The sequence below is a fragment of the Lissotriton vulgaris genome, chromosome 9 (assembly GCF_964263255.1).
Source record: "Lissotriton vulgaris chromosome 9, aLisVul1.2, whole genome shotgun sequence".
NCBI classification, from domain to species: Eukaryota; Metazoa; Chordata; class Amphibia; order Caudata; family Salamandridae; genus Lissotriton; species Lissotriton vulgaris.
In genome coordinates this window covers 756,510,407-756,654,585 of record NC_141697.1, presented here as the reverse complement: position 1 = coordinate 756,654,585, position 144,179 = coordinate 756,510,407, and positions in this window count along the sequence as shown.

Below are 144,179 nucleotides of genomic sequence, written 5' to 3'. Positions count from 1 at the left end.
TTGGGACCCCTTTAAAGCTGCCGCTAGAGGTTGTCTTATCAATTTTGTTTCCCGTAAGAAGAAAAAAGCTATTTCTCATTCCTTTCAAATTCTTAAGCAAATTAAAGATCTTGAACACCGTTATTTTACTACTAATTCCCATGACACCTTGTCCTCTCTTATTAAAGCCAAGATGCAATACAACAAACACTCTTGGGACTCAGCCTCCAATAACCTTCTTAAATGTAATGCTAAAATGTATGGTGGACGTAATAAGGCAGGCAAATCATTAGCGAATTATCTTAAAATGAAAAAGCAAAAATCTAAAATTGTATCCATTCTTGACTCTCAAGGTATTTTGCAGTCTACCGATGCCAAAATCCTTGAATGTTTTGTGCAATACTACTCTTCTCTTTATGCCCCAGAATCCAATCACTCTTCTGCACAAATTGATTCTTTCTTTCAGTCCATGCCCAAGTCCCTTGACAAACCTGTGGATCTTTCCTCTCTAGATATTCCTATTAAGGAGAAGGAAATACTTAATGCCATCACTCTTCTGCCCAAAGATAAAACACCTGGTCCACATGGCTTTACGGTGCGTTTTTATCTGCATTTTAAAAATGTTTCAATACCACACGTACTTTCCTTGATCAACTTTTTTCTTGCCAAGGGTGAATCTAAGGGATCCTTTACACAAGCCATGCTTTGTCTTATTCCTAAAAAAGATAAAAATCCCTCCCTTTGTAAAAATTACCGGCCCATTTCCCTTATTAATACTGATTGTAAAATATATGCAAAAATTTTAGCCATACGGATCAATAAAGTTATCCCTGATCTTATAAATATTTATCAGTCTGGTTTCGTTAAAGGTAGATCTATTAGTGATAACTCAAGGACTCTTCTCAATATTCTACACCTTGCTTCTAAGATAGACTCGCCAATTGCAGCTTTTACATTGGATGCTGAAAAGGCTTTTGATCGAGTAAATTGGGATTTTATGTTTGGTGCATTGAGATGGCATGGTTTCAGTCTACCTCTCATTCATTATATTTAATTACTTTATTCTGCTCCCGCTACTTCTATTTGGGTTAATGGCTCAAAATCTAATTACTTCTCCCTTCGTAGAGGTACTAGGCAAGGTTGTCCCCTCTCTCCCCTTCTTTTCGTCCTTGCTTTAGAACCTTTTCTGGAAAAAATACAGCGTTTTTCATCTTATACTGGTTTCATTTATAAAAATATTGAGATTAAATATACTGCTGATGCAGACGACATTTTACTCTACATCTCTAACCCACTCACTTCTTTGCCTATTCTTTTTTCTTTATTACAGGATTACTCCATAGTCTCGGGATATAAATTGAATATAGATAAATCCGAAGTTTTGCCTCTTAATAAATGTTGTTTCTCCCATCCGTTTCAGGGATCTGGTTTTGAATGGAATCCCAACAATATTAAATGTCTTGGTATTCTACATGCTAATACCATTAGGGAAACTATTAAAATTAATCATAAAGACGTACTTAAAAAAGTCTCTTCACTCATAGATGGTTGTTCCCCTCTTTTTTCTATCCTGGTGGGGAGGCTTGCTACTATTAAAATGATGTTACCTCCTATTGTTAATTTCTATCTTTCCATGTTTACCATTTCTCTCCCGCATTACTTTTTTAATTCCATCAATCGCCTATTAACTAAATTCCTATGGAATATTCGTAACGCTAGGTTGTCTCTCTCTCGCCTTCAACAACCCAAAGACTTAGGCGGGGTTAATTTTCCTAATATCTCTCGCTTTCATTCAGCCTTTACTCTTAAACAAATATGGTCCTTTTTGGCTGACACTCATTCTCCCCCCCTAACTGCCTGGAGTTTTTTGGAACATGAGCAAATTGCTCCTTTTTCTTTTTTTACTGCTACTCGTTTATCTCACCCTCCGAAGCGATTTTTTGCCCCCACTTTTAAACATTCTAAAGCCCTTGCTTCTTCCTTGTTTCGCTCTTTTTTCTCAACAGCTGATCTTCACTCTCTTACTCCTATCTGGTATAATAAATCCCTAAAGATTAATAACAGGGCACTTTTCTGGAAAGAATGGATTGATAAAGGTATTATTAGTTATAATCAGTTAATTATTGATAACTCCCTCACAACTTTTTCTAACATTTGTGACACCTTTCACCTCTCTAATACACACTCCTCTCATTACCCTCAGCTCAAACACATCCTCACTGATTTTATCTCTCAAAATAATTTGTTACCTACCTCTCCCCCAATTTTCTCACCTCCACCAGATTTTTCTATCCCTCTTAGAGCTGCAGCGATTTATAAAATACTTTCTCAGCCCAACACTGTCAGGATTAAATCTAAACTTGAATTATTATGGAAACAAGATCTAGCTCAAACATTTTCCTTACAGATGTGGGTCAATATTTGGTCCAAAATACACAGTCTTACGATCTGCCAGTACCACACAGACTTTTTATTTCTTTTACAACAGGCTTTTTTTTACTCCTTCTGATTTACATAAATTTAAGTTGCTTGCTTTTAAAAAATGTTGGTCCTGCTCTCATGATAATAGTGATTTTTTATATATGTTCTTTCATTGTCCATTAGTTAAGTCCCTTTGGTCTCGCATTTCGTTACAATTAAATACTATCTTAGCCACTGATTTCCCTTTCGAGATTGTACACCTTTTCCTGGGTGGCTCTTCCCTGATTTAGAATGTACATAGTAATGTTCGTAAGTTTATAGATCTTTTTGTAGCAATTTCTCTTCAGATCATCACTACCAACTGGAAGGATACATCCAAGTTATCGTATAATGCTTGGTGGAACTTGTTATGTCACCATCATAGGCTTGATCGTGCCTTTGCCACCATTGTTCCCTCTTTAATCAAGAGAGACCTATTGTGGTTGCCGTTAACTGAATTTCTTTCCAGAGTTGTCACCTGATTGTTTTCTTTTAATCCTTTATTTCAATATAGTTTCCTGCTGTTCTAGAATTTATAGTATTGTTCCGCACCTAAAGACTTGTTTTGTATTTTTAGAACTGCTTTGCATGTACACTATTGTTAAGTATTGAGTTTATTTCATAGGTTGTCCCTCTCTCTCTCTTCTTTTCTCTTCCTTTCTCTCCCCCTCCTCTCTTCTTTTTTCCCCTTAAAAATTCCCCTTAAAAAAACAGCTAATTTCCTTAGTATAGCTTATTTACCCCATTTGGGGTTGTTGTTTGAATAATTACATTTTATCAGCTCCAGATTCTCTTTGCTGTCATTCTTTTATGTACTGATGTTTTACTTTGTATTTTTTTATTCAATAAAGCATTGTCAAATTAAAAAAAAAATACATTTGCCTTGGATATCAGATCAATACTTTGTTTCTGGATGTTAAAAGTGGAATTAGTGCACTTTCAGGGTTTTCTTTGTGTACTTTTAACCACAAAGAAAAGTCTGATGAAATATTGTTAGGCAAACGGGCACAGAAAGGGGCAAGTGCAAGCCTAAAGAAATCAGTGCACCGCAAACTTCAGAAATTCCTCATAATTAAGTATACAACTCGGAATGCTGTGGTAATTTCACACCTGGTACTGTACCCCATATTACTGGGAGTTCAATTTACAGAATTCCCAGCGCAGAGTCCTAGTAAATTGTGTAAAAGTACATTGTCAACACATGCGCCAAGTCCGACGTTGTCGTGGTTCTGATGATGCTCAGCTTGTAACCCTGTATCCTAGCTCTGAGTTATGAGCATTTTATTTGGGTCGCCTCAGTGCACTGAAGCATACACCTGCTGAGCAGTGTACAACACCGCAAATTGATAAATAGGCATGCGGATAAATAAATGTGACGCTCTTTCTTGCCCTGCAGTAGGCACCGACATTAAACACTTTACGGATGATGCGGTGGCGTGTGAAACTGGCTGTAACTTATTTCTACCGGTAATGTGAATTATGTGAATGGCATGGTATTACCGAATATAAATGACGTGGCACTGCATTACTGCACAGGAAACCTATACAAAAGGACTACCAGCAATATACATGGTGGTAACGTCAGCACAATAAATGCAAGTAGTTTTTTTTCACAAGTTTGCACTCCACTAATGGGCAGCAAACTCGAAATTCATGGGCACAATATTGAAGCTACATCATTTCTGCTTCAGAGCTTTAGTTGCTCCTGGGTTTACCCCAATAAATGAAGAGAAAATATTCTTTGGCGAATTAGATTGGTCACACCCACAGAGTTGGAACTGAATTGGTATTTTATCAATCTCATTTGTGCCTCTTGCCTTCAGGGTCACGCAACTTGTATCGATGTGTTGGACAAATTTATTTATTGCAGACAGTGTTTATTAGTGAAAGGGAAGTAATTATGGTGTGTTAGATGTAATAAGTCTGGCATTAATCTCTGTCCTGACAGCACCGGTGGATGTAATTGAGTTCTAGGCCATGGAAAATGAGAACAGGACAAGTTAAATGACTTATTTTAACAATTTTGATTTCTAAGCGGTAGGAGAGAGACATATCTAAATATAAATTAGTTATTTCAATTTAAATGAAAACGTCTAGTTCCATAAAGTCGTAAGTGTTGCCTGATTGGAAAAATCATTAGAGATGCACACCTGATACGATTAAATATTTAATATTAAAATACTTCATCCGTGGTTAGTAAAAACAAGTTTATTTTAAGGTTGTGTTATGCAAAAAGATTTCGAAGTTGAACAGTGGAATTCGCACAGCACTATCGCATTTGATTTTCGTTAAAAACATGACATTTCAAGGTATGCACAGGACACGCTATAAAAACTCTAGGCTGGTAATCACTTGTACACAAAAACGATTTCAGGTAACAAACTCTGCTATCCACTGTCCTTGAAAGTTACCTCACAATACTCATTGGATTTTGTACTTTAGATTCGTTTTAAACGCCATTCTGCAATCAAATGAGGGCCAATAGTTGCATAACGAGCTGTGCAAACCTGCTGCAGAGGTGGAAGCCCAACAACCAAGGAAACTCTGGTGCCCACCAAGTCTGAGGCTGGAAGGGCCTCTCTCGCGTCGTCAGCCTTTTCAGCCAAAACGTGTGCAGTACTCTCTAATGGTGACTCTGCAAGTCGTGCCCCTCTGCCAACCTGCTTTTATGGCTCATCCCGTGAGGCATCCACAGATTGTAGATTCGGTAACGAAGAGTCTGGAGGCAACAGCACAGCCGTGATGGAGAATATGTTATCCATAGATGTATTCATGCCTCTATGTCGTGTGTACCTATGGGGCCACTTGATCTGACACAGTGAACAGGGTAGTGGGATCAGGAAGGGCCTTTTGACTTCGAGAATAACTTTTTCGTCACCATTGTGTCTGTGGGTTTTCGTATGACACCTAACTAATTTTGCAATACTGGGATCTTTGACCCGGACTATCGCCAGTCAGAGACCTTCCATTCTGTTGCTTGTGAACCCCCCAAACGCTCTATCTAACTGGGGTTGTGGTTGTATGCTCTGCACCTTATAATTAAGAGCTACGCAAACAAATGATGGAGGGAATGCTGAATAAATCATACATTCACCCCAAGTCAAGAGATCTGGCTTAAATCCATTGTTCTTTTACACACCATGCCACCCCAGTTTAGACCCCGCCATATGCAAATCGGTCTTGACCCTGTGCCTCATGGGAACATTCCAGACCGAACTGCCAAGCCAGGTCCTCCCTGGACTGGAATCAAGCATCTGGGACCGGTTTCTGGGTATTACCCTTCATCAGCCAGGCTAGCTTGAATCCAGTGGCACAGTGAGCAAGGGACCCAAGACTGGGCATACCCATCCCACCTAGGGAGAAAAGTGCTATGCAAACAAATGATGGATGGAATGCATGCTGAATAAATCATACTTATAATTAAGGGTCTGTAATACAGAGGTGAAATGGATTAGACTGCCTGCCTAGTCAGTTACTGGCATGGGTATAAGAGATTGCAAAGTATGATAATTTAGCATCCTTCACGAACGACCATGCAAACTTTCCAAAGTTAGCATAGCAACTATAGAAAGATAGATTTCCTAAACTGTGTGAGGTAGTGACTGCAGTCTTGTGAGTTGTTTGGTCCTCTTCATAGAACGAAGCTGTGGTGTGAAAAACGCAAACACAAGGAGTTGATGGATGGAGTGTTAAACCTTTTCCGACACTTATCCCAGTCACAGATCTGGGTTGAATCCATCAACATTCTTTAGCTCATTTCACCACCCAGTCCAGACCTGGGACTGGTTTTGGGGCAGCACCCCTCATCAGCCTGGCTAGCTTGAATCCAGTGGCAAAGTGAGCAAAGGACCCACGTCTGGGCAAACCCTGCCTATTTAGGGAGAACAAAGCAACCACAAGGAGATGATGGCAGGAGTGCTGCAACCTTTCAGACACTCACCTCCAGTCACAGATCTGGGTTGAATCCATCATTATTCTTTATCTCACTTCGCCACGCCAGTTCAGACCCAGCTATGTGCAATTCAGTCTTGACCCTGTGTCTCATGAGAACAGTCCAGCCAGAAATGCCAAGCAAGGTTTTCCCTGGACCAGAAACAAGCATCCTGGGACCAGCTTTGGGGTGACACCCCAATCAGACAGTTCAGCTTGAATCCAGTGGCAAAGTGAGCAAGGGACCCATGTCTGGGCATAACCTGCCAACTTAGGGTGAACAAGGCAAACACAAGGAGATGATGGATGGAGTGCTGACCTGCTTGGCAAGAGGTCGCTCCCCTCCTCGCTCCTAACAGAGTGCTGACTCAGAAGCGCCTCTCAACCACCCTGCGGTATCGTAGCGCCTCCAGCTGACTCCTCAGCGCGTCCTCTCCCGCAATAATTCCGCTGCCTGCACTGTTCGATCTGTAATATTTGTAGCGCTATTTGTGCATTGTCCCTGTATGCATCTCTGTGCTGCGCTCTTATAACACGCATTGTAGTAGCGCTTTGAAGCAATAGTGCTCCATTTGGACTGTGTTTGCACCCAGGCTCGCCGAGTTTCACTTTCCCCTTTAGCATCCATTTTGTGCCTTGTTGTGACTCCCAGGACGTAGCTCCACCCCGCGCCCGCCTCCCAGCTGACCCTGCCTCCCACAGACTGTGATAGCCGTAACCCACCTTCCCCTCGCCGTGACTCTCCTGACCTGCTTGGCAAGAGGTCGCTCCCCTCCTCGCTCCACGCTCCTAACAGAGTGCTGACTCAGAAGCGCCTCTCAACCACCCTGCGGTATCGTAGCACCTCCAGCTGACTCCTCAGCGCGTCCTCTCCCGCAATAATTCCGCTGCCTGCACTGTTCGATCTGTAATATTTGTAGCGCTATTTGTGCATTGTCCCTGTATGCATCTCTGTGCTGCGCTCTAAGAACACGCATTGTAGTAGCGCTTTGAAGCAATAGTGCTCTATTTGGACTGTGTTTGCACCCAGGCTCGGTGAGTTTCACTTTCCCCTTTAGCATCCATTTTGTGCCTTGTTGTGACTCCCAGGACGTAGCTCCGCCCCGCGCCCGCCTCCCAGCTGACCCTGCCTTGCCCCTCCCCTTACACCTTTTATGTCCAATGACACATCGTGCAGCGTTCACGCGCAGCGATCGCGCCTCATTCGTGCCGAAGGTGTGCCAAAGGTAAGCCCGTCTACGCCCGTCGGCGCATGGACCGCGCCCAGCGCCAGACCCCCTAGCCCCCGTACCTCCTGCCCCTCCCGCATCACTTACGATGCCACCACCCTCCTAGCCCTTAACCCCGGCCGTTCCCCCATCTGCGTCCAAGCCGCTCCCGGACACACCCATGGACCCTTCTCTTGCAACTCCTGCAAGTTCGACGGCACCAAGAACAACTCCTCATCTACGAACACACAACAGATATCCGACCCCAACCACCTACAATGCATCCTGCTCAACACCCGCTCGGTCCACAGGCACGCCATTGACCTCTGGAATCTACTAGACACCATCTCTCCGGACGTCGCCTTCCTAACAGAAACATGGATGAACGCCTCTTCTGCCCCAGACATCACCATTGCCATCCCGGAAGGCTACAAGATCATCCGTAAGGACAGCACCGGCCACACTGGAAGAGGCATCGCTATCGTCCATAAGAAATCCATCCGCATCTCAACCAGCTCAGACGTCTATCTCGCCAACTCTGAACACCTTCACTTCCAGATCCACATCGACCCCAAGACCACACTCAGAGGCACCCTCCTTTACAGGCCACCAGGACCTCGCACACAATTTAGTGAAGACATCACAGACTTCATCACCCCACACGCGCTCCCCTCCGAAGAGTACATCCTTTTGGGAGACCTCAACTTTCACCTTGAAAAGAACAACGACCGCAACACCACCACCCTTTTGGACAACCTCGCCAACCTCGGACTTAAACAACTGGTCACTACCCCCACCCACATCGCAGGTCACACACTCGACCCTATCCTCACCTCCAGCAAACATGTCTCCTTCAGCCACACCACAGCTCTCCTTTGGACTGACCACAGCTGCGTTCACTTTACCTACAACAAGCCCACTTCCAACAACCACCCCCAACCCACTCTGCAAAGAAACTGGAACAAAATCACCATCGACCAGATCTCCTCATCGCTTCTTCAAAACCCCCCCGCCCACTCCTCAAACCCAGACCAAGCAGCCACCAACCTCACCCAATGGTTATCCAACAGCGCCGACATCCTAGCACCTCTGAAAAAACGTCAAATCAAACTAGGCAGCAAGAAGGCCTCCTGGTTCAACGATGATCTTAAAAAATCCAAGAAACTTTGTCGCTCCCTCGAGAAGGCCTGGAAAAAAGACCCAACCACCAGCACCAAGAGCGCCTTCAAAAACGCCACCCGCATACACCACCAACTGATCCGGAAAGCCAAAAAAGCCGCTTTCAAGGACCGACTAGATAACAACGCCCACAACAGCAAGGAATTATTCAACATCGTCAAAGAATTTACCAACCCCTCGGCTAACTCCATTGACATCACCCCCTCTCAAGCCCTCTGCGACTCCCTAGCCTCATTCTTCCACAACAAAATTGCAGACATCCACAACAGCTTCGACATCCGACCCAAAGACCAACCCACCCAACGCCCTGCAGAACCCCCACCCCCCCTGAACATCCTCAATGATTGGAAGCCAATCTCCACTGAGGACACCATCCGTCTGATGAACTCCATCCTCTCAGGATCCCCCACAGACCCATGCCCTCACCACATCTTTAACAAAGCAGACTCCATCATAGCACCGCACCTCCGAGACGTCATCAACTGCTCCCTCAACTCCGCAACCTTCCCGGAAAGCTGGAAACATGCCGAACTCAGCGCCCTCCTGAAAAAACCCACAGCTGACCCCACCGAACTCAAAAACTACCGCCCTATCTCACTCCTTCCTTTCCCGGCCAAAGTCATCGAGAAAGCGATCAACAACCAACTCGCCGCCTTCCTCGAAACCAACAAATCCCTCCACTCCTCACAATCCGGCTTCCGAGCCAAGCACAGCACCGAAACCGCCCTCATCGCAGCAACAGACGACATTCGAACTCTAATGGACAATGGAGACACTGTCGCCCTCATCCTCCTTGACCTCTCCGCTGCCTTCGACACGGTCTGCCACACCACTCTTTTACAACGCCTCAAAAACGTCGGAATCCAAGGAAAAGCACTGGAATGGATCACCTCATTCCTCACCGGAAGAACACAGAGAGTCTGCCTTCCACCATTCAAGTCAGAGGCCACTGAAGTCATCTGCGGCGTCCCACAAGGATCTTCACTCAGCCCCACCCTCTTCAACGTATACATGAGCCCCCTCGCGGTAATCGCACGCCAACACAACCTCAACACCATCTCCTACGCCGACGACACTCAACTGTTCCTATCACTCACCAGAGACCCTAACACTGCCAAAACCAACTTGCATGAAGGAATGAAAGAAGTAGCAGAATGGATGAAGCACAGCCGTCTGAAACTGAACTCAGACAAAACAGAAGTCCTCATCCTAGGCACCTCCCCCTCCGCCTGGGATGACTCTTGGTGGCCAGAGGCCCTTGGAAAAGCACCCATCCCGACGGACCACGCACGGAACCTGGGCGTCATCCTGGATTCCTCTCTCTCAATGAACAGACAAGTCAGCGCCATTTCTTCATCTTGCTTCAACATTCTTCGCATGCTCAAAAAAACATTTCGCTGGATCCCCACCGAAACTAGAAAAACAGTCACCCACGCTCTGGTCACGAGCCGACTGGACTACGGAAACACCCTCTACGCCGGTACCACCGCAAAACTACAGAAAAAACTCCAACGCATCCAGAACGCTTCAGCCAGGCTCATATTAGACATCCCGCTTAAAGAACACACATATCTGATCACCTGAAAAACCTCCACTGGCTCCCCGTCAATAAGAGGATTACTTTCCGGCTCCTTACCCACGCTCACAAAGCACTCTACGAAATCGGACCTGAATGCCTCAACACACGACTGTCCTTCTACTCCCCCCCCCGCCAGCTACGATCCTCCAACCAAGCCCTTGCCACTGTACCTCGCATCAACAAAACCACTATGGGAGGTAGATCCTTCTCCTACCTGGCAGCTAAAACCTGGAACTCACTTCCCACTCACCTTCGCCTTACTCAGAACCACCTAGCATTCAGAAAGCAACTTAAAACGTGGTTATTTGACAAGTAATTCCCCTTCCATCCTCAAGCGCCTTGAGACCCTCTGGGTATGTAGCGCGCTATATAAATTTATTGACTTGACTTGACTTGACTTTTCAAAAAGTCACCTCCAGTTACAGTTCTTGGTTGAATCCATCATTGTTCTTTAGCTCACTTCGTCACCCCAGTTCAGACCCAGCTATATGCAAATCAGTCTTGACCCTGTGCCTCATGGGAACAGTTCAGCTCGAACTGCCAATCCAGGTACTTAAATTTCCATCTTAATGCCTACCTGAAGGACCATCAATTACTTGATGGCTCACAATATGGGTTTAGAAGCCACCATAGTAAGGAAACAGCATTGAGTACTGTCTTTAACAACATCCGTATTCATTTGGATGCTGGGCACACCACCCTGCTTGCTGAGGCTGGGTGAACGCCTCAGGTAGATAGGGATCGGGGGATTGGCCTTGGGGCTTTTTGCCTCCTTCCTCATTGACCGGGCTCAGACAGTTAAATTTGGCCAATTTTAGTCAGCTGCTAAATCACTGTCGTGTGGTGGTCCCTCAGGGCTCTTCCTTGAGCCCGACACTGTTTAATATCTATGTTACCCCTCCGACCAAGGTTGTGAGATCTATTGGGTTAGAGGTGTTGTCCTATGCGGACTACACCCAAATAATAGTTTCCATCTCTCACAGTATCATGAATTCTGCACTTAATTTCAGGAATTGTATGCAGGCAGTCTCCTCGTGGATGGTGGAAAATTTTATGGAATTGAATGGGGGGAAGACTGAGGTCCTGCTTTTTGACAGTAATCTTGAGATCTGGTCTAGTGATTGGTGGCTGGAAACGCTTGGCATCTGTCCTTGCCTGGCATCCCATGGGAAAAACCTAGGGGTCATAGTGGACAACTCACTCTCCCTTAGCCTGTAGGTTAATAGGACGGTGTCAACATGCTTCGGATTATCAGGATCCTTAGAAAAAGCTCCCAGTTCCTCTCCTACGAAGCCCGCAAGCAGGCTGTTATTGCCTTGGTAACGTCCAGACTGGACTATTGTAATGCCCTTTATCTGGGCATTAATAAAGGCCTCGTGCGATGTCTGGAGCTGGTACAGAATGATGTGGCCAGGCTGGTGATGAACTTACTGAAATATCACTCAGTCACAGCCTCCATTAGGACGCTGCACTGGCTCCTTGTAGACCGAAGGATCCTTTTCAAATCACTGTGCCTGACTCATGATGCCTATTAAGGCTCTGGCCCCGATGGGATCAATGCAATTTTCCATCAATATGCTCCCACCAGACAACTACGGTCCTCAGATAAAAATTTGCTAACAGTACCCAGATTTAAAAGGACAAAATGGGGAGGCAGAGCCTTCTCCGCTGTTGGTGCGAAGCTGTGGAATTCCTTCCCGGAGGAGCTCTCTAGACAGGAGTCTCATTCTCTTTTCTGCAAAGCCTTAAAGACCTGGCTTTTCTTACAGATCTCAGTATGAACATTCCTCTTTCTGTCTGCATGTTATTAGTGCCACATAGCGCCTTGATGCCCTTGGGCTAAGACCGCATTTTATAAATTTATACTCACTCGTTCACTCACTCAGGTCTTCCCTGGACCGCAAACAAGTATCTTGGGACTGGTTTTGGGATAACACCCTCATCAGTCAGGCTAGCTTGAATCCAGTGGCAAAGTGAGCAAGGGGCCAACCCATGGGCATACCCTGCTAACTTAGGGCGAACGAGGCAAAAACAAGAAGGGGATGGATGGAGTGCTGAAACTTTTCAGACACTCAACCCCAATCACAGATTTGGGTTGAATTCATCATCGTTCTTTAGATCACTTTTCCACCCCAGTTCAGACCCAGCTATATGCAAATCAGTTCATGACCCTGTGCCTCACGGGAACAGTCCAGTCCGAACTGCCAAGCCAGGTCTTCCCTGGACCACAAACATGCATCCTGGGACCAATTTCGGGATAACACCAATCATTAGCCAGGCTAGCTTGAATCCAGTGGCAAAGAGAGGAAGGGACCCACGTCTGGGCATACCTGTCCCACTTAGGTGACAAATGCAAAAACAACAATTAAGGGACAGAATGCAGAACAATGTAATGCATTCACCCCAGTACAGAGATCTGGGCCTAACTCCATTGTTTTTTTGCTTCCCATGCAATTCCAGTTTGAACCCAGCCATATGCAAATCTTCTGATGAATGCTGCTCCATCCACGCTGCCAACTTACATGAGGTTTACTATGCTCTCTGAGCTGAATTTTAAACCTTTAAAGTTAATGGACATTATCAAAGTGCCAAAAATAGCCCTGTTTTGATGTAGAACCTTTGGCACAGGAACTACCTAAAAACAATAGATTTTCCCATATGAAGGAATGCTTATGGCAGGACTCTGATGCGCTAGTCTGACAAAGGTTCTGACCATACAAAAGAGGATGATTAAGAGGTGGATCACCACCTCCATTATTACAAAACAGATGTGAGCTACTTACAGGACTTTATAAATGCAAGTCATCTGAATAAATCTCTATAGGGGATATTGCTTACACCCATCAACCTCCTATAGAAAAATTATTTGGAAAGCAGTAAAAGTGCTGAAATATATCTTGCCCAAGACTGTGGCCAAATCTGACACTGATTGAAATCTAGCAACATTCCTCTGCAGTCTGATTCTCTGCCACATTTTGATGAGATTCTATTGGCTACCCAGAAAACAACTTCTCTGGTCCAGCTGTATAATCAAACACTATGCCACTCAGGCTTACATCTTGCAATTCGAAATTCCTACTGGCCCATTCCTCTACAGAGATCCAAGTCGTCAAAGCAACCTATTATAATTTGACACAAACATTTTTCTTACAACCTTTTGACACTAAAATGTTAAGAAACTGGACTTCTTAATACGAAAAGTGTTTGCTTCTGTCAGCCTAGCCCTTTTCACTGCGAATACCACATGCCTTCTATGCTAGTATGTCCATGCCATGTTACGACTGGCATAACGGATCATCATCGGTTTTCCTGACCACATCAAAAAGTCTTTCATTCTATGGACAGTATGACTTGATCAATGGGTACAGGTAGTGTACTGAGTCACCATGCTTGGATGTGATCCACTGGCTTCTAAGAAGATGCTTGGCCTCCTGCATGTGCCAACCATTTGATGGTGAACATCTGTTCAGAGAGAAGGTTGACTCCTTCCTGAAGCACTTCAAAAGAAGCAGAGCCATAGTATGGAAAATTAGCTTTCTGAGGGGAAACCATTCCACCAGCAGTATGTAAAGGTCCAAGCCTATTCCAATGCACAACAGCCCCAGAATCTCCAACCTTCACAGATGTAACAAATGCCTCAAGATCCATACCTCTCTCTTTATGCCATAGGCGGACCAAGGGGCATCTATCTTGAACAGCAGCTCCAGTGAATGGCACTTCATGCTGGATCTAGGACCTCAAAAACTATTTGAATCCCCCCTCTATGTGACATTATCTGGTGGGAGGAGAGTCTCGTGGTATTTTAAGTAGTAACAAAATTCACTTGATCATATGCCTGCATTTTCCTCTCTGATTATGCAACTGTAGAATGTAATGAGGTCATATGGAAGGGTAGGGTTTGGATTGGGAAGAGGTGAAGCTGGAGTCAGTTGGACCGGTTGAATGGGATCCCCTTTCTTTATAATAAATCAATCTATAATTTATTCGCTGACTGTCAGTCTTTCATGATACCAGCTTCTACACTGGTGATGGGGATGGGATACAGGAGACCCTAACATTGTGTTTCTACTTTAAGTTCTAAGAACAACATTTTATTAAAAGAAGTTCAGATAAGGTAAGCATAACATATACAGGTATAGAGAAGAGAGAAAAGGAAGAGAAAAAGAAAAGAGAGAAGGAAAGAAAAAGAATAATGCAATATGCTATAAGCACGACTAATAACTATAACAAAATACACTGAGAAGGTATATACTATACATAGCAGTCACAATGAAAACAAATGTAATTCAGAAATGCAAATACAAAGTAACAACATGTAATCTAATAATGCTAATGCATAATAATAGTGTAATGCTAATCTGCAGTGATAGAGACACTGTCCATACATGTGGTGAACTTCAACTACTGTTTTATGTTACTTGACTTTATTACAATGCAGCCCTCTGGCCAGTTTTGTGCGGCATGTTTATTTTGTGGCAGTTTCAACTATTGGCGATTCTTTATTAAGTTAATTGCAGCAGTATAGGCTGCAAGAACGGTCTGAGCGTCTGATGGCGAGCATGTCCTGATCTCAAGAGGAGTCCACATCAGACGCAGCACAAACATTGCACCAGGGCACTTTGCTGAGGAGGCCGAATCAGTCACTGCACAAGTTTTGCACCAGGGCTGCGGCAGGTGGATTATGCCGAGCCCATGGTGCTGATTGTGTTGCAAGGGCAATGATAAGCAAAACATTCGAGGGCTGTGACAAGGCTCAGCAACATCAGCATCCTGGAGTTGGCCATTAACTCTTTGGCTAGTGATCTGATATGCGGTGCATTCAGCAGCAACTCCCTGTCTCATATCGATTCTCCTGGGTAAGTGGACATGCCTGTTCTCGCCGCCTCCAGTAGACAAATGGACCTTGTTTATTTTTCGCCTATTTGTTGGAAACATGTTAATGCCCTTCAACACTGAAACTGTTTCATTGTTTTCTCTGTTCTAGATGTTCACTGTTATTTTTCAGCTTAAATAGCTCTACATTGTTATATATGATGGAGTAATCTCTTAACTTTCTTGCTTTACAGGAAACGATTTCAGGCACAATAATGTATATCGGTGTAAAGTGTTTTGAATAGGTTAAGATCTTTACAGGATTTAGATGTATTGTTCTGGTGGTTTTTGCTTACTGTGAAGCGGAATATTACAGCGCCCCCTTCTTCTTAATGAATCCTGCGTTGCCATGTATAAAGTGGCAAAAAGGTGTTTGAGAGATATGCCGGGCTGTGCAGCACATCTATTAGTGTAGAAAGGAAAACAGCTCTTCTATTAATGTGTCTGGGTTCAGAAGGGCAGGTTTTTGACAATCTCCTGGAAATTTCTGATGCTGATTCCTTGGTGTAGAATTTGTCTTGTTATCATGAGTCTCAACTACGCTGTTCGCGTGATCTTCGTGCAGCCTCAGCGACGCTGTGCGCGTGATCTTCATGCAGACTGAGACTTGTGTGTGGAGTGCCCAGTGATCATGCATCCGAAGCTTAAGGAAGATTCAGCGACGCAGTGTGCATGTGCTTTGTGCAGCCTGAACCCTTTGTGAGGATTGTCCAGTGATCACATGCACCAAAATCCAAGTGAGTCTCATCGACTCTGTGTGCGTGTGCACCGTGCACAATAAGACCTTTGTGAGGATTTGCCTTGGTATTGTGTGCACCTGAATCCAAGTGAGTCTCATCGACACTGTGTGCGGGTGTGTAGGACATCGTGAGATCGCGAGGATTGTCTTCTTATTGTGTGCATGTGTGTTAAAGTGAGTCTCAGCGATGCTGTGCGGGTAATCTTCGTGCAGCCTGAGACCTGTGTGTGTAGTGCCCAATGATCGTGCACCCGAAGCTTAAGGAAGATTCAGCGACGCTTTGTTTGTGTGCTTTGTGGCAGCCTGAGATCTTCGTAACTGAAGCGGGCCGGACCGGCAGCCCCGGAGGAGCTCAGTTGGTGGCCCAAACCGCCGTTGCCGATTCACAATGCTGCATTGAAGGCCCAGCTGCTGGACGTGGAGAGGAGAGTGGGTTCGCGTCCCCCAGATAACCTGTGTCAACTCCTGGGGAGGGGCGGGGCATGGGCACAGAGGGAAATGCTCTTTGCCTCTCTTTCTTGTTGTCAGCGTGAGCCTCCGCTTCGGCTCGTATCGCGGCCTGTATTGCCAAGGGAGTTGCAGTACAGGGGCCGGAGTGTGGAGCCACACTTTTGATTACATCATACCTGTGTTGGGGGCAACTGTTGAGAGGCTGACTGCAAGTCAGAAGGAGAGATGGAGAGACTGCCTAAGGCCAGGTGATTTGTGGTGTAATCATTGGTTTATTGTGAGCGTGGTTACAAATACTGTACACATTTGCCTTGAAGATAAGCCTAGCTGCTTGTGTCAAGCTACCGAGGGGGTGAGCGGGAGTGTCTAAGAAGGTGACCTTCCTTTCCCTGACATTGGAACACGGTTCCCTACTTGGCCTAAGGTACCTGCCTCAACCAGCGAGGGATCCCGGGTATAACATTTGGTGGTCAGCGGTGCGGGATTTTAATGAGTATTAACAAATTCCCTCACAGTGATTGGTGTACATCATAGATAGCACAGACCACGATGCAAACACATATTGTGTTCTTAATTTGCTGGTTCTAGTTGGTTTTGTTTTTGAGCAACCTTTAAGCCACACATCATGTCTCAGAGGAGTCAAGGAGCCAGTGAGGCTGCAGAATTACAGTTCAACATTGAGGCATTGCTTACCTACAAAGTTGATCAGTTGAGGCAATTCTGCAGAGCTTTGGGATGTCCCATGAAAAGTAGCACAAAGAAGGAGGAGCTGGAGGTGGCCTTGAGGGCCTGGTGGGAAGCCAAAGGGACTCGGGAGGCGGTGATGTTGAGGTGGAAGAGGATGACCCAGGAAATGGATTTGGTCCACAGGATTTGCCAGTGGAGGGACCAGCTTCAGGGGATGGTAGTTGCCATTCAGGGAGGACTTTTTCACCAGAGGAGTTGGAGGAAATCCAAAGGGTCAGAGAGAATGAGTTGGAGGTTTTAAAACTTAAAACTCAGGCAGAGGAGAAAAATCTGCTCTTTGAAAGTGAAAAGAGAGCAGAGGAGAGCAGGAAATCTCTTGCCTGGGAAGAGAAAAAGATTCTCTTAGCTCATGAGTTAAGCATGAGGGCACTGGACATTAAGGTTAAAAAGGCAAAGTCCAGTTTGAATGGTGGCAGTATACAGCCAGTGCCAAGTGTGGATGAGTACAAGCATGCACTGGGAGACTGGGTGTTGGTGAGCATGACAAATGATTTGAAGGGGGTGCTTAACTTTACCCCTCAGGAGCCTAGGCTCAGTAATTTTTGTCCAGGATTGTGCCAACTGGTGTTAGGGTGTGAGCTCTTTGATTACTGGGAGCTGACACAAGAGCCGTACTCCTGGTCATGGGTCCAAGGGACTGAAAAGGCCCTAGAGAGGGAAGAGATGTTAAGTGGAACCATTAGGTCCCAGAGTAATGGGGGCAGCATGCGGGCTGGTGCCCTGTCTCAAAAGAGAGGGAGGGAGAGTGAGTTGCATCCCCAAGGGGTTACCACTCCACCCCAGAGACTGGAGGGTTGCTTAGAGGAGCACCAAGTGGAAGGCCTAGCACCTATTTTCCAGCTGTGCGAGGAAGAACACCTAGAGTCAAGAGGGCGTAGGGAGTCTGTCACCAGAGCTCCCCCTTCCTGAAGTTTGTGGGTGCCTTTCCTAAATGGCAGGCACAGAAATCTAAATGGATACATATATAGAGATTTACTGTAACTATGTTAATTTTCAAATAAAAGCTTTTACACTTAGAAATCCAAATGGAAGGTAAAGGGAGGGAGGTGTCCCTCAGTGGGAAAACCCATTTGACTGTGTACAGCCAGTAGGGCTGGGTCCCTAGGAGTGACCAGGGTACACCCACACCTAACCTGGAGGACAGGATAACTAGGAGCTGTGTCCTGACTGATGGGTCTTCCAGGGATACCACTCTAGGTGGAGTTTGGCAAGGGGCCAGCACCCTTAGAGAGGCCCCAACTGTCTGAAAGTACCCATGGAGCGGCATAGTTGGCCTAGGGAGTGGTGACCAAAAGAATCCCCTAGGGTCAGAAAGGCATAGAACCGTAGGTTGTCCCTGTGGTAGCGGGCCTGTGTCCGTGTTCTATTGCCCCAAGCTTGGAAGTCCATCAAGGTTGTTGATTGGTCTACCCTGGCTTTTGGCTGGGAGGGGGTTGTGTAGGACTTGGCTGAAGTCCCTAAACTTTTTGCTTTTCTACTAGACCTTTTTTCTGACATGGTGTTGCCAACTTAGATGCTTTGGACACTTTGCCACTGCTAAACAGTGTCAAAGTGCAAGTGCTCCCTGTATAAAGTGTAATGGTAAATGGTTGTCTATGATTGGTATGTTTGCCTTACTAACTAAACTCCGTAGTAAAGTCCACTATGTGTGCCAGGGCTGGCAATGCAACTGTTACTAGTGGACCTGCAGCACTATGTGTGCCACCCACAAAAGTAGCCTTAAAAAGGGAACTCAGGCCTGCCGTGCCTGTGCGCAGTTTTTTTAAACTGCCACGTAGTTCTGTCAAGTGCACGTGCTTGCCAGGCCTAACCCTTCCCTTTCTATGCACATCAGACACCCCTATGGTATGTCTAGGGTACCCCCTGGACAGGGTGTAGTACATGTGAAAGGTAGGATATGTACTATGGTGTGTGTCTTCTCCTGACAGCGAAATAATCTCCATTACGTTTTTCACTGTTGAAAGGCCATCTTGCCCATAGGACAGAATGGGGAGGCTGTGTAATATGTTTTTGTGCCTATCTTTCCAAATGCTTAAGATGGAAAGGTGAAGTTCAGTATGCCTGAACTAACAATGTAATAACATATCTTTTTATGGAGGTGGTTTTTGCATTGTGTGTTCAGAAGCCACTCTTTAAGAAGTGACTGAGTTTTTGTGCTCCAACATTTTTGTGTGTCTCTGCTTGGCTGTGGATTGGCTGTCTGAATTTAAAAGCAATAGGATCTGGGAAATGTCTTGACTGAGAGGAGGAGGTGAGACAGCAACAGGCTGGCCTGCATCTGGAGTGTAGGGGGAGTAGAAGCCCCTAGAGGCGAAGAGGCCTGGGTTGCTGCTATAAAACAATTGGCTCATCTCCTGCTGAGTGATTGAGAATCCAGACCCCCACTAATCAAAGGAAGAAAGTTGCCACTGGCAAGGAGGCACGCAGAACTGGCTTGAACTGGGATTAGTGCCGCCTAAAACACAAAGACTTCAAAGCCATTGAAGGGTATACCTATGAGAGCTGAAGCCCCTGAACTTTGAAGAAGGGCTTGATCAAGTCTGGAGCTACTTTGTGGTCAAGAAGACCTTTGCAAAGGAAGAAACAACTGAAGAGACTGAACAATAGGACTGACCCTTGCTGTGTGTTCTGGGGCTGGCCTGCAGTTTGCTGTTTTAACCAAGCGATGGCTAAAGGGACTTTGCTGTGTGCTGTGTCTTGAAGTAACTTATCCCCAAGGACCCGAGGTGAGCTGGCTCCCTTTTCGGAAACACAGGAACATAAAAGTTTGGATGAGTTTCTCAGTGATGCTGTGAGTGCGAGCCTGTTGCAGCTGAGACCCTCGCAAGGCATGCCCTGTGATCGTGGTCACCAAGCAAGGTTCAGCAAGTTGGTGTGCAGCGTGAACCCCTTTGCGAGCATTTTCCAGTTATCGTGTGCACCAGAATCCAAGTGAGTCTCATCGACGCGGTGTGCTTGTGCGTTGTGCACAGTGAGACCTTCATGAGGATTTGCCTTGTTATAGTGTGCACCTGAATCCAAGTGAGTCTCATTGACGCTGTGTGCTGGTGCGTTGAGCACTGTGAGACCTTTGTGAGGATTTGTCTTAGAGTTAAAGTGAGTCTCAGCGATGCTGTGCGCGTGATCTTCGTGCAGCCTGAGACCTGTGTGTGGAGTGTCCAGTGATCGTGCACCCGAAACTTAAGGAAGATTCAGCAACGTTGTGTGTGTGTGCTTTATGGCAGCCCGAGATCTTCGTAACTGAGGCCGCCCGGACCGGCAGTACTGGAGGAACTCAGTTGCTGGCCCGAGCCACCGTTGCCAATTCACAAAGCTGCATCGGAGGCCCAGCCGCTGGACGATGAGAGGAGAGTGGGTTTGTGCCCCCAGGTAATGTGTGTCGACTCCTTGGGTGGGGCGCGGGCTCAGAGGTAGACGCTCTCAGCCTCTCTCTCGTGTTGGCAGTGCGAGCCTCTGCTTCGGCTCGTATCGTGACCCGTGTTGCCAAAGGAGTGGCAGCACAGGGGCCGGAGTGCAGAGCTGTACTTTTGATTACATCGTACCCTTGTTGGGGGCAACTGTTGAGAGGCTGACTGCAAGTCAGAAAGAGAGGCAGAGAGACTGCCTAAGGCCAGGTGATTGGGGCATGAGTGTACTATGCATTATTCCATCACTGCAGAACGGAGTACCTGACTGTCGTATTACACATTGCATAAGTTCTGCATAAAAGAGTACCTGATTAGAGTATTACGCAATTCATTATTCCTGCATAACGAACTAACTGATTAGTGTATGACACATGGCATTTTATTTGCATAACAAACTATCTGCTTGTCGTATGACGCATTGCATTGTTTCTGCATAGCGAATTACCTTATTAGTGTATTACGCATTGCCTTATTTTTGCATAACGACATACCTGGTGGTTGTATTACGCATTGCATTATTTGACCTTGCAAAGTACCTGATTGTTGCGTTACACATTGGATTCTTTCATTGCAGAGTGTCTGATTGCTGCGTTACGTCTTACAGTATTTTTACATCATAAAAGTGCCTGATTCTAGATTTACTAACTGTATGACATGATATCAGGAGTACAGGAGAATGTTTAGAAGTGCCCAGTAATCCTGCTAGAACTTAAAAGGGATGGCTGGCCTAACAACTGGCCAGGAGAGATAATACACAACCTCATATGTTGGAATTATATTGTGTGGTCTTATCGTATGTCTTTTTATATAAAGTTTATACTCGTTTTTATAAACCTCATGTGGAGTCTATTTGTGGAGTCATCGTTGGGTTATTGTGAGCATGGTTGCAAATACTTTACACATTTGCCTTGAAGATAAGCCTGGCTGCTCGTGCCAAGCTACCGAGGGGGTGAGCGGAGTTATCTAAGAAGGTGACCTTCCTTTTCCTGACGATGGAACGCGGGTCCCTACTTGGCCAAAGGTACCTACCTCAGCCAACCAGGGATCCCCTGTCTGTGTGCCGCCAACCAGGGATCCTGGCGAAGACGAAGATGGCCGACTGGTGAGGAGCTCCGGCTGGGAGCTCCTGACCAGGCATCGTCTTTCTGGTGATTTCCCCCCAGTCTCGACCATCCCCCTGAAACCCTCCTTCTCACCTGGGCTCCAGAAGTCCAGCGGTCCTCATTGCGCTAATTCCCCGTTGGTGAACTCGGGATTCGTGGAGGAAGACAGTCACATGACTTTCCCCCTTTGAGACCGAGCAGGCGTGGCCGATGCAATTATCTCCGGGGCCTTCGTTCCCCTGCGGATCCCCTGTGTTCCTGCATCAGAATCGATTTAAATAATTTGTAAAGTTCTACGCTAGCTTTTAAAAGTGAACTGCAGATTGCTTGCATTTCTATTTCGCATATATGCGCTGTGTTTTAACATCCTTTATTTCTGGGACACAATCTATGTGCTTGTGGGAAACGTACTCACCCAGGAAGCCTGTGCTCGACGTTCCATCCTGCCTGCCCTGGTCCGACTCGGTAGTTAGTACCGTTGAGCGGAAGGCGGGGCAGGGAGAGCCAGGTGCTTCCGGCCACAGGAGCGGTTAGCGTTCTAGCTGACACACGGACGGGCTATTTAGCCTTCTCGTCGCCAGGAGCGCGCAGCGCTTGCGCGCGGGGCGCGCCTGATACAGCGCCTGAGACAAGCCAGAGAGAAGCACGTCTGCGCCCGTCCGCGACTGGACGAGGCTAGAGGCTATGGCTCTTACACCTGCCCTCTCTGTTGACCACGCTAAATCACGGGTAAGATACTCATCCCTAGATCTATTAAGTTTATGGACGCCACCCCACCTGGGCTGTTCAGGAGGAGGGGAGTACCTCCAGAGGGACCTTTCTCCTGTCAAACATGTCGATTTCAAGCCCAACATGATAAATCACCACTCAATCTGTCTGAAGCCCCCGTTCTAAAGGTACTTCGACAGGGTCCTTTGAAAAGTAGAAACCTTTTGTGTAATATTAGGTCCTTATCTAAGCATTATAGCGAAGTATGGGACCTAATTTCGTCTGTGCAACCTGAACTCTGCTATCTAACTGAAACAAAGCTAAAACCCCATTTGGTCCCGGCCATTACCTTAGGGATCCCTGAGGGTTACAGAATAGCCAGGTTAGATTGTCCAAATAAGATTGGGGGAGGTATAGCAATTGTATATAAACACAACTTTTCGATCACTATTTTAGAAGAAAATAGCACTCCTTATTTAGAAATTTTGGTTTTTAAAGTCTGCATCTCAAATAAAATCAGTTACAAAGGGGCATTAGTTTATCGCCCCCCAGGACCCTACGCCAGTTTTAATATCTCATTGTTGGAGATACTAGCCAGACACATTGATATTGAGAGTGAATTTATACTCTTAGGAGATTTCAATGTACACAGCGATTTGAAGGAATGTGGAGATGCACAGTCCTTATTGACTGATCTTTCCATGTTTGGACTAACTCAAATGAATTCAGGTCCCACACACTAGGCAGGACATACTTTGGACCTTATTTTTACAAATAAATCTAACACTATGACATGTGTCCTCCAATACAAGTAAGTTGGACAGACCACTTTGTTATGGAATTCCACATTTCTCATTTTGGCAAAGTTCCCGCTCAGGCGCAAGTCCTGCCTACTAGACGCAGGCAATGGCATAAGGTCCCCCCTGAAGCTTTTCAGGAACAGTTTGTTGAGCCCTCCATCAGCTCTTCAGAGGATGTGGATACGGTTTTAGCCAAATTTAACCAAGCAGTTCTTAAAGCGGTCGACTGCATTGCCCCCATGAAAACGTTTAAACCATGCTTAGCTCATAAACAGGAAGTATGGTTTTCGGAGCATTTAAGAACACTTAAACAATCGGCTAGAAAGCTGGAAAAGTTGTGGAGAACGACCCACTGTGAAACAGACAGGAATCATTATTGGGCGGCTCTCACTATTTATCACAAAGAAATCCGATGCGCCCGAAAAACGCATATTGAGTCTTTACTTTCAGCCGCAGGTAATGCCCACAGGATTTTATATCAAATCCTCCAATCATTTGTGAAACCTGCTGCTTGCGAAACCCCTGAATTACTGTCACAACAATTGTGCAACGAAGTTGCTCAGTTTTTCACCAACAGTCACATCAAAAAAACAGTTGGGAAGTGCTTTGGTGTGATGAAGACGCTTAGCCGCACCTTGGATCTACTTCCATCGAGCTCCAGGCGTACCATGACGCAGGCTCTCATCACTTCCCGAATTGACTATGGGAATGTGCTACTGCTGGGCACTTCAGAAAAAAACATTCGAAAATTGTAAGTCCTGCAAAACTCAGCGGCACGCCTCGTACTAAGACTCCTGCGCAGAGCTCCATCTAAACCCTCCCTGGACACTCTGCATTGGCTACCCATAAGAAAGAGGATAGTTTTCAAGGCACTTCTCTGGTGCCATAGGATCATCCATCATAGAGCCCCCTCCTATTTGTCTGACTTAGCCTCACTCTACGAACCCATCAGATCCCTACGTTCTAAGGGAACTGGTCTGCTTAAAACAACGTGCCCAAAAAAAGCCAGACTTGGAGGCAGGTCCTTTCGCACCCTCGCAGCCAAGGAGTGGAACATCCTCCCTATGAACATCAGACAGGAAAAAAGTGAAACATCCTTCAGGAAGCATCTAAAAACACACCTCTTCACTATCTAATTACTGTCTGATGCCACTCCACCGAAGCAACACTCTCTCCTTAGCGCGGGGACACGCCGGGAGGCGTCACCAGGCGCTTTATAAACTCCTATAATAATAATAATAATAATAACAAGATAAATAGGATACATGATGACATTACCAGAGTAAATTTATCCTCCACAGGAGTAACTGTCTCACTCCTGGATGAAGGAAAAGAACCAGGACCAATGACCCTGGATACTTTCCCCCCCATCTCTCTGGTAGAGGTAGAATGCTATCTAGGCCAGATTAAGAGCGGTAGTCCTTTGGATATCATCGCTGCCAGGATTGTGCCAATAGTAGGGAACACTCTGAGCCCACAGATTCAATGCCTGATGAATCTCTCATTGATGGAAGGTCAGGTTCCTGGGGAATGGAAGAAAACACTGGTGAGGCCCATCAGGAAAAACTCTTCTACTCCCTGGACTGATATGTCTAACCTTAGGCCTATATCCCTACTTCCTTTCATGGGGAAACTTATAGAGAAACATGTTAATAAACATGTATCCAACTATATTGAACAGACTGGTAGGCTAGATTGTTCTCAATTTGGCTTTAAACCAAAACATAGCACCGAGTCTGCCCTATTATCGGTGACTGATGATCTTCATATGTACCAGGATAAAGGATATTCCGTTATCCTGGTACTATTAGACCTGTCGGCAGCGTTCGACACGATATCTCATAAAATCTTAATCGAACGCCTGACTATGATCGGCATTGAGAGCACAGCTTTAGCCTGGTTAAAAAGTTTTATATCTAACCGTTCCCAAGCTGTTAGCATGGGCTCATTTCGGTCGGTTGAGACTAAGATCACAAAGGGGGTGCCACAGGGCTCTTGCTTGAGCCCTACTCTTTTTAACATCTATGTGGCACCCCTGGACAGAATTCTGAGAGAGTTTGGGTTCATCCCAGTCTCCTACGCGGATGATACCCAGCTCTTGTTTTCTTTTAAGAATCTCACCGACGAAGTGAGGACAGCTTTTTCCGAAGGCATGAAAGACGTGGCAAAGTGGATGGCATTGAACTATCTCCAATGCAATGTAAACAAGACCGAAATCATGCTTTTTGGGGAGGCTAGAACCCTGTGGACACCGGACTGGTGGCCATGTGAGCTTGGCCTAGTGCCTGAGCCTAAACAGGTTGTAAAAAACCTAGGGGTACGCCTCGATCCAGAGCTCTCTTTTAAACAGCATGGAAACTGGGTGGTTGGCCAATGTTTCTATGTTATCGGACTCCTGCGGGAAGTTTTTCCAATACTACCGGACTCTACCAGGAAAACTTTGGTGCAGGCATTGGTATTGAGCCGCCTGGATTACTGCAATGGACTCCTGTTGTCAGCCAATGAAGGCGTACTTGCAAAACTCCAGGTGGTACAAAATACTGCAGCAAGGCTAGTATTGAATGCCCCACCAAGAACGCCATCAAAACCCCTTCTGAATAAATTACATTGGCTTTCAGTCCGTAAGAGGATCAATTTTAAGACATGTTGCCTGATCCATAAGAGCCTACATGAATGTGGGCCTTCCTATTGGAAGGACAAATTCATTCCATATAATCCTACCTGGTCTCTGAGGTCAAGCAGCCAACTTCTATTGAGAGTGCCAACTGCAAAGAAGGTCAGACAAGGTGGCAATGCTCTGTCGGTTGTCGGACCCACTTGGTGAAATAAACTCCCTCTCGATCTCAGGCAATGTCCAGAACATTTAAAGTTTAGAAAAAAACTTAAAACATTCTCATTGCAGATTTAGTCTGTGCGCCCTCTGATGACCAATGAACTATATGCCAACTTGTTGCTACTGGCTCCTTTTTCTTTTCTCTCTTTTTTATTTCTGTGCGCAGAGATACTCTGTATAGAGTTGATTCTAGCGCGTTATAAATCTATAAATAAATACATCTGTTGTTGTTTTTTGGGCTTCCCGGGCCGCCCAAGGTCCAGTGTCGGAGCTGGGGACCTGTTGCTAGCCGTGGCTGCAGCTGCCTGAGCGGGCTCAGACCCCGAGTTGCGGAGGCGACGAGAGGCAGACAACCCTTTTGCCCAGGGGAGTCCCCCGAGCCCACGGGGTACACAGCGTCGTGAGGACCCCTGCCGCGACCTGCCGCACCTTCGCTTTGAGAGAGTGGAGGGCTGATGCTACTCAGCAGATTTGCATGGCGCTGACCATGAGATTAGGTTGTTTTTTATGCATAGTTTCTTCAGTAGTAAAAAGAAAAAGAAGCGAAAGAGCACACAGCAAACGGAAGTTATGGTTAAAAGTAAATTGTATTTGAATCAATCACAAAGAATAAATCATGGGGACAAATAATAGAACAAAACTAAAATAAAAGTTATGAAAGGCAGTGTTTCAAGGATTCACTTAACAATTCATAACCGTTCATCAGCTACAACAACAATTTTAAACAAAGAAAACCAAACACAACATATGTATAAAGGTGTTCTTCAGTGTATAAAAAACTGGGGAGTTGATGACTCAGGTCGACGTTTCGGTCTTGTCTTGTTAATTATGTAAGACCATCTTCAGGACTTAATATTTCATCAAAGAAAACCCCTGCCAAGGTTCATTAGACAGAAATAGATGTCTTAATCCTGGTCTTTGTATTTCAGGTAAACAATTTGTAAATATTTTGTTTTGAAAAAAGCAGGTCTCGATTCAATCGTCACACACTTCCTCGTATTCTCCAAATGAGAAGGCAACTCAGATGGTCTTACATAATTAACAAGACAAGACCGAAACGTAAGTGAATCCTTGAAACACTGCCTTTCATAACTTTTATTTTAGTTTTGTTCTAATATTTGTCCCCATGATTTATTCTTTGTGATTGATTCAAATACAATTTACTTTTAACCAAAACTTCCGTTTGCTGTGTGCTCTTTCGCTTCTTTTTCTTTTTACTACTGAAGAAACTATGCATAAAAAACAATACAATTAATCTTCAAGTAATCCTGTGGATACTCTTGGCTCAATTGTCTAAGGAGCCTCTGATTTAAGTATCTTTGAATTCATCCAAACTAGTTGCGAAATAAAATCTCTTGTAGTCACCCGCTACTTAAACCAACCATTCCCCAAGCCTACAAGGGTCTATTGGGTTCCCCACGTCCTAAACGCTGACCATGAGAGGCAGGAGGATTGAGATGCGGGTGATTTCAGCTACCTGACTCCGAAATGGCGGCTCTCTGGGATGGAGACTCGGTCTCACCCTGATGAAAAAGACGGCAGGTCCTGCACCTCACGGCATGGGGATTGGTGCCCTAGTGGACTGCTGCTGCAAGCGCTGGTATCCCACTGTGTGCCTGCAGTGCTTGATAGCAAAATCACCAATTGAGGTGAGCTGGCATGAGCTGTGGACTCCGGACCGGCGAGAGCAGATGAGCTTCCTGCGAGGTGAGACTCCGGCACCCGGTGAGTTTGTGAGCCATGGGGTTTGAGAGCCGGTGCTGGTGGGGATGCCGGACGCAGCTGCGGAGACTTTCGGGCCCCTCAGGTCCAATGTGGGTGAGGCTCCCCCTTGTGAATCGTCAGGGGTCCCGATGAAGCATCTAGGTGAGAGAGGGAGGGAGGCCTGGCCCCTGCCGGTGAAGGTGTGCAGCAGACTTTGTTCCATACGGAGTACAAAGTTGGGCCCCTCCCCCTTGGCCCCACAGTGCTGGATGCCCGGGTATATCTGAGGCTTCCTTCTAGTCCCTGGGGCCACTATTTACTCTAAGCTGAGGCTGATGGGTGCCTGATCTTTACATGGCCGCAAATGTCGACTTTCCTTCCCCGTGCTGAACCTTTCCTTACATAACCCTCCCAGGACTGTGCCTGACCTCAAGATGGCATCTGGATAATATGACAATCTATGAATACACCTGATCTCTATCCTGACAGCGGAGTCCGAGCATTATGTACGACGCCTGGTGGAGCTGCTCTGTTCAACTATTGACGAGATCCGCCTTCGTTCATCCCCTTGACCGTCACCTACCCAGCTGGACTTTAGGGCACAGTTTCTCCCCATCTCCCTGTCTCACCCATTCCCCCCCAGCGTTTTTCTGTAACTCTGCTTTTTCCTTATCTCCTATCTATCTTTCTAACAATCTATCTGACCGATGCCTAGCCTGACAGCGGAGTCTGAGCATTATGTCCGACGCCCTGTGGAGCTGCTCTGTTCAGCTATTGAGGAGATCGGCCTTGGTTCATCCCTCGACCATCACCTGCCCAGCCGGACTTTGTGCACAGTTTTCTCACTGTCTCTCTGTCTCGCCCATTCGCCCTCATCGTTTTCTGTAACTTTGCTTTTTCCTTGTCTCCTATCTATCTATCTATCTATCTATCTATCTATCTATCTATCTATCTATCTATCTATCTATCTATCTATCTATCTATCTATCTATCTATCTATCTATCTATCTATCTGTCTATCTGACCGATGCCCGATGAAGCTACCTTGAGAGCTATAAGGATTATTGGCTGTTGATTCCCTCCTCGGCCGTCACCTACCTAGTCGGTCATTGGGCAGACTTTCCCTTCGTCTCTCATACCTCTACCCCCTCTTCCTCTCCCTTCTCACTCCCCCTTTCCGCCCTATTTTGACTCTCCCTCTCGCTCTTTAAGGTGTCGCATATATTTGATGTAACATGTAATTGCTATCATTGTTATAACATTGTTGATCCTTATGTAAAGCGCTCTGATACCTACGGGTCTAGCCAGCGCTATATAAAACTCTTAAAATAAAAAATAAATAAATAACACTTGGACCTAAATAAATATGAGACTTTTATTAAAAAAAACTTGATAACCATTACTAATCAATGGTGAGCACAATCCTAGGAAGGCATCATTTCGAGAGAAGGGCTCAGAATGAAGGGGAGTCTGTTGACAATTACATAACCGATCTCAATTAGCTTCCTCTTGTAAGTTTGAAGCTTTGCTGGAGGAGAGAATTTGCGACCAGTGTACGTTGTGATGCAGCATTGAAAAGGTACCGGAAGAGGTATGGCAGACAGGCAATCCCACCTTGGAGGAAATATTATTAGTGGCAAAAAAAGATAGAGCATTAACTTAAATGTGTGGAAGTGATGAAAATGGATGCTGCCAAGGAGTGCAGTGAACATACTGTTAAAGATGGGCTTAAAGATACAACAATGGAGGAATAACTATAAGAATGGCAAGAAAAATTATCGGATCAAAAAGTGTTACAGGTGTGACAGGACTGCTAATTTTGCCAATGATAAGGCATGTCCTGCACTTAAGGCCACATGTATATCTTGCAAAAAGAAGGGCAATTTTGCAATTGTGTGCAAGATGAGGAAACCCATACAGAGAGTCCGAAAGGTGGATGTTAGCGATGGTGATGGGAATGACAATGTTGATTTTGAATGTGAGCAAACTGTGTTACAGGTTGGGGGCATAAAGTGAGGTCAAACCTCATTGACATGATATTAGTGGGAGGAGAAAAAAGCAAATTCACATTTCTTTTTGGGGGAACAGTCACAATCATCGTCAATATATTTTTTTTTAAAAAACCTAAGGGAAAAATGCAGTTATGTAAACCTGGCATCAAGCTGTGTGCATACAGTGGTGAACCAATTAAACTGAGTGGATATTTCCTTAGTTTAATTGAGGCTAAACAATATTTTGTGTCGATGAAGATATATATTCAAGAAGGGTGACATCATATTTAGCTCGTTTCACCAGAGGGATTTTGAAGTAATGTTGGACCCAAAAAGCAATCTGCCAATTTGCTGAAGAAAAATCATGTAGTGGATGAAGAAGGAATCCCACCACAATCGGATTTCACTTTCTTAAAGGAAATGATAAAAGAATGTCCCCAACTTTTCAAGAATCGTCTAGGGTGTATGACAAACAATAGTCACAGGATATGGTTGGTTCCAGGAACAAAGCACATCTGTGCTAAGGTGAGGAGTGGTCCCATAGTCTTTAAAGAACAGGTGTGTACTGAGGTGGAGAAGTTGAAAGCTGATAGTATTATTGTGGAGATTGGAGGAACTGAGTGGCTGGCACCAGTTGTTGCAGCAAGAATGTCAAATGGATGTCCAAGGTTATGTGTGGACTTTATGCATCTTAATAGGAATGTAATTGTTGACAGATATCCACTTCCCAACATCTCTGAGTTGCTGATCTTACTTGGTAGGGCAAAGGTATTTACCACTTTACATCTCACTTCTGTCTGCCATCAGATTGAGCTGGAGGAGACATCTAAAGATGTAATCACATTCATACGCCTTTTGGAGCATATAGATATGTCAGACTGACATTCGGTATAATATCTGATGCATCAATTTTCAGGGGCTATGGAAAAGGAATTAGAAGTTGCAGAAGGGGTATGCATCTATTAAGATGGCAGTCTTGTATTTGGCAAGAATATCAAATAACACAATGTTCGAGTTAGGTGTGTGTTAAAAAAACAGTGCAATTTCATCCTCAAACTCAAACTTGAGAAATGTAAATTTATGACAACTGCCACTGACTATTTGGGACATACCGTCACTGGTGAGGGTGTTTTTCCCAAAGTGGGATTGGTTAGTACAGTTCAGTGTATGCTTTTGCCTGCCTAAAAGGAGGAATTAATGTGATTTTTAGGCATGGCTGAATATTATAAGTTAATCCAGAATTTTGCTGAATTGAGTGTAAATATGAGGAAAATACTAAAAATAAGGAGATTAATTTTGTGTGGGATTCCGCATATGAAAGAGAAGTCTGGATTTCAAATACAGGCTGAGTCAAGCACCTAAATAAAGAATTTTGATCCCAATAAGAAATCTATCATAACAATGGATTCCAGCATGAAGGGATTGAGATTGTTATTCTGCAGAGTGGGCATAGTTCAGAGAACGCTATCATGTTTATTTTGCGTGGCTTAAACGGAGGTGAAACAGATAGTCAGTCATAGAGAGAGAGGCACTTTCCTTGTACTGGGCAGTGAGAAAGCTAAAACAATTCTTGTGGGATGGAGTTTTTGAAGTGAGAACTGATCACAAACCCCTTTGTAAGATGTTCAAAAAGAAAGGTGTTGTAGTGTTGTCAGACAGAATTATCATATGGGTGGTGGCCTTACAAGAATATCATTTTGAAATAAAATACATTCCAGGTGTCGAAAACGAAGTGGCTGATGCCCTATCGCGATTGCTACATATAGAAGCGAATGATCAATGTGAAAATACAGAATTTGATGATGAAATTAAGTTTGTTTGTGAGGAGGAGAATGACATCATCTCAGAGGAAACATGGTGTGAAGGATTGAAGTCAGATGACATTCTAAGTAAAGTAATGGGCTTGGTCTGTGCTGGTTGGGGGTAAAAAAAAAACAAGGCAGTAATGGGTGTAAGAAGTTTGGGTACTTGAGAGTTGAGTTATTATCTAGTAATGGTCTTATGTTCAGAGATTTATTCCACTAAGTAGACTCATGGAGCAGTTGGTAAATCTGGTCCATATTTGTCATCAGGGTGTATCCAAGATAAAGGTTGCACTCCTCGCATTGGTGGACAGGTGTGAATCTGCAAATCAAGAGAGTGGTGAGAGATTGCATGGAATGTGCATAGAGTGAGAAAGTGATGAAGCCCACCGTACAACCCATGTGATCAGAAATCGTCCAACAGATCCATGGTAAGAGATTGCTCTGGACATTTTGGGACCAATTCTAGGTGATGGCCAAGAAACACATGTTATAGTGGTGATTGACATGTATTCAAGATGGCCAGATACATGCTTCATGAGAGGCATAAGAATAAGCATGTGACAAAATATTTGAAGGAACTCATGGAGTGGGAAGTTTTTCTGGAAACCTTACTCAAAGATATTGGTGCACAGTCCAAAACAGCAAGTGTCCTCATATTCTGTCCTTGTCACAGGAAATGTGCAGAAGGATAGAGCTTGGGTGATCTTGATAACACTGGATTGATCAGGTGGAATTATGTTTCTCTTCCTTTTCTACAATGCATGGGCCTGTTCTCACAGAAGTGTAGCCAGTTTTTACATTCAAGTCCTCAAATTTGAGGAGGTAAATATGAAGATCGAGTGCACTCAACTAGATTGACTTCTACTTGCCATCTCAAGTTGTGGAGGTCATATTGGATGGTATGATATTTGTCATAAGATATGCTATTTTACCCCCGAGCCTGTAATTGGGGTATACTGGGTTCCTCTCTAAGCAGCTGCACTACTGCACAGTTGATAGCTCTGCTTCTACTTTGGGATCTTCAAAGAATATCTAATTCTCCTTCTTTCAGAGTCTCCTCCGCATTCCCTTCACTGCCTGTCTTCAACACCTTTTCAGTTCTTTCTCAACCTTTGTATCTAGGCGAGGGTACCAGACACAATCTCTTAATGTTCTTTTGGTGACTACATAGCCACAATCTCCTTTATGAGCTAGTTTAAGGACATGCTGTCTCAGGCTGTGGGGTATGGCAATTCTCAAGCTTCCCAATATGATACCTCTTCGGGTGACAGGCAGTTCATCCCTGCACATTCTTGAATTTCTAATAGTCAACCTCATTGAAAAAAGGTTGAATACATGTCTTCCACAAGTGAGTTGAAATGATGTCTTTGCATGTCTTTGTATTGGTGGCAGCAATAATGTGTTCAATGGATAGAGTTGAAAGCATGTTAGATCTCATAGTGAAGTTGACATACTCCTTAGTGACTTTGGACTTTCAATTGTGGTGACTCAGCAGCACTCGTGAAAAGTAATCAGCAGGGGTTCATTCTTTCTCTGGCTTGTGCACAATTTCATAGTCATACTCTTTCTGTCACAACCCACACCTCTCAACAAAAGGGGGCATCTTAGCCTTTGGATTTCCAAAGATAGTGAACAATGCCTGATGGTCCGTTATAATGTTGAAATGTTTTCCGCATTGAAACACTTGAAAATGTTTGCAGGCCCACACCACAGCCAGAATCTCCTTTTCCGGCTGAGAATAGGTGCGTTCAGTGTCAGACAAGCTGCGACTGGTATAGGCACAACGTGTCTCTGAGCATTTGGATTACCATTGTGCTGAGCAAGGATTGGTCCCAGCCCCATCAACCTCGCATTTACTGTGATCTCAGTATGCAGTTTGGGGTCAAAATGGGCCATTTTAGTTGCATTCTCAATTGCATGCTTTATTCCTTTGAAACCTTGGTCACACTCAGGAAAGCACAGGAACAGGACACTTTTCTTCATCATCTCTCTCAATGGAGCACTCACTGTGACAAAGTCACCAATGTATCTTGAGTAATAACTGGCTATGCCTCGGAAAGATAGCATCAGAGTTACATCTTGTGAGGGGCAGGTGGATGACAATGTTTTGACTTTGTCAGGGTCAGGAGTCATTCCCCAATTAAAGAATATGTGCCCAAAGAATTTAAGTTTGGACTTATGAAACTCACACTTTGCTGCACTCAGACAGAGACCTGCATCAGCAAGGAGTCACCACACTCCTACTTGGGCATATCGTTCATTAGTCAACATAATTTACGCACATCCAACATCTTCGTCAGTGCTTGTTTATGATGTTGAAGAGTCTTTACATGCTGAATTTGAGGATGATCGTCTTTGTTTAGTTTCTATTTGTCGTAACTGATTTTGCCTTTTGGTTTTGTGGGTGGGGCGCGAATGTTTCTATTATTTTCTGGCATCCATTTTCTCTTCTTGCTGTGATGCATTTGATTTTTCTTTTGCTTTGCAGACCATTATGAAATGTTTTTTCTTTCCCATAGCCTTTACATATCTGTCTGATGGAAGAATGTTTCCCTTCATGGGGAAAAAGAAAAACACAATTTATTTTTAATTTACTTCAGTGAGACATCGACTTGTGTGCATCTACTTTGTGCTTGTCTGCTTTTCATGATCAATGCTGATTCACATTGCGCTGTTCCAGCTTCCAAATCAGCGGCCTGTCGACCTGCACATTCTTTTACCATCACGGCCATTAATACATTTTCTCAACTAAGTCTCTCTCTCTCAACATATGTCTTCTGAACTAGTCTGAAAGATATGCATCAATGATTCTAATGCGCATGCCTTCTTTATCATTGAATTCACTGAACTTGCCGTGTTTGATAAGCACATCAAGCCGCCTCTCAACAAACTCATCCATCGCTTAACCAGCTTGTTGTCATGCTTGAATGAAAATGCACCTTTACAGTCCACATTTGCCATTGGATTAAACTTGGCTTCTTACGCTTCCTTGATTTGATGGTATGATCCTACATCACTTTGTGATGTTTTCTTTACCACTACTTTCACTCAATCACCATCAAGATTCTGATTCTACCTAATGATTTTCTTATTGACGGCTTCTTCCTGTATGTCTATGAAATCATTGAACGTGTCCGTCCATGCAGTCCTCCAATGTTCTGCTTCTTCGCCGTGTTCAATGATGGTGGTTTCCGGAACGCAGTTGCTGTATATTTTGCACTACCCTCTGCCAACATTGTCTCGGGATGTGGCATCAGGGTGACAAAGACGGATGTCAATACCTAGCACCTGCAACTTCTGCAAGCATAACCCATTTGTTTGTGCTTGGGACTCCACATCCGATCAAAGGTGGTAAAGCGTTTCACTCACTTATGTCAGTAAGTACAATTCTGATTTTGTATATGGTTGTCACTGCCTTTAACATTTGCTTTGTATTGATGATGCGTTTGTGTTATGATGTTGTGCAGTATCTCTTCTTTCATCCTTATCAGTGAGTTTCTGGTGGGCTTTTCGAGTATGCTCCTCATAAGGCCTTCAACTTCTTCAACAGCCATGTCAGGGCTGGAACGGGGCTTTGACTCCACATCCGACGACTTCATACTGCTTAGCATTAATTAGAGGCGCATGTGGTATGCACTTGCAGTTTGCTGTACTATTGCAAATTCTCAGGGAAAGCAGTCTAGTTCCTTCGGCTCACGTTTCCCCTACTCCTTGTCAAACGTACTGTCCTCCCTAGCTTTGAATCATGCAAATGAACACACGCCACATGGAGCTCCATAACAGATGTCTTTATTCTTTGATGTAGGATCACACACTGTACATATTAAATCATGATTTTAATAGCCACACCTTAACACATGCAACAGATCAGGTCACTTCTTTTCACAATGTGCCCAGAACACATGAGTCCTAGTGCTCCTAACATCAAAGAATCTGTAATGTACAAAATAAAAACTGTGTAGTACTGGACACATGTCTGAATCCATAGGTTAAATGATAAATGGTGTACACTTAAGCTACAAGAGGAGTTTTAAGTGCAAGAATTACTTTATTTAAACAAGGTGGATACTGAGAGAAACTAGTCCATTTCAGACCTACCTTTCAAGTGGGTTGTGGGATCTTTTAAAGGACTATTGCCAAAACATGTGTGAAAATCAAAAAATTCCCAGTTGAATAGATTATTCACCTATGGACTTCTGTGCACACATGCTCAATAGAGTTCTCATGTAACGCTATCAAGAATTTCTGTATAAACTGCATGTTAGAAATTAGTTTTCTGTAGAGCGAGGTATGCTACCTGTCCAAGCAGGATTCCCACTCCTAGTTAGGGTAAGTCACAAACACACCCTAAATTAGCCTGTACTCACCCCCTGGTAGATTGGCCCAGTCAGGCTTAACGTAAGCACAAATGTGTAAAGTATTTGAGCAATACTTCAAACAGTAAAACAGTTAAAACATAACACAAACAGATACAGTTAGAAACATAGAGCTTATTGTAATCAACAAAACAAGACCAAAACAACAAATATCCAATAAGTAGAACCTGGGTTTTGAATTTGTAAAGAATATCTCGAAATATAATGCTTAAAAGTATAAAGAGCCAACCAGGGCTATCTGATTGCGCTAGCCCGGATCAAAACCAAAAGTTTAGGTCGACCGCAATGGAGTGTGGGTTCAATACGGGGACCAACCATGTCCTGCTGCAAAGTATCTTTGAAGCAGCGCTGATGAAGATCCGATGCATGGAGAAGAGGAGGCAATGCATTGCTGCCAATCCTCAGGATGTAGGCGATGCATTGGTACCAATCTGCGCCAAGTCTGAGATGCATCACAAAAACAGGTGACGTGTTGCATTGTAGGTGATGCATCAACCAATCAGGGGGTTTAAAGCATGTTACTCACCCATGAGGGTCTCAAGGCGCTGGGGAGGGTGGTGTGGCTCTGGTTCAGCCGAGGAGTCAGGTCTTGAGGCTCTTCCTGAATGTGTGCAGAGTAGAGGAGCGTCTGATGTTGACTGGGAGCTCGTTCCAGGCTTTGGTCATGATGTAGAAGAAGGCTCTTCCACTCGCTCTGGTTCTGCGGATGCACAGGGTTTCTGCGAGGGCAAGGTCGGCGGAGCGTAGGCTCCTTTTGGGTACATGGAAGGAGACTCTTTCATTGAGTTATTTGGGTCTGATGTTGTGGAGGGATCTGTAGGTATGAGTGAGTAGTTTGAAGGTTACTGTCTTCTTGACAGGGAGCCAATGGAGGTCTTGCAGGTGTTGGGTGATGTGCTCATGTCGTGGGATGCCGAGGACGAGTCTGGCCACAATGTTTCTGGATGGTCTGGAGATTGTGTAGCAGGGATTTGTTGATTCCATGTAGAGGACGTTTCTGTAGTCCAGTCTGCTTGTGATGAGTGCGTGGGTCTTTCTGGCTTCGGGAGGGATTCACTTGAAGGTCTTGCAGAGGATGCGGAGAGTGTTGAAGCAGGTGGAGGCGATGGTGTTGATCTGTCGGGTCATGAGAGGGAGGAGTCCATTATTATGCCGAGGTTCTGGGCATGGTCCGCGGGGGCGGGGGGTGTGCTGAGGGTGGAGGGCCACCAGGAGCTATCCCACGCAGAGGGGGGGGGGGTCCGAGGACTAGCAATTCTGTCTCCTCCGAGTTTAGTTTCAGACAGCTGCTACTCACCCAAGCTGCAACGTCTTTCATTCCTTCTTGGAAATGGAGTCTGCTGGTTTCAGGGTCCTTCGTGAGGGAGAGGATGAGCCGGGTGTCATCGGCATAGGATACATTGCCGAGTCCATGCTATTTGACGATGGCGGCGAGTGGGGCCATGTAGATGTTGAAAAGCTTGGGACTGAGCGATGATCCTTGTGGTACTCCGCAGTTGATCTTCGTGGGTTCAGAGAGGCAAGGTGGGAGTCTGATCCTTTGGGTTCTGGTGGTGAGGACGGAGTGGAACCATTCGAGGGTGTGGTGGGAGACGGTGTCGAAGGCTGCGGATAGGTCGAGTAGGATAAGGGCTGTGGTGTGGCCTTGGTCGAGGAGAGTGTGGATTTCATCTGTGGTGTGAGGAGGGCGGTCTCGGTGCTGTGGATGCTATGGATTCCAGATTGGGAGGGGTCAAGGATTGAGTTCTCTTTGATGAAGTTTGTCAGCTGGGCATTGATGATCTTCTCAGTGACTATGGCTGCGAATGGAGGGAGAGAGATGGGTCGGTAGTTCTTCAGGTCCGTCGGGTCTGCTGAGGGTTTCTTGAAAAGGAGCTTGACTTCTGCGTGTTTCCAGGCGTTGGGTAAAGAGTCGGTTTAGAAGGTGACATTGATGGTGTACTGTAACTGGGGCAGTATGGTGGCAGCGGGTCTGTGGAAGATGTGCAGAGGTCAGGGGTCTTCTGAGTGAGTGCTCATCATGATCGTGGTGGTATCTTCAGTGGTGGACAGGGTCCCATCATTGATGGTGGCCCGGCTGTCATCCCTGGAGGGAAGGGTGGTTTCTGGAGTGTGCTCACTGAATGTGTCATAGAGGGCCTAGATTTTCAGGTCGAAGTAGGAGCCAAGCTTGTTGCAGAAGTCTTGTGAGGGAGAGATGTCTGTGGCTTCGCTAGGGGGTTTGGTGAATTTCTGAATGATGCTGAAGAGTTCCTTTAAGTTGCTGGAGTTGGTGAGGATTTTGTCCTAGATGAAGGTCTTCTTTGTGGATCTTATGTGTTGGTGGTATTCTGCATTGCGTTCTTGTAGGTGGCCAGGTCTTCCCTGGTTTTGCTGTTTCTCCATCATTTTTCAAGATGTCTACAGGACCGTCTGGCTACTTGGAGGTCGGTGGTGAACCGGGTGGCTTTCTAGGGGCTTTATCCGTCAGTGGTGCGGAGGGGTGCGAGCTTGTCTGCACAGGCAGTGAACCAGTGGTGTAGTTCCTTGGCTGCAGAGTTGGGATTGGTCGAGGCGGGGTTGAGGTGATCCTCTGTGACCTTGCTCCAGTTCCTTCACAGAGAGAGAGGGGTGGCTTTGAGAGTGGTGCAGGTGTTGAAAGGGAAGTGCTCACAGTAGTGGTCCATCCAGAGGGTCTGCGTGGTGTGGCTGAAGCTGATGTTGTTCCCACCTGCGAAGATGGGGTTGAGTGTGTGTCCTGCCTTGTGGGCAGGGGTGGTGACCTGCTGTTTCAGTGCGATGTTGGTGAGGTTGTCCAGGAGGGCGGTGAAGTTGGGGTCGCTGAGGTTGTTGAGGTGGAAGTTCAGGTCTCCGATGAGTATGTAGTCCATGGAGGCGATCGCTTGGGGTGCGATGAGGTCAGCAACGGAAGTGTTATACAAAGCGAGAGGTCCAGGGGTTCTGTAGGTGAGGGTGCCGCAAAGATTGGTTCTATGCCTGGTCTGGATCTGGAAGTGAAGGTGTTCAGTGGTGGTGGAGGAGTCGCTTGTGGTGGAGGTGAAGAGTCGGAGTGAGCTCTTGTGTGCAATGGTGAGTCCTCCTCCTGGATGCAATGTACTTGATTCTCGCAGTTGTTGCAATGTGTCATTGTCAAGGGAAATGCAGCAGTTCTGAGCTGCACAATGACAGTGATGCGTGGATCTTCACTAAAGCAGCACTTTATACCGACTTCCAAGGGATCAGGACTGGATTAGCATCACTTTGCAGGGCAAGACTCTCTGATGGCATACTCCAGGTGCTGTGGGTGGATGGTTGGAATTATTTGAGTTCCTTGAGACTTTAAACAGGAGGCAAGCAGACAAGCTTTTTAATTCACTTTCGCTCCAGGTTAGAGAGATGCAGGTCCAGTTCTTCTCACTCCCAGGCAAAAGCGCAGCAGGCAGCTGGTCAGCACAGCAAAACTGAAGTCCAGCAGAGTGGCAGTCCTTCTTCGTGGCAGAGTATCCACAGGCCCAGAAGTGGACTGAGTTGGTGGTGACAGAGATCCAGTACTTATACCCAGTTGTGCCTTTGAAGTGGCAGAGACTTCAAAGAAAGGCCTTTGAAGTGTACAGAGTCTCTGCCCTTCCTGCCCCGGCCCCAAGTTCACTACAGAAGGTCCTGCCCTTTCTGCCCTGGCTCCAAACTCACTACAGGGGATTATGCACTCCTTTGTGTGGGGACAGGACACAGCCTTTTCAGGTGTGTCAGCTCTTCCCTTCCATCTTGCCCAGCATGGCCCATAAGGATTTGGATGGCCCATCTGTCACACCTAAGCTTTTGTTTTCTTTCTCGTTTTTTTTTAAGGTTTTATATAGCGCCGGCTAGACCCGGAGGTATCAGAGCGCTTTACACGGGTATCAGACAATACTTTGCAGGTTACAGCTTTACAAAGGTTACACAGTTATTAGAGCATGGCAATTTTAGTTACAAGTATGGTTGAGACAAACAAAAAGGAACATATAGGTAGGGGAAAACGCTGGCAAGGGCGGATATTCCGGGAAGTGGGGGGGTAAGAGCAGGGAAAGTAGACAGAGAGTGGAGGAGGGAAAGAGAAGGGGAGGGTTAGAGACACGCATGGCAAGAGGAGGGGGAAGGTGACTGGGAAACAAACCGGTAGGTGAGTCAAAGCTGCGCCCAAAGTCCAGTAAGCTGTGAACCCAGGGGGAGTGGTATCATTTCCCCAACTCAGTTGCGAGAGGCTCCCTAAGAGCAGTGGACTCTCTCAGAGGGGTCTCTGAAACTTCAAGGCCTACTTTACTGGATCCTTCCCCAAAAAGGGGAGAGGGAGTGCTTTGGTAAGGGGTGCCATACAATACCTCAATTGTGAGTGGCTCCCTTGGTGCTGTGGATTCTCTCAGCGGGTATGCTGAGACTCCAGTGTATATATCTTGGATCTTTCCCCAAAAAGGGGAGAAGGAGTGCTTAGTCAAAGGGCACAAAAGGACAGGGGGCTAGGTGGTGAAGCGGGCAAGGGGAAAGATTGAGGTGAGAGGGGATAGGAGCAAGGAAGTAGACAAAGAACGAAAGAATGCTGAATAGGAACAGATAGATAGGAGACAAGGAAAAAGCAGAGTCACAGAAATACAATGGGGGGGCAAGACAGGGAGATGGGGAGAAAAAACTGTGCCCAAACTCCGGCTGGGTAGGTGACGGTCAGGGATGAACCAAGGCTGATCTCCTCAATAGCTGAACAGAGCAGCTCCACTGGGCGTCAGACATAGTGTTCGGACTCCGTTGGTCACTGTCAGGATCAACACTTAGCAGAACTTGGTACAAGTAAAAATAGATCATAAACCTACAACCAGTAGCCACTGGTAATCACTGTACTTCACCTCAACCTGTAACATAAACTACACTATGCACAGTCACATCAGGCGCAAATTATATCCAGCGCCAACTTCACCAGCATAAACACATTATGCAATCTCTCACTAGTCTAAGCACATTAGACCCTACCTCCTAAGTATAACTCACATTAGGGGTGTAAATCACAGTGAAGTACAATCTCACTAACAAAAACCTAAATAGGTAAAACAACCTCATAAGCCTAAACCATATCTAGAGATATCAAAACAGGGTGCGTAAAACATACTAAATGCATTACATTTCCTAGCACCACAATCACTTCAGCACATAAATCACATCAGGGCCTTGCGCCCTAGCCATATACCAGCCCCACTGGCCAACTAGCCATTCAAGAAGGGGCTCAAATGCCCTGTGTCCAGAATGTCAGAGCGCGCTGCCAATGCAGCGCCAGTCAGGGGGTGCGCCATTTGCGCAAACCTAAACTTTGCAGCTGCCCACTACTTGCTGGGTAGCTGGGAACAATAACAGGGCCTAAACGCTGAAGCTGGCACTAAGTGCTGCGCAGCTGTGGAAGGCCTGGCACCTCTGTGCCACTTCTGTCCCTCCCAGGGACTCTCACCAGAGTGCTGCCTAAATGGTGCAGCTGCCCACTACTTGCTGGGCATCTGTGAAAATAAGAAACTGTGGCATGGGTTCTTGCTGGCCCTTAGAACAACACTGCACAACAGGTTGGAGACACACGGAGCTCAGTAACTCAATAAGGTACCCCTGGGAGTCACCTGGCTCCGAAAAACAACTGGGGCTTCGTTCGTAGGGATAATGAGACAAAAAGTGTGGGCACGAACATGAGCCCCTCTGGAACCCTTTAAGAAATAAATGCCCCCCTGGAGCACACGGGCTGCTAGAACACTCTGCACCCAAAATAGAAGAACTTGCCCTCTCGTTGGAGCCACGAATTGGCTCAGAACCAGTAGACACACCCCCATAGCGTGGGAGCGGCTCGCTGTTATCTGGAGACGCTCTGGCAAAGGGGCACTGCTGTTGTGCCTACATAGGTAGGGTTGCGTGGGCCCCTCAGGGCCCTCTAAAGAAATCTTGCCAAGTTGGAGCGGTCCACTGCACACGCGGGCTGTTCTGACTCTGTGCTCTCCTGGGCACTGCAATGCCCAAGAGCCGTCGCCCCACCGAGCCCTACTCACCGGCTCTGGTCGGGGAAGGCTCCTTCTTTTTCCAGTCTCTTCTCTGGTGGCAGCGTGAGATTCTGCCTCTGGGGGTCCTCACCTGTCACCCACCCGAGACGTGTATTCAGAGACAGACAGAAGGCAACAAATGGTTAAAGTAAAAAAATGCCAACTAAAAGTGGCATTTTCACAATTACAATTTCAAAACTAACTTCACAATAAAATGGGATTTTAATTGTGATTCTAGAGTCACCAGACTTGGGGTTCCCATCTCTCCCCAATTGGAAATAACACTTATAAGATAAGTAGAGGTCTCTGAGAAAAGCACGGCTGAGTAACTTCAGTATCTATTGTGTAAAATTAGTGCCTTACCAAACCGTTGGGCGCCATGTAGTGTAGTTCCTATTTCCCTAATAGGCTCTGGGCATTGGAATAATATACACTACAGTTTTGGCATAGGACTGAGGTCAGTATGTCCCTGTCGAGTACATTAAAATTAATTTCTTTGTGGGCCAGCTAACTCAGAGGCCACTAGAAACTCCTTGTAAAACATGAAGGGACTAGTTTCTGGCAACCGCATAAACATGACAACTTTGTTTCCCTTTGGAATCGGAACATGTCTCAGAATCGTGGAAACAATAGATAACAGTTTCACTCAGTCAATCATGCATGCTTAGTTTCTTCAGAGTTACACAGAAAGAGATAGACGGGTGTTTAAATAAAAGCATTTATTGAACGGTCTTGTTTCTCATGTAAGAGATATGAGCTGTTACAATCGTAAGACAGTATGTGAGATATATTACGTACAGCGTAAGCTGTAGAAAGAAATAATACTGCAATAGCATTGTCTTTTAGATATGACACATATTCATATACATAAATAACACAGGCTAAAATGTGGATACTCGTCTGATGCTTCTAACTAGTTCTACCACAGTGTACCTAACCTAAGAGTAGTACAACGTAAGAAGTAGGTGCGGTATTCTATAGTATGGTAAGCTATAGTTTGGTATACCATAGTTTGATATTCTATAGTTTGGTATGCCAAGAGACCCTCTAGGTTCTAGTCTGCTCCATACCTTAAGAATGGGAGAGGTGGGAATCTCTTTCCGAGTCTCGAACTCTAACACCCCACGAAGGGAGTCAGACATTGGAAGTTGGATTCTATGTGAGCAGGGATGATAGCGTCTTGTCAGTGCGTCAGGCCGGGACACGGGCTCCTCTAAGTCGAGGTCTCCTCCTTGCTTGCCACCACCATTTTTGCCACAGAAAGGGAAGGTATATTTATACCTGGTAGGTGGCTAGGAATGTTAGCATTGACATAAAGTCGGGCAGAGGGAGACGTCATGCATGAAACCTTACGGTATAGTGGTTCATGCATAATAAATGAGTTCTTAGAGGAATCAATAATCCTGGGCTAGGGAAACTCCCAACAGCTTAAGGGTCTGTAAGTAAGTAAGTAAGTAAGTAAATTTGTTGATTAATTAAAATCATTACAAAAAAGTACATAGCTGAAACAAAATCTGATTGAGCATATACAGATACAATTCATTTTTATGACCAAAATACGGTCCACAGCCTTACCCTAACATAAGTTGATCAACAATAATTTAACAAATAGCCGGAATCCATTAGCAACAAAAGATAAGGGGCCAGATGTAGGTGGCCCAATACCGGTCGGTAATGGCCGAAATTACCGAATTTCGGCCGTTACCGACCAGTATTGGGCATTTGGGATGTAGGGGACCCAAAAACATCCGAATTAGTAAATTTACCGAATTGGTAAAGTTACCGAATCGGAAACTTTACTGAATCGGTAACTTTACCGAATCGGTAATTTTTCCGATTCGGTAAAGTTTCCGAATCGGTAACTTTACCGATTCAGTAAATTTACCGAATCAGAAATTAAGAAATGGAAAAACTGAATTTCGAGATGTAGGTTCCCTTTGAAATACCGAATTTGGATGAAATTCGGTATTTAAGAGTCGGTATTTACCATGGATTGAAATCAGGTGGTAACCAGGTGCAGGCTATAAAAAAGGCCCCAAAATGCACCAGTTCCACCAGAATGGCGGCATTCTATGTCATTGCGAGGCAGCTACAGGCAGAAGGAGAGAGGGTCTGGAGGAGGGAGGAGCAGGTGTACAGGCAGAGGATCACTCTATTCCAGCTATCTGAGCCTGAGATCCTACAAAGGTACAGGCTGGCCCCCCAAACTACCCTGGACCTTAACAGGGACCTCCACCCACTGTTGGACCATCCAACCCCAAGGGCGCACGCCATCCCACCCCATGTGCAGGTGCTGTGCAGCCTACACCTGCTTGCATATGGGAGTTACCAGAAAAAGGTTGCTGCGGTAGGTGGGGTGTCCCAGAGCTGTCTGTCCCGTTTCTACAAAAAATTCCTTGACACCATGTTGCAGAGAATGCATCACTACGTCAGCTTCCCTGCAACTCATGCAGAACTGCTCAGGACAAAGACAGACTCTTATCAGATGGCGCATTTCGCAAAATCATTGGCTGTATTGATGGTACCCACATACCAATATGCCAACCTGCTGCCACAGAGTACATTTATCGGAACAGGAAGTCCTCCCACACCATAAATGTACAGGTGATCTGTGATTCCAAGTACATGATCACTGACATAGTAGCCAATTTTACGGGGAGTACCCACGACTCTTACATCTTCCAAAACAGTGGGATCTACGCACGCCTGACAGCAGGGGAATTTGGCGACGGATACGTGCTAGGTAACACACTGTGTGAAACTCCCGTGATACGTATAGCAGATGTATGTGTGTGTGCATGTGAGTAATGTTTTTTCTTCTTGCAATTAGGGGACAGTGCATATGCCCTCCGGTCCTTCATCCTCACACACTACCTCAACCCTACAACACCAAGCCAGAGGAGATACAACAGAGCATACAAAACATCCCGAAACATTGTGGAGCGCACCTTTGGTATGTGGAAGAGCAGGTTTCGCTGCCTCCATAAGAGTAGAGGCGCCCGCCAGTACACACCGATCACCTGCTGCAAGATGATTGCAGCCTGTGCAATGCTGCACAACCTTGCGGTTAAGAAGGCACCAAAGTGGATATCTCTGATTATGAGGACCATGATGATGAGCAAGCACTGCCTGAACCACACACATCTGGAGTTGCAACACCAACTGATGGCAGACACAGACGGGAAGAGATCACACGCAACTTCTTTTAAGTAAGTAAAGAGACACAGACAGGTGGAGTATGCACCCAATGTAGTTTGATTGTGTCATGACTTAGGTTTCTAAAGCACAAATGTGCAACAAACTTTTTTTTAACTGAAATGATGTCATTTCTGGTTCACTTCACCATGAACTGTCATAGTCATTTTCGTCTTCGCTTCCCAGGGCCACTTGTATGGTGCTCACTGTGCTCACTTTCTTGCTGGCCTGTGGCCTCAGCGTGGGGCCTGCTGCTCCTCCTTGTCTCTGGGACAAGGGAGCTTGCCATGCTGCTCCTGCTTGTACTCTCCTCACTCACAGGCACTCCAGAGCAAGCTGTTTGTGCAGTTTGGGCATTTAACAGCGCCTCAAGAGCACTGGTCATCCTGCCCATGCCCCTAGTGACCTCATTGCTGTTTTGGGTCATTGCCTCCTGCATGTTACTGCTTCTCCTGCATCCTGATTCTCACCATGGACCCATCCAGGCCACGGAACACACTTTGACCCTCCACAGTTGCATCTGCACGCCTTTTTAGGACTTTGCGGCGGCTTCCACCAGTATGGCTCACCTGTGCACTGGAGTGCAGTGTGCCAGGACTATCATCCACAGGCAAGTTGTGCGTTTCTTCCCCCGCCATGTCAGCTGCTGCTGACTCCATTTCTAGAAGTGGGGCCACAACATGCCTCCTGCTTGGCTGTGATGCAGGTGTTGTGTCATGCTGTGATGCTGGCATTTCTGGGGATGACAGCAACAGAGGGGATTGAGATCTTAGAGGGGACGCCTGCAACTCTGGAGCCATTTCTGAGTCTTGTGCAGGAAGATGGCTAGTTGGTGCACCTGTGTCCTGTGGTACGTTCTGGGTAGTCGGGCCTGGCTCTTGACTCTCCTCCCTCTCTGGTGGTGTGCCTTCAGTCTCCTGCGAACGCCTGCGAGACGTTTCACCTGTAGACATATGAGCATACATTAGCTAAGCGCTACTGTCTCACAGTCACTACAATTAAATATTTCACACTTTAGCTTTATTCTCTGTGCAATAATTTCCCTAACTTGGTGGTTGCTGTGCTGTATGACATGTACTTACATTTCCTGACTACATGTACCATGATGCATTTCTCCTGTATAGTGCTAGCAGTACTGGACTGGGGTTCACTTGGCCACAAAGGGTAAAGGTAAGGATGATGGTAGGCGGGGGGGGATGCTGTGCATGTGTCTTACCTTTTCTGCTTGCAGATCTGGCAGAGCTGTCTACTTCTCCCAGTCCGCAGACGCTGTCTGGTTCAATGGTTGAGGCCACCATCTCCTCCAGGTCAGTAAGGGGGGGTGCTGGGTTCTTCTCTCCATCAGTTTTTGTTGCCTGCTTGTGGTGTTCAGCCAATTTTTTCTTAGTTTGGCTCCTGAGGTTGTAGAATCGCTTTTTAAGGTCCTCTGCGTCTCTGGTAGTCACCCCAACTGCATTAACTTTGTCCAGTATGTCCAGCCAGAGTTTCCTTTTGGCAGAGTCTGCCACAGTGAGGCACTGCCTGCCAAACAGTTTTTGGTGCACATTCACCACCTCCTCAACAAGGACCTGCAGGTCCATGCTGCTGGATTTGAGTTTCCTTCTCCTCTCTGTCTGCTCTTTTTCTTTGCTGCTTGCCATTTTGCAGTTTTAAAAGTGCTCAAAACTTTTTCTGCTGCTCGGGGACTCAGCTCAGCTCCAACTGCCTTTCCAGAAGCTTCTAATTAGTTGCAGCTGCCTGTGTAGCCACTTCCTGGTAGGGAGGGGGAGGGTGGTAGCACCTGATTGGCTGCCTACTTATGTTTCACTTTTGTTTGCTTTCCGATTCAGAAATTACCGAATCAGTATTTACTGAATCCGTATTTACCGATTCGGTATTTCCCATTCATTCCTATGGGCCGAAAGGCCCATAGGAATGAATGGGGAATACTGATTCGGTAAATACCGATTCGTTAAATACAGATTCAGTCATTTCCGAATGTCCATTTCCGAATTTTACCGATTTGGTATTTTTTACCGATTTTTTTTTTCTGCATACCGATTCTAAAATACCGAATCGCAAAAATGTGGTATTTTAGAATTGGTAAAATCGGATTACCTACATCTGGCCCAAGGTGCATTGTACATACAGCACCAAAACTAAAGTGTATTATGCTAGCAGCGAATGTTAACCTTTTTTTGTCTTCAATGATTAGCAGCAACAAGATCAAATGCATTGTGCTTATGGCACCATAACTAAAGTGCCTTATGCTAGCAGCAACTATTAACAATTTTTCAATAACAATTAGCAGCAGAAGAAAAGTGCAAATAATAAAAAAATTACGATTTGTCAATAACAGTTAGCAACAGAAGAAAAAGTGCATTAAACTTTCAGCATCAAAACTAAAATACCATATGCTAGCAGCAGAACGTTACAACTGACTGTATTAATTTATAATGCTGCATAATATACAATGCACCAGCAGGAAATAAAGTGCATTGTGCTAACCACTATGATCATAGAATTTGATTACACCTAAAGTGCCATCCACAATTATAATATTACCATTAAAATACCACATTGCAAGGGGTAAACTACAACATAAGGTAAAATAACTTGTACAAGCAGCAAGGAATACACAGATTCAAAATAGATTAAAAACTCAGTAAAATAGCCCACATACTCCTTAAGAACATTTAAAAATTATTATATCATTACCATAACAGATATATCATTTGTTTGAGATGTCTACTCCAGGTAATTTCTTTTCAGATAAAAAAATAAACTTGACAGATTAATGTATAATGCGAATATTTACACCTCTTAGACATAATATAGTAGCGGTCCTACAAGTTCTAACTCCCAATTCCTTGAAAATAGGCTTCAAAACAATCTTCCGCTCCTGCAACATTTTTGGGCATAAAGTTACAATGTGTTGTAAGGTTTCATCACACAGCCCACAAAGCCTGCAAGTATTCGACAACCATTTAATATCCCATTTTGGGATTCCGTCTTTAGTTGGATATATCCCGAACCTCAATAGCACAAATGTATTTTTAATCAGAGGTTTTAAATGAAATATCAAATAAGGTTGGGGTAACAATTTATCAAAAGTGTTAGCTATAGACCAGAAGTGATTTTCTTTCCTCAGATCATCCTTATCCGTTATAGTAGACAGCAAAGCAGCCGTTTGGTCGATTGATTTTTTATAAACCATTTTACTCCTCACTTCATCAGTTAAATTTAGGCATTCAAAATTGTATAAACACTCAGATAGATAATCCTGCCAACTACTCGAATATTCACCTTTTGAAATCTCAAGCCAGCACACATTTGCTAACGTTCCCTCTTCAGCTCGAGATAGTGTCAATAGAGATATTAGATATGTGGATTGTCGGGCCAATAACTGTTTCTTTTGACCAAATTCCAATCTTAAATTGGCACGAGTAATATATCTAGGGATCCTAAAAACTGATTTGTACGTCCTTACTTCTATGTCATCAAGCAGTTTCACATCTTGCCTCGAAAAATAGTAGAACCGTAGTCCAAAGAGGGAATTAACTTTGCTTTCATGACCTTCAGCATGTGATCGTAATCAGGGCTTAATAACTTATCCCTCAGTTTTCTAAAGGCAAAAGTGAGCAAAGTACCTTTGGCTTCGAGGTTATTAAAATGTTGCCTAAATGACAAACCATCGTCAAATGTGATTCTCAAATATTTGTACGTTTTTACACATTCGATAGCCAAACCATTATTATTCCATTCCTTTACTCCCCGTTTACCTTTTCCAACTGTCATTATTTTAGTTTTTTGTGTGTTTATTGTTAAACCATTTTGTGTAACATATATGTTAAAGGAATCTATTAATCTTCTTAACCCTATAACAGTTTGGCTTAATAAAATGGTGTCATCTGCGTATTATGAATATTCGATCTCTTTACCCAAAACCGAAGGGGAGTGAGACTTAACTTCATTAAAATGGGCTGGGAGATCAGACATAAAAAGATTAAAAATGCAAGGAGCCAAAACACATCCTTGTTTCAAGCCGACATTAGTTTCAAGGCGATGTGTCGTATGTCTACCGTCGCCTATTTTGATCTGTATCCAAGTGTCGGAGTATAAAAGTTTAATCATTTTTAAAAGTGTTTCAGATATACCCCAGTTAATTAACTTCAACCAAAGAATATTTCGGGGGACAGAATCCAAGGCTGCTTTCAAATCTATGAAACAGATGTACAATTTTTGTTTCCTACGTTTGGCTCTTTCGCCTAATAAAGTAAATAAAATCAGATAAGTGAGAATTGATTCTCCCTTTCTAAAACCAATTTGTAGATTTGGAATGAGGCCCTCTCGTATTGCCACGATTCCAGTTTGTCTAACAAACAACTTGCAAATATTTTCGCACCTACATCTGTAAGTGTTATTAAACTATAGTTTGCAGGATTGTCCTGGTGGCCACTTTTGTAAATTGGCTGAATAATACTTCCCTGCCATGATTCCGGAATGCGGCCGGATTTAAGCACATCATTAAACAGGAGCGTTAATAGCTCTTGCCAGTTCTTTATCTTGACTTTAAAAATTGTTTGGGATTCCATTTGGGCTAGGCGCACTGTTAGATCTAATCTTGATTAATACTTTTTTTACTTTATCAACCGACCATGGCACAAAGTCAAAGGAACTTAGTGAATCACAAATACTCGAGTGTGGTCCCCCATCTACTGACTCAGGTTGGCAATGATGTCGATAACATTTACCATCATCGCACTGTGGGCATTGAGGAACAATTTTCAAATTATTAAAAAAGTTTACCCAACCTAATTCATCAACATTGGCACTGTTACTTCTAAAATTACCGTTTTCAAGGTTATTAATGATACACCAGATTAGCCGCGAGTCTTTAGACTTGCATGCATGATGTAATTTAGACCAGGTATCTTCATAGTATGCTTGTTTGGCCTTCCAAATTTCGTTCTTATAGTTCTTTTTCAAATCTCTAATTTGAAGGGACAATGAAACATATGATGTCCCTTTTGCTTTCCTATAGAATAATCCTATTGTTTTATTAAGACTTCTTTTAAGGTATAGTAAGCAATGAGAAAACCACCCTGGGTTCTTAGAGTTTAAGGCAGAGGTCTTCAATCTGTGGGGCGCGACCCCCAAGGGGGTCGTGGAGTCCTGGGAAGGGGGTCGCAGATTCTGCCAGAGTGCAGTTCCTGGCGTCGGGCTGATCGAGGGTGCTCATGGCGGAGGCCGCCTAATTCACACCGAGGTGTGAAAAACACCAAAGTCTCGTTAACAAGTAAAGGTCTTTTAAAGACCTGTGATAGTACTCTGGTGTGCCTTTGTGTGTGTCCAAGCTGTTTCAGCCAGGCTGACATACAGGAGCTGGGAGGGGGCTGGGGGAGGAGGCTGTAGCCCTTTGAGTTCAATGGACTTAGCTGTGGGTTTATTTTTACTTTTAACGTTTTATATAGCGCTAGTTTAACCCGTAGGTATCAGAGCGCTTTACAAATACACAGTAGACAGCAGAAGGACATTACAATCATATCATTGGTTCAAGTCCCACGAGCCCTCATACCTGGCGCCTGTGCAGGAGAAATGTGGCTGAGAGTCTGCTCTTCATGGTGAGATGTTTTCACAGCCGGCTGCCATACCTCCCCCCCCCCCCCCCACAAGCAGGGAGGCACAGAGATGCCCTCCCATGAGAGAGGAAGACGAAGCAGAGAGATACTGACCCCCCATGAGAGAGGCACAGACAAGGTGGGTGAATGAATGATGGGTGGATGGATGGATGAAAGGGTGGACAGATGAAGGATGGATGGATGGATGAAAGGGTGGATGGCTGTATGGATGGACGGATGGAAGGATGAAAGGGTGGACGGATGTGTGAAAAGGTGGGTGGATGAATGATGAGTGGATGGATGTAAAGATGAAAGGGTGGATGGATGAAGGATGGATGGATGTGTGAAAAGGTGGGTGGATGGAGGATGGATGGATGAAAGGGTGGATGGAAGGATGAAAGGGTAGACGGATGAGGGATGGATGTATGGATGGATAAAAGGTTGCATGGATGAATGATGGATGGATTTGTGAAAAGGTGGGTGGATGAGTGATGGGTGAATGGATGGATGTAAGGGTGGATGGATGAAGGATGGATGGAAGTATGGAAGGATGAAAGTGTGGATGGATGGATGAAGGATGGATGGATGGATGGATAAAAGGTTGCATGGATGAATGAATGATGCATGGATGAATGTGTGAAAAGGTGGGGGATGAATGATGGATGGGTGGGTGGATGGATGAATGAAAGGGTGGGTGGATGAAGGATGGATGTATAGATGAAAGGGTGGATGGATATATGGATGGAATAATGAAAGGGTGGATGGATTAATGAAAGGTTGGATGGATGAAGGATGGATGTATGGATGGAAGGATGAAAGGGTGGATGGATGAAGGATGGATGTATGGATGGATGGATGGATAAAAGGTTGCATGGATGAATGATGGATGGATGTGTGAAAAGGTGGGTGGAAGAATGATGGGTGGATGGATGGACGGGTGGATAGGTAAAGGATGGATGTATGGATGGAAGGATGAAAAGGTGGATGGATGAAGGATGTATGAATGGATAAAAGGTTGCATGGATGAATGATGGATGGATGGATGTGTGAAAAGGTGGGGGATGAATGATGGATGGGTGGATGGATTTATGAAAGGGTGGGTGGATGAAGGATGGATGTATGGATGAAAGGGTGGATGGATATATGGATTAAATAATGAAAGGGTGGATGGATGAAGGATGGATGTATAGATGAAAGGGTGGATGGATGAAGGATGGATGTATGGATGGATGGATGGATGGATAAAAGGTTGCATGGATGAATGATGGATGGATGTGTGAAAAGGTGGGTGGAAGAATGATGGGTGGATGGATGGACGGGTGGATAGGTAAAGGATGGATGTATGGATGGAAGGATGAAAGGGTGGATGGATGATGGATGTATGGATGGATAAAAGGTTGCATGGATGAATGATGGATGGATGGATGTGTGAAAAGGTGGGGGATGAATGATGGATGGGTGGGTGGATGGATGGATGAAAGGGTGGGTGGATGAAGGATGGATGTATGGATGAAAGGGTGGATGGATATATGGATGGAATAATGAAAGGGAGGATGGATGAAGGATGGATGTATGGATGGAAGGATGAAAGGGTGGATGGATGAAGGATGGATGTATGGGTGGATGGATAAAAGGTTGCATGGATGAATGATGGATGGATGTGTGAAAAGGTGGGTGGAAGAATGATGGATGGATGGACAGGTGGATAGGTAAAGGATGGATGTATGGATGGAAGGATGAAAGGGTGGATGGATGATGGATGTATGGATGGATAAAAGGTTGCATGGATAATTGATGGATGGATGGATGTGTGAAAAGGTGGGTGTGTGGATGGACGGGTGGATAGGTAAAGGATGGATGTATGGATGGAAGGATGAAAGGGTGGATGGATGAAGGATGGATGGATGTGTGGAAGTGTGGGTGGATGAATGATGGATGGATGGATGTGATGAGGTCTAACAGGCGCATTTATGGTTGTTGATAGTTGTTTATGATGAGGAGTACCAGTTTCTAGAATCTTTTGTCGGAAGGGGGTCCTTACGCCTAAAAAGGTTTTACAAGGGGGTCTCGGAATCAAAAAGTTTGAAGACCTCTGGTTTAAGGTAATACCCCCGAGGGTTTCTCGTTAGAAAATGTATCCAAAAGAGCATCACATAGGCTAGGCCAGAAAGCAACCATCGAATTCCCTTCGCTATTAGCCACTTGAGCATCCACAATTAAACGATAGAGGAATTCCAAGATATCTTTCTCTGTTTTATCGTTCCACATCAACCTTTTAAGGTAAAAGGGGTAGAAGCAGTTTTAAATATTCTGGATTCAGGCAAATAATCGAAAGGGACATTAAAAGAGATAACTTGGGGATTGTGATCACTCTCAATCCTTGGGACTACCTCATTACTTTGGACTAAATCAAAAAGTTTCTCTGAGAGTATTGTATAATCAATTATAGAGGTGTTACCAGTTTTATTAACTGTCGGTATATGATCTCCATCATGCATAATCTTTAGATTATATTTTATAAACTCATGATTTGTCCATTGGGATAGGAGTTCTGAATGTATTTTCCGCTTTTTATATGAAACAAGATGCATATTAAAATCCCCGGAAATGATAATCATTGAATTGATATGATCAAAATATAGCACTTTTCACCATTTCCCATAAATGAATAAGTTGCGTAGATCTGACTATTTTATTTTGAACTTAAATAAACATTTAACAAAATAAGTGATTGTCTAGCAATTAATTTAACGCACTGTATCCATTTGACCTGAAGGTCAATCTCAAAATGTTCAAAATCCAGACTCAAAGAAACATATATAGAGAGACCACCGCTTGGCCGGGCCAAAGACGGCCTCACGAGATGCCACATTCAAATATTCAAAGTAGCCAATCAGCGGTTCGCTACAATATTCCAAGTTTCTTGCAAAATTAGCATATCAAAAGTTTTTTAATAGCCTACAACATTCACATCCTCAATGAGTGATTTAAAACCATTCGTATTCCAGGAACAAAGTTTAAAAGAGTTTAGTGCTTTATCTAGAGAATGCCGGCATCAATCTATCGTAACTGAATTTACATTTGTCAATATTGACGGGAGCCAGCTCAAATCCTCCACAGGATCGGAGACTTTCTTTAACTCCTCACTTATTCATGAACCTGGCTGACAGCTCCTGATTTTAATGCCACAAGACACATTTAGCTCTATTGATGTGTAGTGGTGTGGCTCACTGGTTAGAGGCGGCAGACCTGTAAGCAGAGAACGGCCCGGGACCAGGGTTCAATTCCCGAATCGGCAGGGTCTTGGACCAGGGTCAACCGACTCGATAATTCTCACCTCAGTGCCTACTCTAACCAGGGAACACACTCGGCAACTCTGGGCATTAAGCTTACCTCATCTCCACAACGGCCCCCCACAGATGCTGGTGATGCCTGGTTTAACCCTGGAGATACCCAGTAAGGGACCATCTCACAGGGAAAACCAGGATGGGTTCCCCAGCAGTTTAGAGCGCCAGGTCACTCGAGTAGAGTAACAGTGCGCTTTACAAGTATCCCACATTTACATTTAAATTTGATGGGCCAGAAGCACCTTTCAACACTCTGACATGAGCTGCCTTCATTATTTTTAAGATCGTCCTTCTTTAAAATTGGGTTGCACGATGGCTTGATTGGGATTAACGGAGTTGGATATTGCGAGCCTTGAAATCTCCATACTTTAATACCCCATTTTTCAAATTTGTTAGAATTAGCAATTATTTTACTAACAATATCATTACTTAGCCAAGTTGTAATCATTATCTCCCTGTAGATGTTATCACTATCTTTCTTAAACTCTACAAATTCCAGATCTTCCGAGACTACATCCTTAAGATCTGAAATTGCATTTAACAATTTCAAGATATTTCCACAATTCAAAATGTCGTGAGTGCCTCTCGTAGAATTACTACTTTTCTCTTTTCAGACAACAAATCTGGGGCTTCTATTTCATCTTTATCTCCTGAGTCAACTGATACCATCTTCTCAGTACTAGGAGCCAAAACTGAAACCGTCAACTGATTTAATTCAGTAGTCTCGAGCGTATTTTGGTCCTGAATGCAGGGTCGATGAGTCTGGTCGATCCCATTATATTGAAGGTGAATGGGATTTACACTTTTCTGGTTAAAGATATTTGGATTTCCAAGTTGAGCTATCGATTCATCTCTAGACTGAGCTGGCCCTGCAGCCCCTATGTTTCTTTGAGGCTGAATATTAAGCCCTACATTTAATTTAGGCTCTTCCTTCATTGAGCTGTTAACATTTTGACTAATTTGTTTATCCTTTGAGTCAGCTACAGAAACTTTCATTGATCTAAAAATATGAAAGAGGGCCTTTGTTTCGAGTTCAGTAGATGTTTTAAGATTATTACTTACTGTCTCACTAAGGATTTTTTTTCCTGTGATATTTTAATATGGGTTTTCCTTAACCTTTTTCTTGCCAGTTTGGACAAAATCTGAGGATTTGTAATACCACCTATTACCTGGCTTACATTAGGGCAGATCTTTTTCTTCTCTGAATTTTCATAACGGTTGGAGTTTGAATAGGCTCAGAATAAGCACTAATATTTTCATCAACTACCAAATGGTCCTTGTTTTTTACACTTTTAGCACTAACCAGGGAAACCTTCGGTAAGTGCAAGTTATTAGCTTCCTTTACAGGTTGGTCATTCCTATCCAAAACTATTCTGTTTCTACTAATCACTTCATTTTCACAGACAGTAGGACTATCTTCATTCACCGACCCAAATATAGCAGGTCTGTCTGAATCATTTTTTTTACTTGGATCTTCGCTGCCTTGAACTTTTCTGCCTGACAGTAGATTGCTTGGTTCTTCACAGCCTTGAATTTTTCTGCCTGACAACAGTTTTACTTCGTGAACCATAGAGATGATAATTGAAGGTAAATCAGAACTGTTATCTATCAATTGAGCACAAGTACAGGTTATTAGCTGACTCTCTTTGTCTGCTTGTACCTTAGTAATCAATTTGGGTAATTGCAGAAGCTTTGCATCAATTCATACTACATGTGATGCCAGTGTGTTTAAGATGTCTACCTGAATATCTAACTTATCCGAATGGAAGTTAAGGGCATTAGTAATTGAGTCCATAGTACTTATTAGGCAGTCCCATATACCACGCTTAGGATTGGAAACATTGTTTTCCAGATTACCAAGTCAGACCTAAAAGTTCCCATCAAATTTAGTTAATAAAGATAAATCAACTATGTTAGTGGATTTGCATTGCTCATATACATTTGCATTAAGGACATTGTCCCTGATAGCCACACCTGGAACCAATAATGATTTATTAATAGTGAAACTATTCTCCAGAATTATACTCGACTGGTCCAAATTAGAAGGTCGTACTTTCTCCATTTTGTCGAATTGATCATTTGGGCTTGATACTAATTCATCCAAAACCGGTTTTGTTCTATAGGGACCCCTCTTAAAATTTAACTCGTCAACTATGGCATCTGAAACAATAGCCTCATCACTCACATTTTGGATCAAACAGGACGAGATATTAATTCCCGATCTGGAAGCGTTTATGCTCTCAACAGATCTTTTACTAAGCTCCTCCTGTTTGGTAATCTGTGAATCATCAACCAAAATTAACTCTGTCGGATGTACCACAGCGTCAAGTGAATACATTTGTACTTGTGTCTGCAACTGACCAGAAGATGCTAATAGGCATTTAGACGGAAGTAACACTACATCATTTACAACCTTTTCAGCCTTTATACTTTTCTCTCGAAAACCAGCAACTTCGTACAAATTTACTATTTCTGAAGAAAGGTTAGACTCTATTATTACACAGGGGTGAACACTTTTTACACAAAGTGGTGATGATAAAAATGGAGATGTCCCACAGTCACTGACAGGCTCAGTGTTTTTATTTGTATTTGTATTTTGTTTTTGAGTTTGATTTTGATGATACTTGAAAAAGAAACTCTTAATAAATGGCTGAGTATCAAGCGTTGAATTCTTTCTGGCCAGGCCGGGGGATATGGATTTTATGGAGGGAGCATCCACTTCGGTTGACTCATTCAGATGCTCCTTTAGCGCAACACCAATTCTACTAGCTCCACTGGTCCCGTCTTTTTTTTTGACAATGCTTAGATTGGGACCCCACATTCATAGTCTCTTCGGTCTTCTGACGTTGTTTTAATTTTGGCTGAGCCCCACATTGGCGGCCCGATCTCATTGTCTACCGTCACCCGACTGGAGGTACCAAAAAATAATTATTAACTCCTTGAATGCTCATGACGAGCTGAGCTCGTCATGAGCCACGGCGCTCCGGTGCTCATGACGAGCTCAGCCTGTCGTGGCCCATGGAACGCTCAGGTGCGGGGAGAATTCCCCCGCTGTGCTGAGCATTCCACGGGAGGCAATACACCTGTGACGATCTGAGCTCGTCATGAGCACAGGAGCGCCGTAGCTCATGACGAGCTCGGCTCGTCATGAGCATGGGGGCGCTGTGCGCGCCCCCCTCGCCCCCAGCACAGCCAGGGATTAACCCTCGCAGTGAAGGGGTTAACATTTTCAAAAAAGAGACAAAGCAGTCAGAGTAAGGCTGTCCTCCAATATTAATGATTCAGAAAAGGGGGTGGTGATGGACAGAGTATCTGAATTAAGCAGAACACTCCTACCCAGTCCAAAGATCAGGGCTTGATCCATCACCGTTTTTTAGCTCACTGCACCACCCCAGCTCAGAACCTGGCTACATGCAAATTAGTCTGTCCCTGGCCCAGTGCATCATGGGAACAGGGCAGACCAAACTACCAAGCCAATTCTTATACTGGGAAGGAAACAAGCTTCCGGGGACCGGTTTCTGGCATTTCAGGCGTCTTCGGCCCGGCTTGATTGAATCCTGATGGTGCAGTGAGCAAGGGACTCACATCTGAGTATACCCTTCCACGCTTATGGTGGACAAAACGATTCAGAAAAGGGGGTGGTGATGGACAGAGTATCTGAATTAAGCAGAACACTCCTACCCAGTCCAAAGATCAGGGCTTGATCCATCACCGTTTTTTAGCTCACTGCACCATCCCAGCTCAGAACCTGGCTACATGCAAACTAGTCTGTCCCTGGCCCAGTGCTTTATGGGAACAGGGCAGACCAAACTACCAAGCCAATTTTTTTCCTGGGAAGGAAACAAGCTTCCGGGGACCGGTTTCTGGCATTTCAGTTTGGTCTGCCCTGTTCCCATGAGGCACGGGGTCAGGCTAATTTGCATATAGCCAGGTTCTGAACTGGGGTGATGCAGTGAGCTAAAAAACGGTGATGGATTAAGCCCTGATCTCTTGACTGGGTAAGAGTGGTCTGCTTAATTCAGACACTCTGTTCATCACCACCCCCCTTTCTGTATCGTTTTTGGCCACTACAGGTGTGGCAGGGTATACTCAGACATGAGTCCCTTGCTCACTGCACCACCAGGATTCAAGCAAGCCGGGCCGACGACGGCTGAAATGCCAGAAACCGGTCCCCGGAAGCTTGTCTCCTTACCAGTGAAGAATTGGCTTGGTAGTTTGGTCTGCCCTGTTCCCATGAGGCACGGGATCAGGCTAATTTGCATATAGCCAGTTTCTGAACTGGGGTGATGCAGGGAGCTAAAAAACGGTGATGGATTAAGCCCTGATCTCTTGACTGGGTAAGAGTGGTCTGCTTAATTCAGAAACTCTGTTCATCACCACCCCCTTTTCTGTATCGTTTTTGGCCACTACAGGTGTGGCAGGGTATACTCAGACATGAGTCCCTTGCTCACTGCACCACCAGGATTCAAGCAAGCCGGGCCGACGACGGCTGAAATGCCAGAAACCGGTCCTCGGAAGCTTGTCTCCTTACCAGTAAAGAATTGGCTTGGTAGTTTGGTCTGCCCTGTTCCCATGAGGCACGGGGTCAGGCTAATTTGCATATAGCCAGGTTCTGAACTGGGGTGATGGAGTGAGCTAAAAAACTGTGATGGATTAAGCCCTGATCTCTTGACTGGGTAAGAGTGGTCTGCTTAATTCAGACACTCTGTTCATCACCACCCCCTTTTCTGTATCGTTTTTGGCCACTACAGGTGTGGCAGGGTATACTCAGACATGAGTCCCTTGCTCACTGCACCACCAGGATTCAAGCAAGCCGGGCCGACGACGGCTGAAATGCCAGAAACCGGTCCCCGGAAGCTTGTCTCCTTACCAGTGAAGAATTGGCTTGGTATTTTGGTCTGCCCTGTTCCCATGAGGCACGGGGTCAGGCTAATTTGCATTTAGCCAGGTTCTGAACTGGGGTGATGCAGTGAGCTAAAAAACGGTGATGGATTAAGCCCTGATCTCTTGACTGGGTAAGAGTGGTCTGCTTATTTCTGACACTCTGTTCATCATCACCCCCTTTTCTGTATCGTTTTTGGCCACTACAGGTGTGGCAGGGTACACTCAGACATGAGTCCCTTGCTCACTGCACCACCAGGATTCAAGCAAGTCGGGCCGACGACGGCTGAAATGCCAGAAACCGGTCCCCGGAAGCTTGTCTCCTTACCAGTGAAGAATTGGCTTGGTAGTTTGGTCTGCCCTGTTCCCATGAGGCACGGGGTCAGGCTAATTTGCATATAGCCAGGTTCTGAACTGGGGTGATGCAGTGAGCTAAAAAACGGTGATGGTTTAAGCCCTGATCTCTTGACTGGGTAAGAGTGGTCTGCTTAATTCAGACACTCTGTTCATCACCACCCCATTTTCTGTATCGTCCAATTATAATGACCGCTCCACACTCCTTCAACCAAGCTCAAAGTTATTCAACTTACGCTGCCCAAACTTCATGCTAATCGGACAGGCTCCAGGGCACCACACAATATATATAAACTCTACTGTTGAGGGGCCAAATAGGACCAGTGGTAATTTGCGTGAACGGTGCAGTTAATCCGAGAAGTCTTTCAAATAAAAGTAATATTCTTTACTGGCAATCACTTTCCCTACTGTTGGGCAGCTGCAGCCTGCAGAACTACTCACTCACAGTGCCCCCCCGCTATTTGTTGTCTTCTCAGCAGCTTATAGCTCTAACGCTCTATCACCTCTGGTGCCCCATGCGGCTCGCTGCTTACTCATCAGGGTATGAAATCGCCCTCTGGATTAAGGCAGATCAAATCTGATCGCCCAATACCTACTGTGGCTACTGCGGCTTATGACATCCACGTCTCGCAATTTTCTTGACCTTACAGCTCACCGCTCCTCAGCGGCTCCTCGGGTCAACGGCTCCAGATAGGTCGAGTCTAATCCATCAGGCAAATCAGATCAACTCAGTTTTTATGCCACATTTACTGCGTTTACCGCGCCCTTCCGCGGCTCTCCTTGGCTCCTTTCCTTGGCTTCATCGACTTAACCTACCCGCGCTTCTCGCTTCTCCAACTCACACTGCTTGGGCGGTAAAATCAGGTCGCTACACTGCCTTTACCGCGACCTTACCGCGGCTTTCCTTGGGTTTCCGTGGCTCGGCTCGGCTCGACCTGGGTCAGCCCTCTGCAGGCAGACTCCCCACCAAGGACATGGGCATGGGAAAAGAGCTTGCAGCCATGTTTAGAGCAACCTTGCAGCTCCTGCCGCGCCTGCTGCATCTGAAAAAAGTTTGTGGCTCTGCCGCGCTGCCAAGGCTCCCCGCAGCTCCCGCGATGAAACCGATGAAGATAAGAGGATCGTGGCTCCCGTGATTGCCACGTTGCCGAGCACGCCTCGCCGTGTTTGAAAATGTGCGCGGTTTCCTCGGGCGGGCAAAGCAATCAGCGCTGTGTGGACGGTGTGCAAATGGTGGGCAGCGGTACTCCTGATCTCCGCTGGACGTGGTCGCCCCCACCTCACTGCCACGCTGTTCTCTGCTCTCCTGCTTCTCGTGCCCAGTCTCCTGCAACAACCGGACTGGTTTATGGGTCTGGTTTCTAAGAACTCGTTGTGACATTGCGGTGGACGGATGTATGTGACCATGCCATATTTGGAGAGCGTGGTTAATGCCTAAATAGGGGCTGGGATCATGTGCCTATATAAGGACAATGTGAATTGTGCCTATATACGGACATGTATCGGGAAAACCTATATACGGACATCTAAACCGAAACACAACAGCAGCCTGCTGTCATCGAGCCATCCTTTGGATCCAGCTTGCAGCTTGTCCTGCTGATAACCGATCAACAACCGTTTGTTCTCCATAAAAAGTTTCTAAATCATAAGATAACTTGTTGAACGGGACAAATCTGGTCCTCATAGCTGACCCACACTCCATTGTCGTCAGTCTCAAACCTTACCCTTGTCCCGGTCTTGGCTGACCAGTTGCTAAAGTTGCTGTTGTGCGCATTTTGGTGCCATTTTTATGTAAAACTTTAACAAATCCTTGCTCTCATTCCCCTTAATAAAGTTTTGTCATTTTGGTGTCATTTTGTTCATTAAAATATTCTCTTTTATATGAATTTGAGTGGAATTTTTATTGTGCTATGTTTTGAATTTTTAACATTTTCTTAAGTTAAACCTGTCTGCTATGTGCCATAGCTACCACGGGTTGAGCTCAGAATTAAATTACTGAAAACTATACTGAACCTAACCACAATAATGACATTATTACCTGTGTTGCGCTACAGTCCAACTAATAAATCACATTCTCGAAATTAGGATTTTAATCTGCACTTTGTTTTCTACATAGGACTGTTGGGCCTCTCACAGTGAAAATAGTTTTGGGAGCTAGTCACTTTAACATTAAACATTATCATTACATTTTTTATTATCTAACTTTTTAAGACCCATACATTCTGCCTTGCGGGCTTCAAGGCCTACATCTGGGTGGCCAATTAATATTTCAAAAGGAAGGTTTTGACCTGTGAGAGGTAAAGGACACAGAGCTCTAAAACCATAAATAATATAGGGTTGACCAAAAGTTGAAAAATCCAGGGTGACCATTCAGAAAGGGTGGAATTCCTATGGTAAATAAAAAGAAGAAAACAAAAACACTGGTAAAGGGCACAGAAGCAAAACTGGGACACTGATGGTGCAACAAAACCAGGAACACGGGTGAAATGGCAAACAAAATGAAAGATGTGGGGTTCGCTACACACATGGCGACCAAAGCCTGCTAGGGGCAGAGAAGAGCACAGCAAGGAAAAGCTGTTTGTGGAGCACAGAAGCACATGGCGAGAAAGAGAAAAACATAGATGGGGGAAACAACATGACATTGTGCGCAGAAAATCCTCAGAGAAGATACACTTGCAACAAAAATTCCAGCGTTACATTTCTGGCATGGTTGGTTACAATCTGAGAGAAGATGATCCCCCAATATTTGGAGAAAAAATAATCTTCGCACGCTTGAAAGAGAAGTTAAACGAGGAACGTTCGCATATGTTGTGGTGCACCCAAATCCAGAACTAAACAAATCTTTACCAGTGAACATTGAAGTGCTGCCTTATTGATACTACTTTCCGGTGAAGTGATTTTCTTTCACAGTCTCTGTTCACAGGCTTTGACCACCAGTGAGCAGTGTTGGATGGAATTGGAAACAAAGCAGCAACTCGCTAACTTGTTTACAGACTACAGCTCCCAGAGTGCATTTGTTTCTAAAGTAAAAGCACAGGAATCGCTTTGTTAAACTGAGAGAGACTCGCCTACCCTGCTGGCTGCTCGTGCTATGCTATGCAGCATCTTCACTCAAAGTGCTGTTTGCATTAGGTGTCCTACGTGAACACATTCTTTTATTTTAAAGTGCTGCTGCCACCGGTCTCTGTTTTTGCTCGGAACTCTGCGGGATGCACGCCGCTCAGTCATCCGCTCTCCCTTAAAATCCGTTTCCTATACGTTGCACTAACAGTGACAAACTATGTGCCCACTGCCCACGTATTGGACTTGTGGCAGAAGTAATTAAAAATCACTCCATTGTGACTGACTTTTAAGCTTTGTAAAAAGACCATTGGGACGTTCATTTCCTAATAAGAGAGGAGATAAACGAGTTCCTCTTCGACGAGTAATACTTAAATACTGACATAATTTTATCGGAAATTGAGATGGCCTTGATATATTGCTAAAACAAATGAGTACCGTGTTTGCCACAGGCAAGGCTAGTGCTGGGTTTGATCCAATGGCGAGAAGGCAAAACAAAAACAAGCTACAGAAGGACATGTATGTCATAACTAACTAAGAAGCCCTCCAACCTGAAAATCGGCAGCCATATTGTAGAGAATTGCTCCACTGCTAAAAGGCGAGTTCATGTGCAGCTGTTCAGCTGCATTTTTTATAAAAAAAATGCAGCGAATAGTATGCAGGAGGAGAACAATGACACGAGCTGTTTCCACACTTTTACAGACGCTGCAAGTAACAGTTGTGGGGCGGAATGACCAGGCGAGGGGGGATTTCGAGAGACGACCGCAAGGCAAAAATAAATAAATAATGAATTTTCCTTCCTGGTCGTCTCTCGAAATCCCCCTCACCTGGCCCCACCGCTCTTACCTGCAGCGGCCGCGGATGCACATTTGTTGTGCTTACCAAATAAGAGGAGATAACATAGAGGTTAGGGGTGGTGTAGTTAAGGAGTGGCGAGTGATCTTAAAGGGGTCAGCAATTTAAAAAACCCCAAAGTAATTTTTTGACAGTGTTAAATATATACCTCCGAAGCAGTGTCTCTCGAAGTCAAGCACTGAAATAAATACCTCAAACGTTTCTTAAATGAAGACATTCAACTTTTGAATTTACACCTTAAATAATAAGCGTGCAAAAGCAAATTTTGAAAAAGACTTTCTATGAATTTTATTTCTTTGAAATGATAAATGCTATTCTTCCTGCAAATTTCCATTAAACGTTTTAGGTGAAATGATTTCTCAGTCATGGTACTCCATGAAAGCCTGTCTCTATGCAATCGGTGAAACCCTTCCTAGGACTGCATTGTCATTCTTGTCAAATGCCACCTTAGACTAAAGGAATGTTAGGAGAAAGACACTATTGACATATTCTGCCAAACAGGGTGGGGCTGGAACACTTTTCAGGGTGAGGGCATGCCATCAATGTTGCATCTCTGTAGTCATAGCAATTGTGAAACATTGAATTGTCACATAAAGAAAAGGTTTAGCAAATGAGTCACACAAATTAAGGAGGAGAGTGGTAAGGGTGTATAATATTTAGCTTGTGGTGTATTTTGGAACAGTGTTGCAAACACATTACTAAAGCATGATGTGGTAAAACACTGTCATTTACAGACGAAACATTTTCTGTTAACATTGCCACTAAATTTGCACAAGCATACATTTTTTACTGATAACACTATTTAGCACACAAATGATAAAGTGTAGAAAACAATTTTCAGAAAATATTTGACATTTTTGCATCGCCAAGTATCTTGGTTCATTTTGATACTGTTAAAATCTTTGTTTCCATCACGCTTCAAATATATGTGCTAGATTTTAAATTTCTCTAAATATTTGTACAGTTCAATGAAATGTTGTTGTTTGAAAAATATTACATCCAACAGCATTTCCTTTCGCGTTCCCTGTACCCTGGCAAGATTGTCATATTCTTCACTTTACAAAAATCTCACTTTGCAGTCAGAGAAATAAAGTAAACACCAATCTACATGATAAAAGAAAAGGCAGTAGTTTGACATAGTCAGATATTTGACCTCTTTCTTTGAAGACACAGTAAATGTGACATGATAAAAAGATATAAAAAAAAGGCATCTTTCTTGCTGATTCACCTTTTAAACTCCAGCATGATTATTTTAGGTATGCTGTTGCAATCCTCGCTCCTCACCTTCCATTTCCTATGCCTATTAGCTGTCCTCTTTATTTCAAGCTATGAGGATAAATTCATTTACCAAGATAACCCCTTTGGACCTTCAATCAGTCATTGGAGTCGTTTTATTGACGACGTTTTCTTTGTGTGGTCTGGCTCTGAAGAAGAACTGAAGCTTTTCAACCATTGGCTCAACAATAGAACACAAGAAATTAAATTCAGTCTGATGTACTCAAAAAATAAAATCCCATTTCTTGATGTAGAGATATACCCTTCAGATGAAGGAGGTCTGATGACAACTCTAAATAAAATGTAAACCGACCGGAATAGATCGTTACACTTTATTAGTAACCATCTTCGAAGCCTAAAGGAGAACTTGCCATATGGGCAATACCTAAGGATCCGGAGAAATTGCCAAGATAAGCAAGAATATGAAAAACATGCGGAAAAATTAACTAGCAATCTTATTGACCGCGGGTACCCCAAAAAACTTCTACGCCGTTCTAAAAAACGAGCATGGTGGACTCCACAAGAGCATTTGCTGGAGAAAAAAGTGAAAAAGAAATTGGACCGAATAGTATTGGTCACCACATATTGCCTTAATTCAAACATGTTAAAAAAAGTGGTGAATAACAACTGGCACTTAGTGAAAAATTTGAGCGAAGAATTGAATAAACTCCCACTTTTCGCATTCAGAAAAGAATCAAGTTTGGCCAATAAACTGGTGAGAGCTGCACTACCAACGAAACCACAAACTAATTTGAGAAGCATGATTGGATTACCCCCAGTTGTGGGGCACCATAGATGTGGAGGGTGTAACTGTTGTGACTCTACTGAAGAGGGATCAATGTTCAAACACAATGAAATAACATGGAGACATGACATGTTCACAAATTGTAAAACACGATATGTGATCTATGGAATTAGGTGCCCATGCAACCTTCTATACATTGGCAAAACTAACCAAGAGATCCGTTTAAGAATCCAGCAACACAAATCAAGGATAAAACGAAAGGTACCAAATGCCCCATTGGTCAACCATTGGCAAATGAAAAATGCACGGAGATAATGAACTGCGATGGACTGTAATCACAAAAGTTGAACAAGATCCAAGAGGAGGGGATCTGGATGCAAAACTTTCAAAAAAAGAAGCAATGATGATCGTAAGATTCAATACAGCCACAAACGGATTAAATTAACTTTCCGAGATGTTCAAATTATAAACATGAGTTTATATGTGTACCGGTATGGCCCAGCATCAGACAAAAATAATAAAAGATTAGAATCCAGCATACGATCCATCGGAGAGGTTCCCTATCTAAGATGGCCCCCGCAGAAGGAATCCATACGAGAAGTCCTCACAATGTAAAACAATTTGTTCAAAAGCCCACAGTTGGATGTGTAACCATTCTCCAACCAAGAACATTGCATTCAAAGGACTCATATGATTATACCATCACGCTAATTCAATACATGCTCACAGAAAATAGAGCGACATTGAATATAGAAAGATGGTGCCCGTAATTCACCATCAAGTCATGTGACACCAGAACCGGGAAATAATAGAGTCACAGAGCTGCACGTCTCAGATCGTGAGACGGGACCCGGCCAGAACACGCCACAAATGAAAGGTACGATCTATTAGATAGTTGAAAGGAACTGCAACCTATCTTTATGCTTCCATAATATCGAAACGGACAAGGAGACGTTTACCCTCCTCCGATTTTTTTCAGGCGCTCTGTGAACCCTGAATAGTACTCAGCAGATTCCTTCATGTTCAGCGTCTGAGAACCAGTTACAACATTCTGGTAAGATTTATAACTTCTTGCACTTGGACTGCGTGGCTAGTCATACAACAGAAATCAGCTCCCTTATACATTTTCGTCATTGTCTTTCACAGAATGAAAAGAAAAGGCAACACCTTTAAGTAAGTATGCCTCAGAGCGTGCCTGGCATTGAACGCCTGTAACTTGACAATTTAAATAGCGTGTGCATTTGTCATATAGGTGGTCCCGCTTCGCGGACGTTGGTGAATTTAGGAAGCACATCCCAACTGACATTTAGAGAGGTAAGAAGCAGAGAATCGGGTGTAGTGTCCAAATCAGCTTATGTGACTTTAATACCGCATTCTAACAGAGGTTCCCCTGTTTTCCTTTCACAGTCTATGGTCCTGACGAGAACTCTATACTTAGAGAGTTCGAAACGCGTAGACCTTCCTATGTAACGTCGTCACATTGAAACCATAAGAAAACTGAACAACATTTTGACAACAGTGATTTATACCTTCAAATGAGATTCTATGGTTTCTTGTTCAAAAATTGTATATAAATTGTATAAAAATAGTTGCTTGTTGTTTTAGATTGCTAGTTGAATTAATGTTTTGAGTGTGTATGGATAAGTCCGCCAGTATTTATTTGTTTTGGTACTCTACTGAGGACCACAAATTTTATACGGTAAAATTCAGTTACATATACTTTTAGAATTTCATATTAATACAAAGCTAAAAAAGATTTTAAATTTTTTTTAAAGTTATAACAAACTAATTCATTAGGAGGAAATTTGCATATTGTGATCAAGTCCTTTACGGTGGTGATACGGCAGTTAATGTATATAGGATACAGATATTTTGTCCTAGCTGCCACTACTTTTGGGTTAGGGCATACAAATAAAAGATGTTCTACATCCTGCTCCCCTCCGTGGCAGAGGTTACATAATGAAGATCCATTTGGGTGCCATCTTGATGTTGTGGTTAGCACTGGTAAAATGCCGAGCCGTAACAGGATGATAGTTCTCCTAGCTCCGTGCGAGAGATTAAAGTATATGTATTGTTGCACTTGCTTAGGTGTGATTGTTTCCTTGAAACTTTTATACAGAGGCAATTTGGCACAGTGTGAAAAATCAAGCTCATAACTGAGTCTGGGGGTGAAACATTTTAAAAAGAGTTTCTGTTGTGACGGAGTCCACGTGAGCAACAGGTTGACATTGATCTCAGCTAGTTTAAATGCAGTGTTGCTGAAGAAAACTTGTTTCGAAGCATCACAGTCAAAGGTCTTGGTTTAAAGTAGTGAACGGAGAATTCCAGCCTTTGCGTGCAGCAGGTTATATGCCCACCTGATGACGTTTGAGATAGCTCTTGAGTAGGAGCTCGTGATAGAGAATTCGAGGCGAAGAGCTTGCACCGGGGTGGAGTGTGATACCTTCAGCATTTTCCTCAGTATCTTCCCTTCTTTTTGGTCCAGGAATGACCACTGTTTTATTGGAATATATTCCAAAGCAAATGATAAAACTGGAGGTATCTTTGTACTATATACTTTGAGAAGGGATGAAAAATGTCTGTAGCCTGAAGCCGCGTATAGTCTTTGAAGGGCTCCGGCATGCACCTCAGATTTCCTAGTCAGGTTATTAACCTGTAAATTGTTTTTTAATGTCTTAGTGAAAATCCTGCCCAGGTATGTGTATTCCTCTGTCTCTTCGATTGTTTCAGCGCCGAGTCTCCAACAGAATTTGGTGCTTCTTTTTCTTCCTGAGAGGGAGACAATTTTTGTCTTGGTGAGATTCGGGATTAAGAAGTTTTCCTGACTGTATTGGTTCAGAGTGTCTAGAAGTCTTTGCAGGCTAAAGGGCGTAAGATCTAACATTACGATATCGTCAGCATATAAGAGGGCATGAACGTTATGGGCTGCGATCTTTGGAGGCAGACTTGGCGCTTGTTGCAAGTGCTGAGGCAAATCACTAAGATATAGTGAGAATAACAGAGGGGCTAGGAGACACCCCTGCTTGAGACCATTTGTTGTTGGAATTTTGTTGGACAGGCCCTTTTCACTCCCCATTTGCACTTGACACCACGTGTGCGAATGCAGTGTAATTATAATTTGTAATAATTGTTCAGGGATTCTTAGCTTCCTCAGTTTTTTCCAGAGTGATGGTCTGTCTACTCGATCAAATGCGGTAGAAAAATCGATGAATGCTGCGTATACCGGTTGGGATTTTCCTACAACGTATTTGTCGAGGATTGTTTGTAATATCGCAATATTATCGATAACCGAATGGTTAGGCCTGAAGCCGATATATTATTATCATGTTTGTTTTTGTGATGTGCTTCAAAATATCTTGTTGAAATATGGAAATGTTTAAATAAAATGCAAAATTGAAAAGATTGATCCTATGATTAGAATTCCTCTTACATAGTGTTTTATTCGTATGTAAAGAATGAAATAATATTCTAGAACTCAAATTAGCAGTATTGGCATTTGTTTTGTGATACAATTTAAGGCAGGGTTTGGCCTTACTGCTTGGGAGCCCATACCCAGTGGTGATCAGTATTAACGATTTAGGCAATTGTATTGCTTCACAAACTTTCAGAGCTCTGAAAGAACAACTTTCTCTAAGTCTGTAAGTCTAGGGGGCATATTTACGAAACAATGAAGCAAGCGGCACTGCAAGCAATTTAGTAGTGGTGTGCTGCGTCATTTCAAAATTGCAGGTATACACCATATTCACAAGAGGCACCCCTATGTTTTCCTTGCTCAGGTACTAAAAAAGCTGCCTAGTGCCAACAAAGACAAAACAGCAAGGAGAAATAAAAGTATTTCTGGATTGTTGCACCATTCTAATGCCTGCTTTTCAATGCTGTTATTTTTTAGTGCTTCCTCAGATTTACAGATCCTTGTAAATCTGGGGCAGCGTCACAATGCAATGGTTGGAAGGCCCTCCCCGTGAGGCCATGCCATGCTCGTTCGCACACACGCACGCTGAGAGAGCCGTGGAAGCAGAGTGGAACAGAGATGGGGCACTGTTTCTTTTCCCGGTGTTTGGGACCATCCTGCACAATTTGCCTGCTGCCTGCTGCCTGCTGCCTGCTGTGCTCTGCTGTGCTCATTCACTCGCCACTGTGCCCGTTCCACTAATGGAGGTGGGTGGATTCGGGTGTGTGGCAGGACAAAGCATTCAGGCTTAGCTGTAGGCTCAGCTGTACAGGGTGCCGGTGCAGGGTGTTGGTGTTGTTTTTGGTCTTGGCAGAATTGGCTGACCTGAGGAAGCCTTTAAGGAGCCTGTTGCGGAGGGGGGGACATGTGCCCTTAGGGGAAACTTAGGCCTGGCTTGGGCCAAGGGCACCAGATGTCTAGATGTTTGGGTCCTGAGAAATATATACACTGGAACCCTTGCCCAGACTAGCACATAGCACCAATCCCTCCTGTTTGCTTGCTCTTTCTGTCTCATTCTACATTCTCAATCCATTTGTCAATCCACCTGATGCTATAACTATTATAACCTACACCTACAACTACAACCTACAAGGGAAGGCAGGAAGACAAGGGGGAGGAAGATGAAGAAGAAGGTTATTGAGACAAGCCCACTCTCACCTGGGCCTAGTCTTGGTCTTGGTCCCGATCCTGGCACCGGTACTCATACTGGCACCACTGTGGATGCTTTCCTGTCCCGGGCAGTTAGCATAGTCTCAAAGGAGATAGAGCTGGCCGATATGCGATTGTCCTTGGCAATGAGGGAATGTCAGATTTTTATTACTGACTCTATCAATTCTAGACACCAAGACACTACACAGGCGGCGTTAGCTCATTTACCTGATCCTGTAGTCTTGTGCTCAATTCTGCAGGAGACTAACCCCCCATGGTCAGGAGTTGGGTGTGGTCCGGACCCTTCTCCTGAGGCAGCGCCTGAGGATATGTACGATCTCACCACTAGTATACCCTGAGTGAGACCCTGGCTAGGAGGAAAAGGAACTGTGCTCTGCCCGAGCTAGCCAAAACAAGCAGGGTCATAAATCTAACAGGAATTTATCTAATTCCAGCATCCAGATACCAACACCCCCTCATGACCATGCTGGCTTGACTCTTAAAGACTTTAACCGCATACCGGGGAGTGGGGGGTAATAGACCAAGTTAAAGATGCTGTTGCTACTGTGTCTATTTTGGCTAGATTAGTGGCTCTTGAGGAATTGGTAAGGGATGCCGTCCCTGTCTCAAAACCTTCCGCCTTACCATTGCTATCTGCTTTTCCTCCCTCTCTTCCTTTTTCCTCTCTCTTTCCAGCAGCAGACTATAATGGTGAGGGCACCCATAACCCTTACCCAGTTAGAAAACAAACCGAAGTCCAAATTTAATCCACTAGCTCTATATTGTCCAATGGAACACCTTCTGAAAAACCATGTGGTAAACTAGGTGACATGGGGGGCAAGGGCATCATTTCACCAATACCCCAGAAACTGGATACCGGTAGTGACAAAAACCAGCCGATCAATCAGGGTACTGCTAGCTCGCCAACCCCCCCTTCCTGGCCCATTCATTTGCAGGAGACTCTATCTCTCTGGCTGGCTTGTTGTCCTTATGTCGCAATGCTGGGTGGGGTGTCCCAAGCTAGAGATAATAGAGAGAATTGTTGGGTCCTGAAAAAAAAAAGTGTACAACTGGCTCACTAGAAACACTGATTTTTTTCATTGATTAATATGAAGAAAATCTCATGGTGAGGAGAGTTGGGTGGGTAGGACAATCTCGTAAACTTATTGGAGGGAATTGTATAGTAGTAAACTGTCGGAACCCTGAGCTAGCTAATCGTCTGCTTATCTTGGGCGGCAGTGCTAGCCTTAAGAGCTACCCTGCTCCTTTATCAATTGTCCCACCTGGTCATTTTAACTACACCAGAATTCTGGGAAGATCTGACTAGGGCATGTCCCCCCTTACAACCACGATTCTTAGCAAGGGGTCAACTTCAACTTTGTATACTCCCCACCCTTCGAGTAATAAGCCCATGAGCTATCCTGGGGGACTCATTGCTAATTCTACCCAAGGCAATAGTACTATCCCAGCACATAATTTCTTCAAGCCTTTATCAATCCTAGACATGCAAGACTAACGGTGGCACCAGCCGCTACCCATGGGTGCAAGATCAAGCTTACTAACGAGCACTAAAAAAACTCCATTACTTCTGCCCGCTACAGTAGCCTCCACCTGTAACACCTCACAGAGGGTCGTAACCCCTTCATGGCACCACCTCTCCAGACACCCCAGTGTGGAGCAGATCTGGCTAATCTTTGTGACCAGGTTCCCTGGATCTTTCCAAAACACCTCCTTGCCCCCCAATCACATTGCAGGTGGATTTGCTTGTTCTGGCCCTTCGATTATGTCTGCTGGCCCATTGAGTGTCATCTCTTGGACTATTGCAGGCATCAAGTCTAAGCTGATAGACCCAGACTGGATGGAATACCTAAAAGACTTGATATCTGCATGGTCCAAGAATCTTGGGCCACAGAGTCTTACCAAAAATAAGGTTATACCATCTACCATGCTAATGCCCTACCCTCTACCCATGGAAGGAGGTCTGGGGGCTATTGATTTGGATAAAAATCCACCAAAACCTCTGTATTTCGGACTTGGACATAGTCTCCCAATAAGTTCAAGGTTTAAAAATTAGACTTCCCAAGGGGAGTTGAACATACTTATACAACAAGTATTGCAGGACTGGAAGTAGGATCATGGAATCCCCACCTCAACCATCTTGCAACAGTCTGTTCGCTCAATAGTTCCTAGCATACAGATAGTGATAGGAGGTAACCTCAATATAAACTTCGAGCCCATATATGGCTATGATAAGATTTTAGAAGTGGATGATGAGATTTGGAGCATTCCTTCCCTTAATACAAGCAGCTAGTTCCCAGTGCAGTTGCAGCATTGCAGATTGTAGGCGCTACTCTGGCAAACGGGTTGAGAGCCTGCAATGGCAGGTCTACATCTCATAAACAGGGAGCTCCCTCTTATAGGAAGGGTCATTATCATTCAAAAATAGATTATATCATAATCAGGGCTTCTATGTGGGACATGCTGGATGATTTCCACATAGACTCCAGGGAGGAAAGTGATCTTTACCCCTTATGTCTTAAACTATGGTGCCATGGCCCTAAATCCCTACCTATACTTTCGCCTCTAGCTGTAGCCCCTACATTGCTGAATAACTGCAGGTCCGTTAAATGGCATGCTGTACTAAATAACCAAAGGAACCTTCACAGAAATATATAAAGCCTTTGTAGAGACTCCACTCAAGCTTCTCATTGGGCTCCCACTAGAGAGGCACATACTAAACCGGCACTAGCCTTGAAATCATTCCTGACCAGGCCACCTCTAAAGAAAATAACACTAAAGACCAACAAAGTCGAAAGTAATCTATGGTGTACAAAAAAGTGCTGTGATGCCAAAAAGGCTGTAACTGATGCTCTAAAAAATAATCATTTGCAAGAGGTGCATGCTATAAGATGCCTTCATAAGAAGACAATTAGGGAAACCCAGTCAGCCTGGGATGAAGCATGCTGGGGGGACCTAGTGATGGCTGCCAAAATAGGGGATAAATCCTTCTTCTCAAAAAATATCGCCAAAGGGAGTAGGACTGCAACCCCAGAGTTAGACTGCCATCTGAACACAGTTGCCTGGGTGGATCACTTCTCCCATTTATATGAGCAGCCCCTGATGGACACCCAGGCACAACCCATACATTTTTATTAAATCACATTAGTCCAGATCCATATTTTACGCCTGATGAGACTAGGCTAGACATTCTCTAAATTGGGCAAGGTCCCATGTCCAGATAAAATCCCTGGAGATTTGTTTCATCACAACTTGGCAGTCTGGGTTCCCTATGTCAATTGGTTGACTGCTGATGTAGCAGCAGGAGCCCCTATCCCTTGGAAAGAGTCAAAAGTCATACCCATCTTTAAAAGGGGGGAACGGGGAAACCCGGCAAACTACTGACCAATTAGCCTACTGAACGCCCTGCAGATATTCTATGCTCGACAATTGGTAAGTAAACTCAACGATTGAATTGAGGAACTAGAGATTGTGTCCCCATACCAAGCAGGGTTTAGACCAAAAGCTATTACTATCGTCCAAGTCCTAAGGCTGCTGATCATCCTCTGGAAAGATACAAGACTAAAACTAAAAGAGGGACACATATATACTGCATTTGTTGACCTCAGAGCAGCCTTCGATCTGGTTCCCAGAGGGCTGCCCTGGGCATCTTTAAAGCTTCTAGGGGTTCCGGATGCCCTCCTTACACAGATAATCAGACTCCAACAGAGCAACTATGCCCAAGTCCATTGGGGAACTGAAGGGCAATTAGCTGACAGAATTCAGATTGCCTGGGGAGTAAGGCAAGGATGCGTCCTGGCGCTACCCTTTATTCCACATATATTAACAACCTAGTGGAAGTCCTCTCCCTAGGGAATATAGATGCTAACTGGGCAGAGCTAGGGGGGCCGGCACGCCTATTCACCAATGACACCCTTTTAATCTCCCAGACCCCAATTAGCCTCCAGCAGCTCTTGACTAATTTTAACACTTTTTATCTAGCTAAGGGCCTCAAGATCAACATCTCGAAAACCAAATTTACGACTGTTAGACCACACAAAATATTTAAGCAAGCTATCTCTCTGGCAAATGAAAACCTAGGATGAGTATCTAGATTTGAGTACCTGGGCATAATGCTCAAGAGTAAATTGTCATGGTCTGCACACATAGAGAAAAGAAGGGTTGTGACTCGACACCCAACCTTAGCAATATATAGGAGGTTCCAGGGAACAACATAGAGAGGCCTACTCCCGGCTCTTAAACTCTACAAACTAAAGGCCCAATCAGCCACATTGTACGGGGCAGAACTCTGGGGATATACTAATGTAGATGCTCTCACCATAAGAGAAAACAAGTTTGTCTGCTCACTACTCCCTTTCCCATCGAGCACTCGCTTAATACTGATTCTATGATGCCAACATAAAAAGAGTGGGAGAAGTATCTAGACTAAGGCCCCTTTTGAATTGGGTTGAAGCTCTGGAGCATGGAAGAGTTGAGGCCATACCAGATGGTGTCAAGAAATTGTTAGTCCTCAACAAAGCGCTATATTTTCCCTGGTTTAAACATGTCCACTAATGGTTTTACAAATTGGGCCCAGGATCCTTTTGGTCAGATCCTGCCTCGTTAGAGGCTTCTTCTAAGCTGCTGCTAAACAAAATGCTACTGGGAGCACATATACTCTAGTCCTTCTCACAGTTCCTCACTTGGTAGGCTGACAGATCAATTTTTGTCTATCAAGGACCGCCCATTTTATGAAAACGTTCTTGACCTCCCAATCCAGCAACTAGCAAAAGCCTTATATCTAAAATTTTGCTATGATACACTGGAGCTGGGGTCATGTACTACCCAATGAAATTCTGACAGGAGCACTGTTCACTCATCTGTATGCACTATGTACTCATTAAGTGCAAATGAATCCATACATGATCTATTATTCTTCTACCCAGCTTACACAAAGCCTAGAGGGAAATGGATATGCCCTCTCTGTTTGTACTATGTCTTTCAGTGATACCCGGAGGCAATGACAATCTTGAAGGGCAGCACAACTATTTACATTGTCTTTGCTCTGAGAACATGTTTTTTATGGGAATATTAAAAAGGAATGGTAAAGGTCTTAAACTCTAGCTCAGGTAGACTCTGTTTTTTAGGTGGGGTTACTGGACTTGCTCCACTTTCTATTTCTTTTTAAAGAGAGCCATCTTGTGATGTTATTGTTTTTAAAGAGAGTTCTGCTGTGTTAGGTCTTAAAGTGATCACAATTAGTCTTGATAATTTTCTAAAATTACATTTAAATTATTGTTTTATTGTGTGTAAGTTTTATGGAATTAATTTTATGAAATAAACTTTTCTTCCGCAGTATGGTGTTGCAGTGGAATGCCCACAGCAACACCCATTGCACGCCCCTTTCATGCAAAGTGATGCATGAAAAGGGGCCGTATTTACAAGCCATGAAAAGCCACTCAGGGTGGCTTTGCTTAGCCTTGTAAATATGGCCCAGCACACAGCGCCATCAGAGAGTCAAACAACATGACGCTTCGGCGATGTTAGGGCCTTGTAAATATGCCCCTAAATATCTAATTTTTACTCATACTGTCTTTTCTAATATTATATTTTTAACAATGTTTGATTCAGAAGAACACAGTATGCTTGTAAACTATAATTGTGTGATTAGGAATTTCCAGGCAGTAAATTCAGATGAAGAAATTATATCCCAGGTATTTCAAACTCTTGCACAACCCCAAAAATTCTCTTGGCTGAGTTTGAATCCTATTTACATGTCAATGATAACCAGACAAAAGTTCTTGCAGCTGTAATTATATGATCTTTTTAACCCAAGAATGAGCTCAGTTGGACTTCAGCATTCTGGACTGCCTGCAGCTGGCTGAGCACTGCCCAGGTATGCCAGTGGAAAAGCCATTATAATAATCTAGCTTCTTGTGAAAATACCTGCCTCTAAGCATTTATTGTGAGAAAATAGCAGAGGCAAGGTAGCTCCGGGCTACTTGGTGGTACCAGTTTTCCCTTACACCATTTAAGTCCAGGAATACGTAATGGGGCTGCGGCTAGCTAGTACTTAATTACAAAGTTAGATGTCTTCCGCAGTGGGTTTGGAACTGCTGGTTCCAATGGATTATAAACTATTCTAGCCTGTCATTAAAGCTATACTACCTGAAGAAATTGTGGACAATGAGTCATTGTCTTTAGTGCTGTGTGATGTGGTTTGGCTTTGGAAACAAAGGGCCTGATTACATGTTTGGCGGTCCAACCAGCCGACCGCCGTGGTGGGGGTTCCAAGAAGACCACTTGGGTCTCCTACTTTCCGTATTATGATGAATGGAGGTTGAGCGGTAGACTGTCACAACAGAGTGTTCTTCACCAGCGATGCGGCGGACTGAAATGCTGGATAATACTTTGCCGACGCAGACACCGTAGTGCTCTCCCGCCCGCCCAATTACAGAAATATTGCAGTTCTGGTGGTCCCCTTGTGGTGGTGCTCCAATTGCGGGATGCAGTTGCAGTTTGCACGCAGCAAAGCAGCAGAACAATGGCAATTGGATAGACACAAATACAACACACCTGGTGTTCCTTGGCTAATTGGAGACACCTGCATTGCCACTAGAAATTACAACCGACTCCAAACCATGATTTATTGCCACTCCACAGCATCAAAGCAGTCTGGATGGTAAATTGGGGACAGAGAGAAGACAGGGTATTTCTACCCCTCACTGGTCACACTCCTCATGCTTTTCTTGCGCCATAATTTTTTCTGCCTCTGGGTGTCTTTTCATTTTGTAGTGTTAGTCTCTTTGCCATTTCATTATGTCACCTTAAACAAATCCTACATTTTCGGAGCAAGAGTTGTCAGTCCTGGTGGATGAAAATATTAGAGTAGAGTCACATTTGTACGAAACCCAAGTCCAACATACTGCTCTCAGTAAGAAAAGGGAAATGTGAGTTTCAAGGGGGGTAAGCCTTTCTGGGGAACAGGACTGGGGTGAGCTTGTAAATTGTGGGGCTACAGAGGAGACGGAAGCTGTTTCAGAATTAGCCCTGATTGATGCTGCGCAGGATTTTGGTAGTGAAGAGTGGGAGCCCTGTATGGAGAAAAATGGTCACAACGCTGGTAGCCTACATCCTAGTGTTCACCCAAGTAATCTGGGTTGTCCTTCGATAATATCTTCCTCTGACGTAGGGGTTAGTCGTTATACATTGCGAAATCGGGTTGCCAGCATAGCACCAGCGCCTCCTAAAACATCTATTTCCCCACCAGTTATACAAATTAAAGCTACCTCTCGGAAAGTGAAGGGGAACCATAGTGGCGCAGATACCCCACCGGGGAAAGGGAAAGGTAGGAAAAAAGCAAAGGGTGGTGTATCTGTCAAACCAAGAGTTACTCCATCACTGAAGTCTTTTTATAAGGTTCTCTCCTTAGCCACGCCAGACAGAGCTAAAAGGATGGCCAAAAATAGTACCACAAATAGTACGGTTGTTGAAGATATTACTCTGGTCAAGGTTCTTCCTGTGGCTTCAGTGACCAGTACCTCTCTCCCCACCCAGCCCTGCCCGCTTCTTCAGCCTTTTTCACCCCCTGAGCTAGATACGGTGCATCCATTTGTAGAACTTTCAAACAGTTTTTCTGCTTTAGAAATCCAAGACACTGAGCAGGCTGAAATGAGGGATTTGAAGGATGATGCAAGTTGCTCTAGAGAAGCAAGTGCCCACTTAACCAACAACGGTACACCTAAAGACAATATTCTACCGACAGTGTCAGTCCCGGGGACTTTGGCGGATATTTTGCTGGGGTTAAAGGAGGATATTGGGAAATGATTTACAATATGGGAGACAAATCAGGTTGCCATCCAGGCATCATGTGAGGCATTGGGCCGAAAAATTGAGGAGGTTTCACTAAGGACTGATGCACTGGAAGTAGAGCTACCTAAGATAAAGGTAGCATTAAGTACCTCCGTGGTCGCTATGGATAAGCTGGTACAGCAGAATCGGGAGATGAAGGATGACATTGAGAGGCTTGAAAACCACTCAAGGAAGAATAACTTAACATTTTTTAACGTCCCTGAAGATCTTGAAGGGAGCGACATAAGGCATTCATGGTTGCGCTCCTTAAAACGACAATCCTGAAGGACTCTCCTGATGTGGATCTGGACCTATTAGGGGATATCCAGAGGGTCCATTGTGACCCATATAGGAGGAACCCAGGGAAAGAGCGCCCCAGGAAGATTTTGATTAACTTCCTTACATATGCTACCAAAGAAAGGATTTTGTCCCTGGCCTTAAAAACAGGCTCTATAAAGTCAACTTCCTTCTCCATTCCCTTTGCCTTTACAATTCGCTCAGATGTTTCCCATTTAACTGCCACAAGACAATGGGAGATGGGCAAGAGATTGGTAATATTTAATTCTTTAGGGGCCTGTGCTCAGCTAAAATTTCCTGCATCACTTCATGTAATGTGGAACAATCACATGCATATTATACGCCAGATTGAGGATGCAGATAGCCTGATTGAAAAGATCAGGGTAGGCAGCAAGGGGTAAGTGGAGAGGGGATGCAAGTAGCCGGGCAGTAAGGATGGTGAGGTACTTGTTTAAAGAAACAACAGAGTTAGCAACTTGTTATATATATTATGTAGTCTATACTACATGATTATCCACTATGCAGTAGCCATCACTGGCAAAGGCAAACTAGCGTTGTATTACCCATGCACTACACTTGATCATACACAGAGGGGGGTATCCATCCAAGAGCATATTCTCAGGAAGGAAGGGAGGGTTCCCCAGGAAGGAAGGGGTTTTCTGGGGTCACAGTGGGAGGGGGGGTGGGAAGGGGCACAGGTGGGATGGCAAGGGGAGAAAAGAAAAAATGGAGTCCTCATTCCTCTTCAATCCATAAGAAGTTCCTATTGAACAGATGGGCGTATGGGCGTTTAGTTAAGGAGAGGGGGACGGAGGTCACTTAATGACTTGTAATAAGATATTATTAATTTCCTGGAATGTTAATGGGCTTTGCTGTCCCTAGAGACGTAGGTTGATATTGAAATATCTGGAACAATCTCTGGCCCAAGTTATTCTTCTTCAAGAGACCCACTTAAGTTTTAGTGAGAGTAAGGAGATTTTTGGGAAACTCAGATGGAAAGGATCATTTTGCTGTTTTGAGCAGACAGTGGCTACTAAGGGGGTTGCAATTCTGATTAAGATTGGGACTGGAGGATCCATAAAGTCAATATCAACAGATCAGTCAGGAAGATGGGTCTTGGCGCGGGTTGACTTTAATGGAAGTGAACAGGCAATTGTATCTTATTACGGGCCCAATACAGATGATCCTGCTTGTCTGCTCAGAGTCCAGTCCAAATTGGTGGAGGTCACTTCTCCTGTGGTTATAGGGGGTTGACTTCAATGTCCTTCTTGACCATCGACAGGACCGATCTAATTATAGTCAGCATATTGCTGCTCTGCGATCCAGTCACGCCATGATCAATATGATTCATGAGCTAGGCCTAATAGATGCTTGGAAGGCCAAGAGGGGGGCGGTCCCGGGCTTCACCTATTTTAGTAAAAAACATGGGCATGTGTCAAGATTGGACTATATCCTAGTGGATAGGACATTTTTAGAGACTCTGGTCGATATTAAAATACTTCCAAGCATCTTATCAGATCACGCCCCTATTACGTTTACACTTTTGATTGGCAGGCCTCGGGGTATTTCAACATCTAGATGGACTCTGAAATGGGCAATGATATATAATCAGGACATAATCACTTCGGTCAGTACATTTATTGATAACTACTTGTATGATAACATCGGTTCAGCTCCACCTGAGATTGTTTGGGACGCATATAAGGCCCATACTCGAGGACTGCTCCATAGCCTGACAAGCTCAAATAATAGGCAGGAGGCACTGAAATTTAGAAAACTGGAAGATAACATCTCTTCTCTGGAGACCACAAGACTGAGCACTCATGTAGATAACATGCCACAGATGCTAGCTGATCTGGAACGCTTCCGCTCAGAATATAGAGGGATGTTAGATCTAAAAATCAAGGCGTAATGGGCTGTACATGGCATGGAGAACTATGAATATGGCGGAAAAGCCGGGTCAATTCTGGCTCGTAAGATCAGAGCAGACAGGGGGAGGAACAATATAAATAGTTTATTCATAGATGATCAGGGAACCATATCCTGTGACCAGGAGGATATGGAAAAACATTTGCTTTCCCTGTTCTCTAAACTATATGAGGAGGAGCCGTCTCCAAGCTCTGTTAATACCTTAAAATGGTTGGAGAGCAAGGCTTTACCTAGTTTAACAGATGAAGGCCGAGATGGTAAGTAGACATAATATTGAAATTTAAATATCGATGTGACAGAATATCGATGTTTTAATATCAATGGTAATATATATCGAAATATTTAATATCGACTACAAAAATATTGCATGTGTGTTTTATTATCGAAAGTAAAAATATCGAATGATAAAATATCGTTGTGTTAAAATATCGATAATATGTCGTTTTTAGTAATATGTGTATATTTATGTTTTTACATTTTTGTTTGTATTCTAAATGAGTAATTTTAATGTGTTAATAAATTTTAATCATTTTATATTTGTTTAAAAATCATATATAAGTTTAGGAGCTGGGTTTATAGGGGATAAGGGTGAGGAGTGTTTTAAAAATGTATATTTTAAAATTATTTTATTTTTTAAATGAAAAAAATAGAAATTTTTGTAAAAAAACAATATTTTTCTATTTAATATTTCACTAAATATTTTAGGAGCAGGATGTTGGGTGTATAGGGGATAAGGGTGGGTAGTGTTTAAAAAATGTATATTTAAATGTAATTAATTTTAGAATTTTTTTAAAAATAAAATATTAATTAAAAAAGTTCTAATTTAAAAAAAATATGTTTGAGTTGTAGTGTTTATAGTGGATAATGTTAGTTTTTTTGTAAAAGTTAATTTTTTAGGATAATATTTGAAATTTAAATTAAAAAAATTACAATTAGAGAATTTTTTTAATTTAGGATTGAGTTGTCATGTATAAAGTGTATAAGGGTTGTGTTTGTTTGTAAAAACTACATACTATAGGAACAATTTTAATAATTTTAAATTTATAAATACAAAAAAAATACAATTTTAAAATATGAAAAATAAATTTAATTTAGGATTGAGTTGTAGTGTTTATAGTGGTTAAGGGTTTCATTTGCAATGAAAACGTCTATATTATAGGTAAAAATGTAAATGTTTTTTAATTAAAAAAATTCAAAAAATTATTTAAAATTTAGAAATAACACTTCTTTAAAAAAAAAGGAATATATTAATTTTATTTTATAATTTGGATTTTGTTTTATTATTTATTTTTGTCCAGCACTTACCCCAAATTATTGTAGAATGGTGTGGGAATAGTAAATTATTTTTAATTAGTGTCCAGCACCTACCCCAAATTAATGTACACTGGAGTGGGAATAGTAAATTATATGTAATTAGGGTCCAGCACCTACCCCAATTTAATGTACACTGGAGTGGGAATAGTAAATTATATTTAATTAGTGTCCAGCACCTGCCCTAAATTAATGTAGACTGGAGTGGGAATAGTAAATTATATGTAATTAGTGTAAAGCACCTACACCAAATTAATGTAGACTAGAGTGGGAATAGTAAATTGTATTTAATTAGTGTCCAGCACCTACCCTAAATTAATGTAGATTGGAGTGGGAATAGCAAATTATATTTAATTAGTCCTCAGCACGTACCCCAAATTAATGTAGACTGGAGTGGGAATAGTAATTATATTTGATTAGTGTCCAGCACCTACCCCAAATTAATGCAGACTGGAGTGGGAATAGTAAATTATATGTAATTAGTGTCCAGCACCTACCCCAATTTAATGTGGACTGGAGTGGAAATAGTAAATTATATTTAATTACTGTCCTGCACCTACTCCAAATTAATGTGGACTGGAGTGGGAATAGTAAATTATATGTAATTAGTGTCCAGCACCTACCCTAAATTAATGTAGACTGGAGTGGGAATAGTGAATTATATTTAATTACTGTCCAGCACTTACCTCAAATGAATGTAGAATGGAGTGGGAATAGTCCAATATTTATGAGAATAAATACATTTCATACTAATTGTGGATAGTTGGAATATTTTATTTTTTATTAACATGACAAAAAATAAACAAAAAACATTAGTACTATTTTTTTATTTAATTAAAATATATTTAGTCATATATTTGTTATAATAATTTATGGTTAATTTTCAAGGTTACATTTTTATTGAAATAGTACATTTTATTGACAAATATATTTTATGTACATGTAAGTATGGTTTGAATTTTTTTTTAAAAAGTACAATATTTTCACAAATTATATACAATTTTTGATATTGTCATACATGTGTGTTGTACAAAATATTTTTCTATTAATATTAATATAAAAAATATTAATATTCATTTTTGAAACAATATATTTAAATCAAGAAAATATTTTAACACAGCTTTATTTATATACATTTTGGAAAACATTTTTAAAGAATTTTGTACAAATATTCCTGTTTTTAATAATTTTAATAATAAATATTATGTATTTTATGATATTTATTTTTATAATTTTACAAAATATGTAGATTTTGTTAAGTATTTTGATACAAGTAAAAAATCTATTTTTTTTTTACATTGTGCCTGATTCCGATCCGGTAAAATTATCTTCCGTACGAATTGCATCCGGAGCCGTCTCTGTACCACTCGTACACACGCCGTACGACCCGACGAGTACGATCCAGACCGGGGTATCAGGACCCGAGTCGTATGGTCCAGGTCAGGTAAGGGAGATTCATACGGAAAAGCACACAATCACATACACACCGTACAGTGCGTACCCCCCATGATCGCAGGGTTATGGCACGTACCCATGCGATCATAGGGTGTACGCGCCATATACCCAGCGTACATGGGGTACGAGCCGTACACCCAGCGTACAATGGGGTATGGTGCGTACCCCATGTACGCTGGGTATATGGTGCGTACCTCCCATGATCGCAGGGGTACGCGCCATACCCCTGCGATCATGGGGGGTACGCACCATACCCGGGGGGGCGTTCCGTACCTGTTTCGGGGCGAACTCTGCTTTTACAGCTGTTTTCGTCTCCCGTAGAAAAATGGTCGTACAGTGCGTACCCGACATGTATCGTACTTGCTGGGTCGTATTAACCAGCCGCAAACCGTACAGATGTCGCGCACAGCGGGTTCCGAGTGAGACTCGTACGGGCATTTGATTCGTACAGTCTCTGTACGATTTGTCCGGAGTCCAGCTCCTGGTACGAATCGTACTTCATCGTACGTACGGGGTCATTGCAGTGTACGATTCGTACTGGAAAAACGCTCCAAACGGCTATTTGGAGCGCTTTTTACTGGATCAGAATCGGCCCCATAGTATTCATTTTTTATTCTGTAAAGGAATATTTTTAAACATTTAATAAAAACTTTTTATGTTAATCTTTTTATTTAGTTTTGGGTCATTTATTTTGTAACCGCTTTAGGTCGTTTTTTGTCATTTGGATGAAGACTAGCTCCCGGTTGGGAGACACTTCACGTCGCTGAAAGTAAAGTTTGTTTTATATGTTTTAAGTGTGTTTTAAATTAATTTTGATAGTAGTTTCGTTCTATTTAGTGTGGTTAGAAGTAAGTTAGTTGTATTAGGCGTTTTGATATGTTGTATTTACATATGGTGGATGTACGTAATTTTTAGCGTTGTATAGGCTTGTTCGTAGAGTTAGTTTTTCGATATTTAAAGTTTATTAAGTGAAATCTAATGTAAGTATTTCTTTTAGTTGGAGTTTATGTGTTGTTTTGTGTGGGTGGGAATGTATGTTTTATTGTATTGTTTCTCTTGGGTATAAGTGTAACCCATGTAGCAGAGTAATAGTTTTCCTTTCTGGCTCGTAACAAATTCAGCTCCTTCTGTCATTTTGTTGTTTGTTAATCTATAAGAAATATATTGTATAGTTATTTAAAATAAAGATGTATGTATATTACCTTAAAATTATTAACATTTCTACTGTGCATGCTTAACATTTTGGAAATTCAGTCTTTTATTTTGATGTTCTTTACTGTTTAGTTGTGGTCGGTATTTTCTGTGTTTTCTTTACCTGAAAAATAAATGCATTTATTTGTGTTAATTGTTTTGATATAATGTTTTAGGTTGCAGTTACATTTTATGCTACACGTTTTAGTTTAAACTTATTTTATGTTTTAATAAAAGTATTTGGACATACTTACTTTGTTAGTTGTATCTTGGTTTTCTGAGTTCTGTTCTATGTTCTTTGTCTGTAGAGTATTCTGTAGTAGTAGGAGAAAATATCAAATAGATATGTTTTAGTTATTGGATCATGTTTTTTTATTTTACATTTTAGCAGTTAGCTTCATTTAGTTTATTTTAATTACTTACTTTTAATCCTCTGAATTGTAGTTTTTTAAAATGTATTTATTTAAACTTCTAAAGCGCGCAGCTACCCGCAGTGGGTTACCCGGGGCTCAGGGACAGACTGAAGAAGAAAGACTAGCAAGCTGATTTTACAGGGCTACAAATTACTGCTGGAAGAGCCAAGTTTTAAGTCCCTTGAGGAAACATAAAAGATTGGTTTCTGTCTTTAGGGTCACAGGAAGAGCTTTCCAAAATTTAGGACCTAGATGGGCAAAAGAACGGCCTCCCATTTCTGCCAGCCTAAATCTGGGAACAGAAAAGTCACCATGTAGTGATGATCTTGGAGTTCGACTGGGTTTGTAGGCCTGGATAAGGCTCTGAAGGTATTTTGGGGCTGAGCCGTGTTTGATTTTAAAAACGTGCCACAGGGCTTTGAATTCAATTCTGTTTGGGATTTTAAGCCAATGAAGGTCATGAAGTGCTATAGAAGCAGATGTTCTCCTAGGAACATTGCAGAGCAGTCGGGCAGCAGCGTTCTGCACAACCTGGAGTTTTTTTATGGTTGTTAGGTCGGCTCCAAGATATAGGACGTTGCCATAGTCCAGGCGGGAAACAAACAACGCCTGGACTACCGTTCTTCGTGTGGAAAGGGGCAACATCCACAAGATCTTCTGTAGCTATCTCAAGGTGGCAAAACAGATGGAGGCCACCTTTACAGCCTACTGTCTCATTGTAAGTTTCTCATCAATGAGAAACCCGAGATTGCGAACTGCGGTTACAGGTTGCAGGGTAGGTCCCATATCAGTGGGCCAATGGTGGGGGCCCCAGAGATCCTTGTTCTTGCCCAGTATCACAACCTCGGTTTTGTCACCGTTGAGCTTTAAAAAGTTACTCTTCATCCATTTAGAGACACGGATCAGACCTTCTTTCAGAGCAGAGGTATTGTTTCACTCTTTATTAGAGAGAGAAAAAATGATCTGTGAGTTGTCGGCGTAGGAGTACAGTGTAAGACCCGTTTCCTCCACAATAGTAGCTAGAGGTCTTACATAAATGTTGAATAATAAGGGACTGAGTATCGACCCTTAGGGAACACCATACGCCGAGGGATAGGTTGTAGAAGAAGCAGAAGCAGAAAACACCTGAAAAGTGCGGTCTTTTAAAAAAGAGGCTATCCAGGCTAGAGCCGCACCTTCTACTCCCAGGGACCGGAGAGTTGCAAGGAGGATGGAATGAGACAGTGTCGAACGCCACACTTAGATCGAGAAGGATAAGGGCGGATGTTTCTCCGTGATCGAACTTTGTCGCAGACTCTCGGTAACTCCTAGAAGTGTGGTTTCAGTCGAATGATGCGCTCTAAAGCCTGATTGGGACGGATGTAAGAAACCCGAGCTCTCCACCAGATGTGTTAATTGTGTATTAATGTTCCTTTCCAGGATCTTTGATAAAATGGGAAGCAATGAAATTGGTCTGAAGTTAGATAAGTTGGTGATGTCCGCTCCAGCCTTTTTTAATAAAGGAATTATCATTGCATGCTTCCACTCCTGTGGGACATATGACTCAAGTAATGAAGAGTTGAGAAGTTGCATTATGTAGTATCTTAGGTTGTATTTAGCTATGCTTGTTCTCCTCTCTGTCTTGGAGTCCTAGGTTGCCAGTGTTCTATGTGGTTCAGCTGCGCTGAGTATTCCACTGTGGACAGTTGGTGATCTCTGTCTCTACCTGGTCTACGGATGGTCTGTTCTCCGCTTGGGTTGTCAGCTTATACAATAAACCTACACTTAAACATCATAGCCTGCTGGTGTTTACTACATCTATTTTTGGCGACGACGGCTGCTGAACAACCCACACGAACCCACCACTTCTCAACGCTTTTGGCAAGCTACTGGCTGTTCTACAATTTAAACCATCACCTCGTACCTTTCAGCACTGCGGCATCGACGATTTTATTCCCGCACATTGGAGACACTTTCCAAGTATCCTGTCATCTTCCGTCATCGAAGAAACATCGTCTCATCAGTGTTTCCATCACCCGGCACTCCTCTAGATGGTAGCTATACTGCGGTAAGCCGCGCTTGCTGTACGCTAATGCTTATTGACTATTTGGAAGCGGGGAACTGGATTTTTCTGTATATTTCTATCCAATGCGCTTTGTACTGCGCTGGAACGCAAGGCCAGCAGGTGCGTTCCAGCAACTGAAAATCTAACGTGACGTACGCACCGTCATTTGCGTGACTGTGACGTTTGCGTTTCACCCTGAAACGCATCGCTCGCCCCACGTCATTTTAGCCAGAACGAAGCGCATCAGCAGTTCTACTTCACGCCGGTGTTCCACTGTCTACGTCACAAAGACACAATACTCTTGTTCAGAGGAGAAATTTCACGGAACAGTTCTATTCTCAGAGGACACTCGAACAATGCTGTGACATCATAATTCACACCTTTCTCAGTCAGGCAAAGTCACTCACACTCGTCATAAAAGACTTTGGCAATACAGTATTGATTTTTTTTTGTTTCTTATTCTGCACCAGCTTTACTTCACGTTTAGCTTCGACTTTCCTTACAATTTTAATTCGTTCTCTAATATTTCTGGATCCTTTCACTATGTCCTTGCAGGGAGTTCTACCACCTGCTCCCTTTCTAGAAACACCTGGAGATCCGCCTATCAAGTGGCGCAAATAGTTTGATGGATTTGAAACTTATATTGGTGCAATTGGAGCGTCCAGATATCGTGCAGAAAGAAAAAAGTACATCCTGTTACACTCACTTGGATTTGAGGGCAGAGAGATCTACAAACATCTTCCTGAGTTAGTACTAACTGAGGGAGAAATTCTTGATGAATATCAACAGACATTAAAAAAACTTGAAACTAGATTTGATGTCCAACCCAGCATTGTAGTTCTACGACACAATTTTTTCAAGCGCACGCAAAATACTGGTGAGGATGTTGACAACTTCATAACTGCACTGACGGCACTTGCTTCAGACTGTCAGTTTGAAAATTTTACAGACCAGTTGGTAAGGGATCAGTTCATAGCGAAATGTACGGACAGGACAATCAAACAAAAACTGTTGTCCTTGGGAAATCCTTCCTTGGAAGAAACAATCAGACTAGCGAAAAGCATAGAAACGTCTCAAATCTCCGTAAAAGAGCTAGAAGAAAAGAAGAATGAGACTGTCACAGCAGTAAAGTTGAAGGACACAAAACCCCCGTTCAATAAGTTTCCAGATGGACAACAGTCTACCGACAAGCAGAATTCTTTCTTTAACAGAACAAACATTTGTTTTCGTTGTGGTAACCGACCACATGGTTTGAATGGGAGGTGTCCTGCAAAATTCGTTACTTGCAAAAATTGCAACAGAGTAGGACACTTTGCTAAAGTGTGTCAGATGGGGAAGAACAAAGTTTCTTTTAAGTCGAATCCTGTGAAATGTGTGATTGATTCTGATATCTCACAAACAGAAGATGAGTGTGTAACTAAAGACTTGTGCAACATGGTTGTAGTTGTAAGAGATGATGGGGTCATTACAGGTGATCCCGAGCTATGTGTAGACCCTTATGTTAACATACTAGTAGGTGACCGTGTTCTTTACCTCTTAGTTGATTCTGGTGCACGCATTTCAATGATCACTCTGGATCTTTTTCGTACCACTTGGCCTAACAAGGTTCTCCTTCCCCCTGATAAAAGAGCAGTCTCGTATGAAGAACGTGAGATTACAGTAGCTGGATATTTTGAAGACATTTTAGAATTTAAGGGGAGGAGGATTTTTGGGAAAATATATGTGGCTGAAAAGGGACTAAATATATTAGGTTGGTTCCACCAAGGCCTGTTTGGCATGCAATTAAGGCCTGGTACTAAGAATCAAGTAGTTGCCGTGAGAGACAGTCCTGAATTGGAGGCGCTAATAAATGAATTTCCTCATGTCTTTTCAGGAGAGCTAGGAAGAATAAAATCTTTTCAGCACAAAATAATTTTGAAGGATGGTGCCTGTCCTGTTAAACATAAACTTAGAAACGTACCTTTCAGCATTAGACAAGACCTAGAGAAGGAGTTAGAGACATTGCGTGATAAGGGGATCATTGAACCAGTAGAGTCCTCACTGTGGTTGTCTCCTTTGGTGGTTACCAGAAAACAGAATGGCGAACTAAGAGTTTGCGTAGATTTGCGCTGCCTAAACAGGGAAATTTGGGTTGATTCCTTTCCCCTTCCAAACATTAATGAATTGTTGGCTAGTTTGAAGGATGCCAAGCTCTTCTCTAAGTTGGACTTGGCATCCGCGTATCATCAAATCGAACTTACACCTGAGTCCAGGCCCCTCACTGCCTTTGTGTCACCCTTTGGAACCTTCCAGTACGTACGGATGCCTTTCGGGCTGGCCTCAGCGGCGTCCGTATTCCAAAGAGTCATGACTGAGATGCTGAGGGGTATTGATGGGTTGTCAATTTTTCAAGACGATGTACTTATACACGCTCCTGACAAGAACACTCATGATACTATCTTAAAGCAAGTTTTATCTAAGTTTCAAGAGGTTGGGGTTGTGTTACGGCGCGACAAATGTGTCTTCTCTACTAGTGAAGTGGGTTATTTGGGGCACATGATAAACGAAAAGGGTATCTTCCCAAAGTCCAGTCTAGTGGAGTCTATCACTAAGGCCAAGGCTCCGTCTGACAAGAGTGATTTGAAGTCCTTCCTAGGATTGTGTGAGTTTTACTCTAAGTTTATAAAGGATTTTGCGACCAAATTAAGACCTGTGACACGAATGTTAATGAGTGGTGTTCCTTTTGAGTGGAACAAGGAGTGTGATGAGATTTTTGCGTGGGTGAAACAACAACTGATTTCCCCGAATGTTCTAAAGCATTTTGATCCCTCGTTAATGTGTACCCTGACTGTTGATGCCAGCAATGTGGGGTTAGGTGCTGTCCTGTCACAGAAAAAGGATGGTGACCTCACTACTTTGGGTTTTGCATCTAGGGTTTTGTCCAGTGCTGAAACCAAGTATTCTGTCATCGAAAAGGAGTTACTAGCTTGCTGGTGGGCTGTAATGAAATTCAGGAACTTTCTTTGGGGTAAGAAATTTTGCATCAGGACTGACCATAAACCCCTTGTGTCTATCCTGAGTGGGAAGAATGTAAGAGGATTCACACCGAGAATCGCACGCCTGTCTTCCAAGTTACTTCAGTTTGATTTTTTGATGGAATATATCCCTGGGAACAAGAATGGGTGTGCTGATTTTCTTTCTCGTTCCTCTGTTATGACTGATAAGGATTTAGATGCAGATCAGGATGATAAAGACCAATACCTGGTCGCTTCTATTGATCTTCCCCAGTTGTGTGCGGTGACCGAGGATGAGTGGAGACAAGCCCTTCTTTCGGATGTGATGTTACAGAAGGTTGTCACCTTTATCAGGAATGGTTGGCCTAGAGAAAGGAATCTCACCTTTGATCTCAAAACGTTTTTGCAAGTTGCAGATGAGCTTACGCTTGAAGGTGGGTTGATTTTAAGAGATGACAAATTGGTTCCTCCAGTGGTCCTGAGGGAAAGGTTGATTAAGTGCGCACATGAAGGGCATTTAGGTGCAACATTGACCAAGAGAAGAGTTCGTCTTTCCTTCTGGTGGCCATACATGGACAGGGAGATCGATGAATTTGTTAAGCGATGTGTCATCTGCTCTAGCTGTGATAAGGTTGTAAAGCTACGTACTCAGCCCTTGTCCCCCATTGAGTTTCCTCCTGCACCTTGGGTGAAACTTGGATTGGACATTGGCGGTCCTTTCTATGCTCTTGATTTTTCCTCTAGGTTTGCCCTGGTCCTTATAGACTATTATTCTAAATGGCCGGAGGTCAAGTTTGTCAGAGAGGTCACTGCCAAGACTGTTGTTGACTTCCTTTGTGATGTCTTTTTGAAGGAAGGGTTTCCAGAGTTTTTGGTCACAGACAACGGCACTCAATTTGTCTCATCTGAGGTTGAAAATTACTTGGCCAGGTGTAGTATCAAACACCTGAAGAGTTCCCTGTATCATCCGGAAACAAATGGTCTCGTGGAACGGATGAACAAAGTCCTTGGGGAATGCATTCAGTGGGCTCTGAAGAATAGCTGTGTTGTCAGTAGCTCTGTAAGGAGCATGTTGTGGTTTTACAGGACCACACCTCATTCCACCACTGGGGTCTCTCCGTTTGAGTTGTTACGCGGTCGGAAGGCTTCCACCTTGTCCTGTCCCGGATGGATGTCCAAGTGGGTGAAAGGTGGGTGTTGGAATGATGAAGATGTGCGTTCCAATGTTGAGTCTGTTCAGTCTAAACAGAAGGTGTATTTTGATAAGAGGAAGAATGTTATGGTGACTGATCTTGCCCCGGGAGATTTCGTCTCCATTAAAAAACCTGTTCATGTAAAAAAAGGGCATTCTAAATTCTCTTCTCCTGTTCAAGTGTGTGAGGTCAGAGGGAACTCAGTTAAACTGACTAATGGGTGTTGGTGGAATAAGAGTCGTTTGGCCAAATGCTCCTTGCTAGGACAGCCTGGTTGTTCCTCTTCTGTCACCAATTTGTTACCGGCTGCACACAGTAGTTCCACCTCTCACACAAGTTCCTCTGCCGCCAGTCTACACCAAGATTGTACGGGACAAATGGTCCTGAGGCGCAGTTCTCGCACTAAGTCTGTTCCTCATAGATATAGAGTTTAAGTTTTCTCCTATTCTCAATGGTTCAGTTTCAGCTCGCTTTTTCTTCTTTCCTGTTGTTTTCTCTCTCTCTCTCTCTCTCTCTCTCTCTCTCTCTCTCTCTCTCTCTCTCTCTTTCTTTCTCTCTCTCTCTCTCATTTTCCCTCTTGCTCTGTTCCCCTTCTGTGCTCAAGTCTCTTTCTTAAGGAAAGGCATATGTAGTATCTTAGGTTGTATTTAGCTATGCTTGTTCTCCTCTCTGTCTTGGAGTCCTAGGTTGCCAATGTTCTATGTGGTTCAGCTGCGCTGAGTATTCCACTGTGGACAGTTGGTGATCTCTGTCTCTACCTGGACTACGGTTGGTCTGTTCTCCGCTTGGGTTGTCAGCTTATACAATAAACCTACACTTAAACATCATAGCCTGCTGGTGTTTACTACACATTAGCACTTGACGTGGGCTGAGTTCAAGTAGATTTAATGCTATTTAGGCAGAGGGAAAAAGAGGCATCATCCAAGGGTAGCCTGTTTGCAAGTTTTGTCCTTGTGAGGAGTGAAACATCTGGAGTCAGGGTTGGTTCTGGCAGAGGCGTATCATAGGATGTAGAAGGACTTAATGAGTCATAGATGCGCTCTACTTTAGATATGAAAAAATTTGCAACAGAATTGCATTGAGCCTCATCCAGGGCGGGAGGGGCTGGTACCACATCTGCTCCAGTTAATTTCTTCACAACCGAAAAGATAGTGCGGGACAGTTTTAGTTACTGTATTCGAAACATAGGCATCTCTGGCCATTTTACAATGGTGATGGTAGTCCCTAAGGGCTTCTTTGTAGGCTATTTTGCGGGAGGCAGAATAAGAACGTCTCCATTTTCTCTCAGAAGTCTTACAACTAGATCTCATGCGTTTGAGATCTTCAGAAAACCAGGGTGCAGGAGGTCGGTGAGATGAAGAGTTTTTGAGTGTTAGGGGGAGAAGTTCATCAATGGCAGAGTTCAGCCATTTGAATACTTCGGAGATTAATACAGATGTGGATGTGTAGGTATTAGGGAGAGTATTCAATAAACGTGCATTAAGATCAATAATATTAAGTTTATGCCAACGACGTATAAACACGTCCTTACTGCTGCTGTTATTCTTTTGAATTTTTGTCTGAGATAAGGCAAAGTGTACAGCATAATGGTCCGACCATTCCAATGGATGGGCAGGAAGGGAGCATTCAAAAGGGAGATTTGAAAGAACAGGGTCCAATAAGTGCCCAGCAGAATGTGTAGGCCCAGAATTGCATAATGAGATATTTAAGGCTTCCAGTTCAGATAAAAACAATTTGCTGACATTACATTGACCCTCTTCCAGATGGAGATTCAGATCGCCAAGAATGGAAAAATTGTCCGCTTTCAGGGAAAGAGGAGCAATAATGTCTGCAAAGGAAGTTGTCCAGGTGTTAGCGTTACCGGGGGGACGATAAATCAGGAGACCAGACAAAGTGAACTGGGGGCTGATAGCGAGCTTAAAAAGTCCGGCTTCACATCCAAGCATAGGGAAAGCATCAAGAGTGCATGTATAGTTTGACTTGAAAATTATCGCAATACCACCTCCTTTACCAGTGTCTCTGTCTTTTTTAACCAGTTTATAGCCATCAGGAATCGCTATGGCAGTATCAGGCCCCGAACTATCATGAAGCCAGGTTTCTGTAAGGAACATGGCGTCAGGATTTTCGTCTACTATAAAGTCGTAAATATTGGTCTTATGTTTTGGAAGTGATCTACAGTTCACACTCCAAAACTGCAGTTTTGTGAGGGAAGAGGGAGTTTTAGCAGCCCCAGTTCTACCCCTCGGTTTACTCCGTTTATGTAATGCTTTCAGTTGATTGCACATTGACATTCGGCCAGTGAAAAAGCCGCATTGGGTACATTTAAAATTATGGACCGGCAATATACATGTAGTGCACTGTGCCGGGGGACGGTAGTTAAGCCGTTTTAGCTCCTCACCAGTGTAGATGTAACTAGCGCCGTGATGGACAGGGATTGCAGGAAGCGGGACCGGGTCCAATTTCCCTAGGCCCGTCCTGGCGTGGACGGGCGTAGACGGGCCTGACTCTGGCGCGACTCCGGCGCTAGTCAGGCGCGCCCGCTGTGCGCGTTCACTGCGCGAAGACATGGACATCCCCTTTTATACGCAACTAGAGCGCTGTCGATACGACCCACACACAAGATAGCCACCGCTATTCAGTGCCCGGGACCGGCTCCACAGCATCAATGCTCGGCTGGGAGTGGCCCAGGGCAGCAGGAAAGAGGGGGAACGAAGTGGGCGACTAAAGCTTATTAAATCAAGCTAATTTGCTAAAAGTTGCAGTAGAATGAGAAAAACGCAGGTTTAGCATTTTGTGCAGTTTAAAAGCAAGTAAAATCAGACACAATGCAAGTAACACAGCCTCCCGGCTTCCGCCTCAGGAGGTGCTCAAGCAGTCACACAATGTTGAATCTTGATGTTCTTGTAGCAGTCACACAATGTTGAATCTTGATGTTCTTGTAGGTGTAGTCAAATTAATCCACAGTATTTTCTCCTGTCGTTTTTTTTCAGGTGGTTTGTGTTTAGTGTTTATTTGTTTATACAGTGGTTTGGAGTTAGTAATTAGTTTGCTATTGGTCAATTTATATTTACAGTGTTTTTATTGGTTAGTTAGTATTTTTGAAAATATGTTTGGGTATTTATTTTACATATAAGGCAAATGCTAATTAATTTTTTGGTTAGATCATTTTATATAATTTATTTTAATAGTTTTAGTTAAATTTCTATCGAATTTAACATATTTAAATTATGAAATGTAATTTATTTATAGTTTGTTATGAGAGATGTGTATTTTTGTGTTAATTGTATTTTTTAATGTTCAAAAGTGCAATTGTATATTTATAATTATTTTCGATATATCTAAATTAACAATATTATTGTTGTCGATAATGTTACTCTCGATATATTTTACTTAGTGTGTATATTATTTAGTAGCTGATATTTAAATATTTTGATATGTATGTTGTCGATAATAGTGAGATCGATGTTTATATAGGTCGATATTTCATATACGATATATATATATTTTTTTATTTTTATTTTTTTAAAACCTTTATTGTACCTTCATAATGTTACACAGCATGCCGCCTACAACCCCGAGGGGCCGGCCGCTAAACAAACGAGGAAAATTGCAAGGACAGCCTTGTGGAAGTAGAGTTCAAATATTTAAAAAGTCATTGTAGTGAAGGCATGCCACAGGGAAGAATGAAGGACGTCAGCACAATTATCATAAGGAAGAAATGAGGTTTCATTTTCATTTTTTTTCTAAAATAACAAAAAGAACAACAGAACATCGGGAAAACACAGTGCGATCATTGACAATGTACATTGCAGGATAGTTACAGAAGCAGTCCGAGGATAGGATATAGTGCGTGTTATCCAGGAATCTAAGTGGGGTGGGAAGAAACTACCACTCCTCCACAGCCCTCCCGCAGGACCTCCCCCCGCAATCAACCCCGCTCATTCCATCCCCTCATCCTCATCTGAGTCTAGTGTATCGTCCTCCGGCAGAGGATCGCAGATGTCACCCCGGTAGGCGTTCCACGGGGACCAGACCTTGTTCCATTTGCCCGGACAGGCCCGGTTTAAGTACACCGCCCTTTCAGTGACCATCGTTCTATCCATGTTCATGCACCACTGTGATGCTGTCGGAAGGTCTGCCGCCCCCCAACGCTGCGCAATTTCCCGCTTCGCCACCATCATGCCTATCGTCACCCAGAGGCGGCCATGCCGCGACAGGTCTGTTGGTTCCCATACATTGAGAAGACACCGCCGTGGCTCCGGAAGGACCGAGACCTCCAGCACCTGCGATATGGTGCGCAAAACCTGGCCCCAGTAGTTTTGTATGCGCGGGCAGTCCCAGAAAGTGTGGAAGAAGGTACCCTCATCCCCGCAACCACGCAAGCAAAAGGGGTGTGGAGTTCTGTGGATGTGGTGTAGCAGTGTCCTCGTGAAGTATACCCTATGAAGGACTTTTAGCTGAACCAGCCTCATTCTGGCCGATATGCCCGCTTCTTTGGGAGAGGCTAGAGCCTCAATCCATTCGTATTCATCTAGGGCGCCTACCTCACGCTCCCATCTGTCCTTAAGGGGTGTTAGAGGATCTGGTGAATTATTTAGGAGCTTACGGTACGTCAGGGACGTTGCTCTCTCCACCATGTAGTCAGTCAGGAGGCGATCCTCCAGCGGAGAGGACTCAGGGAGAGTCGATCCAGCAGGGATGGCGGAGAGCAGGGCATGGCGGATCTGCACGTATCGGTATGATTCGTGCGGTCCGAGGTCATACAGTTCTCTCAGGCGGGTAAATGAGATGACAGCTCCCTGCTCCCACATGTCCCCCACCGTGGAGATGCCGATGGAGTCCCAGCGTGAAAACCCCTTGCTGTTCCTTAAGCTTCCCAAAGCGCCTGTGTCCCAGAGCGGGGTGAGCTTAGTAATCATACCATTCCATCCTAGCGCAGCAGTCGCCGCGTGCCAGGTGTCTACAGTGAGTCTGGTGGGGCCTATGAGCAGTCTCCGTTTCCTTGGATCGTAAAGCGGGGCAAGTATGTTATTAGTGCCTAATTGTGCCCTGTCTGCTTGGAACGCCGGGTCAGATTGTGGAGCATGCAGCCATTGGTTGATGGGCCTGAGTTGTGCTGCCCAGTAGTATAAGTGCAAGTTGGGAAGTGCAATGCCGCCCTCATACCAGCCCCTGCAGAGCTTAGCTTGGGCTATACGTGCAGGGCGATTGCCCCATAACAGCCCGGAAACCACCGCTGCAACCCTCCTGAAATATCCCGCTGCCACCGGGAACGGTGTGTTATCCAGGATGTACAGAAAGCGGGGTAGTGATTTCATCTTGTACAAAGCAGCTTTCCCCAGCATCGTCAAAGGCAACCCAGCCCAGAAGACTGCGTCTTGTTTGAGACGTTCCAGTGGTGGCATGAGGTTTAGTCGTTTGTGTTCGGAGGGGTGCCTCATGACATAGATACCTAAGTATTTAAATGAGGAGCCGGCCAGACGTAGAGGGCAGTCTGGCCCGAGGGTTGGGGTATTCCCTGCCAGCACATATAACTCCGACTTGTTCCAGTTTATAGTGTAGCCGGAAACCTCCCCATGTTCGTTGCACAGGCGCAAAAGGGCCGGGACGCCACGCTCGGGATCCGTTAGATATACCAGCATGTCGTCTGCATAGAGGGACAAGCGGTCCTCCCACCCCTCCCTCCATTGAATTCCCTTGAACAAGGGAGTTTGTCGTATGCGAATAGCCAAAGGCTCCAGGGTAAGCGCAAAAAGCAGGGGAGAGAGAGGGCAGCCCTGTCGGGTGCCACGGCCAAGCGGGAACGTGCGTGATATGTGGCCATTTGCCACCACATGTGCCACTGGCGCTGTGTAAAGAAGCTTCACCCATGAGATAAAGTTCGGGCCGAAGCCCATATGGGACAGGACTTCAAAGAGGTAAGTCCACTCCACAAGGTCAAAAGCCATCTTCGCGTCCAGGGCCAGTATAACTGCACTATCGCTAAGTTGGTCCGCCCTTGCCAGCACCCCGTGTACCCTTCTAAGATTTAGTGCAGTGTTTCTGTGAGGCATGAACCCCGATTGATCTGGGTGGATAAGGTCGGACAGATGGGGCAATAGGCGGTTGGCCAGGAGCTTCGCCAAAATTTTGCTCTCTGCATTCAGCAGCGAGATGGGGCCGTAGGATGCGCACTCTTCCGCGGGCTTGCCAGGCTTTGGTATAGCCACAATTGTGGCCGTCCGCTGATCCAGCGGGAGCTGGCCCTTTTCACGACATTCCACGTACATCTTAAGTAGGTGGGGACAAAGGTCGTCAGTGCGTGCCTGGAACCACTCGATCGGAATGCTGTTTGGCCCAAGTGCCTTACCGGGTTTGAGCGCCCCTACGGCCAACCGAAGTTCATCGGCAGTCAACGCCGCTTCCAGATCGGCCGCGGCCTCCGGCCGCAGCGACGGAATATCTATGTCGCTCAGTGCACATTGGGCCGCAATTACGGTAACCTCTCTTTCGGGAGTGTACACCTTTTCAAAGTGGGACGCTAGCGCCTCCACCACCTGATCAGGGTCAGTTAGAATCGTGCCATGTTCGTCCCTCACCTGTTGGACCCCCCTGGAGCTACCCCCTCTCTTATCAAGTCAGGCCAGCATCTTCCCCGCCTTGTCTCCCACATCGTACACCCGATTCTGTGTCTCAGTGATATGCCCCTGAACCGTGAGGCGTGCATGGTCAGTGTATAACTGCTGGTGGAGGGTAAGAGTGTGTGTCGTGTCTTCTGTGGGGTCAGCTTCATGGGCGGTTGTGGCGTCGCGCAGTCGGAGCTCGAGAGCAGCATGCTCAGCTGTTCGTTCCTTCTTATGCGCAGCTATCAAGCCTATAGCCTGTCCCCGCAATACTGTTTTATAGGCCTCCCAAAGAATTTCAGCAGAAGCCGCGGTGGGTTCGTTTTCAATGAAATACTGCTCTGTGGCCCTCCGAAGGGCCCTCCTGACTTTCGGGACCTTAAGGTAGGAGGCCTGAATGGGGTATATGCGGCGACGGGAGCGTATCTGTGATGTAATGGTGAGGGTCAATGGTGAGTGGTCAGAGATGCCACGAGGGTGTATGCCTACCTCTTCTACCCACTGTATCCGGTCCCCCAACGCTAGAAAGTAATCAATGCGGGACAGACTGTTGTGGACTGTGGAGTGAAATGTGTATTGTTTAATCAGGGGGTGAACATGGCGCCAAACATCGATCATCCCCAGTGCCTCCAGGAACCGCTGAAACCGGGAGGGACCCCCCGCGGAGCGGCCACCGGAAACCTGTCAAGCTGCGGGTCTACAGTTGCGTTGAAGTCTCTACCCAAGAGCATGTCACCGTCCGGGAGGGACAGCAAGAAGTCGCCCAGGGCCGGAAGCATCACCGAGTGTAGGGAAGGCGAGATATACACTGAGACCACCGTTAACGGGCGACCGTCACACTGCCCCACCACCGCCGCAAAGCATCCCTGATTGTCGGTCTGAGTGCGGAGCGTGATGAAGTGGGAGGATCTTTTGATCAGTATACCTGTGCCCCTAGAGCCAGTGGAAAACTCGGAGTGCACGAGCATTCTGTACCCCCTCCTGTCCAGGGCCTTAGTAGTTCCCCCCACCAAATGAGTCTCCTGCATGAGTACCAAGTCTGGTTTATAGCGCTTCACTTCAGACAGGACTAGGCCGCGTTTTACCTTATCCCCCAAGCCCCGCACATTCCAGGAAAGAAGCCGGAGGGCGGAGCTACTTGACTGCGTCCCATCCACCCTCATGGCATTGCGTCGTTCATCCGCCATCATCAGACATCAAACACACCATACAACCTGCAAGAATCATCAGTACCTGCAATAGCACAAAACTAGTCAAAACACACTGTACAGTTCTTGATCGACTTAGCGAATTTCCCATAAAGAAGAAACAACCCCCCCCTCCCCTTCCCACCCTGCCTCCCTGCTAGACGGACCTTCAACTGCCCGCCACCCCAACTCAGCAGAGCGCTTATCCCATTCCAAAAACAGAGTACTTGCGCGTCAGGGGAGAGTGTCCCCCAAAGCCGGCGGTTCCCTTGCCGCCCTCGGGATGTCCAGGCCAGAGTCCAGGAACGACGAAGTAGAGCAATCTTTATGGGAGAAAGTACAAACAGTACATCGCCTGCGGTTCTCATTCGCCCCCGGAGGCCCCAGTTCGCTCCTGTGATGGGGATGCACTCGCGCTCCTCCTAGCCGAAGTCTGCGAGCCGGGCCTGCTGTCGGTTTTGGGCCTGTTGCGTCGATGGTTTGATGTGCGGTCCACCGTGCGCCATCCTTCCAGCCAATCTCTCGCTGCCTCCGGAGAGTCGAAGAACCAGACCTTCTTGTCTGCCACCACACGTAGCCGGGCCGGGAACAGCATGGAGTACGGCAATTCCTGTTCGCGGAGTGTCTTTTTCCCCTCCAGGAAAGTCCTCCTCCTGCGCGTGACTTCCGCCGTGTAGTCCGGGAAGAAGGAGATGCGTGAATTTTGAATCTGAATGGGTGGTGCCACCCTGGCCGCTTGGAGAATTGTGTCTCGATATCTAAAGTTAAAAAGTCTTGCCAGGATGGGACGAGGGGTAGCCCCAGGTTTAGGTGTCCCACCGGGTACCCTATGGGCTCGCTCAACATTAAAGAAGTTGGAGAGCCCCTTAGGGGCCAGCTGGGTCTTGATGAGGTCCTCCACATATAGGTCCATGGCCCCTTTCGTTTCGGATTCCGGGACCCCCAAAATGCGGACGTTGTTCCGCCTGGAGCGCCCCTCGTGGTCATCCAGCTTGTCCTTCAAAAGTTTGTTGTCAGCCTGCAACTTTTCCATTGCCACCTGTAGATCGGAGACGTCTTCCACGAGTGATTTGGCCACCACCTCCACTTGTTTCACTCTTTCACCCATTTTCTGGAGGTCGGCTCGTATGAGGGTCACCTCGGTAGCGGTCGAGCCCACGGTCGCCTGAACCTGCTCCAGGGCACGCAGGACATCGTCCAAAGTAGCCTTTTTAGCCCCGTCGCTGTCCGCACCCTTACCCAGAGACTTGCGTTGCTCAGGCTGGCAAAGTGCCTGGTTATCATAGGCAAATTTGCCAAGTTTCGCCTGAGCGGCAGTTTGTCGAAGTCCCTTCCCCGCCATTTTGGCTCAACGCCGGGGCACTCTCGGTGATAGGGGAAGTAGGCGTCCGGACGGAAAGTTCAGCTAGGCACAGTTCGGTGATCGCTGCTGGCGGGTCGGCCCCTTCGGCGGCAGGTCTGCCTCAGTTCCAGCAGGTTAGGGCAAGATGGCGGCTATCACGCAGTAATTCAGACTCCAGTCGTGGTTGAATGCCGCTGCCAGGCACTGCCCTGCCTCGTCGCCGGAGAGTTAAGGTCGGGAGTGGAGTGTTCAAAGGGAACCCGCCGGTCCGGATGGTCGTTGGTGTCGGACTACGTCTTCGGCGGGTACTTCCTGTCGGCTGTGTCGGGGAGGGTCCACTTCCGCCCGGATGGAGCTCGGCCAGAGCACCGTGGCTGCACTCGTGCCGCCAGGCCGCACTGCGATGGAGGATAAGGTCGGTCTTTCCTCCTCTTCCTGGGGCGTGAAAGCTCCCAAATTTCTCCAGCAACCGCCGTTCGGTCACCGCACCCAGGACACCCCTTCTGGGACGAAAATTGAGCTGATAGGCATGCGGATTGTTGCGGGAAGCCGCCTTGCTACGGGAGCCTCTCTAGGTTGCTGCCGCCATCATCGGCTGCTAGCCACGCCCCCATATCCGATATTTTTGTATGTTTTTAGTTATGTATAGGATTCCGATATTTTTGTGTCGATATTTGTGTAAGTCGATATTGTGTCATCGATATTATGTCAGTGATTCGGCCGAGATATGCTGAATAGCCCCTTTACGCTGGAAGAAATTAGATCTTATATTAAAAAAATAAAGAACAACAAAGCGGCCGGGCCAGATGCTCTTCCTGGTGAGGTATATAAAGTGTTTCAGGATGTGTTGACCCCAAGGCTTTGTGAACTCTTTAATTATGTTTAGAGCCAGAGGGAAGGGCTCTGCCATCGTGGAAGGAGTCCACAATAGTGCTTATATTAAAACCAGGGAAGGACCCTCTTAAGGCAGATTCCTTCAAGCCTATCTCCCTGCTAAAAACGGATTATAAGATCTTTACCAGCGTTTTGACAGGGAGATTGGCTAAGCTGGCCCTAAAACTTATCAATTCGGACCAGAAAGGCTTTGCATCTGAAAGATATATTCAAGAGTTGACTCTGCAATTGATTGGTAGCATAGATTTAGCGGTGGCACGGTTGGAGCCCTTAGCAGTGGCTGTGTATGGCGCTGCGAAGGCCTTCGACGGTGTCAAATGGGGCTTTCTATCGGAAGTATTGAGAACTATGGGTTTTGGCACAACTTTTATCCAAACTTTGAGAGGGTGTTATGAGGGCGCTTCTGCTGCGATACTATTAAATGGTTCCCTGACACCGCGTTTTAACATAAAAAGGGGAACTAGACAGGGTGCCTTATTTTGCCCCTCCTGTTCGATCTTTATATCGAGCCTTTGGTGCAGGCGCTGAGGATCGACAATCTGATCACACCCTTTAGAGTTAAGGACTACAGCTGTAAGTTGGCCTTATATGCTGATGATTTGCTGGTTTACACCAGTAATCCGGCCGAGGTGTTCCCTAGAGTGGAGGAGGTAATGACTGACTTTTGCTTGTATTCTGGCTATCTGATCAACAATTCCAAAACCGAAGTAATGTGCTGGTGGGTTGATAACTGGGAGGGAGTTCGAAGCAGTCATTTTAGGTATCTGGGGATAATAATAACACAAGATCTTAATAGTATAGCGCAGACTAACATAAAGAAGATAGTTAAGGACATTGCTCATCTTTTTTCGAGATGGCAGAACCTCCCTCTGACAATATATGGCCCGTCAACTTGGTCAAGATGGTAATTTTGCCTAAGTTGACATACTTGTTTAGTACGATACCTCTGATTTTTCCTGATAAAATCTTGGGGAAAATCCAGGGTAAAATAGGCAGTTTCATCTGGGGAAATAAAAACTCCAGGCTATCCTGTAAAAAGCTAAAAAGAAAATTGTTAAAGGGGGGACTTGCGCTTCCGGATGTTCTCTGGTAAGCATTTTCCTTTCAGCTGAAAAATATCCGATGCCTCCTCACCAGCCCCGACGATTCCAACTAGGGGCAGATTTTGAATATAATGGTTGACCAAGAGGGGGGCGGTACTCGCTTTCTGTATAACTTTGGGGCACCAAAATTCCACAAAAAGGTACATCTCAAGGTATTAAAACTCGCTCTCTTAGTATGGAATCGAGTCAAAGGAAGATGGGGTATAAAATACTACTCCGACTTCGCCCCAATTTGGGAGTCTCCGGGCATACCGCTATGCCTTAGGGATGGTCTTTCTCTTCCCATTAGGAGAGCAGGGATAACAGTAAGGTCGGACCTAGTGACATCAGAGGGGGTCCTCCCCTGGGAGGTGCTGAGATCAAAGATTGGGGACTCTTTCTCCAGATTCAAATATATTCAACTCTGGTTCTGGTTTTCAGCTTAGAAGGAGAACGTTGGCGGTAATTGGGACATGGAGTTTGCTCTCCAATCCCCTGGCTCTAGGAAGAGAGAGCAGGATTCTGGTATAGAAATATGCTTGAGGCGGAGGAACTACAGCCCCCCCTTCTACATCAAGTCTGGAATTCCTCTAGGCTGGAGGATGCCTCAGTTACTCTTTACGATACAGCTCTCCAAATTTTGTATACATTTGTTACGTCTGCCTCTCTTAAGAAAAATCACTTTTATGTTATTAATAGACTCTACTATACGCCCCAAAAAATTGCGACGTTTGTGAGCCCCTCCCCTTTGTGCCCTAGATGTGGACTAGTTGAGGCGGATGACATTCACATCTTCTATGATTGTCCTATCCTGGGCCCTTTTTGGGAAAATGTAGAGAAGACAATGGAGAGTATTTTTAAAGCTAAACTAAGTCTGAATATAGTTAGAGTTTTGTTTGGTTTGGATACTGATCTTATAAGTGGGTTAAGGGTGACACACGTGGCTTTATTTGTTAGTTTAATTCTTATCGCCTGCAGAGAGATCTGTAAGTTATGGAAGGATGCTAGCCCACCTCTCTACGAAAACTGGCTGCGAGCAGCATTGGGTATTGCACGTTTAGAATCTAGTATGGCACATAATGTAAATAGCACGGTTTGGGAACCACTGATAATATAGGGTAGAGAAATGAGGCTGGTCTAAGGCCCCGAAAGGTCCTATGATTACACCATGCCTCGGACAAAGGGGCAGGCCGGGCCGGCTCCAGGTGCAAGCAAGAACATCAGCCATTGGCGCCCAGGATGGAATCGGGTTGTAAGTGTTCATTTGCAGATGCCAATTGTGAAATGAGGACAAAGAAAAAAAAGAAAAGGGAAATGTGGAACAGAACAATCCACAAAGTGAATGCGATAGGCACCATTCCACGCACACAGGGGGATATTAGAAAGTGCTGGAATTACCTCAGGACCAAAGTGTCTAACCTCGGCTCTAGGCAACACCTGGATTACCTGAGGACTGGTGGTGGCCCTCCCAGCAAACTCGTGCAGTTACTACCCTGGGAGGAGAAGGTCCTGACCATCATCCACTTTGAAGGCATTCATGGAATACTTTTGGAAGAAGAGTCTGGCATGTGTCACTTTACAAACTCACACAAACCCTAAATAGCCGCTTCAGCCACAAACCAGAGGTCAACGATGTGTGTAGCAAATATTTCCCTAACTTACAAACTGGAAACTATCAGTGTCAGAGTTGAAATTATTCCTGTGTGAATGTATTATGTCGCATATAGGCTATGTTGCAGCAAGTCTCACATCATGCCATGATGCCTGTAAGTGTATTAGAAATTAAATATCACCCTGCTACATCTGATCTCACCCAATATCAAGGTATAGCTCACAGCAGCCTGCCCTCCAGCATTTACTCTCACTGGCCCTGTGGACAGTGGAGGGGTACAGATAGGCTCAGGGGCCAGCACAACAGCCCATGCGGCGGTACCCCCTGGCAGTACGTCCCCTCTCATTCATGCCCATGCTCTGACTGACCACATGGTGGCACAGCCCCCTTATTTATACGCCCCTCACCCCACCTACCAGACAGTGCCAGCAGCTTCTAGATGCATCTGGGGAAACTGGTTCTAACTAGTCTAGGGCGAGGAGTGGAGCACCCTGGGTGCCAGGTTTCCCTCTAAAAGCTGGGATGGCTGGGAACTAAACAACTAGACTGCTAACTTACCACAGTCAGGTGGCACCACACAGCCATAGCATCCATTTTAGAAGCGACATTTCACCAAGGTGCATTCTGGCAATGGGGGAATTACAGGTGCACACTCCATTGCATCACATTTACCATGGCATCTCACACCATACATGGCCTATACATTTCTCTACCATGGGGGAGACATCCTCAAACAGGGGTGTGAAAAGCGAATAAATTTGGGAAAAAGGGCAAGTCCAACACGACTCCCCCCAGCCAAAAGCCAGGGTAGACCGATCCTTGCCTTGATGGGCTTCCCTGCTTGGGGTGAGAAAACGTGGCTGCAGGCCAGCAAATGCAGAGGCACCCGCAGGTTCTCTGCCATTCTGGAACCAGATCGTTCCCTCTCTCAACCCTTCCTTGACCAACTAAACCACCCCACTGGTACTCTCTAGCTGTTTGTGGCCAGGACCGGCTGCTAGGCCATCCAGATGTCTCTGGCCCTTTCTTCCTCACAGAATGGGGGGCTTTAGCCCCAGGCCCGTAGTACCCGTTGACCACTCTCCTTCTCTTCCATGCAGCTCCAAACTGCTACTGGTCCTCCCACCTGGGGTCCGCACCCTCAGGCTGACCAGCCCTGAGGGGTGAGGCTCCCCTTCCGCTACCTCTCTTTCTAGGGTTCTGTTCCTACTCCTATGCGGGGAACCCTCAGACCACCACTCTCCTAGTCGTCCAGGGCCATGGCCCTCCAACTGCTCTACCAGCGAAGAGTCTAAACCCTTAAGCTGCACCGGTGCCAGGGGCGAGTCCTCCCTCCCCCTGCACCCCCTCCCAGAGTTCTGCACCCTCCTAACTGGAGTAGTGCCCCTGTAAGACAATTCTTGGGGGACGCTGCTTACAGACATCCCACCCGCCAGGTCAGGCAGTACCTGTCCCTGGACTCCCAACCCAGGATCTAAGCCCTGTGGCTGAGTCGGTGCCAGAGGTGAGACCTTCCTCCCTCTGTACCTCATTCCAGAGTTCTGCACCATCCCACCTGGAGAAGTACCCCTGGATGTCAAACCGTTAGGGACCTTGATTACAAGTGCCCCTCCCTCCAGGGCAGGCAACTCCTGAACCTGGCATCCCAGTCCAGGATCTAAACCCTGCGACTGAGCAGACCCCCGAACCTCTGGAGCTCTGATTACAGATGCCCCGGGTTCTCTTGACACTAGGGGCGTCCCTTCAATGGACAGCCTATCAGGACAACCCAGGCTCCCAACCTGGGGCTCCCTTATGGAACTCTCCAGGCCCTGAGACTGCGGCTGGGGCCTGAGGCCCTACAACCCTCTAACTTCCCTGGAACCTAGCTGGGCTATTCTACACCTCTCCCGCCTCGGTGGGTTGGAAGATCCCTGCATCACTCTCTTCAGGACCACTCCCCAATGCCCTCTCAGACTTTCTGGCACTCACCCAAGGGTCTGCCTCTCGTGTTGCCTACTGGGGGATCCCTTTCGCTTTGCAGAATTCTACCACTTCCTGCTCTGTGTACTCCATAAGGTAATCCTCATTGTAGGTTAACCCCATCCTGGCGAGGTACACCCGGGACACACCACCCACAGTGCAACAGGGGAACACAATTCTAAAAACACTTTTAGCAGGAAAGTACAATCAGTAGAAAACAATAATCCCCAAAAAACCTATGATTACCTTAACTGCTCAGTTTGCAGTGCAATCTGTTGTCGCTGTGGTACTGCGCAAACACAAGTCCTATCCCGCCGCTGAACACCAATGTTAGAAGTGAGGTAGCGTGGAGCAGAGCGGGCGGGCCAAAATACAGAGGACATGTGCAGTACACACAGGCGACACACAAGGCACACCACAAAAAGAGACCACACCAGGTTAGGTAAGAATAACATTTGTATTGTGTCAAACATATGATAGTAATCACAGTAGCTTCTATAGTGCGCCAACTGGCGCCAAGGCAATATTTAAAAGGAGATTATACACATTGCAGGGCCAATCGGGCCGCTGCCAGAACCATTGCAAAGGACAAAGGGAAAAAAGGTAAGCCCACCAGTCACCATCCTGCAGTAAAAACATCCTGGCAACACAGTATACTATAGTACAGGTGAATAAAGGATTTGTCCCAGTAGCATTAGGACACATCAGCATCAGACCCGAAAGGAAGGAAAACCGGTTTGCAGGTCCCTAGGCATAAAAGCGTAAGCATGAGGTATAAACATCACTCAACCGTGTAGGCAATAGGAAAGAACCATTAGCATGAACCAGCAAACAGGGTAGGCATGAGCAGGCGAGCATTGGACATCTTCACACTGCAATAGGCATAAAAGCGTTCTCATTAAACATGGACCTGTGGACATAAGCATTAGTATAAACACATTCAACATGGGGCATCAAACATCTCTGCATGAAGTTTCAACCATATTCATGTAGGGCACTCACCCCGAATCTAAATCACCACAGGCCTACACATGGGAGCCTAGGAGCCGAATATGGGCAGAATCATCTCAGCATAGGGCCTAACCCCAAAACATCATGGCATACCACATAAACAGGCCCTAGGTCGTTGCAGTTGCCCACTGTCCTGCGGGGCAGCTGTGTAGAGAAACTCAGGCCAGCCTGAAGAACATGGGAGTCCCTCTCCTGGGGCTCTCAAATTACCAAGGCCCCACTCAGTGCAGTTCCACTTGAGCCCCAAACGTGGCAGCTGCAGTCCACTGTCGGGTGGGGCAGTTGAGCAAAGCTACAGTCAGCAAGGGGCCCAGCAATGCGTCTAAATGGGCCCCCCAACAGAACAATGGTCCCGGTGCGGGGAACAACCCTGTGCCCCGACAGACCTTCCCAACCACGGGATGACTGAGCCTGCACTCCTGGACTTGTTTCAAGTGTGCCCAAAACTGCAGTAATGATGGGACACTGGAGCCCCCACTGGGGCTTGAAGAACCAGAGCCCAAGTGTCCAAGACCGTTGCCCACTATGGCAGGGCCTCTGTGGGTCCCCAATTGAGCACATGCACTTCTGGTGCCGCCTCCGGCACAACCAACTCACCCCCAGAGCCCGCACTCACTGGGGTCTCCTGGGCTTCTCCTGCGGGTCCTCAGGGACTTTCGTGCGGTGGGAGGCAGGCACCGACAACGTGCCTCGATGCCCCCCCTCTCCCTCAGTCTCTCCCAGGAAGCTGCTGGCACTGCGGGGCTCTCCTGTACACACGAGAGCCCCACGAAGAACAGCACGTCCCTTGGCTTCACCTGGGCTCCCCCCTGGGACCCGGGGTTCGATGCAGCCTCCACGAGGCTGCAGGCGTCTTCGGGTGCTGCTGGGTCAGGTTGGGTAGGCTCCCGCCTGGCTCCTCTGTCAATACAGGGCTCCCTCTTCACCACAGGAGCCCTGCAACGCCACCTCTGGCTTCCAATTTCAGATGTTGTTGAAGCCCCACCCACCTCCAGGCAAGGTTTCCGGGTCGCTGCGGGCAGCGCAATGGCCCTCAGTGCCCTCCGGCAATGCTCTGCCTGGGCCGGCAGCGGTGATTACCGGCCAGATTGAAGTGCGGGGTAGGCTCCCGCTAGCGTGATAATAAACCCGCGGAGTGGGCTCCCGCGGGGTTCCTAAATATAACGCAAGGCACACACGCGCAGGGCAGCAATAAAGCGGGGTAGGCTCCCACAGTAAGTTCCTGTCAGTAAAGCGTCCTCAGCGGGGTAGGCACCCACAAGTTTTAAGTTGGTACAAGGGCGGCAATACACGGGTGGGCACCCGCTTAATCTTAAATCAGCACCAGGGAGCGATCACGCGGGGTAGGCTCCCAAGGCGCTTTTAAATGGAACAGTTCTTTCTGACACAGTTCAGGCAGATAGCACTTGGGAATCACAGCGCTTCGCAGGTAGCAATTCTTTCCTGTCCTGGGCAATCAGCGCTTAGAGGCTACCCAGTGCTTCAGTAGCACAGTGCTTTGGGAGCACAGCGCAGGGGGGTTGGCACAGTTCACTCCGGATAGCGATTAGGCAGATAGGCCTCAGATCCTTTTCCCCTGGTACCCTGATTATAGCACTTGCGATGGGTTCAGTCCCCCCAGGGGCGGTAGGGATGACAGGTAGCACTCCTCACTTCCTTCTGGGCACAATCAAAGGTGCTCCTTGTCAGTCAAATGAAGCGCTCTTCTTTTCCAGGCGCTAGGGAGCAGTCAGGGCCCAGGCGTAGCACCCACAAGGCGCTGGAGCAGAAGAGCAGGTAGGCAGGTCTAGGCAAGGTCAGTGGTCAGTGGTTACTCATCAGTACAGGACAGCATCTCCTCAGAACCATCATCCCCTGAAACGTTGCACTCCTCTTGGTACAGCAGCCTTAACTCCAGCAGCAGCTCTTTCTGGCCCTGTGGACAGTGGACAGTGGAGGGGTACAGATAGGCTCAGGGGCCAGCACACAGGCCCATGCGGCGGTACCCCCTGGCAGTAGTTCCCCTCTAATTCATGTCCATGCTCTGACTGACCACATGGTGGCACAGCCCCCTTATTTATACACCCCTCACCCCACCTACCAGACAGTTCCAGCAGCTTCTAGAAGCGTCTGGGGAAACTGGTTCTATATAGTCTAGGGTGAGGAGTAGAGCACCCTGCGTGCCAGGTTTCCCTCTAAAAGCTGGGATGGCTGGGAACTGAACAACTAGACTGCTAACCCACCACAGTCAGGTGGCACCACACAGCCATGGCATCCATTTTAGAAGTGACATTTCACCAAGGTACATTCTGGCAATGAGGGAATTACAGGTGCGCACACCAATGCACCACATTTACCATGACATCTCACACCATACATGGCCTATACATTTCTCTACCATGGGGGAGACATCCTCAAACAGGGGGGTGAAAAGCATAACATTTCGGGAATAAGGGCCAAGTCCAACAGACACAAACCATCTAGATTTGACAGGCAATATGGTATTGAAATGACTACAACTAAATGATGCTCTGTGTCAGTCATCCAAAACAAGATTGAAATTTCTATGTGCGCAATGTCACTTGTTACACAAAAAACTACAGATCCACAACTCCCATGGAGTGAACAGGTTACATTCAATGAGCTCCCAGATACATGTCACTATACTGTCGTGTATATAGCCATGGTCACATCAACCAGAATATAAGATGGCATGATGTATGACAAGTCTGTTGGGCCAATGTAGAAAGTCAGTAACAAAAAATCTAAAGATGTGAAGTGGCTTGGCACTGCTCACATGAGCACAAATGGCAAAAATAAAATTAAGTTATGTCAAATACTGTCTTGTACTCAACTGTGCATTTGAACGTGTAACATTACCAAACACATCTCTAATGTGTTGGAAAGAGTGGATGTTAAATACCATGTATACTACATTTACAAACACCCTACAACTCTGGACATTCAATGAGCTATGTAATCTCTGAATGTCAGAATAACATGTGTATGAAAACTGAAACTATCAACATATTAATCTCTACCTATTGTTTCTCCGTCTAGGTGTCACTAACTGTTACGAGATCAAAAAGTACATATCACACCAAACTATAACAATTTTCTCCATTACCCAACAGGTCTATATCTCATTCTTTGTGGCCAGAGCTCGACCAACGAAGTGACCACCACTGCACCCCAGGAGCATGCCAACAGTGCAGGCAAGCCAGAGGTGGACTTAGTGCTAGTCAATCTGGTCTGAATGGGCAGACCCCAACAATGAGTCTCACTAGCCCACACACTACCAACCTGCAATTACTCAGCCACTGGCTGTTGCCACAAACTCTGCCCCTAGCAAAGTGGTTCCTATCTTGTGCTCCCAGTCCAGCTTCTCGAGGTCTCTGTCACCACCCTTACAACTGAAAAATAGGAACCAGTGGGGCACCCCAAAGTGTGCAAAGGGCACAGGATGGTGGGATAGGGGTAGTAGGAGGGTATCTGTGGCAGAGTGAGGCCACTGGGGACAGTCACCTCCAGTCGAATATCGACCAGGTCTTAGAATCAAGGCAATATGGACCAGATACTGACTGAACTCAGAAAGATGAAGCAGCTGCGAGGGACACACACACAAGGTTAGAAGCTCACAAAATCAACATGGGCTGCCTAATTGGGGTGCTGGTGGCCTTAAACAACACTCTGGCCAGGGCTTTTCCACCAACATCCACCTCTTCCTGCATTGGCTCCCCACCAGGCCCTACTACATCAGCCTCAGCCACAGGAAGGGAGACTCTGCCAGAGGAGCAAACCACATCCAGCACCCCAGGCACTGCATCTGCAAACGCCCCCCCCCTCCCTCCAGACTGGCAGGTCAGGTGTCCACGTAAATATCCAGCCTCTTCGGTTGGCCAGACCAAGAACACCACCAGCAAGGATCGTCAGACCTAATTTCCCTCTATGTATGAGTATCATTCACTTTGAAGACTTTATCTGCACCCATTTCCCTTTCTGATCGCAGAAGCATGTTGGACCTTGGACTCCAGACAATTTGCTCTCTACAATAATACCTTCATCCACCACAACGAACTCCTTCAATGTTCATTTTCATTGTTCCCCATATCACCTATTTTTTATTTCCTCCTTGTTCATGTAAATAAATGCAATTCTCAGAATTTTCTTGACTGTTGTAGTATATCTCATTTATACCAACACGTTCATGTATTCCAGTCTGAAGCTTACAAATCTACAAAGTGTTGCTTGTGTAGGAATGAATATTTAGAATGTACACAATTTTATACCATAGGTTCACAACAATGTGCCACAAAAACGCCCACAAAAATAATTTGAGAAATGCCTTCTTTCTTCCAAATGAAATACAATGGGCTATCATGATGTCAATTACATACAAAAGACAACAGTACTTCAGAATGATTTGGTAGAACACTTGTTATAATCACAAACATAACATACATGGAAGAAATTAACATACTAGATATTTTGGAGGTGCTGAGGCCATTCATCATGGATCAATGTCATCACTTGGTCCTTGATCTCCTGCCTCACAGCACAAATCCAACAAGTATCACAGAAACAGTCAAAGTAGGGGCTGCACTACATTTGTTTTCCTCTGGTTCCTTCCAGTACACACAGACAATATCTGGTGGTGTCTCATAAAAAATGTTCAGATGTGTGCTAGGATAACTCTACTTTTATTTGAATAGACACATTCACAGCTACTTCCAGTTCACCAGAAGTCAAGATTAAGCAAATGTGAAGTGTGCTTTGCATGAGTATGCTTAACTCCCACATGTGATTGGAGTTCATGAAGGTAAACACATTGTATCAAGACCAATACACAACTGGGAACAAGTCCATAGTACAAGTCTGACCTCCCACTTAATTACTTTGCATTTTAATATTTCTTGCGGATTCGTACTCCAAAACTCTGTGTTTGTCAGTTCCAGAAGCCTGCCATGTCACCCTTGTACTTCCGAACAGCTGGCAGCCGGCTGGCAACACCACTTCACTGCGATTCCGAATTTTGTAGGTATCAAATGTGGACCAGTTGACCTCTCTCTATTGCCCCAGAAAGCAACCTAATTTGCATTGCTTCTCTGTTTTGTTTCCCTGTTTTCCTCCCTAACAGGCATACATACTGTCAAACCAGGCAATATATTGTTAAGTCCTGAAGATGATCCCTTTGTAAATTGAGCACGGGATTGAAACGTCGACTCTTTCTAGTAGACATACAGTTAACTATTGTATATTATTGTTTGTATGTGCTACTCTGGGAAATACTGACAACATTGATGCAAAACAGTGCCCAGTTTGCTCACTTTCTTTGCCTGAAGAAACTTTCCTTTTTCACTATACTTTTTTCCCCATTTCTTCTTACCTTTTAGTACGGTACAGGACTGTTCCTTACTGCAACAAAAATGTTTGCTGCTAAAATGTATTCAAAGTTCTAAACACTTGATTCGATCTATAATAAATCCCTTGCCCGACTGGGCAAAGGAAAAAATATATAGCAGCCTATTGTGGTCTATATAACATTGTTGTGAAATACTGCTTTAAGCTTAGGACGTTTGTTTTCTTAAATTAACCATACCTTCTAACATGTATCACAATCACTCATATGATGTTATATAGGATTTTCCCAAAATAAGGTTGCTCACTGGCCGTATACAATGCACCACGGTAAGATTGGATCGAGTTTCTACACTGTAACACAAGACACTGCCTTTTTGCTGCAAATAAAAGTGCAGAGCAAAAGTTTTTTAACACTACAAAAACAATTATGAACTAGTTTCTGGTGATGCTGACCCAATTAGCATTCACCTATACTGTATTTGCAACCACTAAGATGGCGGATTCTAGACCACGATTGTAGGACATGCTGGAGCTGAGACCGCCATTGAAAGCCAACTGCACAATAGGTAGCAATGTTATGGTGCACATCATTGTTTTGATGATTGTGGTCCAATAGCTATGACCATCAATAATGGTGAAAGCTTGCGCAGCATACATATCCGCAGATTGTTTTTTAAATAACTCATTTGCCTCCTGACACTGCTGTGGACAATACCTCCTCAACTTTAGCTACTGTTTGCCATCTCTGAAACCAGTCATGCCAGGCTAAAAGGGTGAGAGCAAGCCCTGACCATGGGTTGTGGCCAGTATGACCAATGGTGTGCACAGTCTAGAAGTACGTGGGCCAGGCTAGGACAGAGGCGTAGTGGCAATACTACAAATGCACAGAGTGTTCTCCCTGTAGACATACAGATACTTGGTTGGTCTCTAAATCTGTAATGAATCAATAGGTGCTTTCAATGCTCATACATCAACTACACGTTGATAATGGTTTGTGGTGAACTCAGGGCAAACTACCTCTTTACATTGGGTCACATTGTAAATCTGGAAAATATTTGTCATCATCAGCCACTTCATCACACAGGCCTGTGGTCACTTTCTCATATGCCATGCTTGCACTGTACAGGCCTATTGCACATGTGACACACACATTCATTGCAGATCGTTATTTGACCCTGATGTAATCTTGTTGTCTGAATCACCAGCTTGCTAAAATCCATCATATTCCACAAGACATTTGATGAGTTGTTGAATGTCATCCCTATAATCATGCCACGTGTAGTTAAAGATGTGATCTGTGATGGCTGCATATACTACAGCAAGTCCCTCGTACTTAGTCATATATCACATTTTATTATTGACATGTTCACACATTCCAAGAGATGTGACCCTCAGTGACAGAGATTCCTGCCCCTTCTATGTTACCTGAATGCTAGGATGTAGTTTATACTATCTTACCTGCCTGCGTTGTCCATATCCATGTAGCAAATGGACCTTGTAGTAAAAGTATCTTTGCCCTCATAAGGGCACAATGGTGTGGAGGTTTCCATAGGTCATCACCTGACATTAGTGTTAGAATGTTCCTGGCCTACATAATTGCAGTGGGCAATATTCGTCAGTTCAGGACCGGAATATGGTTGAGCACCGTCAACATGTGCATAAGAACTTGAGGAGCAATATCTTAATAGTGCATAGCCTGTGAAATGACACATATAGTGTGTTATGTGGTAATGAATGTATAGTTTAGCTCCGTAAAAGATGTATTGCGACCAAGAAGCCATTCTTACACTAGCTGTCAAGATCTGTTTCATCATCTTTTCCATCCAATATGGTTAACGCCCATCAAGAGCAAGGCTTGTGGAAAGTCATCATCTGGAAGGTGCAGACCCTGGGGATCTACAACTGGTGCATTATCCACTACATGGAGAGTTGAAAGGACCTAAGACGGGCTACCCGCAAGAGTGCCAGAGGACAGCTTGGCTAGTCGTCCGAACCATCAAGTGTGTGCACCAGATTCTGACCCCCCTAATGGCCCACCTACTGGCGATGGCCTATCCGGAGCTAGATGGGCAGTTGAGGGCCCTTCAGCAGTGCAAGGGGGTGAGTGCTAACCGGATTCCTCAATGTCACATTGGCTAATGTGTGTGTTATAGGCAGGCATTTGCCTGTAAATATTGAGGATTGCCCATGAGCGATGCACATATAAAGATGTGCTTGCATAGATCTGGTAGTAGGTGTATGCTGATGTGCTTTGCCTATTGTCTTTGGGACCAGTACCATCGCAGAGTCCAGCCCACTACCAATTTACAGATTTTTACAGAAAAATGACTGAGATATTTTATTTTGTTGTAGTGGATGACAATTGTCCCAACAAGGACAGTAGTGTCCATTGTGCCAGGGATGATGCTCACTCAGTACTGTATTTCATTTGATCTTGCCCTCTAACATGTGTAATAACATGTAGTGCACTTTGATGCAGACACTGAACAGTTCTTCCCCTTGGCAACTGGGGAATTTAAAGTGAACGAGGATAACAGACATCACTGGTGCCATAACTATTAGACTCTACATGTTGACATGTGCACCTTTCGCTGTTGGGTTGTCTTGTGCACTACAGTTGCGTATATGATCTACGTATTGCAACAATGCTACTGTACATATTGCATAAACATGGCAGTATGACTTGTCCACCATTACATCAAAATGTCGTACTAGGTATATGACTATTTCATTGCTGCAGCGCCTTGTGTGGAATCTGTATTACTAAGTTTCACTTTGAGGACCTAATTGAAGAAAGTAGGTTACTAAGTTATAGAACAAATCCCAAAATGTACAAGGTGTTAAGGTATCCTACTAGTTACATGAGGATGAAGATCCTTCAACTTCAGTAATGCAATTGTAGATGTCTGGGGGAAGGAAGTGTTGAAAATTGGGATAGCATACATGCATGTCCTCATACTAAATTATACAAAAAGGTACTTGTTGGTTGAGTCTTCTGAACGCTTGAAAAATGTCCTGTGGTCAAAGCTGTAAGTCAAGTGCGTCATGGCACATGCAATAAACCTATTTTGTTTTGCATTTTGGCATCATCCCAGGTAGGTGGAGGAGACATGGCAGGCATCGGGGGGGGGGGGGCAGCTGGCCACAGTGCTTCTAGTCAAGAAACATCAGAGGCCAATGGAACCAGTGTCCCAGAGGGTGAGGAGTACCACGGAGGACACAAGCTCAATTACATCATCTTCATCAGAGTCTTCCTCCAGTGGACGCTCCTCAGCTGTGGTGGACCCAGCAGGACAAGTACCCCATCTTCTTTTTCCGCCACTCCACAGTCAATCTTCACCCTCCCTGTTACTCCAAACCCAGTTGTCTGGCCCTCTCCCCTCATAGAGTAGCAGTCTCCTTCGTACCAGGCACCTCCGCCCCTGCACCCAGTCCCATCACTGCCATGAGTGAGAAGGCTATTGACCTTCTGAGGGCCATCTTTGTAGGCAATTCAGGGGATAGGCATCTAGCTGCAGCAGGTGATGGTCTACTGGGAAGGCATCCATGGTGCTCAGTCTGCCCTACAGAAATTCATTCTGGCTCTGGTCTCCTCCCTCATGGCAGTCTTCCACCTGCCCCAGTCCTCTGCACCCCTCCTTCCTCTGCCCCATCTACATATCCTTTTCCACATCCTATCCCAAACACACTCACACCTTTTCATGCATCTACACAAACAGACATGAACACCACACACACACTGCCATAAGGGACATAGGTATGCATCCCCATATCACACACTTACCACCAACACCATCGCACAACCCCCTAGCATTCCTATGGACACTACACCCACACACACACAGACCCATCCACCACACCCAGCATTCCTCACAAGCACCACACAATGAAACACACAGACTCATCCACCTCACACAGCATACCCCAAGCACCACACCTACACCCATAAACCCATCCATCACAAACAGCATTGGCCCAGACACCACACACAGACCCATCCACAATACTTAGCATTCCCCCCAAGCACCACACCTGCACACACAGACCCATCCACCACACCCAGCATTCCCCCAAGTCCAACACCTGCAAACACAGACCCATCCACCATACCCAATATTGCCCCAGACACCACAACCACACAGACAGACCCATCCAGAATACCCACCATACCCTGCCCATCCACCTCACACACCAGATGAGAATATCCATTCACACAATACACACCTCCACCCACAACACTACCACCCACACCTGACACTTCCACTCCCTCTGTCTCCCAAGCAAAGACAGTTACAACTATCTTAAACGCAGTTCACATCTCAAATACTTCTTTGTCCTTGGGCTTATGCCAGTGAGCCACAAAAACCTCAGTCCCAAAACCAAGGAACAGACTCCCACACCCCGCCCAACCCATCAATTCTACTTCTCAAACCACCACACTCAAGAAAAAAGCCTCCCCTTCCACAACAAAAAACACTGCACCAGAATCCCAATTCACCACTCCCAAGAAAAAAATGACCCATCCTAAATCCCAACACACAACTCCCAAGGAAAAATCAATCCACCCTACTTTCGAACCCACCACTCCCAAGAAAAAATCGACTACTCCTAAATCTCAAACGACCACTTCAATCCCTTTTATATCTCAATCCACAAAAATGGACCCATCCTAAACCCCAACCCACCAGTGCCATGAAAAAAAAATACCTCTGAAATCCCAACCCACCACTCCTGCAACCCAATACACCCACAACTCATGCATTTTCCTTGGCCAAACCAAGCCCCCCACTCCAAGTTAACATATTTGAGGTGCTTGGACAGCCCAATCGAAGGCCCTTCATGGGGAGGTTCCCCTGGCAGTGGTCTGGGAGGCAGGTTATGTGGCACAACACTGTGCTGGTCCAGAACAGGACACATTTAGGGTGGCCATTGTTCTTTTATGCTGCCATTCCCTCAGTTATGTGGCAGTAAAACATATTTTTTACATATATTCACTGACAAAACCATGGGTTATAGACCATATATAGTTAGGAATTAGCATTTACAAAACCTTATTTTACTCACACAAAACCATTGAAATTTCATATATAGTTGGTTGCACTAACTATATATCGCGCACCCGCAATCCACTGCTGATCATGTCACATATTACATCATTCATGACATGATCAGTGACATCACTGATGACATCACTGATGACATCACTGATGACATCACTGATGACATCTCAAATGACATCACTGATGACATCACTGATGACAACATCCAGTGACTGTATGTTTCTGAAAAGTCAAAATATGTCTTACATATTGAAGAATGAGTGGATGTATAAGTGTCTGGATGAAGGATTTAGTAGGTGCATGACTGACTGTATGAGTGGGTGATTAAATGTGTCTCACTGAGTACATGGGTTAGTGACTAAACTGTCTTAACTTGTGCATCATTATATCTGTTGTTCTGTAAACTGCTGCATGTGTTGATCAGTAGCTTTATGATTAAGTATATGGATTATTGATTGGTTGCCCAAGTATTTGTATGGGAGACTGAGTGTGTGTGTGGGTGGCTGGGAGGTGTATGACTCTGTGCATAGATGTGTGAGCAGTTGATTCACTAGATGTATGGGTTCAAAAGTGCATGTGGAAACAGCTGTATGGGCGGTTGACTGTGTGCATGAGTGTATTGGTGAGTGAATGGATATCTCAGTGCTACATGTCAAAGTAAGTACATATGTAAAACACAGTACATGTGAGAGTTGACATATATAAATAACTGTGCATAAGAGCCAGTGAATTTGTGAGTGGCTGTATGGATCATTGTGAACTTGTATCAGGGATTGTATAAGAGAGTAAATATGTGTTAGTATATGTTTGAATAAGTAAGGTGTGTATAACTGTATAGTTGAGGAAATGGAAGTGTGATTGATTCTTTGCATGACTGACTAGGTGTGTGAGTAACTCCATGGATGAATGACAGTCTGTGAGTGTCTATTTACTCTGAGTGTATGTAAGATTATATTAGAGTCTGAAGAGGTTCACCGTATTATCACATGAATGATGTCATCAGTGATGTGATCAGTAATGTCAAATGAGATGTGATCAGTGATGTGATCAGTGATGTGATCAGTGATGTCATCAGTGATGGCATCAGTGATGTCACTGATCATGTCATGAATGATGTAATATGTGACATGATCTGCAGTGGATTGCGGGTGCGCGATATATAGTTAATGCAACTAACAATATATGAAATTTCAATGGTTTTGTGTGAGTAAAATAAGGTTTTGTGAATGCTAATTCCTAACTATAAATGGTCTATAACCCATGGTTTTTTCAGTGAATTTTCAAGGTTTTGTAAATGCTAATTCCTAACTATATATGGTCTATAACCTATGGTTTTTTCAGTGAATTTCAATGGTTTTTTAATAGCAAATATCAAAAGCTTTAAAATGTCAAGTACGTGGTAGGTAAAAACATTTTCGTGTTTTAAAGATGGCTCTGGGCAACCGTGGAACTCGGACGCTTGACTGCTAGGGCATGGGCCCCATTCCCAAAAGAGTCCCCTCAGCCTTGAAGATTCTACAACAGTCACCGGGACCCCCGACTCCCGTAGACTTCCGGTGGTGAGCGACTGCCATAATTGCTCGCGGAATGGCCACGACGTAGCCGCGAGATGGTGGTGCTCTCATGCTGACGCCAGCTTCAGTCTGAAACATCCAGAAACACTGTAGACTACCAATTCGATCAGTTCCGGTGGAGCCCCAACGTGACCCGGTAGAGAAGAACTTGCCCTCCCCTCTTTGACTGATGGTTCTTGTTGCCTGTCCCTTCTGTTGTCATTTAACAGAACTTTTTGGACTGCTGAAAGGGGTTGTGTTCCGACCGCTGGTTGGTGGAGACATTTTGACTATATTCTGGACCTGCGTTGTCGCGTAATGCGTCATATGACGCGCCGCGTTAGTGCACCCGGAAGTGCTCCGGTGCGCGAGGCGCAGCTTCCCGGAAGCGATCCAGGGCGCGGCGCGCAGCGCGTAACGTAAGCATAACAGGTCATGTGACTTGTTAATAAAACTTTTCATTGCTTCATTTTACTTTTGTTTTTCTAATGATGGAAGGCTGGGTCATATGACCTAAAAATAACACTTTTCACTGCTTATGAACATTTTTTTTCCCAAATGATGAAAGCCCCACCTTTTTTTTCTCACTCTGACTTGTAAAGCAAAGGACCCAGATGCATTTACAGTTTATCACTAACAATGTTCCAGGCTAATGTATTTTCCCGGGAAATGTACAACTGTCCTGCAAGTAAAATATTCCTATTTCGAGAAAAAGGGCGTTTCTTCGTCCCATGAGGGAGCCGTTGAACAAGCTCGGCCTGCTGTCTTAGTCGCTGATAGGCCTGAATATCGGATTCTTATCGATCACTTTATGTTGCAGAAGTGGAAAACACAACAGCCCTTGACCATTTATCTTTACTGCGTTCCTGCGTATTATACCTTTTAACCGTCATGTAATCGGGCTGCTTTATTTCACTTGCCTTTTACTGATTCGAAAACAGTGGCTATTATTCAAAACTTTACCAATCTAGGTACCACTACCATGTTTTGTTTTAAAAACCTTTATTGTGAAAATGTCAGTATACAAATACGGGCCTATAACCATGTGGGCCGGCCACGGAGCAAACTGGAATCGTATATGATGAGGGGACATTTACACTGTAGAAGAACGTAACGGGCGGGCCATTAGGTTGCAAGAACTAAGGTGTCTAACAGTTGCGGAATCGGTGGACGTACATTTTTATAATTAAAGTACGACAGAGCCAGTTACAATAAAATTATCTAGATATACATTTGCAGGCAAGTACCATGGGTGGCGTTAATTCGAACTTTCAATAGTACAGTAATCAATAAGACATCAGAACTTAATATCAATAGGGATGTCCAAATGTTCAATCAGTACTCGTCCCCGCCCGCCATGTGCTTCAAAACTGCATACGTATCTCGTGATATCAAGGTTGGGCAACAAGTACACAACAAGGAGTTACGAGTCCCATTATACCGGCGCCATTTTGGGCGAGGCCGGGCAGGTCCAGGATATAGTCAAAATGTCTCCACCAACCAGCGGTCGGACCAGAACCCCTTTCGGCAGTCTAAAAAGGTTCCGTTAAATGACAACAGAAGAGATAGGCAACAAGAACAATCAGTCAAAAGAGGGGACGCTTTCGGGAATGGGGCCCATGCCCTAGCAGGCAAGCGTCCGAGTTCCAAGGTGTCCCAGCGCCATTTTAGTGGACCAGGCCCAAATCCAAAGAGCCGGCCACCATTTTGAGAGTCCTGTTGCAGCCGCCTATCGCTGCACCGCAAGAGTGGGCGCAATTCAGCTGGATGGTGGGCGAGACGCTGTAGCCGCAAGAGCGGGCGCAACTCAGCTGGATGGCGGGTGAGGCACTGTGCCGCAAGATCGGGCAGAACTCAGCTGGATGGCGGGTGAGGCACTGTGCCGCAAGAGCGGGCGGAACTCAGCTGGATGGCGGGTGAGGCACTGTGCCGCAAGAGCGGGCGGAACTCAGCTGGATGGTGAGTGAAACGCTAAGAGGCGCCCCACTGCAGATGAGGTGCCTCCACCTGGGGAAGCGGGAGAGGCCCGTTTGCTCCGCCTCCCCCTCCCCCCCCCGGGGCACCCCACGCCGTCTTTCGGCGCAGCAATGTAGGATGGCCACACCAGTGCAACTTGCTGGACACCACCTCGGTGCCATCCGGATCTCGGCGCCTTCGGCCGCACAACGCAGGCGGGCGGAACTCAACTGGATGGCGAGTGAAACGGTAAGGGGCGCCGCACTGCAGATGAGGTGCCTCCACCTGGGGAGGCGGGAGAGGCCCGTTCGTGCCCCCCCCCCCGGGCACCCCATGCCGTCTTTCGGCGCAGCATTGTAGGATGGCCACACCAGTGCAACTTGCTGGACACCACCTCGGTGCCATCCGGATCTCGGCGCGTTGTGCTGCCCTCGGCCTATTCGCTCATCGGTCCGCTACTGACGCCGCCTCACAGGCCAACGGATTTTGTAGGCTTTTTATAGCCCACAGCCGCATAACAGGGCATGTGACTTGTTTGTAAAACTTTTCATTGGTTCATTTTACTTTTGGTTTCCTAATGATGGAAGGCTTGGTCATATGACCTAAAAATAACACTTTTCATTGGATTTAAAAAAAAAATTTCCCAAATGATGAAAGCCCCACCTTTTTTTTTCTCACTCGGCAGTCCAAAAAGGTTCCGTTAGATGACAACAGAGGGGACAGGCAACAAGAACCATCAGTCAAAAGAGGGGTGGGCAAGTTCTTGGGGCTCCACCGGAAGTCATCGAATTGATAGTCTACAGTGTTTCTGGATGTTTCAGACTGAAGCTGGCGTCAGCATGAGAGCACCACCATCTCGTAGCTCCGTCATGGCCATTCCGCAAGCAATCATGGGGCGCCCCATGCCGTTTTTCGGCGCAGCATTGTAGGATGGCCAGACCAGTGCGGCAACTTACTGGACACCACCTCGGTGCCGTCCGGATCTCGTCGCGTTGTGCTGCCTTCGGCCTATTCGCACAACGGACCGCTACTGACGCCACCTCACAGGCCGACGGATTTTGCAGACTAAAAGACAGACCAAAGCAGCCCATTGTTGCTTTGAGATGGATGTTGCAGCAGGCTGCCATGTAAATAGTTGTTTAAAATGTTTTTTTTTAACGTGTTTACTTTGTTGGAGCGTTGTATATATTTATAAGTTATTAAAGTGTTATAATCCTACTACTTTGTTGGAGTGCTATATATTTTTAATGTGACACATAATTGTGAAGACTTTGATGTACAAAAAGGCATCCCTGGAATCTTCCGCTTCAGGCTCGGTCCCATACACCCTTACAGTGAGAATCCCCTCCCCAATCACAATACAGGATCGTTATCAGATAGTAGGACAGGTGTGGTGTGACGGATCTCATGGGGTGGGGGCCTTGATCTACTGTAACTCCTTTGAAGAGGGGTGATTCTTTACAGTTGGGGCCATAAACTACATCCGCAGGGCTAGGTGATAGCCTGGGACCAGCCTGGACAATCAGACACAGAGGAAGAGGAGTGTCAGAGGGTGCGGTAGTGAATAGGATGAAAGGGAGGTGTCGGGCGGGCACAGGGTGTGATTCTCAGGGAAGAGCAGCGCAGATTGGGGGAGGTTTATGGCCCATGCATGAGAGAGAGAGCGGGGGTGACCAGTGAGTGGGGGAGATGCTTGCGAGGGTGGGGAGCCATGCTGAGGATCGGCGGCGTGCAGAGAGTGGGTCTGGTCAAGGCATCTAAAATAGCTGCCGTGCACGACAAAAGTGTGGCATTGGAAAAAAGGCAAGATGGCGCAGACAATGTTTATCAATACGGATTAATTTACAACAATTATTTTTAACAATATATTTACTCGCAGTGACAAAATGGCGGTCAACACTTCCTGATTTCCTTCGAATCGAACGTTAACAGACGTCACGCAGCAAAAAAAAAAAAAACGCTCACGCGCAGCCGCTGGAAGACATGTATCAACATATATGAGCATCCTCAACCACCCTCAGAAAACATAGGGGGTCAGGATACGTCTCCCGTACCCCCTTATACCCATTTCTCACATTGTTTTTCCTCCATCTTGTAATTTAATTTAAAACGAAACACAAAATGGCGAATTCCCGTTTCGCGACCCGGTTCGCGAACCGGGAAGCGCTTCTACCGCGAAAAATCAAAATATTTTTATTTGCCCCACAGAACCCTTTAATAACCCCAACATCATTCCTAGGGGGTCAAGAGGGGTCTACCTTGCCCCCTTTCATTAAATTCCCTTTTCGTTTTTCTCCTCCTCTTGTTTCTCGATCCTACCGAGAGACAAGATGTCGGCCGTTCCGGACTGTTTAGAATGTTGACAGACACCGGAGAGCCAATCAGCTTCGCTTTGCAAAGTTCCGTAACGCGAAAAGTACGCTAACTGGAGCGCTACCCGGGACGCTGTCACAGATATATCTGTTTTTTAAAACGTTAATTTCTCAAAATTGTCATTGTGAGAATGCCGTTGAGTGCCCTCCCAATGCTTTAGGGCACCTTGTAAGAAATAAATGTACGCGGCAGCCCTTGCCGCGGGGATCGAGCACCACTTTCACTGGATGTAAAGGCTGTGATTGGGAACCCTTCCTAAGTCACGAAGCACGGCGTTTTCAAGCAAAAGGAAGACTCATCTGAAATAAACCCCATCCTACTAAAGGAATCAACTGGTTTTCAAACATGACATTGGACACTGCACCTACTAAGGGAATAACAAACTGTTCATCATTTCCTGGGCTACCTGTCCCAGCATTCAATCAGGCCTAAGGAGGCCACGCCCACGAATGGCAATTCACTAAATAAAGGACTTAAAATGGTGAAGCTCGCAGTGAATCCTTGTTAGCCCAAGAAGAAGGGGCGGAATGCCTCGAAAAGCGTCGGCTTCAGTCAAACTGTTGGGGAATGACAGGCGAGTTGCAGCGAGGCTGTCATTGTGAGAATGCCGTTGAGTGCCCTCCCAATGCTTTAGGGCACCTTGTAAGAAATATATATATATATATATATATATATATATATATATATATATATATATATATATATATGTCACCCCACCCCTCGTTTTGGCCCCCGAGATCACCGCCGCCGCCGCCCTTAAGATGGCCGCCGCCTGGTTGTGGGCGGGGCCGGCGAAGGAGCCGCGCTCCGAGCAGGACGGCGGGGCTGCCGCTACCGACAGCTGTCGATGGCTGTGAACACTGGAGCAGCCCGGAGCCCAATTAACCGGATTCAATTAGAGGCCGCGCAGCGCCAGGCACTGCTGACAACATCTGCAAATCACAGCACACCTCACTTGGGAGCACACAGGGGACGAATCCACGGATTTAGGAATCAGAGGGGTCGATGGAGGGGACGGGGTTTTCTTCAAGGCCCGTGTCCAATAGCAGGTTTACGGCTTCAAAGAAACACTAGCTGTAATCCTTGCAACTCCATTTTGCCAAATCGTGTGATCCTGGGTAAATCGCTTCATCTTCCCTCGAGTTATTGGTTGCTCTAGCTACGTGTAATTTGGCTAAACTCTTGTATCTAGCTTTGCAAGTGCTCACGTGAACGGTTTTGCGTTGTTGCTCGAGGCACAGTGGACTTTACTGGCTTCCTTTCTACACGTGATGATGTATCAAATAGCGTTGATTTGAATGAGAAGCAGAAATTCAGCCGAGACATGTACGTCTGTCTGTCTGATAAGTTATAACACTCACCCCTGACCCGAAGAGTCGCGTTTATTTACATGCAAACGCACGTGCATATGTTGGACTGTTACAATGCTATGCTGACTCGCGTGCAGTGCTTGCATTGCCATGCTTGGGGCTCTTGCAGCAGAGGTACATTGTTTATCTCGCAGGTGCATTTCGCTGTAAAGTGCTTCAAGCTTCGTCAGGGGTAGTAAGCGCTACATAAATCCAATTAAATCTACATACAAAAAGCAAACTTTTCCACACTGCATAAGGCTTTTTTTTAATGTTCAGTCATTACTGAAAGGGTAAGCCAGACTTATTGGCTTCGTCAATGCTTGTTATTGCATGTCCTTGCGGGTTCGCTTACATTTGCAGAATGAGGACGTTATCTGCGCAGTTAGCGTTCGTGTTTCGAGCTGAAATGTCGGCATATTATGTGCATGGGTCATTTAAAGGCATTGTGAACTCTCGAGTCGCGTTTATTTACATGCAAACGCACGTGCATATGTTGGACTGTTACAATGCTATGCTGACTCCCATGCAGTGCTTGCATTGCCATGCTTGGGGCTCTTGCAGCAGAGGTACATTGTTTATCTCGCTGGTGCATTTCGCTGTAAAGTGCTTCAAGCTTCGTCAGGGGTAGTAAGCGCTACATAAATCCAATTAAATCTACATACAAAAAGCAAACTTTTCCACACTGCATAAGGCTTTTTTTTAATGTTCAGTCATTACTGAAAGGGTAAGCCAGACTTATTGGCTTCGTCAATGCTTGTTATTGCATGTCCTTGCGGGTTCGCTTACATTTGCAGAATGAGGACGTTATCTGCGCAGTTAGCATTCGTGTTTCGAGCTGAAATGTCGGTATATTATGTGCATGGGTCATTTAAAGGCATTGTGAACTCTCTCGCGTTTGACCGAAAGCCGCGAGGTTTGTGCGATAAACCCACGGTTGTGCATCTCTGCGACATTTGACCTCGCAGTGCAAGAGAAACCCACAATCCGACTTCTGGCTGCACGGCTTCTGTGCCGTGTACCCGGGCCTCGTGTACTCAGTCTGACATGGTGTGCTCCGAGGCCGAGATCACCCCCCTGGGCCCTGCACTCATCCCGGGCGGCGGCGCTGACACCACCGAGTGCTTAAAAGCAGCCGGAGCGGCGCCCGGGGTTTTTCTGCATTGATGAACGAGCTCTAAAATAAATCACGCACCAGGAAGACGCGGGATCGATACATTGAGCTTCAAAAGGAGCCTCGTCTGCGCCAAGATAGAGCTCAGCTCATCCCTCCCCCATGCACGCCCCCCTCCCCCCCACACACACACCAATAGTAAAATATAAACTAAAACAGGCTGATGAAGTCGGGCAGAGCAATTACATGGGCCGGTTCAGCACTCAGTTTCCATGTCATATTAGTTACATTATACATTTCATGGTCCCAGGAAGAAAAGACGCGAAAAGGGCCCTAGTAGACCGGCCTGCGCTCCTGACTTGAACTGGGAAACCAGTCTCGGCGTCGCCTCATCATCCTGTTATTCTGGGCAAATTACTTAACCTACTCCATGCCTAGCATAAAAGAATGTAAATTGGTGCTAATGTAAACGGTCCATTACTCTTACTGGGAACAAATATATATATATATATATATATATATATATATATATATATATATAGATATTCACTGAAAAAACCATAGGTTATACACTATATATAGTTAGGAATTAGCCTTTAAAAAACCAATGAAAATCACTAAAAAAAAACATAGGTTTTAGGCCTTATATAGTTAGGAATTAACATATAAAAAACCATTGAAATTCCTCCTATATAGTTAGCTGGACATTTTATTGACATAAAACCCAATGAAATTCCATATATAGTTAGTTGCAATAACTATATATCGCGCACCCGCAATCCACTGCTGATGATGTCACATATTACATCATTCATGACATGGTTTTTTATATGTTAATTCCTAACTATATAAGGCCTAAAACCTATGGTTTTTTTAGTGAATATATATATATATATATATATATATATATATATTACCTACTGGCGGTCGCCAGTAGGTATATATAGTTAGGATTTTTTTCCTATGGGATTTCTGAAAATTCTATGTCGAATAACTTTGGAGTTTGTGGACGGAATTGACTGAAATTTTCAGGAAAATGGCACATTTTGTTTCTGAGTAGCCCCTGAAAAATTTGGGGGGGGGTTTCCTCAAGGGGGGCCGAGAAAAATGGGGGGTCCCAAAACGCGTTTTTCCCATTCATTTTTCCATAGGGCGGTTGGAATCACTTTTAGCTCGAACGGCTGAATGAATTTACAAGAAACTTGGCAAAATTGTATATATGGTTTGCCCGATGTGCCTTTGCTATGTCTTAATATATGTGCTCCAGTGGATTTTGAGAAATTAACGTTTTAAAAACAGATATATCTGTGACAGCGTCCCGGTTAGCGCCCCGGTTCCCGTACCTGACGCGTAACGGAACTTCGCGAGGAGAAGCGGATTGGCTCCCCGGTGACTGTGAACATTCTAAACAGTCCGGAGCGGCCGCCATCTTGTGTCTCGGTAGGATCGAGACGCAAGAGGTGGCAAAAACAAAGGGGGAAATGAGCATAAGGGGGCAGAGTACATCCTCCCTGACCCCCTAGGTTTGATGAGGGGGCTTTAAAAGGGCCCCGCGGGGCAAAAAAAATAAATTTTATCATTATTTTGCTGGGGGAGCGCTCGGTACGCGCACCGGGAAGCGGTCCGGGGAGCGTAATATAGGGAAAATAGAATGAAAGAATGTTCAAATAATGTATGTATATTGATTGTTCTTTTTTTTAATTTTTTTATTCAAGTACCAACATGTAGGTACCAATGCAGAGTCTAAAAATAAAAATACACCGTTTCCTTTGTAGATATCTTGCATGTTGTTTCAGAAGTTATTGTGGTATATGGAATTCATAGCATAGTCTGTGAAGAAAGCAGAAAGAATATGGAGGCAGGAGATGAAAAAGAGATGTTAAATACACATTGGAGATAAAATAGTGGGAGAAAGGAAGTAACTATGAGCAAACTTACTATGTTACACAAAAAATTTGCACTGTATATTTAAAGTCTGACTTTACATTATAATCAATTTGGTACTAGTTTAAAAAATACATATAAAAATGAATAATGTCTCAAACAATTTTTGAATTATTAAATATAAATTTATTTCTCAGATTCGTTTTCAAAATTTTAAAGAACTTCTAATATTTGATTGTCAGAAATGTCCTCATTTTCAATCAGGAAATATACTGATTCTACACATTGAAGAAGTTCAAAGTCCCGCGATTCATCCATGAATTCTGAGTCATTGGGTTCAATATCTGTATCTTTGTTGCTTTCCAGAACAATTTTGATGGTATTTTTTTGCTCTCCTTCCATTTTTGTGCTGTAATTTGAATTTAAAAAAAATATATCAGTAGAGATAGGGCACTGTTGGGTTTAAGTTCAGACAGGTAGTTTTTTTTTTTTAACAGTGATTTTATCTTTGGGCAGTGTATGGTATCAGAGTGGAAGTAAAAATATAAAAAAGTGTATGTGATAAAGCCTAAGTAAATTCATAATTATACAAGACAAGCCTAACTTCATCCATAACTATAACAGAGAAGTCTATCTCAATCTATAACTATTACAGAGGGATAGTATATAACTATCAGAAAATGTCTTCCTAATTAACTTAAAGTGCACAACATACTTCAGTTTTTAAAATAACATCTTACCTTTCAAAAAGAAGTTTAAGTTGTCAGTTGAAATGCACTTGAAATGTACTTCAGGAAGTAGTAGTCAAAATGGCTGTGTTTCTCTCTCTTTCTTTATATATATTCAGGTACATAACCAATCAAATGTCATGAAATAATAGAAGATAATGAAAGTAGCATTTTAATTGGTTGTAAATTCTAACACTTCATAAGTGTTTTTGTTAGGTAATTTACCTCAGGATATTTAGTCAGGCCTACAACATAATTTTCTCAATGGAAATCCATCAAATTTGGGTAAATGGTAGGGACTGCTATGTAGTAGGGCCTAATCTATATTTGATGAAAGTGTCTCTAGTGGTTTTTCTGTAAATTACTTTTCCACCTTTTTTTAACGAGCGCTCACCGGTGCGTGCCCTGGTACGCGAACCAGCAGCGTTACGGGAGTCCTCCATTTTGTGTATCGGTAGAATTGAGACATAAGATGGAGGACAAACAATGTTCGGAATGGGTAGAAGGGGGCACGGTAGACACTTTGTGACCCTCTAGGTTTTCTGAGGGGGGCTTAGGACGCTGATATAGGAAAAAAAAATAAAAATCGCGTGGGAAGCGCCCGGTACGCGCACCGGTAAGCGAACCGGGGAGCGTGCTTTGGTGAAAAAAAAAAAGTTAGAAAAAGATAAACGTTTTGAATGATCAGAGGTAGGGAAGCAATGAAAAGAGCTATTGGGTTCTGTGGCTAATTAAGGTACTTACAAGTAGGTTCCAATGCAGTTTTAAATTCAGGAGGAATATTCTATTCCCCTCATCGGAGAAGTGCACGCCATCTCCTCTGTAGATGTCTTGCATGTTGTAACGCAAGTTATTGTTGTATATTAAACCCATTGTAAATTCTCTCATGAAAGCATAAACAGATTTATTCACATGTTTCCGTGCTTTCTCAAATTGTGGAAAAAATTGGTTGGACCACTTCCATTTCTGGCATTGGCATATATTGGAATATACCAAGGCAGTTTGGGGAAAAAGTGTCATCAATTGATGAAAGGTGTCCTTTAAAAGCATTTCCAGACCAACCCCAGCCATAGTCCCAAAATCAATTCCACCACAGTGCACTATTAAGAGGTTAGGGTTTGGCAGATGCATAAAAAAATTATATTACAAACATATAAAATATATTTTTCATTTAAAAGAATAATACATTTAACAGTTTTTGATATTTGCAATAAAAAAACATTGAAATTCACTGAAAAAAACATAGGTTATAGACCATATATAGTTAGGGATTGGCATTTACAAAACCTTATTTTACTCACACAAAACCATTGAAATTCGCATATATAGTTAGTTGCACTAACTATATATTGCACACCCGCAATCCACTGCTGATGATGTCACATATTACATCATTCATGACATGGTCAGTGACATCACTGATGACATCACTGATGACATCTCAAATGACATCACTGATGACATCACTGATGACATCTCAAATGACATCACTGATGACTTCTCATTTGACATTACTCATCACATCACTGATGATATCATTCATGTGATAATACGATGAACCTCTTCAGATTCTAATATAACCTTAGATACAATCAGTGTAAACAGACACTCACAGACTGTCACTCATCCATGGAGTTACTCACACACCTAGCCAGTCATGCAAAAAAGCAATCACACCTCCATTTCCTCAACTATACAGTTATACACACCTTACTTATTCAAACATATACTAAAACATATTTACTCTCTTATACAATCCCTGATACAAGTTTACAATGATCCATACAGCCACTCACACATTCACTGGCTCTTATGCACAGTTATTTATATATGTCAACTCTCACATGTACTGTGTTTTACATATGTACTTACTTTGACATGTAGCACTGAGATATCCATTCACTCACCAATACACTCATGCACACAGTCAACCGCCCATACAGCTGATTCCACATGCACTTTTGAACCCATACATCTAGTGAATCAATTGTTCACACATCTATGCACAGAGTCACACATCTCCCAGCCACCCACACACACACACTCAGTCTCCCATACAAATACTTGGGCAACCAATCAATAACCCATATAGTTACTCATATAGCTACTGATCAACACATGCAGCAGTTTACAGAACAACAGACATAATGATGCACAAATTAAGACAGTTTAGTCACTAACCCATGCACTCAGTGAGACACATTTAACCACTCTCTCATACAGTCAGTCATGCACCTACTAAATCCTTCATCCAGACACTTATACATCCACTCATTCTTCAATATGTAAGACATATTTTAACTTTACAGAAACATACAGTCCTGGATGTTGTCATCAGTGATGTCATCAGTGATGTCATTTGAGATGTCATCAGTGATGTCATCAGTGATGTCACTGACCATGTCATGAATGATGTAATATGTAACATCATCAGCAGTGGATAGCGGGTGCGCGATATATAGTTAGTGCAACTAACTATATATGCAAATTTCAATGGTTTTGTGTGAGTAAAATAAGGTTTTGTAACTGCTAATCCCTAACTATATATGGTGTATAACCTATGGTTTTTTCAGTGAATATATATATACATATCCCAACACTGAGAGTCAAGAGGCATTGGGGGGCGAACCACTGCCAACATCATGCGCAACCAATTTTAAATTGAAATCGAAATTTTGCCCTCTTATGCTCAAAGATAATATAGATATCTTCCACGATCGTGTTGTCTCACAACTCAAGGAGCTACAAATCAGAACTGCAAACCAAACCAAACGATATGACCACAGAGACAAGGAATACCATACCTTAATCAAAAAACTGAAAGCCAACAAGAACCTGGTGATCAGACAATCAGACAAGGGGGGCAACGTGGTCCTTTGGCCACGTACAATGTACTTAGAGGAAGCCCACAAGCAACTCAACGACAAGGAGTGCTATCGTCGTATCTCCATGCAAGCGGCATCTAATTCTAGGAACGAAATTTACCTCAAATTATCTGCTTGGAGAAGTAAGGGCCTCATCACGATGGATGAATATAAGTTCCTGAAAAAAGACCATCCGGTGACTCCGGTGATATATTTCATCCCTAAGGTACATAAAAGCATACATAAACCCCCTGGCAGGCCCATAATATCTGCTTGTAACAGCTTACAGGAGAATATGAGCAGATATATTGACTTTTTTCTCCAGGAATATGTGAAGGGCCTGCCATCTTTCATTCTTGATACCAGTGACTTGTTGAGTAAGATTCAAGACTTCATATTGAGCCCCAATTATGTCCTTGTATCGATGGATGTAACCTCGCTGTATACCAGCATATTCCACATTGACGGTTTGAGGGCTGTGCAACATTTTTTGGAAAAAAGAAATCAGTGTTTCCATGATCACTCTAAAATGTTGCTGGATATGATTAATATTTGTCTTGAGAACAACATCTTTCTTTTTGCTAACCAGTTATTTATACAGACCAGGGGAGTGGCAATGGGGGCCTGCTTCTCTCCCAGTTACGCCTGTTTACACATGGGGTACTGGGAGGAGCAGGTCCTGAGAAAGCAATATGCCACCGTCATGAACACCAAAGTTAAACTTTGGTTAAGATATATAGATGACCTGGTTTTTGTATGGGATGGATCTGAGTCAGAGGTGACCCTTTTTATAGAGGAGTTGAATAACAACAACCTGAATATACAATTCACGAACACCCTGAGCAGAGATTCCATTGTATTCTTAGATGTGGAACTATATGTTTGTGACAATAGATTGCATACTAGACTATTCCGCAAACCTACAGCGGGAAACACACTGCTGCATGCTGGAAGCCATCATCCAGCACATCTGATACGCAGCATCCCTTATGGGGAGATGCTGCGTATCAGACGGATATGTAGTAGTGAGGATGAATGCCGAATGGCACAATCAGCATGTAGGGCTCGATTTGTTGAACGAGGCTACAAAACAGACACGATAGACAATGCCACTATTAGAGCGAATAGAATTGATAGAACTGCACTCCTGGGCTCAGGAAGGGCACAAACTAGCTCTGTAACTGATAATACAAACAATGAGACAAGACTAATTATGGCCTACAATAAACAACATAAATGTATCCACAAAATAATCAAAGATAACTGGTCTCTAGTCTCCTGTGATCCTGTGATTGGACCACACATCAGTAAAAATCCTAGCATTACCTATCGTAAAGCACATTCAATGAAGGATAGTCTAGTATCTAGCAGCCCTGAAGTGGTTTCAGGAACATGGTTAAATGACAGTAAAGGCTTCAAAAGTTGCTCAAGCTGCAAAGCTTGCAAGCATGGCATCAGCAAGACTGAGGTATCTACTCCTCTTTCACCCTTTCCAATTAAAATCCAACAAAAATTAAACTGCAAGTCAGAATTTGTTGTGTATGTCTTGGAGTGCCCGTGTGGCCTAAGATATGTTGGCAGCACCAGGCCTCAAGTGCATAAGCGCATACTTCAACATCTGCGAGCGATTATCCATGCAGATCAGGCTTATCCAGTAGCCAGGCACTTCGAGAGTAACCATGGAAAGGATGTATCATTACTAAAATATTTTGCGATAGACTGTGTTCCTCCCCAAAGGAGAGGCGGTGATAGAGAGTCACTCTTAAGAAAACTTGAGACTCGCTATATAATCCTTTTAGATACCAAGGCACCGTCTGGTCTCAATACAGGGGAGGATTGCCACACCTATCTATGATTCTATGTGTATATATGTAAAACTTGTTGAGCCTGTCATCCATGTAAATTTGAACTGAGTTGTCAAAGATAAATAACTGTATTTTTAGTAATTGGATTTTGTTTAGAAACTGTGGATTTTACATTCTGTATAGACACACTTTATCCCTTTTTCCCTCCATGACCAACTGACATTTCTTAATTTTGATTTTATTAATTATCATGCACTTGGTAGCACTTTTTTGCCATCAGCTAATGTTGCACATTTAGCATATTTTGCACAATACAGAGCATACATCTTAGGCTTTGGGATTTGCCCACTTGGGCACTATTGCACTTTAGATTTGACCCATGGTATTAATACAGCATACCTGGATCAAATGTGTAAATAAATGAATTATAATTTTAGTTATATTTTACATGTATATAACTATTTATAGGCTTTTAAACTTTTATATGAATTTTAAAAGTTTCTATTACCCGTGCCTGAGTATGTACTTGTATTTAACATGCATTTTTAACTCTAATATTGTGCAGAGTTTTACAAAGTTACTTATCGTAACATGAATATATGCTGCTTATTGTGTGACTTATGTAATATACGGGCATTTACGCCGTAATTATTTGTTGTGGAAAGCTTAGAAACATTAATAGTATTTTTTCTGTTTCTAACCCATGTGATGGCACACTGCACTTTAAAAGGGTGATCAGCCCTCGTGATGTTGTCATGTGATCAAGGCTATCTCTAGCCGAAACGCGTCATGGCGGACTGGTGCTGGGCTAAAATACTATAATAAAAACATTTGCACCAAACTACGGGTCTTGCTGGTTCCTGTGTCTTCTGATCGGCTGAATGCTGTGAGTTGCCTAAGGAGCGCCACGTACCTCATATATATATATATATTAACAAACACCTCCTCCCAAAATAAGAAGAAGCAGAGGCCACAGCGGGGAAACCGGAGACACCATTAAATTAAAGCTGTTGTTGGGCATAATGCATTTTGGCCTAGCGTAGGCCTTCCTCAGATACCATCGACAGTGTTCTGGCGACTCTGCTGCTCGTGAAAGTACTCCTTGCCACAATCCCGTTTGTTAATAGGCGCCACGCCCACCAATGGAGTGAAGTCACGATTCCCGCTGCTCGTAGGAACTGCAGGGTCCATAATGCAACAGCCAGGTGAGTGCTGCTGGTGGTGTGTCCCAGTGGAAAAGCGTTAATGTGGCAGGGTAGCGAGGAGCAAAAAGTCTATGTCCAGTGAAGTGTTCAGCATGCTCCCTCCGGTCCCCTTGCGTTCCAGCCTCCTAGTCCCGATGTAAAGCGAGCAGGGACCGAAAAAGACAGTGCTTACGAGTCCCCCGTGAAGTCACGGTTCAGCAGCAGCTGCCGCCCAGAGAGACACCAGTGTTCAGGGGCAGGCTCAGGACTGTAGCAATACCTTGCTCAATTGTAAAGCTGCTGGCGCAGGATCCAGATGAGCCCAAGCCTCTTTACTGGAACGGAGCCTCTGAAGCGCGTTATCTGGCAACGCGCACAATATTAACAAACACCTCCTCCCAAAATAAGAAGAAGCAGAGGCCACAGCGGGGAAACCGGAGACACCATTTAATTAAAGCTGTTGTTGGGCATAATGCATTTCGGCCTAGCGTAGGCCTTCCTCAGATGCCATCGACAGTGTTCTGGCGACTCTGCTGCTCGTGAAAGTACTCCTTGCCACAATCCCCTTTGTTAATAGGCGCCACGCCCACCAATGGAGTGAAGTCACGATTCCCGCTGCTCGTAGGAACTGCAGGGTCCATAATGCAACAGCCAGGTGAGTGCTGCTGGTGGTGTGTCCCAGTGGAAAAGCGTTAATGTGGCAGGGTAGCGAGGAGCAAAAAGTCTATGTCCAGTGAAGTGTTCAGCATGCTCCCTCTGGTCCCCTTGCGTTCCAGCCTCCTAGTCCCGATGTGAAGCGAGCAGGGACCGAAAAAGACAGTGCTTATATATTCTGGCCTTGCAAACAGTGTTGGAGTCACACAGAACAAGGGGACAGGTTCGATGGATGGATATAAGTGATTAATTAAAATTGGGCCTGACATTAAATTGTATTTGCTATCATGTAGTAAGTATTTCTGTTTTTTTCATCGATGTGGAAATCATTTGAGTTGAAGTTCTCCCAATGATGTATATTTTATATGTGTTTAATGTGTGCAAGCTAATTATTTGTTTCCCCACATCCTGGGTTGTTTTTTTTGCGTTGGTATTTTGGAATTACTTTTTGGAGATTGTTTATTAGTGTGTGTCTACTGTGCACCTAGTTGATATTTCAGCAAAAAAAAATAGTTACTGCTGTGTTTGATTTTATTCTTTGACATTACATATTTCACACATGTTGGCTATGCTATTGGTTGTCCCTAATGTTCTTCACTCCACAGGTACTGGGAGCATGGAGTTTCGAGTCATATGCAAAGTGGACTGTGGCCCAGGCACTCATTCTTTCAGGATTCCCCTCTGGTAATAGCATTGCTATTCTGCAGGGATTCTTTACATTGTAACCTTTACATGCTTCTCACCCTGTTCAATTGATATCCTTTTTATTTGACCTAGCCTTTTGGGGTGAGTGCTGTGTGAGAGTACAGTTCAATCTATGGATTTAGCAGAGTTACATAAAAACTCTACAAGATTTCATGGCATTCCAACAATGGACAGAAATGCGCAGCTTGCATTGCAATTTAGTACAGGTAGCGTGAGCAGTGCTGAAAAATCCGTGCAAATGGCACCATGCATTGTGCAAAAGCGTGTGGCAATTCCAGTTGATTTTGCTGCCACTGGAGTAGAAACTCTACTAAAGCGGAAGCCCTCCGACTGCAACAGCCCGGATTAGAAAACTGCGTTAGGGGACACCAAATCTGTGTTAAATAGGAACTGGATAAGAGAGCAAAACTCCATCAATTCCTTTCTTCCTCTCCCTATTCTTTTTACTAACCAGTTACTTGTGGGATTTGTGCCGACTTCCATGCCAAGAAGAATACAAAAAAATGATTAATCAAATGCTAAATTAATCTATCGCAAGTAATTACTCAGGATGCATCCCAGTCCATTGTTTCACCTTCGATCTTCTAAGTGCGACGGGTATGACCAGATGTAGTTCCCATGCTCATTGTGTCACAGGACTTGAGATATAACTCACTGGCCTGACCTAGGTAGGTTGAAAGCAGTCTGGGGGTCTGGCCTTGGCTGAGCCTATTGGAGCAGGATCAAACTCTTCCCTTCATTCTAATAACAGGCTCTCATACTAAGCCTCTTTTATTACTATGAACTTCCAAATAATCCTTTCAAAACTCTTCCCTCCTCTATCCACCATCTATCCTATTCTACCGACTAACAGAATCACAAGTCTACCACTCCCACTGCTCCCAATACCAATTCATATTTCCCTCTACTAATCTACCACTAATCCAGCTTTGGGTTCCAGAGTAGCATGCCACTCGCCCAAAAGCACTCCAACGCCTCGTTAGGGGTAGTAAGCGCTATATAATTAAAATTACAATTACAATCCAGTCTGATTCGCCGAAGATGGGTATCTCGAGCATGGTCACCGTGGATGAGAGGCGATGTTCTGGAATTCGGTCTGAGTAATTATTATTGGGTGAGATTAGTTCAAGCATTCCTTCCATCACCTTGTTGTTTTTGCAGCAGATGTTCATACGTTAGTAGTCTGCCCCTTGGTCAATAAGGAGGCAAGGGATGTGAACCTATTAAGACCTGCTTTATTTAGTTCTTTTGTATAAATGGAAAATCCAAGTATCCAGTAGTGTAGGTTGGGCCTGCCTCTGAGCTCAAAGTCTAATTCTGTGACCATCTTCCGGAAGGTATTTAGTACAGGTCAGTGCCAAAACACGTGCATCGAGATGGCAATATTACTTTTTGCAGTGCTTAACTTGTGCTGGTGTTTGCAGTGCTCGGCACCGGCGCATAATTCTTAACATTGGAATTTACTTATGACAGTCATGGGCGTAGGAAGTGTGGGGGACGCGGGGGATATATCCCCCCAGATTTTAAAGGGGGGGGTACACGGAGGACAAGCGTGGGGGGGGACGAGGGGACAAAATAATTTTCCCTCTCCCTTCCGTTAGTCGCAGGGCCATTAGCACACTAAAGCGCTATCTAATGGCCCTGCACTTGACATGCCAGGAGTCAAAGAGGCCACACGCCCTCTGCCCTGTGTTATGCTGCAGGAAGGCTCGGTGTCCTGGGAAGGGCAGAGAAGGAAAAAAAAACCCTGTCTCTTTCCCTTCATACCCAGAGAAGGCAAGCACAGTGTCAACTTCTCCCGATCTGCCTCTGGCAGCTGCCATCCTCCACCTCTCTCTTTCTTTATTCCTCCACCTCTTTCTCCCTACTCCTTAAATTCGGATTTCAAGAGACAGCTTTTAAGTACTCTCTCCTGCCTGTCCTTGTCTTTATTTGTCTCCCTGTGAAATGGATCCAAAATAGGCAGAACACTTTGGCTGGAAATGTCCTCATTGGCTAAACGTTTTATAATTCCAAAGAAAAACCTGACAGAGAGAAACAATAATTAAATACCTAAATAAAGCGATACAGAGTGGTCAGTAGACAGGCCAGATTTTTATTTACACCCACACACATTAGTGCCACTTTACAGAGTTTGCCAGTGAAAGCGCTACTTTTTCTTCTTTCCTTGAACAACATTGTTTTTCCAGGGTGGGGAAGTGCACCATTCCTAAAGGGACTGCAATACCTGGCTGATGAGTGGAGTAGAAACGTTTAATACGATCGTTTTCAACTGTTTTAATTATTTTAGCTTATAAAATGTTTACTGCAGCTCTGTGTTTGGGGATGTGGTCTTTTTTAAACCAAACTGCTTACATTTGGAAAGGATATAAGCAATGGACATTGAAACGGGTCCCTTCCTGCCTGGTCCTGTAGCCATGTCCTGAATTTTTCAGGCAAAATCACTTACTGATTTCTGAATAATGAGTTTAAAACTGTTAAGGTCAGCATGTTGTTCCTGAATACATTTCATATGCTTTGCTTATTCTTGCATTCCTTACGAGTGTTTGCTTTTTCCAGGATGTTATTCATTTTTTTCAGGCAGCATTTTACTGTTGTCTAGTGCATAATTGGAATTTAGTCGCAGCACAATTGAGCTGTAGCTTAAAGCAGTGCAAGTTTCTCTGAGTGGGGCAGTATGGTGTTCAGTGTGGGAGAGGATATGGCACTCTGGCCAGAGCTGCTGAATTTGGAACTTGAGCACCATTTTCAGCCTTCATGACCAGTCCACCAGACCACACTCCTGACAGAGCTCATTCCGATGCTACACCTTAGAAGGCCCAATACACCTTAGAAGCCCTGGTGTCTCAGCACCAGCCGGTGGACCCTAACGGTGGCAAGTGTGAGTTAACCTTGAAGGCCTGTCCACCACAATCCATACTGCAGTTCACCTCCAGTCTTGCGAGCAGGCGTACAAAGAAGCACACCCTAGATCAACAGTGGCGTAACAAAATTTGAGGGGGGCCCCCTGCAAACTACATGGAGGGGGCCCCCCTCCCATCCTCCATGCCAGTCTAGAGCTCTCAGGACACCGACCCGCCATACTGCAGGGGATGCAGGCTATTGTTACGCCACTGTCACCAATACAGCAGTTATAAGTAATACTGGATGGTGGAGTTAAAGGTTGGGCGTAGTCTGCCAGCAGGCTATCATAGGTGGTGGTCCATTCATTACAGGGTCCCTGCCATTAGTATGCCAGGGAAGTTTGCCCAATTTTAGGTGGGTTTCCTGATGCAGACTCCTGTCATGATGTACAACATCGGGCCCACTCATCTTTCAGTTTTGACAAAAGCGCATCCACTGCTCCTTCTCCTTTCCCTTTTAAAACATTAGAAAATGCAGTATTTCAAAAGCAGATGTAACTACAAAGAGCACATTTTGATAATACATTTTTTTAATTGACATTAGCAATCTTAAGAGGCATTGCATAGCTTCATACACACTTTGTCCCCAATTCCATCACAGTCTCTCCCTCTCTCTCAGTCTGTCAGTCTCTCTCTCTCAGTCAATCAGTCTCTCTCTCATAGTCAGTCAGTCTCTCTCTCTCTGTCATTCAGTCTCTCTCAGTCAGTCAGTTTGTCAGTCAGTCAGTCTGTCAGTCTCTCTCTCTCTCTCTGTCAGTCTGTCAGTCAGTCGGTCGGTCTCTCTCTCTCTCTCTGTCAGTCTCTCTATCTCTCTCAGTCTGTCAGTCAGTCAGTCAGTCTCTCTCAGTCAGTCAGTCTCTCTCTCTCTCTCTCTCTATCAGTTTCCCAGCCAGTCAGTCCCTCTGTCAGTCAGTATTCAGTCTCTGAGTCAATCAGTCTCTACTCTCTCTCCACTCTATCTTTCTCTCTCAACTCTGTCCACTCTATCTCCACTGTCTCTCTCTCCACTCTCTTTCCACTGTCTCTCCCTCCAATGTCTCCCCCTCCACTGTCTCTCCACTCTCTCACTCTCTCCACTCTCTCTCTCCTCTCTCTCCACTGTCTCTCTCTCCACTGTCTCTCCACTGTCTCTCCCTCTCTCCACTCTCTCCACTCTCTCTCCACTGTCTCCCTCCACTCTCTCTCCACTCTCTCTCCCTTCTCCCTTCTCTCTCTCTACTCTCTCTTCGCTCTCTCTACTCTCTCTCTACTCTCTCTCCACTCTCTCTCTCTCCACTCTCTCTTAACTCTCTCTCTCCCCCTCCACTCTCTCTCTCCACTCTCTCTCTCCACTCTCTCTCCACACTCTCTCTCTCCACTCTCTTCACTCTCTCTCCACTCTCTCTTTCTCCACTCTCTCTCTCTCCACTCTCTCTCTCTCCACTCTCTCTCTCCACTCTCTCTCTCTCCACTCTCTCTCTCTCCACTGTCTCTCTCTCTCCACTGTCTCTCACTCTCTCTACACACTCTCTCTCTCTACTCTCTCTCGCTCCACTGTCTCTCTCTCTCCACTGTCTCTCACTCTCTCTACACACTCTCTCTCTCTACTCTCTCTCTCTCCACTCTCTCTCTCCACTCTCTCTCTCTCTCCACTCTCTCTCCACTCTTTCTCCACTGTCTCTCTCTCCACTGTCTCCACTCTCTCTACTCTCTGCACTCTCTCTACTCTCTCTCTCTCTACACTCTCTCTCTCTCCACTCTCTCTCTCCCTCCACTCTCTCTCCACTGTCTCTCTCTTCACTGTCTCTCCCTCTCTCCACTCTCTCCACTCTCTTTCTCTCCACTCACCCTCTCTCCACTCCCTCTCTCCACTCTCTCTCTCCACTCTCTCTCTCCACTCTCTCTCTCCACTCTCTCTCTCCACTCCCTCTCTCTCCACTCTCTCTCTCCACTGTCTCTCTCTCCACTGTCTCTCCACTGTCTCTCACTCTATCTACTCTCTACACTCCCTCTCTCTACATTCTCTCTCCACTCTCTCTCCACTCTCTCTCTACTCTCTCTCTCTCTTGTTCCACTCTCTCTCTCTCCACTCTCTCTCCACTCTTTCTCTCTCCACTCTCTCTCCACTGTCTCTCTCCACTGTCTCTCTCTTGTTCCACTCTCTCTCTTTCCACTCTCTCTTTCCTCTCTCTCTCCACTCTCTCTATCCACTCTCTCTCTACTCTCTTTCTCTCCTCTCTCTCTCTACTCTCTTTACTCTCTCCCTCCACTCTCCCTCCACTCTCTCTCTCTCCACTCTCTCTCTCTCCACTCTCTCTCTCCACTCTCGCTCTCCACTCTTGCTCTCCACTCTCGCTCTTCACTGTCTCTTTCTCCACTCTCTCTCTCTACTCTCTCTCTCTACTCTCTCTCTCTCTCTACTCTCTATCTACTCTCTCTTTCTCTCTCTCCCTCCACTGTCTCTACACTCTCTCTCTCTCCACTCTCTCTCACTCCACTATCTCTCTCACTCCACTCTCTCTCACAAAGTAGTGTGCGTTGCCATGGGCGTCCACAGAAATGTTTCGGGGGGCACGTTCTTAACTTCATCACCATCCCCCTTGCACCCTTCTCCCCTCTGCCTTGCACCCTTCTCCCCTCTGCCTTGCACCCTTCTCCTCTTCCGCCTTGCACCCTTCTCTACCTTGCACCCTTCTACCCTCTGCCTTGCACCCTTCTACCCTCTGCATTGCACCCTTCTCCCCTCTGCCTTGCACCCTTCTCCCCTCTGCCTTGCACCCTTCTCCCCTCTGCCTTCCACCCTACTCCACCTCCGCCTAGCACCCTTTTTTACCCTGCACCATTCTCCCCTCTGCCTTGCCCCATTCTCCACTCCCCCTTGCACCCTTCTCCTCTCCGCCTTGCACCCTTCTCCCCTCTGCCTTCTTGCACCCTTCTCCCTTTCTCCTCTCTGCCTTGCACCCTTCTCCCCTCTGCCTTGCACCCTTCTCCTCTCCGCCTTGCACCCTTCTCCTCTCCGCCTTGCACCCTTCTCCACTCCGCCTTGAACCCTTCTCCTCTCTGCCTTGCACCCTTCTCCCCTCTGCCTTGCACCCTTCTCCCCTCTGCCTTGTAGCCTTCTCCCCTCCGCCTTCACCCTTCATTTACCAAAGAGTGTGGGCCCCCCACCCCCCACCGCGGGTTGTTTGTTATGCCCTTGTCAGTGGCTCGTTAATGACCAGACTTATTTTTCAAGAAGGAAGAGCTGGAGAGCTCTTACCGTTTGGAAGGGTAGAGAAGTTCAGAATTGTTATAATTATGGAGGAATTGTTTTATCATTAGAAAGGTTGTGGCTATAAACATTTTCAGAGTTGAGTTTAAAAAAAAAAAAACATATTAATGGAGAAATAGTAAGCTATGGCCAAGCCTGAACACAAGAGACTTCATTTAAGGCACTGTGTGACACAAAGTGTAAAGTGGAAAATAGTTTACATTTAACATGAGTACATTAACTTATAGCAGGCGATGTGTGAGATTTGTTTAATGTGTATCCTGTTTACTGAAGGGAGGATACTTTAAGCCTTTCATTCATTCTATCTGTGCAGAAGGGTTTTAATTTTGGCACATTCTGTACATTCCACATATGTTGAATATCTATCTTTTTATATAAAAGTATTTGAGTAGCATATGTTTGGCTGATGAGAGATGTAGTTAATGTATGGTCTTCTGACTCACTAAAAACACTGGTAATAACTCACGTTGAATTCTATTCCATCGTTTTTAGCTCCATCCGTGCCATAATACACAAATCAGCCTTGGCCCTGCCTGAACAGGGCATTTCAACCCAATCTGCCCGGCCATATCCCCTCAAACTGTAAAAATAAGAAATCCCAGGTTTTTTATGGCCTGCTTGTCCGAATTTGCTGGAAGAGTTTTTGTAAAATACCTGCAGAGATTTACAATTTTTGGGACTTAAAACCCACAGACATCCTGGGAGTATTCACCCCAAATTCTTAAAATGGCTTTTATCCACAGCTGGCTATGCCTTGCCCCACAGTCGCTCAGTGTCCCTGAAATCTTGATCTGTGGGGAATGCTCTCTCTAGGCCCCCACTCCCACCCTTGTCAGGGCCCTGAGCAGTGCTCGGTGCTGCCTCCTGCTCTCTGGGGCCCCCACCCCATCCTCTTTCCGGGCCTCACCGCTCTGACTGAAGAGAAACAATGTATGTTGATACTTTGTTTCTCTTCAGTCAGAGGGAGGGGGCGAGGGGATCCGAGCAGGCTGCATCTGCTTAAGACAAGACGGAGAGAGGCTTTCTTCAGCACAAACCTCTCTCACAGCCCTCAGAAGAGCTGAGGGGGGTGGGCCCCCTTTATTTATTGAAGGGAGTGAGGCCCCCTGCACTGCGGGGGCTGCCGGGGCGTTTGATACGCCCCTGGACAGTGTCCGTCACTGCGGTCACAAGATCCTTGAGGCCAGTCCACCGCACCCATTGGTACCTCCATTGGCCTTTTTCAGCAGTTGTGGTGCATCTCACCAGGGATAGGCAATGAAGGATTTGCATGCACACCAAACATAGGGGGTGATTATAATGGAGGTGGGACTGCCACGTTACCCCGTCAGTGGCGGTCCCACCGCCATCGTTGACTGTATTACCACCAGCCATATTACAATGAAGGGTGGTTCCCTGGTGGTTGGAAAGACCACCAGCACACACCCAACTGGCTCCTTGAGCCTGCCAGTGCGGAGGAGGGGCTTGTGGTTCCTACAATGCTGATGGTGCCTACCAGGCACCACAGTAGGGATTACGATACCCTTTACCCGCCAGCCTATCCATGGCGGTTCAGCCCCCAAGGTAAAGTTGGCGGAAAGGGACATTGGGGCCCGTAGCAGGCCCCTTTCCACCCAACCTCCAGGCATGGGACCCAGGGGGCATCTAAGATGCCCCTCTACATATCACTGCACCATGGGGCAGGCACCGCATTGTGCCTGCCACGTAGTGCAGTGATATATGTAACATGTCCTTTTTTATATTGCAGCAGATGATGCAGCCAGCAGCACCTCCTGCACTGTAAAAAATAGGCACTGCGAATGCCATAGTGGCGGTCGCATTGTAATGCCTATCGTGGGGCCGCCACCTTGAAGGCCAGCAGTCCCATTCCCCGATTCAATGGCGGACAGACTGAAGTCCGCCTGCCATCGTAATCAGCCCCTAAGTTTGGAAACTTCATGGTCTCTGCTTCATGCACAAACACTTTTAACGTGTGCAGCCTGGTTTCGGGCCACTGGAGTTATGCAGCAATGGAGACCAAAATTATGTTTCAGTGTTGACTAAATTATGCAACAATAAAAAGGCTGCAGCGTAATGCGGTGCATTTTATGATACTTTATTATTTTTACATATGTATAAATACTAACAGCCTCTGGAAAGCTTTTGCCTCATTAGTACCATACAAATGCAGCAGTGGGAAAGGTGACCAGTCAACCTTTGCAAAGGGCCCTACACTTCACAGCAACATAAGTCACATTCTCTTAGTAATTTTTGATCCGTTTGAGTTACAAAATTGTTTTGGGTCAAATCCTTAGAATATGCAGCAGATTATGTATTATGTGGCAAATATGATACATCCACAGTTAAGTGGAAAACATTTGTCCACTTAACTTAATTTTGCCCCAGCATTGTAGTTGATCAATTTGCAAGTTCCCCAAAATTTGCATTTTAAAAGCAGTCCTACAACACAGGGCTACTTTTAAGCTGACCTCAGGCTTCAGCAGTGCACACATGCAAATGCAGAAAGGGCTGCTGGCCTCTAAACTCTATTATATTCTAGGGACTTAAAGGTAGTTCTAATCCACCTGCCCTATTATGTACTAGGGCCTTATAGGAGAGGTCATGCCAATCATAGGTGTACCCTAACCCATAGTGCACCCTAGTGTATGTAGGTGTTTTCACAGTATCTTTAGGTGTCTCTTTCAGAATAGCAATGACCCTGTCCTGTTCAGAAGCCAGGGTCACTCAGAGTCAGCTACCACCAGTACCAGTCAGCAAAACGTTGGGGAGTGCCCAGGGCAGAGGATGGCTTTGCAACACTAAAGAAGCACAAACTCAGAATTTAAAACATAACACCATGGTTGGGGGGTTCTCTTTAATAATCGGAATTGATTTCTATCCTAATGTACCCATTTTCCAACATTAGGATAAGGAAAGACTGGGGAAAAATCATAATGTTCTAATCTATACCTTGAAGTTTTCATGCAGTTCTTTGATGACGGTTAATAGCTCCCTGTTCAATGTTAGGATTTTAACTCATAAACTGCAAATACCAAAAGAATCTCTCAGACAAAAGTAGTAGCTCACTGACCTATTTACATGATATGCATTTGGTGACCTGCATGGTACACATTCTTTGCAGAAGGCATATTACCCCACTGCGGCTACCTTACCAAGAGTCCAAACTTCCACTAGACAAACCTCCAATCTCTCTCAATAAAGGACATTAATCACCGAAGTTATCTTCACATTTTTATTGTTTCCTGAAAATTGCTGGAGAACAAGAATGCAGCAGCAGGTATTTTTCAAACCA